General features: G+C 45.0%; 4 protein-coding genes and 2 long non-coding RNA genes across 7 annotated transcripts; 2 read left to right on the top strand and 4 right to left on the bottom strand.

Moving 5' to 3' along the window:
* Positions 1 to 16,309: 16,309 nt before the first annotated feature.
* LOC138787425 (uncharacterized) lies at positions 16,310 to 27,535 on the top strand. The gene is made up of 3 exons (XR_011362374.1): positions 16,310 to 16,397; positions 17,029 to 17,189; positions 27,379 to 27,535. It is a non-coding gene; the product is annotated as an uncharacterized lncRNA (long non-coding RNA).
* A 20,912-nt stretch (positions 27,536 to 48,447) lies between these two features.
* Positions 48,448 to 72,952, bottom strand: LOC138786213 (chondroitin sulfate proteoglycan 4-like). Its single transcript, XM_069963043.1, has 10 exons — positions 72,730 to 72,952; positions 67,075 to 67,238; positions 61,675 to 65,208; positions 60,262 to 60,732; positions 58,807 to 58,983; positions 57,203 to 57,401; positions 53,830 to 53,961; positions 52,606 to 52,778; positions 51,167 to 51,350; positions 48,448 to 51,077 (listed from the first exon to the last, which is right to left on the bottom strand). Exons 1-10 carry the CDS (start codon positions 72,800 to 72,802, stop codon positions 49,036 to 49,038), a joined length of 7,149 nt encoding a protein of 2,382 aa, XP_069819144.1. The 5' UTR covers positions 72,803 to 72,952; the 3' UTR covers positions 48,448 to 49,035.
* A 22,007-nt stretch (positions 72,953 to 94,959) lies between these two features.
* Positions 94,960 to 95,885, bottom strand: LOC138787424 (proteinase-activated receptor 1-like). Its single transcript, XM_069964723.1, has one exon. The coding sequence runs from the start codon at positions 95,860 to 95,862 to the stop codon at positions 94,960 to 94,962; it is 903 nt and encodes a 300-aa protein (XP_069820824.1). The 5' UTR covers positions 95,863 to 95,885.
* Positions 95,886 to 99,597: 3,712 nt separating this feature from the next.
* On the bottom strand, positions 99,598 to 111,948 carry LOC138787423 (uncharacterized). Its single transcript, XR_011362373.1, has 3 exons — positions 111,862 to 111,948; positions 102,126 to 102,155; positions 99,598 to 99,664 (listed from the first exon to the last, which is right to left on the bottom strand). It is a non-coding gene; the product is annotated as an uncharacterized lncRNA (long non-coding RNA).
* Positions 111,949 to 116,240: 4,292 nt separating this feature from the next.
* On the bottom strand, positions 116,241 to 117,089 carry LOC138786562 (proteinase-activated receptor 1-like). Its single transcript, XM_069963546.1, has one exon. It carries the CDS (start codon positions 117,087 to 117,089, stop codon positions 116,241 to 116,243), a length of 849 nt encoding a protein of 282 aa, XP_069819647.1.
* Positions 117,090 to 126,141: 9,052 nt separating this feature from the next.
* LOC138787421 (uncharacterized) lies at positions 126,142 to 132,336 on the top strand. Of its 2 annotated transcripts, XM_069964721.1 has the most exons (12): positions 126,142 to 126,438; positions 126,532 to 126,606; positions 126,717 to 126,800; positions 128,478 to 128,498; positions 129,164 to 129,178; positions 129,316 to 129,399; positions 129,601 to 129,648; positions 130,147 to 130,221; positions 130,342 to 130,442; positions 130,898 to 131,039; positions 131,298 to 131,505; positions 132,108 to 132,336. In XM_069964721.1, the coding sequence occupies exons 1-12, from the start codon at positions 126,213 to 126,215 to the stop codon at positions 132,169 to 132,171; spliced, it is 1,143 nt and encodes a 380-aa protein (XP_069820822.1). In that variant the 5' UTR covers positions 126,142 to 126,212; the 3' UTR covers positions 132,172 to 132,336. The 2 variants fall into 2 exon arrangements, with proteins under 2 accessions (XP_069820822.1, XP_069820823.1); XM_069964722.1 differs by lacking the exon at positions 126,717 to 126,800.
* Positions 132,337 to 144,179: the final 11,843 nt, after the last annotated feature.

Genomic DNA, 144,179 nt, shown 5'->3' with positions numbered 1-144,179 from the left:
ACTACAGGAGCCCTAAAGTCTCAGATGTCTCTCGAGATGCCCCCTTTATCTTGCAAGACATTGATGTTACATCTGACTTGGTGTCTCTGATGGGAATTGCATGGCATGCTTGTCTCTTAAAGGGAACCCATCACCATCATAAAAATGCTGCTTAAGCTATGAGCATCAAGTTATAGAGCAGGAAGAACTGAGCAGATTGATATACATCTCTATAGGAAAATATTCAGTATAAATTGTAATTTATTGATTGAAATCTCTGATGTTTCCATGCTAAAGAGTCCAGTGCATTGAGTGACACCGCCCACTGGACTCCTTATCACAGAATGATCAGCGATTTCCATCAAGTTACAAGTTATAGTGAATCTTTTCCCACAAAGATATATATCAATCTGCTCAGTTCTTCCTGCTCTATAACATAATAGCTATAGATTAGATAGCATTGTCTTGCCATTAAGACCAAAATAGAAGGCTTACAGATCAAGATTTACCCTCTGCAGCCACATCTTTTCCCTTATGACGTCGGCACAGCTGTACACATCCAGCTGTCTGCTTCTCTCACACAGACTGGATTAAAACATGAATTTTATTCTCACATCCTTAAAATACACATCTTCATCAACAATCCATAATATGTTGTATGCAATGAAAGAGATAATACAGACACATTTTGAGCATGGATGCTATGAACAAGAAAGAACAACACTCAAAATGTGCCAGAATTTTTTATGCATAAAACGATTTATTTTAAGGCTGTGAGAATAAAAGTCATATATTAATCCACCTGGGTGCAAGAGTTTTTTTCTTTTTAACACAGCAGGGTTCCCAAGCTAGCCTCTGTTACCACCTAAGGGTATGTTTACACTGAGTTATATAGGCGGAATTCTGCCTGCCTCAGTGTCACAGTGTCTCTATGGGTGGGACTTGCGCGCCTCCGCTTCCGTTGCTCTACGCTCAAAGAATTTTTGGTGTCCCACCACTGGTGTATATGCACCCCAGTAAGTCATGCACTCAGGTAAAAGTGGTGGATGGAGTACTTAGTTTCCCCACTAGGCGTCTTTATTGTGTATTTGTATTTTTATGCACAATGGGTTAACTGTTTATGTTTGTGTTTATGTGCTGACCACTCACAGGTGCTCTTTCTATCTATCCTATCTTCTTCTCCCTCTCTCTCACCCACACTTAGCCCCACCACTCATAGGAGGGTTTAGATATTACCCCTGTCGAAGGGGTTAAACTGGTTGTGGAAGTAAGTCAGTCTTTTCTAGTGAGAGGACGCACCAAGCAGTTCCTCCACAAGTTAAGCCAGGGCCTGGCTCCAGCAAGGACTTCTGACAGGGATCAAGGACAGATGCAACTCAGCTACAGATTTCTTCTATACAAGCAGCCGCTATATCTACTATGCAGTGCAAAGTCGGGGAGAGCAGCCACTTAAGAACACCCTAGCCCACGCCAGAAACCTCTCAAAAACATGCAGGGCGATCTCATGTTACCAGTAGAATTAACCACACCAGAAGATCTCAGCCACTCATTGTGGAATCCATTTGAGGTTCAGGACGACCACAGTACCCGAATGGTCCACTACCGCTCCGGCACAACCTACTCAGCAGTCACCGTTGAGTGGTAAGATATATATTTTTTCACCTAGGATACCTTTTTTTCATATTTGTCTGGTTATTTGTGGTAATCAAATTTTAACTTTATATAAATAAAAGCTACATTTTAGATTGTATTTAGCTGTACTCCACTATTTGATTTATTTATAATTAACCACAGTAGGACAAAGCTACCAGAGTAAAAAGGTCTATGTATCCTACTGCACAGTGCAAGGCTGGGACTAGAAAGTCTCAAGAACGCGCCACACCCAGATAACCAACGACTTGGGTTCGTACTACCCACCTACGATAGGTTCTACATTAATAGGGGGCAGAAGGTGGTTAGACATTGTCTAAACGTGAGTATGAGTATCACTTATCTACCTATATATTTACACTGCAGTTCCGGCAGAGTACAGGATCTACACAGGGCAAGGGCTCCTCTGGCAACTCCTCTTCTCTCTACCTCTACAATGCACTACTACTTCTACTAAAGTTTCTACTATCTTCCAGCACCTATTCCTACAAGTACCAAGTCTATTTCCCTGTCAGCACACAAGTCTGTGTCAAGATCTGCACAACGTGCACTGTCTATTCACAAAGTTATAAGTAAACTGTTATATTTTTGTGCGAAACGCACAGGACTCTGTCTTCCTCTGTCTGCACCTGCACCCATACACACACATTACCGTAAACCTTGGGTTATTTCTCCCCTTTTCTGTGGGTGGCGGTACTGACATCCCAGGTGGGTCAACAACCAATCCAGGTTGCCATGACAAGAACCCGAAGGACCAACAACAAGCCTGGAGGTCACCGACCATTTTGGGGATCTCAAACCGGCCATACAAGGTATCAACATCACACCTGTGCACTGCTACAGTGCTGGCGTCACAAATTACCACCTACAAGGCCAAGAGTAAACGTAAAAGGATCCACCCTATACTAACCAAGAAATTTCCACCACAAATTGACATGTCAATTCTTTGAGTGGAGAGCCATCCCATAGAGACACTAAGGCAATTCTTTGAGTGGAGCTTGGTGGGAGCGGAGGCGCGCGATCCATCCCATAGAGACACTGAGGCAGGCAGGATTCCGCCTATATTACTCAGTGTGAACATACCCTAAAGCCGCAAGGTATTCAGGGGTGATCTTGTTGGCATCATTGGCCGAATAGCACAGATACAGCTGCATGCATAACATATTCACACCGCAAATACAGTACAACAAACAATATATTAAAGTCTGTAATACAGTCTGCAATACAAGGCACATAGACGACTGCAATATCAGGAACTTTACTATTCCATAAGGAAGACATCTGTCAGTCCTAAAGGTTATTGAAGAGTTTGCTGACTTTCTCATTCCCTCTCCTTACACAGATTGTCTGACGCCTCAGACCGTGCATCAAATAGGTCAAGTCATAAATAGCATTTAAATGTCTGCTCTTAGCAGCTTCTTCTACCTGCCAACGGGCTACGCTGCTTACGACCTACATTTTGCATAAGCCCTTATGGCCAGTGATATATAAGAAAAACAACACACTATTTGAAGATATAACATGTAAACTCCTTTTTCTCTGTTGAGGTCCCTTTAAGTTCCTGCACCGAGTGTATGCATTATAGAAGATTATTGCCATTAAAAGCTACTGAAATAACAGAAGGGATTACGTTGCGCATCTTGCATTTGTAGAAGTAATGAGCACAAATTAATGTTCCTTCCATCTCACCGCAGCCATTTCTCTTTCTTGGTCACTGACACCATGAATTATTAAATACGCCTTTGAATGTTTACATCATGGCTTTGCCTCGGATCAGGCGAGATAATGCCCCAATGTCTTCCGTATGCTGAATGTTACTGGAGGCCATGGATAAATTACTAACATGCTGGAACCTGGGTATTATTCTTAAGGGTATAACCCTCCCATCAGTTCTGAAGGTATCTGCAGATGTACAGTTAATAGGGGTCAGAATGTGGCTATGCAAACATTGGTTTTATTTATTTTTTTAAGTCGATCATTAGTCATCGCATGCTTCTCTAGTCAGCCAGCCACCCAAATTGATTCATTACAAGAGATGGGCTCCTATAAGTCTATGAAGCTAAACTGTTGCCATGACCAATGCTGCTGTCATCTTGGCCACTCTATGCACTGGAGGTGGGCCCGATGCCCCCGGTGTAACGATATCCCCTCCCCTTGCTAACATGGCCAGATTTTATTCTAATGGGGGGTGTCACCAAGAAGAGGGGATATCGTTACACTGGGGGCCCCGGGCCCACCTCCAGTGTCTAGAGCCGGGCACAAGAGAACAATGGAGCTGATCACGGGAACCAGGTGGCATTTCCATAAAAAGGACCGGGATCCTCCGAGCTGGTGTCGGTAAGGTACTGGGGAAAAGATTTCACTATTCCTAATGGTACATTTACTTTAAGTTGTCTGTTTTAGCTCACAGCAATGGTGCCAGAACTCCCCCCCCCCCCCCCCCACACACACACACACAATAATAGTTGTAGAATTGCATATTTATATTGCCTTGCATTACATTGTATGGCAAAAAAAAGGTTCCATTAAAAAGTGCAACAAAAACTAACAAACTTATAATATGGCTCTTAGATGGTTGCTGGTCTGGAGTGGTAGCAGGCTAGTATTATTAGGATGGGAAGGGACAAAATAAATTGTGTTTTTCACCCTGATGATACCAGGCTGCTGCTGTTTACTTGGCTGGTTATGGAAAAGAGGGGGGGGGGCTGTATCCTTTTTTTAAAATAACTTAATTAAAGAAAAAAAAAGAATGCACTGCATCACCACTAAACCCCTATCCTTGCAAACTGGGCAGTAGGCGTACATTGTATGTCTCTTGCTCAGCCTAAGTAAACCTGCCCAGGCTGGCGCTGGGTGGAGGAGGGGAATCTTATTTTACTTTTAGTGAAACTGAACTGAACGTCTTAAGTTTAAAACCCAAAATGACTCAGAGAGAGAACGACTTTCTGCTCCACTTCTCAGGCGACGGCCTAAAGGGCCATTTGGGAGTTTTCTTTGACTCATTATGAAAAGCTTTAACCTCGAGGGAGTTCTCTTCTTAAGTGCTTACTTGTAAGATGCCCATGTTCTCCATAGGCTGTGTACAGTCAGCTATTATACACACACTGACATATCCGCTGCTTGAGTCACATTATTAACCTGAATTTGAGGCTCTTACTAAGTATTATGATGGATTAAGAGGATTTTTTTCTGGCAAATATAGAAATGTGTAAGCCCTGCGAGAGAAAGACTCAACATAATATACAGAATAAGAGGGTAACAAATCAGCCTGCGGAGAAATGTATCTGTGCCAATGGCTTAAAGGGGTATTGTTTTATATTATTATTGTAATCTATAAAGTAATTTTATATACAAAAATGACTTAAGGAGGTTGTAAAGGATCAGAAAAACTTGGCAGCTTACTTCCAAAACCAGTGACACGCCTGACCACAGATTATGAGTGATATTGTGGCTCAGTCCCGCTCACCTAAAGGGGTATTCCCAATTCACAAATATATCCCTTAACTACAGTAAGGCTCCGTTCACACTGAGCAAGAAGGTTGGAATTCCGCAGCAGAATCCCGCTGTGCTCGGTGTCTCACTGTGAGTGAAGGAGAGGGCGCGCGCGCATCCGCTTCCTCCCCTATCCGCTGAAAGAAATGACATATCATTTCTTTGAGCGGAGAACGGCAGCAGCGGAGGAGCGCATCCTCTCCTTCACTCACATTGAGACACGGCGGAAAGCTCCGCTGCGGAATTCCGACGTTCTTGCTCAGCGTGAACGGGGCCTCTATTATATGGATAAGGGCCGATATATATCAGCAAGGGCTGTATATATATCATAAGCGATGTCTGTGCAGCCCTTGCCACAGGCACTTCTGAGACGTCTCTTAAGTCACAAGCTGCTCAGCCAATTACTGGGCCAATCACTGAAGTTATGCTGCGTTTACATGTAATGATTATCGTGCGAATTTGCACGATAACGATCGAATTTGAATGATAATTGTACGTGTAAACGCAGCGAACGATCAAACGAGCGATCGGGCCAATTATTGTTTCGTGTAAACGCAGCATAAGGGCTGCACGGACATTGCTAAAGATCACATGATTATTGAGCTGTACAATAGGCTCAGTAAGCCAGCGGTGATCTTGCTGATCGGCTTTGCATACAGCGAGAGTTGGGCAATCTAATGCGGCCTTTAAAACGACTCTGTACCCACAATCTTCCCCCTCCAAACCTCTTGTACCTTCTTATAGCTGCTTTTAATATGTCCCAGGGTCTGTTTGGCAGGTGATGCAGTTATTGTCCTTAAAACAACTTTTAGGGTATAAACCCACACACCGTATATGCAGCAGATATGCAACAAATACGCAACAGATTTGTTGGTACAGATTTGATGCTGTGTTCAGTTATTTAGATCTAATCTGCTGCGATTTTGCTGCGATTTTGCTGCGAGTTTGCTGCGTATCGCAGCAGTAAATACGCTGCATATACGGTGTGTGGGTTTATACCCTTAAACTTGCAGCCCTGTGCCAATTTGGCGTGGCCTAGAATGTCTGTGCCTTAGGCTTGCACTGCCTCTCTGTCCCTCCTCCCCGCCCTCTTCATCATTAGGAATACCCCGTACAGGATTTCTCCTATTCATTGCACTTGTGCCTTAACAATCCAACACATGTGCAGTGTTCAAACAGGTGATGACTAAGAGAAATCCTGCCTGAGGCATTTCGAACGGTGAAGAGGGCGGGGAGGAGGGACAGAGAGGCGGTGCAGGCCTAGGGCACAAATACTCTAGGCTACGCCAATTTGACAGTTTAACAGTTGTTTTTTTAGGACAATAACTGCATTACCTGCTGAACGGACCCCAGGACAGATCTTGGATTAAAAGCAGCTATCTGAAGGTACAAGCGGTTTGGGGGGGGGGGGGGGGGGACAGAATCGCTTTAACTGTGCATTAGGTGTATATGCAATTCTGCAATAATTAACTTTACCGGCAGCTCATTAGACAAACTTAAAATCCCTTTATCTCTTTATAGCCGTGCCTACATCACGTATGTCCTGGCCACAGAAGCCAACCTCTAAAAGTTTATAAGGTCGTCAGCTCTATTAATGGGTATTTTACTATCCTTTATAGCTAACAGTGTGAGCTCTTGTGTTGTGAGGGTTTTAACCACATTACAGCTATGGAGAAATAAGGGCTCTTGTTCGCTCCATCCATCAGTATTACAGCAACAGACAACATTTATGCAGGCGCTGGCAGCTCGGCAGGGCTACTGGACACAAGGATTACAAGCAGCCTTTTCATGGGACAAACAGCGTACAGTAAAAGGGTAGAGAAATGCCAGACATTTCCGGAAAACTCCAGGGACTCTCTACTTGGCAATATCTGGGATGTTATACTGATAATTATACTTACTGTGGGAGTTTTGCCACCTATCACCGATACATATCCATCTACATGATAAAATTGCCTGTTGTGTTGGGCGTAAACAGCTGAGAGTACTTGGGGGAGGCGATGGAGGGGCGGTGAGGGATGGGGCGTGTGTATCACAATGTATGTACAGTGTAAGGGGAAGGTCTGAATGATTCTATACACAAGGCAAGATCCAGGCTGATCAGCTTCTTAGAGAGGAAAAGAGTGGCCGAGAGATGAAAAAGGGTCAACGTGGAACTGAGACGCTGGACTATATTATACTAGGAGAATAACTAAGGATCCAGACACAAAATCATGCTCTATTTAGACTTATTATAAAGTTGATTTTTTAAGTAAAAAAAAAATATATATCTGTCATGAATGTGCCTGTACCTTGCCTGTTATTGACTTAGTCTCTGCCTGCTTGTGGTTCTGTTTCTTTGCTTCTCCTGATTTCTGCCTTGTATCTTTTGACCTCGCTTGCTTGCTGCCTGCCCCCAACCTTATTGCCTGTTTTCTGACTACTCTTTTGGATCCTGATTTTGTACCTTTGCTGCCAGACCGTTGTGACCCTGATTGTTGACTATTCTTTATTGTGTTTTGTCTGTCTGTCTTGTCTTTGTGTCCCACCTAGCCAGTGCAGGGACCGCCGCCCAGTTGCTCGCCGCCATCTTAGGGCGGATTATGGCAAATAAGTAGAGGACAGTGGGTGGGGCTAAGCTTAGGGCTCACTGTCTTGTATTGTCCTGCTGTCCGGTTCCTGACAGAATATCCGGCCAAATATATATACTGCCCCCCTCTGGTGCCATGGCTACTGTGGAAGATCTTGCTACCCGGGTGGAGGGGGTGTCAGGCCTGGTGGTCCAACTGGCAAACCAGATAACACAGTTATTGGATTTAAACCTGGTGGCTAAGATGGAGGCTTTGTCTTGCCTGGTTGAAGACCTTACTAAACAGGTTCAAGTATTGTCTGCGAACCAGAAAAATGTTGTGGTAGCGCCCTCAGTGGTGGAAAGGCCTAGAAAACCGGTCATGTTGCTCCCTGATAGATTTTCTGGTGATATGGAAAAGTTTGAGTCCTTTAGGGGTGCTTGTATGTTGTTTTTCCGGATCAATCACTTCCCTTTTGAGCAGGAGAAGGTTGGTATTGTGGTCTCACTGCTTCAGGGAGTTCCTCAGGCTTGGGCTCTCAAAATTCCTCCTGAGGCGGAGGAATGGAGTAGCTTGGAGAAATTCTTTTTGTCCCTGGGTACTATATATGCTCAACCTGATGACAGGGCATTGGCAGTGAATAATCTACTCTCTCTCCGTCAGGGTAAGCGACCAGCAGAGGAATACTGTTCCGAGTTTAGAAAATTTTGTGTGGTGACTGGTTGGTGTGAACCAGCCTTGAAGGCTTTCTTTAAGCAAGGATTGGCAGAGGCCATTAAGGATGCCTGGGTAGGTCACCCAGATCCTCCAACCCTTAAAGAGACCATGGCCTTGGCTATTAGTATCGACCGCAGACTGCGTGACAGAAAGAGGGTGAAAGCAAACTCTGACCTCGTCAAATCTTCTGCTTTTCCTGCTGAAAAACCTTTCCTCCCCCCTGTTGTCTCAGAGGAGGAACCTATGCAGCTGGGAGTATTGAACGTCAGGACCAGACAAGAATTCCGGAGACATAATGGCCTGTGCTTTTACTGCGGGAACAGTGGTCACTACATCAGCCATTGTCCCATCCGTCGCCAGCGATCAGAACATCATCAGCGTCCAGATGACTACCAGGAAGGTCATCTGGGCGCACAGGTAACCATTGGTGAAATGGGCATACACTGTTCCTCTGATAAACCTGCTATACCTGTGCCTGATGTGAATGAAAATTGTGGTGATGATAACTCTGTCTGTAACTCATCTGTCTGTAACTCAGAGTCCTCCGCTGACGAGTGGGAGACGGATAGCAATATTGCTAGTGACATTCAAACCTGTGTGGTGAGAGGTAACTTTCCGCCTACACCTGATTTATCAAGTGAGGGTCCGGAGGCCCCTCATAAAAGGGGAAGTACTGTCATGAATGTGCCTGTGCCTTGCCAGTTATTGACTTAGTCTCTGCCTGCTTGTGGTTCTGTTTCTTTGCTTCTCCTGATTTCTGCCTTGTATCTTTTGACCTCGCTTACTTGCTGCCTGCCCCCAACCTTATTGCCTGTTTTCTGACTACTCTTTTGGATCCTGATTTTGTACCTTTGCTGCCAGACCGTTGTGACCCCGATTGTTGACTATTCTTTATTGTGTTTTGTCTGTCTGTCTTGTCTTTGTGTCCCACCTAGCCAGTGCAGGGACCGCCGCCCAGTTGCTCGCCGCCATCTTAGGGCGGATTATGGCAAATAGGTAGAGGACAGTGGGCGGGGCTAAGCTTAGGGCTCACTGTCTTGTATTGTCCTGCTGTCCGGTTCCTGACAAAATATATATATATATATATATATATATATATATATATAATTATTATTTTTTTTTTCATAAGTCATAGAAGAACATTACCCACAATCATAAGAGTCCTTTTACACAGAAAGATTATCTGACAGATTATCGGCCAAAGATTTGAAACCAAAGCCCGGAATGGACTATAAACAGGGAAAAGGTTATAAAGGAAAGCCTGAGATTCCTCCTTTTTTTCAAATCCATTCCTGGCTTTGGCTTCAAATCTTTGGCAGATAATCTGTCAGATAATCTTTCTGTGTAAATGGGCCCTAAGTGTAAAAGTGGGTCATTTGGAGAACCTGTAGGTTATAAAACAAGGAGACTTGAAGCCGGCCCGCACTACGAATGTGCATCTGTAGTGCTCCGTGCTTCACGGAGCACTACATTCCCACTTCATTACCATAGTGATCCGGATGTGGGCAGCATAAACTAGAGACAGACATGCTGAACAGATTGGTGTATTACTTACATAATTTTTTTCAGCTGTTCTCCTAATATGCAGGAGAATAGGATTCTTGCCACATCCCTCCCCTAACCCTCCAGCTGCTGATTGACAGTTGACTGACTATACACAGCATGGATAGATAACTGCCAATCAGCAGCTGATGGGTAGAGTTTTTAGCTTCTCATGAATATCCAGGACTACTGGGCTCATGCACATAATGGAGAGAACTATTTATTGTCCATGTTATTCAGGAGGATATCTCCGAATCAGCTGCACAGAGCAATGTAAGTGATACATCATTCTGTTCAGCTTCTCTGTCACTAGATTATGCTACACTGAGATAGGACAGCTAAAGCTACTAACATAGTCTCTTTAAGCTGGCTATAAATATTAGATAAATGAGCATAGAAGAAGAAAGAAAACTGTTAGTCTGATCTATGTATGAACAGCCTTGTAGTGGACTTGGTGGAAACTAGAATTGTAACCTTCCTATGTATAGCACTGTGCAGGCTGATACTTGAGTTCTGAGAGCTGAACTATTCTCAGTTTGTTTGGCCAGGATCCAATCTGTTAGAAAGAAAACTCATGGGAGGGTGTTACTCTAGTCTAGACGGGATACGATAAGGTAAGAGTGCTTTCTTTAAGACACTATGATGATAGCAATAACAATAGGCGTTGAAGGCAGATATATAAAGTATGTGTGAGATAAAGCAATTCAAAGGGAGGTTCATTTTGCAGTAGATGATGGAGTTTAAAGGGGTCTCCACTGTAACAATGTTCAGTGCAGATTAGTTTCCTAATACAGCTTAAGGCTATGTTCACACTACGTATCTTTCCGGTCGTAGTGCGAACCGCGAATATACGCACGTAGTTTTGAGGTTGATGCGTTCGCTTGAAAGTATACGATATACGGCCGCACAATGCACACTACGTATGAGCTTACGGCGGGATCGTATACGGCGCCGTGAAAAATTAACACGACCATTGTTTGAGGATGGAAATGTTCCAACTCACGGCCGTGGATTTCCATGCGTTCCCGTACGAAGTACTTATTTCAGTCAAATTGAACTTTATTTTTCGATCCAAAAGGTTCTGTGAGTTTTATTGGGCTGGGCGAAGATTTCCAAGTAAATGACCTGTTTCAGATCGCTTCCAAACAAGCTAGGGAAGCATAACTGTACTACGGGCGTATGTTCGCTGTTCGTACGCATCCGGCCGCATGTCGATTTTTCCAACGCCTGTAGTTTCAGCTGCACATGTATGGCAGCGTACGAACTGCGGCCGGAATCGTGTGCAGTGTGAACATAGCCTAAAGGCATACTCTTTTTCATACAAATTAACTGGTGTCAGAAAGTTATATAGATTTGTAATTTACTTCTATCTAAAAAATCTCAAGTCTTCCCATACTTATCAGCTGCTGTACGTCCTGCAGGAAATGTTTTCTTTTCAGTCTAACAAAGTGCTTTCTGCTGCTACCGCTGTCCATTTCAGCAGCAAATCCCCATAGAAAACCTCTCCAGCTCTGGACTAGAGACGAGCGAACTTTTCAAAAGTTCGTTCAGACCGGACTTCCGGATTTTTTTTAAAAGTTCGGTTCCACCGAATTTTGGATTTCATAGTTTAAAGCATCTATATGATACGAGGGTAGTGTATTTAGTTGAATTTAGGGCTCTACATGTCAGTAACATCATTATCTTTTCAATATCTCAAAGTCAATTTTTTTTTTTACACTTCAATATTCACCATTACAGGGTCTATGCAGGAAAAAGGGTCCAACTATAGTACTTGTATATCTGTATAGCACTTTTTTTTAGAGTTTTATTCTACACACATGCACAAGGTATATATTTGTGCCTGAGGAAAACACCTATGTCATATACACTGTCGCAAGGGTGACAGTATAGTACTTGTATATCTGTATAGAACGTTTTTGTTCTGTGCACCCTTTGATCTCCTATGCCTAATCTATCTATCTTTCGCCCTCTCTATTTTTCTCTCTCGATCACTATATGTTTCTCCTCTCCGCTTTCCTAATAATCTTTTGGTCTTTGCTTTTGTACAATATCTTCTCAGTAGTCAGTACAGTAGCGTGCAGCAGCAGCAGCGTTTCGTCACTGACGAGCTCTGTGCACTGCTAACAGTCTCCTTCCTCTCTCTGTGCAGACTGCGTCGTGCGGTCATGTGACCGCTCCTCTTAAAGCAATACCACGTCACACAGGGGGTGGGCTAGTGCAACATCCCTGCTGATTGGATGTGTTCCAGGCATCATGGGAAAGCGTTTTTCCCGTCCAGAACACTTCCTGCTTTCTAAAATGGCGGCTGACATTTTAGTAAGCAAGAAAAAAAATAAATTCGGAGCGGACTTCCAAAAATCCGAATCCGACCGGACTCGGACTTTTGGAAAATACGAACCGGATCCCATACCGGCCGAACCGGTTCGCTCATCTCTACTCTGGACAGTTCCTGAAATGGACAGCGGTAGCAGAAGAGAGCACTGTGTCAGACTGGAAAGAAAACAAGATTTCCTACAGGACATGCAGCAGCTTATAAGTAGTGATCGAATAGATATTCGATCGAATAGTAAAGTATTCGATAGTATTGAATATTATTGAATAGTACGTCGAATATTCAATAATTATTCGATAAGCGTTCAAATCCCCTTTCCCTTTACCTGAGGTGTCATTGTGGACTTGGTGACCTCCAAGTGGTCAAATAGATGTTTTTCAATAATCGAATACTTGTTCCCATAGACTATAATGGGATCGAATATTTGATCGAATAGTCGAATATCAGGGAGATATTCGTACAAATATCGAATATTCCACTATTCGCTCATCATTACTTATAAGTATGGAAAGATTTAAGATTTTTAAATAGAAGTAAATTACAAATCTATATAACTTTCTGAAACCAGTTGATTTGAAAGAAAAAGATTTTCGCTGGACAACCTCTTTAAGGTGCCCATAAATCCTCAACAAATGCCAAAAGAGTTCAGCCAACAGTTATTTCTGTCGTCCTCCCTATACACATAAACGTCTGGCAGGCCAAGAGTTTCTCTATTTTCTATGGGGAGGGGCAGCCCGATTTCTCTGATGGCAGCTAATCTGGACAAAGGGGTTGGCAGTGAAATAACATGACACCCGACCCAACATCATCTGTCGGTGGATTTTCGGGAGAGCCACATACAGTGTATACCAATGTCTGAACCCACTGCAAGAAGCAAGAAGTGTATGGCGGATCTTTAAGACTCTTTAATATATATATATATATATATATATATATATATATATATATATATTTTTTTTATTATTTTTTTTTCCACATAAGCCTGGAAAAAAGTTAAAGTGTCTTTCATAATAGGCATAGACAGGAAGGTTGCTATAAAGGTTCCTACAAATGTGATCTAATGGAAGTATAGACGCCAGTCCTCTTTTTGTTCCATACAGTTCCCTCCTGAGGCATAAGTAATGAGAGTGCCGGTGAATCACATCCAGAAGCGTTGCTGTAATGATCACTGTGTGTAGGAGTACACAGCAAAGTGCAATGTATGAGACTGTGTGATGTAATCATATCTTATCAGCCAAAGTGTTTCCCTGCCTCCAGGCGCTGAGTACACAAGCTGGAGTTATGAATAAACCATTATGACTGCAAGAACAATGAAGACATGTCAGCGGAAGAAGAGCATTAGCCTTCATCATCTTCAAAAGGATATGACAGGACATAGTGGTTTTACTCAACTGGGTTTTCCACCATGTCATATACACATCTTTATTATGTATCCAGTACTAATGGTTGTGGGCAGTAATCTCCTGCACTGTGATGGAATAGGACCTTAGACAGCAAAGATGCCCATCACTTTATACCTGGACTGAGCTGCTTAGGACTTGGTTGACACTAGGTAAAAATGACGGCCATCTTTCATAATAATGGCTGTCATTGCGCAAATAATATCAATGTATAATATTCAGAAAACCCTTTTAAGTGTAGTGGACCTCTTAGGCTTTTTACAGTATTTAGCGAATAAGTGTAATGACTGGAGTCATGGATCGACTGAACTGCCGCTATCGATGGCATAATCCGCAGCGGGGAGAGGAGGCTAAGGGGCCGCTGGTCTTCACCAGAGCCCACTGCAAGGTGGTTTGGATTTGCTGCTGTAGGCGACCTCCAGGTCTGGCTAGTTCACTGACGTCGAGACACGTGATGGTGTCTCTGCAGTGTTTTTTTGCATATTTGATTTCCTAGGGGGCAATGCTCTAGAATACACTGACGTCAAGACATGTGATGGTGTCTCTGCGTTGTTCTGGTTGATCTCCCTGAGGTCAACCAGTGTCCTTTTGCATGCACTTACTAGGCTATTGCTCCCACTAGCCAAAATCCTACTCCACACTGATGAGGGGCAAATACCCCGAAACAGCTGTCTGTGGATGGATACCTTGCTTGGGTTGTTTCCTTGATTAGAGACATTCCTTTACTTTGTTGTTCCTTCCCGGAGGAATGTCTGGCTAGTTCACTGACGTCAAGACACGTGATGGTGTCTCTGCAGTGTTCTTTTGCATATTTGCTACCCCCGGCTTGGCTTGCTAGCGGTGGTGGTTAAGGTGCAGCTGGTGACACGTAGGCAGGCAGGAACCTCAGGGGGGACTCACAGACAGGGGACAGGAGTCATGGGCAGGAAAGCTGGGACCACAATGCTAAGGGTAGCAATGCAGAGGCTACAATAAGAAGGGTTCAGGACTGGTGCAAAATTAATAGGGGAGTGTTTTAGGTGCTCCACCAATTTAGGGGCATACTGCCCCTTTAAACCTGGAGCACCTGGCATGCCCTAGAAGCCGGGGAAGCATATGACGGGCAGAGACAAGGAGAGCAGAAGAAGAGGCAGGTAAGTCGTCCGGAAGGGCCCCTGCACGTGAGCTCAGCCGAGTACAACCGCTGAGGAGAGAGCCTTTATATTTGGGGAACCAACGTCTCCTATGCAAAAAACATACATGCATTTTGGGCCGTAGCTTGCTGAAGCCCAAAACGCATTAAAAATTTTATTAAGGGGCAAAAATAAAAAATAGGTAGGGGGAATAGAGGGCTAGATCAGGTTGAAAGAACAGCTATAGGCACGGCTGGCTCCAGGCTTTCCTGGGCACTTGGGCGACGGAGCCTCAGCAGGCCTCATTGTGGAGCAAATCATGTGGCGACAGTAAAACAGCAGTTCCCCTTATTAATGGCCCCCCTCTGTGTAGCCCCCTTATTCATGGCCCCCGTGTAGCCCTCTTATTGATGGCCCCCCTCTGTGTAGCCCCCTTATTGATGGCCCCCTCTGTGTAGCCCCCTTATTGATGGCCCCCTCTGTGTAGCCCCCTTATTGATGGCCCCCTCTGTGTAGCCCCCTTATTGATGGCCCCCTCTGTGTAGCCCCCTTATTGATGGCCCCCTCTGTGTAGCCCCCTTATTGATGGCCCCCTTCTGTGTAGCCCCCTTATTGATGGCCCCCTTCTGTGTAGCCCCCTTATTTATGGCCCCCTCTGCCAGACAAAAATCTTAGGCACTTTTTCAGCATCTTCCCCTCCTCTATACAAGCTCCCATCATAGTGCCCCCAAACAGTAACAGGACCCTCTTTGTGCCCCTAAAGTTATGTCCTGTCTTTATGCCTTATTCTGTAGCTGGGTCCCCTCATTGTATCTCTATTTGGGCCCCCTCATAGTGCCCCCCCCCCCAAAGGTTATTAATCTATATAAATGTAAAATCTTCTAAAGTAAGAATGTATGTGTAAGGTACAGTCAGTAGATGGGTAAAGCTCCTGTCCTGTAGTAACCCCAGTGTTATGTAATAGAATCCTATCCTTTCTGCTTGCTCCTCCATTGTGTTACATGTCCGCCCCCTCTGCTGTTTTCCCTCATCCATGTTGTCTACATTCCTCTCTCTCGACCCCTCGGAATGCAAACAAAACTCTGTCCAAGAACCAAGTGCAACTAATTCATCTTCTCCCCTATTAGTAAGACTGGAACTACTTATAGATGTAAGTGATGTATAGATGGAAACGTCGGGATGTTGTGTGTTGCATAAAACCAACTAACATGAAATAAGAAGAAATAAGTAAAAGGTCACATGATGCAGAATCTCATAAGGAGGGCATAACAAACAGGAAGTTCTGTCAGACTGTCTGGAAATGATGAGTACACAGCAAACCGGGCAGGTGACCCAGGGTAACATGATGGCGCCCACATGATCCTGTAAATAATGAAAAATCTTCATATTATTAACAGAAATAAAGTAAATGACATCTTCATTACAATAACTTCAATCCGTTCATGTGCCAATAGAATTAGAATAAAGTTTTGCTAATCCATAGTGGTAATAATAATTTTTATATCCCCTTTTTTCATTAGTGGGCCCAATATTTTAGATTCAACAAGGGGGGCACTGCTATGGTGCACAGTGATTGGCTGAGCAGACACTTCCAAATGGTGGCGGTGGGTGATTGGGGCAGGTGAGTACACCTTTTTTTAAGCCCCCCCCCACGAGCCTCCATTTCAAGGAACAAATAAACTTAGTACACTCCTCATGATCTTTAAAGGGGTACTCCAGTGAAAATCTTTTTCTTTCAAATCAACTAGTTAAAGAAAAGTTATACAGATTTGTAATTTACTTCTATTTAAAAATCTCAAGTCTTCCAGTACTTATCAGCTGCTGTATGTCCTGCAGGAAATGTTGTTTTCTTTTCAGTCTGACACAGTGCTGTCTGCTGCCACCTCTGTCCATGTCAGGAACTGTCCAGAGCAAGAGAGGTTTCTATGGGGATTTGCTACTGCTCTCGGCAGTTCGTGTCTCGGACAGAGATGGCAACATAGAGCACTGTGTCAGACTGACATTTCCTGCAGGACATACAGCAACTGATAAGTATGGGAAGACGTGAGTTTTCTTTAAATTGAAGTAAGTTACAAATCGATATAAATTTCTGACACCAGTTGATTTAAAAAAAAAAAAAAAAAAGATTTTCACTGGAGTACCCCTTTTATTATAAAAATCAAACCTTTTAGTGGCTGCTGTCTACTGTCATTTATATTATATATATATATATATATATATATATATATATATATATATACTGTATATTGCAGATTGAACACATTGATTGAATGGGTTGCATTATGGGCTGCATTAACCGGAAACCAAGCAAACAGGACCATTTAAGCAACATTTCGTCAGACTCAATAAACATAAAGAAACAAATAAAATCCAGAACGTCTACCGATTAAACATTGTGAAAGACAAATAACGGGTAAGATTCCTAGGTGTCACACCAGCAGCTACTATGCTGACTCACTCGTATTTCAACAGCTCTAAACAGGAAGCCGAAACTCCAACCACAGACATATGATCTCTGTTACTTCATGAGGTCAAGGAAACCTGCACAGAACCAGCATCACACTACTAAATCTGGGCGCCTGTGGGAAAACAGGGCAAGACCTTTAGTACTGGCATACTGCATTCTCTTTATTCTCTGTTGGGCACCCCTAAGCTGTAGAAGTGCTTGGAGGTGAAACAATGAGAAGGGGAATGATTTGGGGTTTGACGTCCTTTTTTACGACTATACGTGTACCAAGAAGCTGTTCTATCACTGTGTAGTGTGGACCACATGCTCATGAATGATCAAAGGCAAATACTAGGGCCTCTTAGTATCTCTGGGAGTCCAAAGAGGGACGCTTAAAAAGTAGCTCCATATGGTACTAGAATACTACTAAAAGAATAAGGAATTGGTTAAAGTGTATCTGTCACTAATAAAAACTCTGACAGTGTGGGATTTTTGACTGAAGTATGCTTTTAAAAAAAAGAAGGATATGCAAAGTAGCAAAGGTGGCGTCAGAGAGCTGCTTTGTATGTGCTTTTTTTTAAACTACTTCTATTTAAAAATCTTAATCCTTCCAGTACTTTTCAGCGACTGTATGTTCTGCAGGAAGTCGTGTATTCTTTCCAGCCTGACACAGTGCTCTCTGCTGCCACCTGTCTGTCTGTAACAGCACTGTCCAAAGCAACAAAGGTTTTCTATGGGAAATTGCTGCTACTCTGGAGAATTCCTGTCACAGACAGAGGTGGCAGAAGACAGCACTGTGTCAGACTGGAAAGAATACACCACTTGCTGCAGGGCATACAGCAGCTGATAAGTACTGGAAGACTGGAGATTGTTAATTTACATATCTATATAACTTTCTGACACAAGTTGAGTTGAATTTTTTATTTTTTTTTTTCTAAAAATTAAACAGTATAGCTCAGCAGAGCAGGCTACATGTGAAATAACACTACTATACAGTAAAAATAAGAGGGCAATAGCGTACATAAATTATAGCATGCAGAGATCAGCCAACTAACAGTGATCAGCTACCCAAGCAGTGGCCGTATATATTGATATGCATAGACATCACTGGTCATGAATAGATGGCGGGGGCCTCTAGATTGTGGAGATCTGGAACGTTCTCCCTTTAGACCCCTAAGATAAGCATTCACAGAATCAGACGTGCCCGGCTTTTATAACCCTATGTAAATAATTGGTGAGAACAGCTTTAAATGGATCCTGTTCTGGAGTATTCACCATGCAGGAAGAGATTAACCTCAGCAGACTAATTCTCTCCGGATGGTTCTGCCTTCCTATTCCATTCTCTCTCTCTCTATAGATGGTTGGAATATGACACTGCTCCGGGCCCTGGGCTAAATGGGGGGAAATGTGTGACATCATCTTCTAAAGAGAAAAAAGCTGAATCATTAGAAGTGCAATGCAGAGCATATGTTACTCTCGCTGCCACATCCACATTTAGGCCGCCGTCTTCACGCCATTCACAGTCTATCACTGGGACAATCGTACAGTTCTTTATATTCTGTTAACCCATTCTACAATATAACAGAGTAGGAATAAGACATCAGGCACACAGCAGAGTGATATTATATTAAACCACACGGAGCCTATATGCAAACCACTGTATAATAGGTATCCCCCCAGATATCAGGAAATGAACATGATGCATGATAAACTATGAACTTGGGTGCTAGTTACACCTGTGTCTGGAGAACTTACTTCTCTGTTCATTTCCATCCGTAAATGTGAATAGATCCATAAGGGGTTATAACACTTAAAGTGACTCTGTACCCACAATATGCTCCCCCCCCCCAAACCGCTTGTACCGTTGGATAGCTGCTTTTAATCCAGGATTAGAAATGAGCGAACCTCGAGCATGCTCGAGTCGATCCGAACCCGAACGTTCGGCATTTGATTAGCGGTGGCTGCTGAACTTGGATAAAGCCCTAAGGCTATGTGGAAAACATAGATATAGTCATTGGCTGTATCCATGTTTTCCAGACAACCTTAGAGCTTTATCCAAGTTCAGAAGCCCCAGCTAATTAAATGCCGAAAGTTCGGGTTCGGATGGACTCGAACCCGAACCCAGTTTGCTCATATCTATCCAGGATCAGTCCTGGGGTCCGTCCTACAAGTGATGCAGTTATTGCCCTGAAGAGCAACTTTTAAACTTGCAGCTCTGTGTCAGATTGGCGCGGCCTAGAGTGTCTGTGCCCTAGGCCTTCTCCGTCTCTCTGTCCCTCCTCCCCGCCCTCTTCATCATTAGGAATGCCCCAGGCAGGATCGTTAAGGCACATGTGCAGTGTTTAGGCAGGTGATGAATTAGAGAAATCCTTCTAGGGACATTCTTAATTATGAAGAGGGTGGGGATGGAGAGGTGTGGCAGGCCTAGAGCACAGACACTCTAGGCCATGGCAATATGAAACAGGGCTTCAAGTTTAAAAGTTGTTTTTTAGGACAATAACTGCATTACATGATGAACAGACCCTAAAGCAAATCTCGGATTAAAAGTAGTTATCTGTCTGTACAAGTGGTTTAGGGGAGGGGGGGGGGCGGATTGTGGGTACAGAGTCACTTTAAAGGTTTTTTTTCCATGAAGGTAAATTAGTCGAAAGTGATGCATTATATTAAACATATTTCTAAGGTATAAGCATTATTGAAAATGTACTTTAAGATATATACATCTATTGATCCTCTTAGTGCCGGCATCATTTGGCCCCATTGTCCTTAGGGCATCAACTAGGACGGTCAAGCATGCTCAGTTTAACTGAATATTGCTCATTAGTCTCTACTGTGTATGCAAGCAAGGGGGGTTGTGGGAAAGTATGTGCTCTGTTGAAGCAGGGTCACAATTCAGAGAGGAAACTAGGAAGTGATTAAATCCATTGGGGGAGAAGGATGGTACAGTGCTGTAGATTTTAACAACTTTGCTACCAGCTTTGCATTGTGGGAAATCCCCTTAAAGGGGTTGTTCAGCGAAAAAACATTTCTTTCAAATCAACTGGTGTCAGAAAGTTAAATAGATTTCTAATTTACTTCTATTTAAAAATCTCAAGTCTTCCCATACTTATCAGCTGCTGTATGTCCTGGAGGAAGTGTTATTTACATTCAATAACAGTGCTCTTTGCTGACATCTCTGGCTGAGTCAGGAACTGTCCAGAGTATCACATATGGCCATAAATTGGATGTGCAATAGTATTGCAGCCTCGCCCATTAACTTCAGTGGAATGGAGGTGCATTACCAGGCGCAACCGAAAATGTTAATGTGGGGAGCGGTAAGGGTGAGACAAACATAATGAGCATATTAGGGGTACCCATGGACAAACTTTGCTTTGGTGGCTATATATAGTGTGAATGAGCATGTAACCACAAAGGGGCATATTCTGTCTCCGTACACCAAATGTACCAAATGGCTGAAAGGGTCATGTACTGTGTACAATAAGTCATCACTAGAGATGAGTCCACAAAAACAAGGATGTGGCCTATGGCTGTATCCATGTTTTCCAGGATTCCCTAGGGCTGCATCCAACTTCGTCAGCCACCGGTAATCAAATGCCTATTGATCACACTCGAGCATGCGCAAGTAGCATCACAAACAGATGATCATCCAGACACCATAGAGGGCTATGATACTAGCGCTATGCTAATTCTATGGCATTCCATTGGGAAATGTATTACTACTTTTTTTACTTTATTCATTTGGGGCCTGAGGGGGATATTTTTAGAGTCCACCGTATTCTGGCAGTGATCGCCAACAAGGCAAATGCTGTAAATCAGGGCAATAAAGTAAATAACAGTGTGACTTTTGGTTGGTGTTCACATGACATGGCCGCTTCCCTGACACTGGTTGTGCTGGGCAGGAATGATGTTTTGAAAGCTCGAAATTCTTTCCCAAAATACCAGCGTGTTTCCCATATAAAGTCACTCTGTTCCATGTGTGAATGTACAAACAGCTTTACATTACCCAGCGCCAGCATTAATCGTCCTGTGTGCTTGACTCCAACGTTTTATTCCTTTTCTCTAAATGACTCTATGAGTGACGCCATAAAAAGAAAGACTTTAGAAGACATAAAAAGAAAGACAGGACTTGCATGCCGTATAGATATATATATATATATATATATATATATATATCTCAACGCCATAAGATAAAATGACGCTTTGGGTCATTTTACACAATTCTATAGTTCTTTACTAATAACAAAAAAGTGGCCCAGATTTATCAGCCTGGATTTTGGCAAACTTTGGCGCATCTTGGTGCAGTGTGCCGTATATTTATCTAAAACACAATTATTAATTGTTTTAGACACTCTTTGTGCCTCACCCACTATCATCAGTCTATAGGCTGTAAGCTCTTATGAGCAGAGACCTCACTCCTCATGTTTGATGATTACATGTATATCTCTGTAATGGCTGATTTTGTCTATATATATATATATATATATATATATATATATATATATATATATATATATATATATATATATATATTATATATACACCAGAACTGTAAAGTGCAGTTTATGCTATCTAGTTTTTAAAGGGGGGTATCAGCAGGTTACCACCTCCAGTCCATCGGTCCCCCTGGCCGGTCCACTCTGCTGAAATTGATTAGGTGGTGCAAATTGGTGCACAGGGGGCAGTAGCCCCGCCCTCAGTGCACCAAAACACCTAATTATCATATAAGAAACTGCTAATATCCCAAATATGGGGCGCCATGCGTTATTGGGAGGTATCAGCAGGTTAGATTTTTCCAATTGCCACATTGTTTTCCTTTAAAGCAAATGTACCATCAGGACTAGTGAATTTTTTTTTCAAAACCTTGTCGGCATCAGCACAGATATCACAGTGGCGCAGTCCTTTTTTTAAAACGCCGCCCAGTTCCTGCCCAGTGCAGTCATCTTTTTGTGCACTAGCCCACTCTATGCACTGGGCATGGCGTCCACAACGTAATGGTATCCCCTCCCCTTGGTGATGTGCCTCCATTAGAATCTAGCATGGGCGCGTCACTAAGAGGAGGGAATATCGTTACACTGGGGGTGATGGTCCCACCTCCAGTGCATAGAGCTGCAAGATGCACAAGAAAAAAACGTGAACCGGGCGGCATTTTGAAAAAAGGACCGTACCACCAGGATAGTGAAAAATTTCACTACTCCTGATGGTACATTCGCTTTAAGCTAGGTTAATAAATCTGGGCCATTCTGTCTATGTATGTTGTAGCCTCTCTTGACTTGTCTGCTTTAGTAAACACTTACATGTCCCATAAAATAGTAACTCTGGAACATCTCTTCTTATAGCTGTGCAAGTGCTGTTCCTTTGTTATTCTTACAATAAATATGACTAAATAGTCAACTGGGTGTTACAAGCTGCCAGGGGCGTGTCCCTACACTGTCTGATACCATCCAATCACAGCTGACCTTGCCAGACTGTGGAGGGACACGCCCCCAGTTGGCTATTTAGTTATATATTTCTAGTAAGAATAACAGAGGAACAGCACATCACAACTAAGAAAAGTCTGAAAGTTACTATCCTCCGGGAGCATGAAGGAGTAAAGAGAACAGTAGACATCCATTAGACTTTAGATTTATGAGGCCCAGTATCCACAATAGAATCTTCCTTCTGCCTATAATGTGATTGATGATAGTGTGGAGCGGCCATCAGATGGGCAGCATGTGCATGCAGGATAAATTGATGCCACATTACCTCAGGGTCGGCTCTGTAACATAAAAAGAAATTCCTTAGAGCTGCTTAAAAGGGAAAGAATACCAGTAAAGTGTGTGTGTATTCCCGGAACATCTGCTCCATATGTTGTGATGACCTGCAGACCTGATCCAAATCAGAGACGCTATCTATCCTGTACTAGAGGGATGAGGTGCACTAGATAGAGCTCAGTTCACACTGAAGGGGTTATGTTTTCTGTCAGGAGTTCTAGGATTTGTGATGGCAGGAACAGGAACAGGAACAGCTAATGTCTCTTGGGCCCTGGTGCAAGAGGTCAACTTGGCCCCCCCCTTACTCGATGCTATTGGTATATATATATTTCAAGACCAATATTACCAATAATACCAGTATATAGGAAATATCACCATACATATTACTGCCATACTGTTACTAACCAAATCCTGTATACTGAGACCAATATTACCAGTATACAAGGGGCAAATATTATATAGTCATATAGAGGCAGCTCCAGCTCTACACAGGCTCTATACACCATATACATTACCGTGCAGTTATATCAAGTGACTCACAGAGGACATCTTCTCTGATCGGAGTTCTCCCTTTTTCATCTTCTCCATCTGCCCTGGGCGGTTATGAGAACTTCTCAGAGCCAAGAATCCACAGAATCTGCCAGACAGACATATTAGACTTCTCACTCTGGCACCATCCTCATCTCTCTACAAACTGCACATCTGTATTGACCCCTTTACACCCTCATTTAGTTGGTAGGCTGACTCTATGTGACCCCCTTATAGTATATGCCCCCTCTGTGTGGTCCACTATAGTACATGCCCTATTGTATACACCCCCTGTGTAATCCCCCTAATAGATGCCCCCCCCTGTACTACTACCCCATTCATCCTCCTGCCCCTCATCATCATACTACAACCACCTCCATCATAATACTACTACCCCTTGATCCCTCTGCCCTTCCATCATCATACTACTACCCATTTCATCCTCCTGCTCCTCCATCTTTATATTACTACCCCCTTCATCCTCATACTAATACCCCTTCATCATCCTCCTGCCCTTTCATCATACCACTACACCCCTCATCATCCTCTTGTTCCTTCATCATACCACTACACACTTCACCATCCTCTTGTTCCTTCATCATCATACCACTATACCCCTCATCATCCTCTTGTTCCTTCATCATCATACCACTATACCCCTCATCATCCTCTTGTTCCTTCATCATCATACCACTATACCCCTCATCATCCTCTTGTTCCTTCATCATCATACCACTACACACCTCACCATCCTCTTGTTCCTTCATCATCATACCACTATACCCCTCGTCATCCTCTTGTTCCTTCATCATCATACCACTACATCCTCATCATCCTCTTGTTCCTTCAGCATCATACCACTATATCCTCATCATCCTCTTGTTCCTTTACTATCATACCACTACACCCCCATCATCCTTTTGTTCCTTCAGCATCATACCACTACACCCCCATCATCCTTTTGTTCCTTCAGCATCATAGCACTACACCCTTCATCATCCTCTTGTTCATTCAGCATCACACCACTACACCCTTCATCATCCTCTTGTTCCTTCATACCATTACATCCTCATCATCCTCTTGTTCCTTTATCATCATACCACTACACCCATCATCTGTATTTAAAACAAAAAACGCTATACTCACCTGTATGGTTTCCCAGCACTCCTGTCCCTGCTTGCATGAACAATGACACCCGCGTTGGCGGGGGGTGGGGCTTCCCGCAGCGGGGGGCGGGGCCTCCCGGGACATGGTTTTGCCGGGGCTGTCTCCTCAGAAGCGGGACAGTCACGGCAAAACTATGCAGCACACACACCAGTGAGACGCTCCCTGCTCCGGAAGTACTTCCCCAGCGCACACAGAGCTCACTGGTGTATGTGCTGCCGGGGATAGAGCCAGGGAGCTGCAAGTCAGCCGGGGGCCCGTCCCAGCCTCCCTCTTGTGATCGCAAGCAAAACATTGCTTGCGGTCACAAGAGGGAGTGGGAGGACGTCAGTGCAGTGGCAAGGGGGGGCCTCGCGGGCTCCCCATTGGTAGCGGCCCGGTCGCAGCCGCGACCACTGTGACCGCAGTAGCTACGCCACTGGGCAGGAATAGAGTAGACTGCAACAACTGTCCTGCCATGAAAAAACAGTGCATAAACTCCAAAACACACACACCTAATGCCTTCTCTATAGTCAAGACACCAACCATTCCATACCATATGTGCCATTATCCCCCAGTCCCATGACAACACTTCCTGCTAATTCACACCATTATACAGACTACATTACCCTTTAATTTTCTGAAATATTTAAAGGAATTTTCCTATCTTTGAAATTTTCATAGGATCAGAAAATGGAGGGTCCCAAGATGTTCTCTCCATAGATTATCCCCCTATTAGACACATGGCTTTTCCATTGAAGTCTGTAGCTATGTTCACACAATGATTTTTTTACAGGCGTTATTTAATACTCAAAATAATATTCATTGTCTAACAGAGTGCCAAATAACGACTGTTGTTTAACATATTTTGGTGGCAGTCACTGCAATGATGGCCGTTAGTACATTATTTAGGTTTAGGCAGAATGATGGCCACTTTCAGCACCCTTTCGACCTATTATTAAAGAGGTTGTCCAGAAAAAATAACTTTCCCCCTATCAACAGGAAAGGGGAAAAGTATGAGGTTGTGGGGGTCCGACCCAGAAGTCAGACCCCCCCCCCCCCCCCCGGACCTCCTTGGGATAAATGATTTTTCTTCCTGGAATACCCCTTTAGGGTATGTGCACACTGAGGAAAAGGCGAGGAATTCAGCTTGAAATTCAGCTTGAAATTCAGCTTGAAATTCCTCCCGTAAAAAATGTACAGAGCAAAGTCCCATTGTGTTCAATGGGTTTTCTGCTCTGTTGTTCACACTGCAGAATTTCCGAGCAGAATTTTCTGCTGAAGATCTGCTAGAGGAATCCTATAGAAGTCAATGGGGGGCTTAAATTCAGCTTGAATTCTGCCTGAAAACTTTCAGCTACAATTCCTCGAGAATTGCTCAGTGTGCAAGGGCCCTTAGGGTAGCTTCACACGGGCGGGCTCGCAGCGAGATTCTCGCTGCGAGCCCGGCAGGTCCTGTCAGTTCCCATAAACTACATACTTGCTGCGGACCGCAGCGAGTATGTAATTGTACCGCGCTTAACCCCTTCTACTCCCGCCCGGCTCCCCCGCTGTAAGCAGCATACATTACCTGTCCTTGCTGCACGGGTCCGGCGTCCTGCTCTCCCGTCCGGCCAATTAGTGTGTTGCCCAGCCGCAGCCACTGATTGGCCGGGCGGGAGAGCAGGACGCCGGACCCGTGCAGCAAGGACAGGTAATGTATGCTGCTTACAGCGGGGGAGCCGGGCGGGAGTAGAAGGGGTTAAGCGCGGTACAATTACATACTCGCTGCGGTCCGCAGCAAGTATGTAGTTTATGGGAACTGACAGGACCTGCCGGGCTCGCAGCGAGAATCTCGCTGCGAGCCCGCCCGTGTGAAGCTACCCTTAGGGTAGTTTCACACGTAACGGATCCGCAGCGGATCACACACAGTGCAGGTAATGTATGCTGCGGGATGCGGGGGGAGTTTAAAGGGGCCGGGTCACATACTGGCAGAGGAATGAAAATTCTGCTGCAGGTATGTGACCCATTCACTTTACACTACCAGGATCTGTAGCTGCAAGTGTGAAATCCGCTGCGGATCCGGTACGTATGAAGCTACCCTTAATGTTCCATTGAATTTTGTTGAGAAGATGGATAAAGAACGTCCACCCCCCCCCAAAAAAAAACTGTTTTAACAACCTAAAATAGTGGCCATTGTCGCTAAATACAGGCAGTTAATAAATGTCATTTACTTGATGGCCGTTGTGAAACAACAGCTATTTTTCCATGCATTTTTTGGCCACTATCCCATGCATTTATTCCAAGCCGTTATTTTACTAAAAAAGACAGTGTGTGTGTGAACATGGCCTATGGGAGTAACAGAAAGAGCCAAGTGAGCAGCTCAAGGACCTATCTGTAAATGCATTTGCCCCTCAGCAAACCTTCCCTTGACTTGTGTGGTGAAAGCAGCCTGAATGAAACAATGGGGGTCACAGCACTACCCCAATAGCCCTAAATCCCAGATTTCGTATATCCTGTGGCTATGTCATAAATGTATGAATACCACTGACCACAGTACAGAATCCAATCTCAAAGGTTTCCCTTAACTTTAACACAAGCGCTAAGTTACTACAGATGCAATGCAATATGAGCCCTCCATGGTGTACAGGATGGGTAGAGGGCAGGAGTAAGTGCAGCATGTGTTACTGGTTAACAATGTGTTGGTAGAGAACTTTTTTTTCCTAATAAATGGAATAAATTAAAACTTTTATTTCCAGGAGGAACTTTGAGGTCAATTCTTGGCAAAATGCAACCAAGGATCTGCAAACCGGGCAGTTTTTCTCCCAGTACCACGACATGACAGAACAGCATTCCTCCTGTAATTATATTTTATTCTGCACACAATGAACCGATTCATAGAAGACAGAAGAGAAGAACGCTCCAGCAGAAAACCTAAGTATTGTTCCAGAGATTCACATTGTGATAAATAACCCCCCCTGAATATAACCTGCCAAGCTGCCAAATTCAAGATCTCTGCTTACTGTCAATGGACAGAAACATTCTTCCAGAAGCTAAGTACCTGTACAGATCCTGGTCCTACTCACAGCTAGATGAATATTATAGTATAGCCAGTCTAGACAGTCTGGAATACAGTCAAACCTTTTTTATGTACATTGATATATTGTAAATTGTGAGTTTTGCTGCTTTTTGTGACATATTGTACTTCACATTTCTGGTAAATTGGAGTCGATACTCATAACAAATCTTTATGAAAAAAATAATGTGAAAAAAAGCATTTTTCCAACTTTGAAACTTTTTTGCGTATACAGAAAGTGGTTATACCACATAAATTATATATTAAATAGCATTAATGTCTACTTTATGTTGGCGGCATTTATTAAACTATCTTTCTTTTTTTTTAGACGATAGGAAGCTTAAAACATTAGCAGCAAATTTCCAAATTTTCAGTAAAATTTCAAAATCAGATATTTTTAGGGACCTGTTCAGGTTTAAAGTGTATTTGAGGGGCCGGTATGTTAGAAAGCCCCACAAAGCACCCCATTTCAGAAACTGCACCCCCCAAACTCTGCAAAAGCATATCCAGAAAGTGTTTTAACCCTTTAGGGGAGTCACAGAAATAAAAGCTAAGTGTGTAAGGAATTTAAAAATTTTAATTTTCTGTGCAGAGATTTTATTGTAATCCAATATTTTTCATAATTATAAACCTATTACCAGAGAAATGCACCCCAATAATTATTGTCACATTTCTGCAGTTTATAGAAATACCCCATATGTGGCCCTATTGCGCTATTTGACGCAACCACAAGCCTCAGATATAAGGGAGCGCCTAGTGAATTTCAACGCCTCCGTTATATTTGGTCATTTTTGACTGTACCACTTCAGGTTGGCAGAGGCTCTGGGGTGCCAAAACCTAAAAAACACCCCTAAAGGGACACCATTTAGAAAACTACACCCCTCAAGGAATGTAACAAGGGGTGCGGTGAGCATCTGGACCCCACAGGTGCTTCACAGATTTTCCGAACAATATGGCGTGAAAAAAGAAAAATTTATTTTTTACACTAAAACGTTGTTCTAGCCTTCAATTTTTCATTTTCTTAAAGGGATAAGAGGCAAAAAAAGACACAAAATGTGTAGCGCAGTTTATCCCGAGTACGGAAATACCCCACATGTGGCGATAAAGTGCCAAGGGGGCGCAGGAAGAGCCTCCAAAGGGAAGGAGCGCCAATTGGCTTTTGGAAGCTGAATTTCACTGAGAAGGATTTCAAGGGCCATGTCGCATTTACAGAGCCCTCGTGCTGCCAAGACACTGGAAACCCCCCACAAGTGACCCCATTCTGGAAACTACACCCCTCAAGGAATCTAACAAGGGGTTCAGTGAGCATATGGACCCCACTGGTGACGGGCACAAAGGTGGAACAATGTGACGTGAAAGGGAAAAATTTCATTTTTTCACTTTCATGGCACAAATGTGCCCATCATCAAGGGGTCCATATCCTCACTGCACCCCTTGTTAGATTCCTTGAGGGGTGCAGTTTCCAGAATGGGGTCACTTGTGGGGGGTTTCCAGTGTTTTGGCAGCACGAGGGCTCTGTAAATGCGACATGGCGTTCATCATCCATTCTAGCCAAATCCAACCTCCAAAATCCAAATGGCGCTCCTTCCCTTCGGAGGCTTGCCCTGCGCCCACATGGCGCTTTATGTCCACATGTGAGGTATTTACGGACTCGGGGGAAATTGCTCTACACATTTTTTTTTTTTTTCCTCTTTTAACCCCTTGTGAAAATGATAAATTCAAGGCTAAACCAACATTATAGTGTAAAAAATGTAATATTTCATTTTCACGCCACATTGTTCCACATTTGTGCCCGTCACCAGTGGGGTCCATATGCTCACTACACCCCTTGTTACATTCCTTGAGGGGTGCAGTTTCCATAATCGGGTCACTTGTGGGGGGGTTCAACTGTCTTGGCAACACAGGGGCCTTTTGAATGCAACATGGCCCCTCGAAATCCATTCCATCCAAATCCAGCCTTCAAAAACCAAATGGCGCTCCGTCCCTTCGGAGGCTTACCCTGCACCCGCATGGCGCTTTATGTACACATGTGGGGTATATCTGTACTCAGGGGAAATTGCGCTACACATTAAATGTTTTTTTTTATCTTTTAACCCCTTGTGAAAATGAAAAAATCATGACAAGATTAATGATTTAGAGTAAAAATTTTACAAAAATTACACTAAATGTTGGTCTAGCCTTGATTTTTTTCCATTTCCACAAGGGGTTAAAAAAGAAAATGAACACAAAACGTGTAGGGTAGTTTCCCCTGAGTACGAAAATACCCCACATGTGGGCATAATGTTCCATATGGGCACAGGGCAAGTCACCAAAGGGACAGAGCGCCATTTAGAGGCTGGAATGGAGGATGGAGGCCATGTCGCAATTACAAAGCTCCTGTGCTGCCAGGACAGTAGAAACCCCCAACAAGTGACCCCATTCTGGAAACTACACCCCATAAGGAATCTAACAAGGGGTGCAGTGAGCATATGGACCCCACTGGTGACGGGCACTTACGTAGAACATGTGCCGAGAAAATAAAAAATAAAATTTTTTTCATTTTCACGTCCCAAATGTGGCCGTCACCAGGGGGCCATATCCCCACTGCCCCCCTTGTTAGATTCCTTATTGGGTGTAGTTTCCAGAATGGGGTCACTTGTGGGGGGTTTCTACTGTCCTGGCCACACAGAGGCTTTGTAATTGTCATGGCCTCCTCTAATGGGAATGGCGGCCATACCTACTTAGCTGGGGAAAAGGGACCATTCTAATTTATTTGGGGGTATTAGGCCAATTATTAGTTTATAAGGTTGAAAATGACAGGTGTCCATCAAATTCAACCTGTGTTGATCCAGAGGAAGGCAAAAACCCCTCGTGAGGCAGACGACAGTAGCCTCATCACTGGGATAAAATTCCTTCCCGACTCCATAATGGCGATCAGAATAATCCCCGGATCAACGTGACCCCTGAAATAGGAATAAGGGACAGAATTTAGAAAATGTAGAACCCCAATGACGTGTGGTGCGCCTTGAAGCAATCCAGTATGCAGAGGCCGGGGGGATCAGGACAGGTGTCACACTGGAAGATGGTGTCCTTCCTGATCCCCCTGTTACCCCACACTCTGCACTTCTTCTGGGGTCTCCCTTTCTCCAGTGTGGGGGACGTCACCTGGAAAATGTTGTCCTGGTGCGATACGGGGTCCTTCATATCCAGAAGCGCTGGGTCCGCTCCATGGCTGCTAAACATTAGGGCGCTATTACTGCTTCTGATATGTTCGGATCGTGCCGCAAGCTACAGTAGCTCGGGCAGCGAGGGACCGGAAGAGGGGGCGCTGGTATAAAAGTTATCCCCGTACAGGTGGTAACCTTTATCCAGCTGTGGGAAGATCAGTTCCCGGACGATCTTCCCACTTGTTCCGAGGATGGGGGGGGAGGGGGCATCTGGGGGCTGGATTCGGGTGTCCCTTCCTACATACACTCTAAGGGTACGTGCACACTGCGGAATCGCGACAGATAACCCTTCGTGCATTCCACAGCTGGCACCCACCGGCGGAGTGATGCAGGCGCACGTCTCCACACGTGTCATAGACTCCATTCTATGCACGGGCGGATTCCGCTCTCCGTCCAACGTGTTCATTCTTTGGATGGACGACGGATTCCGCCCGTGCATAGAATGGAGTCTATGACACGGGTAGAGACATGCGCCCGCATCAGTCCGCCGGCGGGTGCCAGCTGCGGAATGCACGAAGAGTTATCCTTTGCCATTCCGCAGTGTGCACGCACCCTAAATCTGTAAGTGTACCCTGAGGTACTCTCACAGAGTTTGTAGAATTTCACGCCATACAGTCATCTCTTATTGGGACGGTACTGGCGGAAAAGACGTGTCTGGGGGGCAGCGTACGCTACGCTACCCCCAGACACGTCACAGGATGATGAGGATGATGAGGATGAATGGAGGAAAGAAGGATCCCCCCCATTTATCCTCACTGGCTGTTTCGGTGTCGGACGCAATGATAACGTATGCGTCCGACACCGAAAACACCCTGGGGGCCATCTTTATACGGGGACTAGTATATGGGGTATGTAGTGGTGTAGTGTCAAACTTTATTCAATGTAGTGTGGTGTAATGTAGTGTTTTTTACGTGTTTTTTTACAGTAAGTATAAAAAAAAAACCACGCCAACAAAGGAGTTGCTGATAAATGCTGCACTTATGTGCGGCACTTATCAGCAGACCGTGGCAGTAGAATATAGAAAAAAAACACCCTACGCCAAAAAGGAGGAGTTGCTGATTAGCAGCGCACTTTCGTGCGATGCTGATCAACACTCAGCGGCGATAGGGTGCGGAAAATAGAAAAAAAAAAATTTGAAAAAAAAAAAACTTTTTCTACATTCTGAACATCCCTGTAGCTGCTGATAAGTGTATTACACATATCAGCCGCTACATATCAGCCGCTAGAGAGCAGCAGAGCGCAAAATACGGAAAAAGCCGACGCTGGAGCCGAAAATAGCCGAGAGAAGCCGAACGTGACGTCACGGAGGAAGCCGAAGTCCCGAACGAACACGAGGACGCCGCGAACCCGGAAGACGCCGATCAGGAGCCCGGGACAGGTGAGTAATGTACAAATACCTGCTCTGGACCCCTCGGCTACCTAGCTGAGGGGTCCAGGGCAGGTATTTACTATTTTGTGGGACTCTGATCGCCGTGCCACCGGCCCGAACGCCGTGAACGGCCGGCCGGTACCGGACAGCCGTTCACGGCGATCGGGCCGGTGGCACGGTGACCACCATTACTTTTTACAGTAATGGCGGTCGGTGCCGTCCTCGGACAGCACCGACCGCCATTTTTTTCCGGGTCACCGATGACCCGGAAAGGTTCCGATCGCGGCTATTGGCTGATCTGAATTGATCAGCCTATAGCGGAGATCGTAAGCACGGGGGGTGTTAACCACCCCCCGTGCCGTGAAGCTAAGATGGCCTGCTATGATTTATAGCAGGCCATCTTCCCCGATCGCTGTGTGCGAACACGCAGCGATCGGGGAAACATCGGGCGTAAATTTACGCCCTGATGCGCCAAGTACCAGGGCGCGAGGGCGTAAGTTTACGCCAGATGTCGTTAAGGGGTTAAAGGAGAAGTCCGGCAAAAATTTTTATTTGAGTATTCTATTGCCCCCCAAAAGTCATACAAATTACCAATATACACTTATTACAGAAAATGCTTATAAAGTGCTTTTTTCCCTGCACTTACTACTGCATCAGGGCTTCACTTCCTGGATAACATGATGATGTCACAACCCGACTCCCAGAGCTGTCCGGGCTGTGGCTGCTGGAGAGGATGATGGCAGAGGGATGCTCAGTGTCCCTCCAGTGCCCTGTGTCCCCCTGCTATCATCCTCTCCAGCAGCCACAGCCCGCACAGCTCTGGGAGTCGGGTCGTGACATCACCATGTTATCCAGGAAGTGACATCACCATGTTATCCAGGAAGTGACATCACCATTTTATCCAGGAAGTGAAGCCTTGATGCAGTAGTAAGTGCAGGGAAAGAAGCACTTTATAAGCATTTCCCATAATAATTGTATATTGGTGATTTGTATAACTTTTGGGGGAAATACAATACTTTAATAAAAATTTTCGCCGGACTTCTCCTTTAATGCGACTTTTGAAGTCATGAGACCAAAATATTTAATGTAACTTGTCTGCAACTTTATTACAGGTGGGATATAACGGATAACAATAGCCGAATCACAGAGAAGTCACAAGCAGGTCAAGGTTGCACGCAACTTGCATTGAGGGTGGGAAAATAGACTGCAATGTGCGACCTGTGACCAAACATCCATGAAGGAAGGCTATTTTGTGACTGTGCTGTAGCATTCACTGATAGAGATGAGCGAACCTCGAACCCAGGCACGCAGCACTTTATTACCAATGACTAAAGAAGTTGGATCCAGCCCTAGGGAGTCCTGGAAAACATAGGCTATATCGATGTTTCTAGGCAGTCCTTGCCTGCATCCACCTTCTCCAACCATCAGCATTTAAGGTTTGTGAGAACCTGAACATTCGGCAAGCTTGCTCATCTCTACCTAGCAGTCACTCTACAGTTGTCAATCATCAGTCTGGGTGTCAGGCTTCACTATCTGCCTTGTTATTTCCGCTATCCCCATTGCATTCTCCTATTTAGATGTGCTATGGTTTTAAGCCCCATGTCCCATATTCCTATAGTGACAGTGTTCAGCAGCCAGTACCAGGCAATGGTGTGCTATCACTGTCACTCAGTGTAATCAGTCTAGACAAGTACAAGGTCAGGCCGAGATTAACAATAAGAATGCTGCACGCTTGTGGTTCATATCACTATCACTATGGTCTATGGGATAGAGAAGCGTAAAACTGCCATGTCAAAAGGAAACATAAAGGGTAAATGTAAAATGGCTTCCTACAAGAAGGATAGAAGTTTTATGCTAGAGTAGTAGATGCTTGGAACAAACCTCCAGCAGATGTGGTAGGTAAATCTACAATAACTGAATGTAAACCTGCCTGGTATATACATATATCTATCCTAAGATAATAACTATAAGGGCAGGCAATTTTCTATGTTAGGACGGTATTACACTGGACGATTCTTTTTGCCGATTAACGATCTCAAACGACTGCTATTGAAACTATCTTAAATAGTTCACCCTATTACACACTTAGGGTCATTCTTGCGCTCGTCTCTTCTTGGCTAATAGACCAGGGAACGACGGAACGATGTGTTATTACACCGAACGATGTTTGAATGATTTGTGAACGATCAACAAATAGGTCCAGATTTCTCATTGGTCGGTTAATCGTTGTTTGCTATTACAAGAAACGATTATCGTTTAAATCCGAACAACCTAACAATTTTTCAAACAATAATTGTTCTGTGTAATACGGCCCTTAGAGCAGCCAGCCAGGGAGTGAAGCTCTCATCCGCACGCTTCTCTCAACTCTACCTAGAGACTGACGAGAGTCTGGACACCCAGACCCTGACTGATGGGACAACAACAGTAACATTTTAAAGAGATTTATAAATTGTTGTAGCTATATAAGTGCCTTTGCTGGATTCTTTGTCAAACTTAGCATTGGTGTACATAAAAGTTATTAAGAGGTATTCTGGCAAAATACTATTTTGTTACATTACCTCCATAAAGTTATATAACTTTCCAATATAACCCTATTAAAGAAATTCTGTTTTTGTGTGTGTTTTCGTTGACTGGCAGCTGTAAGGGGTGATGTTGTCCCTCTGCTGCCACCAGTGGCTGTGTTGGGAATTGCAGGTCTTCAGAATCCCTGGTCCCAGCACAGATATTGCTAGCGATGCTGCATACAGATACTGAGTCTTCCCTAATGTCTATTGTAATACAAATTAGCATTAGAATATATATTATGGCTGGGGAAGAAGCCCCTGGCAGCAGCTCTGCAGCCAAAAACGTGTCCTATAAATCTGGGCCAATAAATGCAGTAAGGAAAAATAAGGGCTAGTGTAAGTTTTACTGGAAAAATAAGGTTCATTTAATTAGATGTAACGGCTGCTGAATTATCCAATATTCTTCACTATTGGACATTCGCCACCTATTGTCTTGGCAAAGTTGCCAATATAAAATCTGCCGCTATCACTTCTGCCAGTTGTCTGGCTGTGAAGCAGAAACCAGTGCCAGAATGGGATTATCAATGTTCAAATAACATTAATAATCTATGCTGTATCACATGATCTCATAGAAGAACAAAAGAATTTCTAGTACCCTAGTGAACTTCCTTGCAACTCAGACACGGGGCACTTTATGCTGAGCTCATCATTATGGCAGACTATGCGCATGATTCACATATCACAAGTTCTTATTCACTGCTTACATTTAGTACAGTGAACCAAGAATTCAAATATTGAACTTGGGGGCCACCTGCTGGTCATTTTTTGTAATGACACACAAGAAAACACCAGAAATATCTATATCATAAAAATCAAAGTCTGTCTGTCTGTCTGTCTGTCTGTCCTTCTGTCTGTCTGTCTGTCTGTCCTCTATAGACTTCCAAACGCCTGAACCGTTTGACCCCAAATTTGGCACACAGATACATTGGGTGCCCGGGAAGGTTATTGCGAAGGTCCCGTCCCCGCCAGATGTACAGGAGGGGAGGGGGAGGGGAAAGAGAGGCGCCTCATAGAAATGAATGGGAAAATCTCCTCACTGCAAACACAGGTGATATAATTAGCTGCAGCAGACACGGCAGTTGGAGCCTTAGCAACCAATAGGATTACTGCTTTCATTTTCACAGGGAGCAATGGTTGCTAGGGAAGCTGCCTCACAACATCCACAGTAATAACTGGTAGACCCCCTACTCCATCTATACAGTACATGTATATACAGGACCCCCTACTCCATCTATACAGTACATGTATACAGGACCCCCTACTCCATCTATACAGTACATGTATACAGGGCCCCCTACTCCATCTATACAGTACATGTATACAGGACCCCCTACTCCATCTATACAGTACATGTATATACAGGACCCCCTACTCCATCTATACAGTACATGTATATACAGGGCCCCCTACTCCATCTATACATTACATGTATATACAGGACCCCCTACTCCATCTATACAGTACATGTATATACAGGACCCCCTACTCCATCTATACAGTACATGTATATACAGGACCCCCTACTCCATCTATACAGTACATGTATATACAGGACCCCCTACTCCATCTATACAGTATATGTATATACAGGACCCCCTACTCCATCTATACAGTACATGTATATACAGGACCCCCTACTCCATCTATACAGGACATGTATATACAGGGCCCCCTACTCCATCTATACAGAACATGTATATACAGGACCCCCTACTCCATCTATACAGTACATGTATATACAGGACCCCCTACTCCATCCATACAGTACATGTATATACAGGGCACAACAGATATACCAAACTGTGACTGGGTAACACTGCTACACCAGACCTGACCAATACCGCCATACTGTGCTGGATAACACTGTCATACCAGACCTGACCAATACCGCCATACTGTGACTGGATAACACTGCCAGACCTGACCAATACCGCCATACTGTGACTGGATAACACCGCCACACCAGACCTGACCAATACCGCCATACTGTGACTGGATAACACTGCCACACCAGACCTGACCAATACCGCCATACTGTGACTGGATAACACTGCCACACCAGACCTGACCAATACCGCCATACTGTGACTGGATAACACTGCCACACCAGACCTGACCAATACCGCCATACTGTGACTGGATAACACTGTCATACCAGACCTGACCAATACCGCCATACTGTGACTGGATAACACTGCCATACCAGACCTGACCAATACCGGCAAACTGTGACTGGGTAACACCGCCACACCAGTCCTGACCAATACCACCATACTGTGACTGGATAACACCATCATATCAGACCTGACCGATACTGCCATACTGTGACTGGATAACACTGCTATACCAGACCTGACCAATACCACCATACCGTGACTTGATAACACCGCCACACCAGACCTGACCAATACAGCCATACTGTGACTGGATAACACCCCCATACCAGACATGACCAATACCGACACTCTGTGACTGAATAACACTGCCATACGGGTAAATACAACCCTGCAGGACACTACAGGTATACAGGACCCCAAAACTATACACTACAAGTGCACAGGACCTCCACAAAACTATATACTACAGGTATACAGGACTCCAAACTTTACACTACAGGTATACAGGACCCCAAAACTATATACTACAGGTATACAGGACCTCCACCAACTATATACTTCAGGTATACAGGACCTCCACCAACTATATACTACAGGTATACAGGACCCCAAAACTATACACTACAGGTATACAGGAACTCCACCAACTATATACTACAGGTATATAGGACCCCAAACTATACACTACAGGTATACAGGACCTCAAAACCATACACTACAGGTATACAGGACCTACACCAACTCTATAATACAGGTATACGCCACCTTCACCAACTCTATACTACAAGTATACAGGACCCCAAATATACTATAGGTATACAGGAACTCCACCAGCTATATACTACAGGTATATCGGACCCCAAACTATACACTACAGGTATACAGGACCTCCACCAACTCTATACTATAGTTATACAGGACCCTCAAACTATTTACTACAGGTATACAGGACCCCCGAACTATATACTACAGGTATACAAGACCTCCACCAATTATACACTACAGGTATCCAGGACCCTCAAACTATAAACTACAGGTATACAAGACCTCCACCAACTATACATTACAGGTATACAGCACCAACTATATACTACAGGTATACAGGACCCCCAAACTATACAGTACAGGTATACAGGACCTTCACCAACTGTACACTGCAGGTATACAGGACCTCCCTCAACTATACACTATAGGTATACAGCCCCCCCAACTATGCACTACAGGTATGCGAGACCCCTAAAAACTATACATTGTGGGTATACAGAACCCCTCCAACTATGCACTACAGGTATACACTAATTCCACTGATTAACTAAGATGAAACAATACCTTTAGCTTGGCCTCCTGGGCACCTTAGAACAAATCTAATTAACACACTGACACTTTATACCCGGGCAGCGCCGGGTACATTTTCTAGTTATACATAATAACAAGTACTGTATAGTATACAATATACTTGTACTGGTTTTGTCACTACCCCAGCTGGTCTTAGTTCTGCTGACTGAACACATTGATGGCAAATGTGGCCAATCCCATGGAATCAGGGTGGCAAATTTTAGCCTGGGGGCAAGCACATAGCACTGGCCCACAAGTAGCGGCCAGTCATGAGGATAACGTCACATGTACTTAAGCCGCTCTGGATTTGATGTTGGGGATTTTAATTATTTATATTGATGAAATCAGCAGCAATAAATCTGCAAAGAATTAAAGGAAAATTTGGGGCATTATGTAAAAATCCAAGGTGAGCAGAGGATGGTGGTAACATAATAAAGAATCTATACTTACCCATCCCTGTGCCCCACCGCCATACCCTGCTCACCCTGGATTTTTTACATTAATCCCGGAGTTCTCCTTTAAGGTTTGAACAGTCTCGGGGACTGTGTATAAAAGTTGGATACCCCCTTAAAGGACAACTCCGGCCCAAACTATTTTTTAATATGTTATTACTTATGGAAAGTTAGACAAATTTCTAATGTACATTAATTATGGGAAATGCACATATAGGGCTATTTCCGTTAATTTAGTAGATCAGGGAGACTTCAGATTCTCTAAAAAAAATGACGTCACGAACAGGGGGTGTATTTACAATGGAGTGTCCAGCAGGGGGCGCACAATATATAGAAGTCAATGGTACTCATTGACTTCTATATATAGTGCGCCCCTGCTGGACACTCCATTGGAATTACAAAGGATGTGTATGTAAATGTAATATACTGTATGTTTTTGATTGAATACATTTATGGAATACTTTGGGGAGCAAGTGTCCTTGCTCCCCAAAGTAATCCATAAATGTATTTAACCAGTACGTTTGGAGGGCAACGAGCAGGGAGGGAGAGAAGTGCATCTACCTCCCCCCACTGCTCGGTGCTGCTGCCGCCACATATACACAGTACTACTACTCCTATTATCTGCTCATATTAGGAGCAGACAATGGGGGAGTAGTACCTGTGCTATCCCCATAACGAACGGTGCCGCACAGCTGCTTGTCCCAAGAGCTTCAGGATGCCCCCTCCGCTGCTCCCCCTCCTCCTAGCTAACAAGTTCTTACTATCGCGCCGATCATCACCACCGCTGCTCTGTGCGCCCACATACCGCTTCCCGGCTGCGGACGGGAAGCGGTATGTGGGCGCAGAGAGTAGCGACGGTGAGTGGCGGTAAGCAGCGGCGATGTTTGGCGCGATAGTAAGAACTTGTTAGCTGGGAGGAGGAGGGGGAGTGGCGGAGGGGGCATCCTGAAGCTCTTGGGACAAGCAGCTGTGCGGCGCCGTTCGTTATGGGGATAGGACAGGTACTCCCCCACTATCTGCTCATAATATGAGCAGATAATAGGAGTAGTAGTACTGTGTATATGTGGCGGCAGCAGCACCGAGCAGGGAGGGAGGTAGATGCACTTCTCTCCCTCTCTGCTCGGTGCCCTCCAAACGTATTGGTTAAATACATTTATGGATTACTTTGGGGAGCAAGGACACTTGCTTCCCAAAGTATTCCATAAATTAATTCAATCAAAAACATACTGTATATTACATTTACATACACATCCATTGTAATTCCAATGGAGTGTCCAGCAGGGGCGCACTATATATAGAAGTCAATGGTACTCATTAACTTCTATATATAGTGCGCCCCCTGCTGGACACTCCATTGTAAATACACCCCTGGGTCGTGACGTCACATTTTTTTAGAGAATCTGAAGTCTTCCTGATCTACTAAATTAAGGGAAATAGCCCTATATGTGCATTTCCCATAATTAATGTACATTAGTAATAATAACATATTCAAAAATAGTTTTGGCCGGACTTCTCCTTTAGGCTGGGTTCACACTTCGTATATTTCAGTTAGTATTGTGGTCCTCATATTGCAACCAAAACCAGGAGTGGATTAAAAACACAGAAAGGATCTGTTCACACAATGTTGAAATTGAGTGGATGGCCGTCATTTAATGGCAAATATTTGCTGTTATTTTAAAACAACGGCTGTTATATTGAAATAATGGCCGTTATTTACTGTTATATGGCGGCCATCCACTCAATTTCACCATTGTGTGAACAGAGCCTTTCTGTGTTTTTAATCCACTCCTGGTTTTGGTTGCAATATGAGGACCACAATACTGACTGAAATATACGTAGTGTGAACCCAGCCTTAAAGGGGAACTTCACATAAGGAAAATTTGTTTTCTATTAAAAGTACATTAACCCCTTGCCTCTAAAGCCTGTTTTGGCCTTAATGACCAAGCTAATTTTTTAAAATCTGACCTGTCTCACTTTATGCGCTTATAGCTCAGTGATGCTTCAAAGTATGCTAGCGATTCTGAGATTGTTTTTTCGTCACATATGGCACTTTATGTTAGTGGCAAAATTTGGTCACTACTTTGTGTTTTTTTTGTGAAAAACATCAAAATATCATGAAAAATTTGCATTTTATGAACTTTGAAATGCTCTGCTTCTTAAAAAAGGAAGTCATAGCACATAAATTAGTTACTAAATCACATTATCAATATGTCTTCTTTATTCTGGCATAATTTGGTGAACATATTTTACTTTTTTAAGGTGTTACAGGACTTCGAAATTTATTAGCAATATATCAAATTTTCATGAAATTTCCAAAATGGATTTTTTTAGGGACCAGTTCTTTTTTTAAATGGATTTAGGAGGCTTGTATACTGGAAACCCCCATAAGTGACCCCATTTTGGAAACTAGACACCTTAAAGAATTAATCTAGGGGTATAATGAGCATTTTAACCCTACAGGGGCTGGAGGAAAGTGTTCACCATCAGGCCGTAAAAAAATTGAAAATTAAAATTTTCCAATAATATATACGTTTAGATTAAAGTTTCTAATTTTCAAAAGGAACATGAGAAAAAAAGCTCCCCAAAATTTGTAACGCAGGTTCTCCTGAATACAACGGTACCCCAGATGTGGGCGTAAACCACTGTATGGGCACACAGCCGGGCTCAGAAGGAAGGGAGCGCCAATTAGCTTTTTTAATGCAGATTTTGCTTGAAGAAGCGCCAGGTGTGTTTGCAGTGCCCCTGTAGTGTCAGCAGAGAGAAACCCCCCCATAAGTCACCCCATTTTCGAAAGTATACCCCTCAAAGAATACATCTTAGTGTGTGGTGACCATTTTGACCCCACAGGTATTAGAGGAAAGTATTCAGAATTAGACAGTTAAAATGAAAAACCTGAATTTTTCCAATAATATGTTAGGAGAAAAAAAGTACCCCAAAATCTGTAACGCAGGTTCTCCTGAGTAGAACGGTACCCCATACATGGGCATAAATCACTGCATGGGCACACAGCCGGGCTCAGAAGGGAAGGAGCGCCAATTAGCATTTTCAGTGCAGATTTTGCTGAAGAAGTTTCTGAGCGCCAGGTGCGTTTGCAGTGCCCCTGTAGTGCCAGCGGAGTAAAATCTCCCCATAAGTCACCCCATTTTGGAAAGTACACCCCTCAAAGAATTCATTTTGGGGTGTGGTGAGCATTTTAACCTCACAGGTATTAGAGGAAAGTATTAAAAAGTAGAGAGTAAAAATGAAAAACTCAAATTTTTCCAATAATATGTTTGCTTAGTTAGAAATTTCTAAATTTCACGAGGAACAGGAGAGAACATTCACCCCACAATCTGTAATGCAGGTTCTCCTGAGTACAACGGTACCCCATATGTGGGCATAAACCACTGTATGGGCACACAGCCGGGCTCAGAAGGAAGGGAGCGCCAATTAGCATTTTCAGTGCAGATTTTTCTGAAGAAGTTTCTGAGCACCAGGTGCGTTTGCAGAGCCCCTGTAGTGCCAGCGGAGTAAAATCTCACTATAAGTCACCCCATTTTGGAAAGTGCACCCCTCAGAGAATTCATCTTGGGGTGTGGTGACCATTTTGACCCTACAGGTATTAGAGGAAAGTATTCAAAAGTAGACAGTAAAAATGAAAAACTCGAATTTTTCCAATAATATGTTCCTTTAGTTTGAAATTTCTCAATTTCACGAGGAACAGGGGAGAAAATTCACCCCAAAATCTGTAAAGCAGGTTCTCCTGAGTAGAACGGTACCCCATATGTGGGCATAATCCACTCTATGGGCACACAGCGGGGCTCAGAAGGAAGGGAGCGCCAATTAGCATTTTCAGTGCAGATTTTGCTGAAGAAGTTTCTGAGCGCCAGGTGCATTTGCAGAGCCCCTGTAGTGCCAGCAGAGAAAAAAAAAACATAAGTCACCCCATTTTAGAAAGTGCACCCTTCAGAGAATTCATCTTGGGGTGTGGTGAGCATTTTGACCCCACAGGTATTAGAGGAAAGTATTCAAAATTGGCCATTAAAAATGAAAAACTCGAATTTTTCCAATAATATGTTGGTTTAGTTTAAAGTTTCTAAATTTCACGAGGAATAAGAGAAAAAATTCACCCCAAAATCTGTAACGCAGGTTCTCCTGAGTAGAACAGTATCCCATATGTGGGCATAAATCACTGTATGGGCACACAGCAGGGCTCAAAAGGAAGGGAGCGCCAATTTGCTGGAGCAAAACCTCAGCTAGTAATGGTTATTAGAACAGCGCAGTTACTAAAATACAATAAAAAAATGAGATTACAGGTAATGTGGGGTGGTTACGGATAATCTGGGGTGGTGATGGGCAACCTGCTGTGGTTACGGTAATCTTGAGATGATTACAGGCAACCTGCTGTGGTTACGGCCAACGTGAGGTGGTTACGGACAATCTGGGTTGGTTACGGATAAACTAAAGTGCTTATATGTAATTTGGGTTGGTTACGGCAATCTGGCGTGGTTATGGGCAATCTGGAGGGGGTCATTGGCAATTTGGGGTGGTTAGAGGCAACGTGCGGTGGTTAAGGGCAACATGCAGTGGTTACGGGCAACATGCGGTGGTCAGGGGCAACGTGGGGTGGTCAGGGGCAACGTGGGATGGTCAGGGGCAACGTGCGGTGGTCAGAGGCAGCGTGCGGTGGTCAGAGGCAGCGTGCGGTGGTCAGAGGCAACGTGCGGTGATTAGAGGCAATGTGCGGTGGTCAGAGGCAACGTGCGGTGGTCAGAGGCAACGTGCAGTGGTTAGAGGCAACCTGAGGTGGTAAGAGGCAACGTGCTGTCGTCAGAGGCGAGGTGCGGTGGTTAGAGGCGACGTGTGGTGGTCAGAGGCAAGGTGCGGTGGTTAGAGGCGAAGTGCGGTGGTTAAAGGCGACGTGCGGTGGTTAGAGGCGACGTGCGGTGGTTAGAGGCGACGTGCGGTGGTCAGAGGCGACGTGGGGTGGTCAGAGGCAACGTGCGGTGGTCAGAGGCAGTGTGCGGTGGTTAGAGGCGACGTGGGGTGGTTAGAGGCGACGTGCGGTGGTTAGAGGCGACGTGCGGTGGTTAGAGGCGACGTGCGGTGGTTAGAGGCGACGTGGGGTGGTTAGAGGCGACGTGCGGTGGTTAGAGGCAGTGTGCGGTGGTTAGAGGCGACATGCGGTGGTCAGTGGCGACGTGGGGTGGTCAGAGGCGACGTGCGGTGGTTAGAGGCAGTGTGCGGTGGTTAGAGGCGACGTGCGGTGGTTAGAGGCGACGTGGGGTGGTTAGAGGCAGTGTGCGGTGGTTATGGTCAACGTGTGGTGGTTACGGGCAACGTGCGGTGGTTAAGGGCAACATGCAGTGGTTACGGGCAACGTGCGGTGGTCAGGGGCAACGTGGGGTGGTCAGGGGCAACGTGCGGTGGTCAGGGGCAACGTGGGATGGTCAGGGGCAACGTGCGGTGGTCAGAGGCAGCGTGCGGTGGTCAGAGGCAACGTGCGGTGATTAGAGGCAACGTGCGGTGGTCAGAGGCAACGTGTGGTGGTCAGAGGCAATGTGCGGTGGTCAGAGGCAACGTGCGGTGGTCAGAGGCAACGTGCAGTGGTTAGAGGCAACCTGAGGTGGTAAGAGGCAACGTGCTGTCGTCAGAGGCGAGGTGCGGTGGTTAGAGGCAGTGTGCGGTGGTTAGAGGCGACGTGCGGTGGTTAGAGGCAAGGTGCGGTGGTTAGAGGCGAAGTGCGGTGGTTAAAGGCGACGTGCGGTGGTTAGAGGCGACGTGCGGTGGTTAGAGGCGATGTGCGGTGGTTAGAGGCGACGTGCGGTGGTTAGAGGCGACGTGCGGTGGTCAGAGGCGACGTGGGGTGGTCAGAGGCAACGTGCGGTGGTCAGAGGCAGTGTGCGGTGGTTAGAGGCGACGTGGGGTGGTTAGAGGCGACGTGAGGTGGTTAGAGGTGACGTGCGGTGGTTAGAGGCGACGTGGGGTGGTTAGAGGCGACGTGCGGTGGTTAGAGGCAGTGTGCGGTGGTTAGAGGTGACGTGCGGTGGTCAGAGGCGACGTGGGGTGGTCAGAGGCGACGTGGGGTGGTCAGAGGCAACGTGCGGTGGTTAGAGGCAGCGTGCGGTGGTTAGAGGCGACGTGCGGTGGTTAGAGGCGACGTGGGGTGGTTAGAGGCGACGTGCGGTGGTTAGAGGCGACGTGGGGTGGTTAGAGGCAGTGTGCGGTGGTTATGGTCAACGTGTGGTGGTTACGGGCAACGTGCGGTGGTTGCGTGCAATCTGGGGCGGTTATGTGCAATCTGGCGTGATTACGGACAACCTGGGGCGGTTACAGGCAACCTGGGGCGGTTACGGGTAATCTGGGGGGTTAGGAATAATCTGGGAGTAAACTGCAGTTATTACTATAATAAAAAAAAGTGTGTGTTTTATTTTTTTGTGTGTTTGTCACTTTTTGTACTTTATACATTCATTTTCACTGTATTACTATGATTACTGTGATATTTTCTATCACAGTAATCATAGTTCAGTGACAGAGACCAAATTGGTCTCTGTCACTTTAAATTTTCAGAGTTGGCTGGTTGTGGAGCGCATGCGCACTTCATAACCAGCCAGGACGTCGAGGAGGAAGGAGCTCCGTGGATCCGGTGAGTATATGGGGAAGGGGGGGGGGGTGACGGGGGGACGGGGGTGACGGGGGGGGGGGGGGGGGTGGGGGGCGACACTGTAACACTTTTTATCCCCTGTCACCAATGATTTATGGTGACAGGGGATAAAAAGTGCCGGCAGCACTGGGAACAGGCGATCGGTGGTATATAGTATATACCGCCGATCGCCTGCTCCGGGACCACACGGGGGGATCCCCGATCACTGCCCCATGCTCTCCGCTACCTCCGGTGGCGGAGAGCATGGGGCTTTGATCATTATTTTATTTCCATCCCTGCGAACAAACATCGCAGGGATGGGGGCGGCCATCTTGGATCTGATGGCCGCCTGGGTACGGTGATCTGGGGTCTGATCGGGGGGCTGATCTGGGGTCTGAGGGGACATTTTTCATCTCCCCCCACCGTGGATTCACGGTGGGGGGAGATGAAAGCTCTCGGCGGTGCCGGTAATTCCCGGTACCGGAGATCACCGCTATAACGGTAATAGCGGTGATCTCCGGTATCGGGGGACAAGGGGAGGGGGCCGGGGGACATACTAGTTGTGGCGGTGGGGGGAGGCAACGTGCTGCAGCCTCCCCCCGCCGCCCGATCTCCCCATAGACGCTGCGGTCGCATTGACCGCGGCGTTTATGGGGTTAACTGCCCGGGGGGAGCGCGGCTCGCCTCCGAGCAGAGGCAGCAGGGGGATGCTGTGTGACATAGCATCCTCCTGCTGCCCGATCTTCTATAGGGACAGCGGGGGGAGGCAGGGAAGCCATAAGGTTCCTGGAACGTCATGTTGCGGGAACTACCTGCTTTACATGACGTTCCAGGAACGTCATTTTGCGGCAAGGGGTTAAAAGTTATATATGTGTGTCTATATAATGTTTTACCGTATCTGTACGGCTCTGCCACACTGGTAGCTGATAGAAATCCAGGAAGTAAAGAAAAATGGCCTCTGTGCCAATCCACATTGTCTCCTGCTCCCTCTGCTATCCCAACTTAGGAGACAAATCTTCCATGCCTCAGTCTCACATTTTGTGTGTTTGTTGAGCACAGGCTGATGATGCAGACAGGGGGCAGGGCGTGATGTCCCAGGAGGCTTGGCTGGATCCCCCAATCCCCTGAGTGATTCAACATCTCTGACCGGCCAGAAGCAGCTGCTGCACTGATTTTACTGATTGTGTAGAAGTGTGCAGTGAAATTAGGGCTGTGTTCACACATGTTGGAGTTTCATTGCAGTACTGCAGCGTATTCACAAAAATGATGCAGCAACACAAGTAAATGATGCTAAACGGCAGAGAGGATTAGAGCCGGTTCTGCCAATCCCAAATGGAGAAAAAACGAGGCATAAACAGTATATCCCATGTAAGGTAGTATTGGATAAACTCCTTATTGTGGGGCTCAACTTCAAAGATAAAAGATGCTTGATCATAATATGTGTGTGGAAATGAAAAGAAAAAAAAATGAAATTAAAAAAGTTCTTTACTTTATTCTAATATCAGCGTTACAGGAAGAGAATACAGTGTGCTATGTGGTGTTACAGGTAGAGAATACAGCGTGCTGTGTGGTGTTACAGGTAGAGAATACAGCGTGCTGTGTGGTGTTACAGGTAGAGAATACAGTGTGCTGTGTGGTGTTACAGGTAGAGAATACAGTGCTGTGTGGTGTTACAGGTAGAGGATACAGCGTGCTGTGTGGTGGTACAGGTAGAGAACACAGCATGTAGTGTTACATGTAGAGAATATAGCGTGCTCTTACAGGTAGAGAATACAGCGTGCTGTGCGGTCTTACAGGTAGTAACTGTGTGCTGTGTGGTGTTACAGGTAGTTATTGTGTGCTGTGTGGTGTTACAGGTAGAGAATACAGTGCTGTGTGGTGTTACAGGTAGTTATTGTGTGCTGTGTGGTGTTACAGGTAGAGAATACATTGCTGTGTGGTGTTAAAGGTAGAGGATACAGCGTGCTGTGTGGTGTTACAGGTACAGAATACAGCGTGCTGTGTGGTGTTACAGGTAGAGAATACAGGGTGCTGTGTGGTGTTACAGGTAGAGAATACAGCGTGCTGTGTGGTGTTACAGGTAGAGAATACAGTGTACTGTGTGGTGTTACAGGTAGAGACTACAGTGTGCTGTGTGGTGTTACAGGTAAAGAATACAGTGCTGTGTGGGGTTACAGGTAGAGAATACAGTGTGCTATGTGGTGTTACAGGTAGTAACAGTGCGCTGTGTGGTGTTACAGGTAGAGAATACAGCGCTGTGTGGTGTTACAGGTAGAGAATACAGTGTGCTGTGTGGTGTTACAGGTAGAGAATACAGTGCTGTGTGGGGTTACAGGTAGAGAATACAGTGTGCTATGTGGTGTTACATTTCTCCACCACTGGTCCTATAGGTGATGACATCACATCCATTTTGATGGAAACCATGGCACCCTCACTGGGCTGTGATGTGACATTGCTACCTGAATGCCAGGGGGGAACCAGCGTGATATTTTCACAGTAAGAAGGCAACCCTAAGGCCCCAATCACAGTATCCCCACATATTGCAGCTTACCCATTGACTTTAATACTTTTGAGTCCTGGAAAAAAGTTTACATTCAGGAAATTGTACCAAATGTAGCCAGTAGTAGGCTAGAGCCCCCTTGGACCATTAAAGTGAAAAAGTAAATTGGCACAATGTAGTACATCTCTTTACTGATATCCTCACCTGTCCCTCATAGCACCGAAACATGATGTTTGGGCAGGAGAAAGGCACTCAGAATGCTTCAAAGAATGGTTACGAAACAAAAAGACACAAAAACCTAAAAATGACACATGGCAGATATTCACTCTACTGTGATTGACAGTATGTGGTCAGTATAGGAGGGAAATTAGGAAAATTCCCTATATATTATAAGCCATTCCCTATAACTTTTTGAAAAACCAAAGTAGGTAGAGAATCTCAGCTTACGGAGAACAGTATCAGTAGTCTGCACAAAAACCATAGTATGACCTAAAGGCTATGGACACCTTTGCAGTGATTTTTTTTTATTGTTCACTTGTTTACTAAATGAAAAATTATGGAACTTATGAAATAGTCTTTTTTTAAAAAAGATTTCCTACTATTCTGCAGCTGTAGAATCTATGCAACCCCTTTACATAGCTGGCTGGCCTGGTGATTATAACATCTTAGAGCACATCTCCTCTCCTAGCTAAGTTGGGGCTCTCTGCTCCAACTTCTACAGCCACTGGGAGTCAAATGCTGAGCCTTTGGATTTGGACAAACCTGAACATTGTGCAAATTTGCTCATCACTAGAAGGGATGCACAGATCACATACGACGGAAAGGGGAACATAGGGCAGCAGAATTCCAGGCACACAGACCTTACATCTAGCATGAATTACTTGGAGGGAAACGTCCACAATCCACATCGGAAACTAGGGGCATATTTTAAACTACATATCATCTCTTCAGAAAAGTAATGAAGGAACAGCGATTGCTTAAAGATACATAAAGATTTTTTTTGTCCATGCCAACAGTGTCCATAGCCTTTTATAAAACACTAACTATTCCATCTTCTTCATAGTACATGATAAGACAAAATAAATATACTGGTGATTACTTCAGCAAATACCAAAAATATACATATTTATAAAATATGTTTTCTATAAAATGAATGTGGACCTAGGCAAGGCGTTCTATACCCAGTACTGATTGGTTTTAAGGGTTGGATTAGTCTTCCGACAATGCTCAGTCATTTCTGGATCCATCTGCAGCCAAGAGTTCTGTTGACTACTGACTACTAAGGAGGGAGCAGAGTTCGTACAAAAGTGGTCATGTTTTGATGGCAGCAACGGGCTTACAGAACAGTAGTCATTGCTTTTTTGCAGAGGGGTCACTGTCACAGTGGGTACAGTGGCACTTTGCTCTGTATGTGGGGAGGGCACTTGGGGAACCATGCTATAGGAATGGCTTCTAACATGGGACGGAGCCTTTTTTGCCTTCCGTTTCCTAATAAGACACCAGACAATGAAGATGATGGCAAGCAGAAGGATGACAATTATTACCAGTGAAATAATAACAGAAAGAGGATTGGTCTGACTAAGCTCGGCTTTTGGAGTAATTGCTACCACTTTTACAGTAGTGTCTCTAATGGTGGGGATGGTAGGTGCTACCTCTTTAGATGGGACAGGTTCTTCAATTTTTTGGCTGCCCCAACGATTGCGGTTGCCTAATCTCTTTATAGGAACTTCTGTAAGATTTTTATTCAGCCAATAACTTGTTGTCCTTCTCTCATAACCCACAGTGGTATACATGGGAGGACGAGAGCCGAGTGAAGTAGCTCCTGAACTGGTGGTAGATTCCATCATGTATGGTTCATAAGGGACAATAGAATATGGCAAATATCCCAATGCCGATGGCACCCCATGTGCTTTTAACATAAAAGCAAAGGAATCATTCAACATTTCCTGGTCTGTGACATTGGCGTCAACATACATCGATATAAGTCCCGTGTCAATATCACTTTGTTTGAACATCTCAACATCTGCATATGGATCGTTTTTAAGCATTTTCCTCTGAATTTTTCCATACATTGGGGGATGAAGTATATGGTATTCCGGGTCACTGTTGGTTACATTTCCCAATTCGTTTGCATCCAAATCCATGGTCTTTAAAGTGTACATTCGTCCAGTAGGGATTTTTAGACCTGGTCTCATATTTAGTAAGGGCTCCACAGTGATGTTCACTCCCTGTCCGGTGAGGTTAGTTTCCGAAGTGAAGATGAAAACCTCAAAAGTATCTTCGGACAGAGTGAAGTTTTCAATATGATACGTTACTTTCCCCATGTCTATATCTGCTTGGTCAAACGCTGTTACAGGTTTATTGTCAAGCATGAAGATGCCAAACCTGGGATTTTGCGACACCTGGTAACTGATGACTGTACTCTTTCCATCTGTTGTTGCTGCTAGATTACTATTCCAGACAGTTAAAGAGGTTTGCCCTTGCAAGAGGACCAAGTTGGTTTTATTAACCATGGTAATGGAGACCGGTATAACATCCAGGTTGAAGAGTTTATATAGTGGCTTATGTTTACCATCGGACACGCTGAAATAAAATACTCCAGAATTTGGACTTCCATCTTGTACAAACCACAATTCACCATTATTTATATCTGCCTGGGTAAAAGCTTGAACAGAAGCATTAAGATTGTCAGATTTTGCCAAATAACCATTGTTGGGCAAACTGATAACAGTGTATTTTATATCTTCAGGAGGATTGTCCAGATCTTCAACATTTAGATTTTCTGGACCCAAAGCCATTGTTCTTCCTTGCAACGCGGTCAAACCAGGACGCTTTGTCTTAAGCTCCGGCACTTGGTCATTAACCGGAATTACAGTAATATTGAACTTCTCTTCTATCACGTCCATTTCCGGCTTCACTGCCGATTTGCTTTTTAAATTTAACCACGTGGCAAAGGTGAAATCATCTGTGGCCAACTCCGCTCCATCATGTACATATGTAATCCCAAATTTATTGATGATGTACTGCGAGAAGTTTGGCTTTTCCTTTGTGATGTTCCTATCTCCTACTATAATAACACCATTCTGGGGCAAAGAGGTCACCTGGAACCAGACTTCATAGAAGGAACGTTGTGATTCCGGCAGCCTGGCTAGAAGATTTGATCCGTCTAACTTTGACTTGTCGATTTGTACTTTTCCTCCTTCCACCACAGAGGCACCTGGTGGTACAAGTCAATGAAACAAACTTATAAGAAATACACCATATCATTTCTGTAAGTGTAAGCCATTATACTTAAGCCATATTTACCTGTATTGGCAATAAGACGACTATATCTGTTAGGATCATTGATCTCATAGGATATTGTCATGAGGAAAACTTGCATTTCCAGAATAGCTGGAGGAGAGGACACAGTGAAGGTAAAGGAATCCTGCATGCTCCACACCAAGGCTTCTGTATCAGTATGCTCATATATAATCTTTCCCTCATTGATCTGCAAAAGACAAAACCACAAAGTGAAAAAGACAAAACATAGGTGCTATGGATTCTTTTAGCTATGATTAGATCTATGATCAGTCTGCAGCTAACAAGTCATAAAACAATGATAAACTGAACTTTTGTTAAACAAGATGTTGTTCGTTAACAGGTGTGAGTGTATCAATGGTGGGCTTGACGCATGTCTGTGCCACTGCAGCTGCCCCAGGGTAGCCTCTCATCTGGAGCTCACATATACTATTTGTCACATCTGTCTACACTCCAATGTATAGTGAATAAGTGACTATTGGAATGCTGACAGATGGACAGATATGACAATTAGAGGCTACCCAGGGTTTTCTGCAGTGGCACAGCCATAAGTCATGGATAATGTCCACCAGTGCTGCAGTTTCTGTTTCAACATATTGCCTACCTAAAGGCATAGCCAGAACCAACTTTATAGATAGCTCCACTACATCTACCACAAATTGTGCTATGCTATGAGCACGGCACACTTTGCAAAGAGCAGGAACACCTGTTTTTGATAGCTGTCCTTGCTCTCATGCATACTTTTCATGGTGTCCTAAAATATTAGCCTGGGGCGGCATAGTAAGAGGTGCAAGGACACAAGCAGATTCACTGGGTCGAAAGCACAGGGAATCTTTGCACCTGCCCAGATGCATTATACATCACTGACTAAGGGCCCTATTCCACCAGACGATTATCGTTCGCATAATCGTTAACGTTTAACGATCTCAAACGACCGCTATTGCGAAAGACCTGAAAACATTCACTCATTTCCATGGAACGATAATCGTTACTTATGATCGTATTTGCGATCGTTTTTTTTTTTGCCATTTCTTCGCTATTGAGTTCGTATCTACTGCGAACGACCAAACGATGTCTTATTCAATGTGAACGATTTGCAAACGTTTTGCGTACAAGCAACGATAAAAATAGGTCCAGGTCTTATAAAGCGATCAACGATTTCTCGTTCGGTCGTTAATCGTTAACTGCATTTCAACCGAACGATTATCGTTTAGATTTGGACGATTTAACGATAATCTGAACGATAATCGTCCGGTGGAATAGGGCCCTAAGGCATCATGCGCACGTCCGTGTCAGTTTTCCTGACAGTAAAGCTCCTGATCAGGTGAGGAACCGCTTTCCTCTTCAAAGACAGAATGTAGGACACCGCAGTGTTATTTGGAACCAATTCCAGTTCTTTTCTGTTTCACAATAAAATATTCAAACAAATACTGAAAATTACTCGCCATCTGCTGTGTAAAGCTGGAGACCTCCTCAGTGTCATTTTCTTGAACAAACTTTAAGATCTTCCCATGCTTGGGAGAAGAACTGATGTCAAAGGTTACAGACCGGTTATTTGCATTGTTCTCATCGTTGGTTACAGCTTTTAGTACATCTGAAGAAATCGTTCTTCTCATTCCTGAAATACAATAATAATAAAAAAAAAAAGATTTATTAACTAATTATTAGCAATATTTATAACAGTAAATGATACAACCATAGTAATAGAGACAATGACGGGGGCATAAACAGCAGTGATCAACTGGTGACAGCAGCATCTGTTAAAGGATGGAATATGGTAGATGGCAAGTGAACAGTCAGAACCTGATGTGGATGTGGTGGAAGCTGGAAAAATTGGCAATTGTAAAAACCTAATTGACTATGATCAGGGCCAAGTTGTGATACCCAGACAACACATATTTCTAAAATGTGAGGTCTAATATGTAATGGTGAGCACCTACAAAAATTTATCACAACTGGCAAACTGGTGACATGGTAAAGGGTGCCCAAGACTCGTGTATGTGGGAACCAGAGATAGGCTACCTGGTCTGATCCCACAGAAGAGCTAGTAGGAAGAATTGCTGAACAAGTAAAAGGGCATTTCTAGGCTAATAGTATTGCTTAGTCACAGATCAGCAGGTCCTGACATCAGATGTTTAGCACCCACGCTACACAGTGAATGGCTATGTTCACTGTGTAGTGGTGACACCGTACCACTACAAGTGAATAGAAGCTGAGCTGCAGTTACCAGGAGTGGCCACTAGACAGTGAATGGAGCTATATCACAGTCACCCAACCTTGCTATGAATGAACAGACCCTGCTTCCACACTCCTCTAAGCCTATTGGGTTTTACAATCTGTGAGCAAAAAGCTCAAATTGATGAGAAATTGAGAACCGCTTTAATGAATAAAGAAACAAAGATGCACACAACTGCAATAAACACCCCGTAACAGCTGTCTGTGAATGGATACCTGGCTTTGATATTTCCCTTGTCTTATCCTTAGACTTGTACCTGAGTTACATGTTGACTTAAATGACCACCTATCATGGTGGTTTTGGTGGGAGCCCCCCCTTTGCTTGGTTTTCCTTCCCTGGAGGGTTATCTGGTTATTCCTGTGTTTTGAGACTCGCAACTGAGGCTCCGCTGACTCTTTTGCATATTACAACTGCAATGTTGTGTAACTCATACCTGGAAATACACCCAATCCTTTATTTATTTCCATGTTGATGACAAGCGTCCTTGCTGTGATGCTGAAAATTTGCCTTGGTGCAAAGTTCAGACCGTCTGTTACCTGGAAATTGAATCCTCCAGACATGGGGCCTGAAAAAAATTGTCAATCAGTAACATACAGAAACAGAAAGGCAGAGCTCTCACACATAAATGCGGACTCTTCCCCAGACTGTGCGGCATAGATACGAGACCAATGGAATAACCACCGGGTGAGCGGAACATGTAATAGGTAGTATGAGGATATTGATGGCGGTGATCATTTCATCCAGCTCCAGCTATATTAAGAGGTTTTTAAAATTGAGTGTTTCTGTATCTTCAGGAAAAACACAAACTGAGGTCCAGCACATCCAAAAATATGCAAAACTTTAAAGTATATTCACTTTCTAAAACAAAAAATAAATAAATCAGGGGTATTTAACATCCCAGGAGCGAGTACAGGAAGGCAAAATTGGTGCAGGGACTTAAAGCCATAACCCTATGTGCCTCATAATTCCCGACCTAGATTATCCTGCTGTATGGTTTGGCCCCATACCAATCTGCATGGGAAATGCTGCACAGTATAAAATAACAATGAGACGTGGTTTGGGACTACACCTTACATGGATTCTTGTCGTAAACTACATCTATCTATCTATCTATCTATCTATCTTAAACTTCTGATTATGGTGGCTTCAGTCAGTCAAAATAACATTGTAAACAATCCTTGTTCATATTGTTTAGGTATGTGGATATTGTAGACAAAGGTCTTATGACAATGGTGGTATTGTCCAGATTGGAAAAAAATACAAAGGAAAAAGAAAGCTGTAAGATGCACTGTATTAAACTATGCCTGTGGTACGTCTTTAGTGGAAGAAGAATCCAAAGACCTACTAGTTCTTTAATTGGAAAAGTCAACTCTGGCCACTTCAGGGTAAGTGTAGTATTACATGGTGTCTTATAGAGAAGTGGTCCAGGCTGGGAGACCCCTATATGATGTTCACATGCTCTAATGGGACATATGCAGGGGGTAGTAATTTGACAATCACTTTAGTACATTTAAAGGGGTATTCTAATCTCAACTAATATAGTTATACTTGTAGGGCTTGTAAATAGTTTTGCAAATAAATTTCTTTAGCAAACCTGCCACATTTTAATATGCTACTCCTTCCCTCCCATTGTTGACAGTTTGTTGACTAGGTTACCAATCACCGCTCTGCTCTAAAAACAGTGCTCTGATTGATGTATATAACTATTGTATACATATAATACAGTATATATACACTGTGGGAGACATTTATTATGTGGCACTAGTGTTGTCACGATACCAGAATTTTGAGTTCGATACCAATACCAACTTTTTTTTTTCAATGCTCGATACCAATTCGATACTTAATAAATTTTATTTAAAAAAACCCCCACAAGAATAGAGATGCGCCCGTACGGACCATATTATTTTAAAACTAAAGTTTGCCTTATTTAAAATAAATGTTCTTTAAAAAATTGCCCTATTCTCACTCCTAACACTTTTTTATCTTTTAGCCTGCATGGCTGTGGGGTGATCTGTAGTTTTATTTAGTAGCACGTTTTTATGTGGTACTGAATTTGGTGGTTTCTCCGCTTGCACCATTTACCGTGCGTCATCAGGAAGGTGATAATCTTATAATATGCACAATAACACTTCAGCTATCAGGGGGATGATGGGAACTGTAGTCATGTAACACACACTTCAGCTATCAGGGATGATGGGGGTTGTAGTCATGTAATACACTTCAGCTATCAGGGATGATGGGGGCTGTAGGCATGTAACACACTTCAGCTATCAGGGATGATGGGGGCTGTAGTCATGTAACACACTTCAGCTATCAGGGATGATGGGAACTGTAGTCATGTAATACACTTCAGCTATCAGGGATGATGGGGGCTGTAGGCATGTAATACACTTCAGTTATCAGGGATGATGGGAACTGTAGTCATGTAATACACTTCAGCTATCAGGGATGATGGGAACTGTAGTCATGTAATACACTTCAGCTATCAGGGATGATGGGAACTGTAGTCATGTAATACACTTCAGCTATCAGGGATGATGGGGGTTGTAGTTGCACTATTCCAGCTGGATTCGGGCGGCAGAGTAATGTGCAGGCTACCGCCCCCCTCCCCCTTCCCAGTTGCAGCCAGGCCGACCTTTTGCTCACCCCCCACATTGCTGATGCCGGCCCGGGAGTGTCCTGACGGCTCCCACCTCACAGCCACCCACCTCCTGTCAGATCTCCTCCTCGCCTCCCCCACCTCCAGCCTTCTCCCCCGGACGGTGCAGCTCTCAGCCTCTCTCTTCCCTCTCCTGCCGCCGACGCTGCTCTGTAATGCTATACTGACCCGGGACCCCGCGGCACATAAATCTATTCGCAAATGCTTCAAATAATTTATTCGCAAGTGGGCTCTCTACGCCACTCGAGCCAGAGGAGCCACAGGGGGTGCAGCAGCATGCAGAGAGGGTGCAGCCTTTTTTCAACAGAAAAATGTTAACGAAAACCTACTCCAGCTCTGTTAAAGCGACTCTGTACCCACAATCTGCCTCCCCAAACCACTTGTACCTTCAGATAGCTGCTTTTAATCCAAGACCTGTCCTAAAAACAACTTTTAATCTGGCAGCGCTGTGTCTAACGGTCGGGGCTTACATTTGTATATGCATTAGGCTGGCACCACCTCTCTGTCCCTCCTCCCCAACTTTCTCATCATTAGGAATGATCCAGGAACATTTACTGCTGTTTGAGCTTTGCACAGGTGTATTAACGATCCAGCCCATGTTCATTATACACACAGGTGGGGAATAGGAAGCAATCTGCCTGGAGCATTCCTAATGATGAAGAGGGCAGGGAGGAGGGACAGAGAGGTTGTGCCAGCCTAATGCATATACAAATATAAGCACCGGCCGTTAGACACAGCGCTGCCGGATTAAAAGTTGTTTTTAGGACAATAACTGCATCACCTGCCAAATAGACCCCAGGACAGATCTTGGATTAAAAGCTGCTATCCAAAGGTACAAGTGGTTTGGGAGGGTCAGACTGTGGGTACAGAGTCGCTTTAACCATACCTCCTCAGCCAGACCACTGCTTTTAGAGCAGAGTGGTGGTCTGTAAAGTAGACAACAAGCTGTCAACAATTGGAGGGAAAGAGCAGCATATCAGTAGGAGACAAGTTTGCTAAATGAATATACTTGAAAAAATATTTAACTTGATGAGCCCTACAAGAGTAACCATGTTAGTTGAGGTGAGGATAACCCTTTAAGATTTGTAAACATTTTACACTGTGAAAAAAACAACAAGGGCATTTAAACATCATCATGGCTTACCACTATGAACAAACACCAAGTGACCATCATTTATGTGTTGCTGGGTAAAATTCAGAATGCTTTTATCTGGATGAGACTTGAGGGCAAGATGACCGTTGCTTGGTGGCGTAATGGAGAAGACAAGATCCTTAGGGGAGGAGTCCTTATCTTCAGCAGATAGGTCACTGGTTGTCACTACAGTCACAGAGCCAACCCACACCTTAAAGATAGAATAAGTAGGGAGAATTTAATACTCAGCCATTGTTTATTAGTAGAAAAGAAAAACAAGGGACAGCGCCCCATGGCGAGGATCAGCTGGACTAAAATGGGGTGAAGGGATAAAATATGGTAACCCACACCTGATAGAGTTGTGCTGAACAGTAGGCACAACTCTCGGAATAGCATGAAAAGTATAAACCTGCGAACAGCAGCCACTCCCGAACTCCACCAAGGGAATAAGGAGGAAAAACACCACCAAACTCCAACAACGGGGATCCAGGCGCAGGTCCGGCTAATGGTGACCAGATAAATAATGTAAAACTATAAACGTTTATTAAAAAGACTCAACGCGTTTCGGAACCTTACCGATTCCTTTTTCAAGAGTCATATAACATTACAGAAGAGACACACAACACAACTTATACCAAAAAGAAATGGTGATGTCAATAAGATAGGTGGAGCTACTCCACCCATCAGGGTTAACTCCTAAAGAGCTGACACAAAAAATATACAATTTATTAGTACTACAGCTGTAACTACATAAAAAAACATGCAAATAGCATGAAGACATGTACATTTGGTTAGAACTGCTACTTACAAAACAGCATGCAAAAATATATAAAAAAAAATATATAGATATTTTGCTTTTTTTATATATATTTTTTCACGCTGTTTTGTATGTAGCCACAGTACTAACCAATTGTACATGTCTTTATGCTATATGCATGTTTTTTTTTATGTAGTTACTTGTAGAAGAAAATGTATGGCCTAGATTTGTTTTTACCGATTAGAGCTAGATAGTCTGCTTTTATGTTCTGTAATCTAACTTTATTTTTATTTGATATCTAGTATATTATTATGGAGGCTGCCATCTAGCCTGAGCTGTTTTTAACATCATTTTGTGACGTGCTTTACAGCAAGCCTCCTTGACGTAGACACAATGAACATTTTCAGGCCCTATTCTTTGTATGGAATACACTTATAAGTATGCTCAGTAACTAGAGATGCTATTGTCCTTGCTATCTACTGTTGTCACCTTTCACTGTAATGCTGTCCAGATCACTTTCCAGCAGCCTCCTCCTTATCATCACAGACTGAACAGGAAGTATCAACTTAGTTTGAAGCCTAGTGGCTAAATTAAAAACTGAGAGATTTCAGGATTATTTTATAATATAGAAAGTAAAATAAAAAAAAACAAACAAACAACACACACAACAAAATATATAACAAAATTCTACCAAACAATAAATGTTGTTCATCTTGACAATGTCAGAGAGAGAATGTAGACTGCAAAATACCACCTTGAGGGAGGACGTAGACCCCCACAATCACAAAATGAGGATATATTCCAGTTATGTCTGTACTTATTAAACCCCTTTATTTATACCTGTGAAATAAATCCTTACCCGAAAAATCTTATTAACAGATATAACTGGGAATTCATCATTGACAGGTGTGATGGTGACAAATATTGACTGCGGAAGACTTTGCTTGGAAAGTTCAGTGCTGTTTATGATGATGGTGAAGTTATCCTGCGAGGTCTCACTGTCATCGTGGACATAGTAAATCAGCTCTTGTTCCACCTAGAAAATTAAACATGGAATATACAACATAAATAATAATCATAATATTTTTTTAAACAATATTTTTTCATAGAATACAATACAAACTGGACAAGAGTGTAGAAACTATACAGCAGTGGTTGAATGTCCAAAAAGGAGAAAGAGAGTCACTGGGTAGATAATGCAAAGTCTGTTTAGTATCTATACAAACAGTGAGATATCTCACCCATAGGATCCATACAATCGCAAGAAAGACATTAACTTGGGATACCTCTCTCTTTATACATATTAGCAACGACTCTTGACACCTGTTAATACTCTTTCCAGCTAGCTTTAACATAACTATGACTTATCTCATAATCATAGAAAACTAAAACCAACCAACAACTGGAGAGGGGATCAGCAGGGCATCATAATAATTTTATACATTTCTTATACATTTTACTGTGTAAAATCAGAAATAGAAGTAGACAGAGACATTTCTGTTCATATGATACTTGTATGTGGGGCTGGGCAATTAATGAAATTAATTTGATTAATTCACCCAAAATTGTAGAATCGATTAGATTTTTTGTGAAAATCGTAAATTTGATTTTCACAAAAAATCATTGCGGGCGGTGAGGTTTGCAACGGCAGCTGGCGTTCCGGAGAGGAGCGGTGAGGTGTGCAGCGGCGGGCAGAGAGGTGTACGGCGGCCTCCAGTCGCTTAAGCTAGCAGAGCCGCCGCTGACTCGCCACCCCCTAGCGTCCCTGTCGCACGTGGAGGTCCCTGGTCTCTGGAGGAGGCTGCGGGGACTGCAGGGCAAGATGATTGCATCACTGCCAGTCCTGGAGCTGTTTAGAAGGATCGGGGGGTGCATGGCAGACGTATGTCGGTGGAAACGGGTCGGGTGTGAAGGAAAATCACTGCCTAACCCCTTTTTTTTTTTTGGGAGAGATAAGCCGCAGCCAGAGCAGCTTCAGCTGGATTCGGCTTAACCCTCCTCAAAGAGAACACAGGATTGCTTGGCTGTGCTGAAAGTTTCTGTGTATGGAGAGGATGGGGGCGGGAGGGGAGAGATAACTGATGGCTGAACGATCCTTCAACCACCAGTTATTCAAGGTATATGGGGACCCTTAGATACACTATCAATATTAGATCAGTGGGCAGCAACCCTCACAATCAGCTTTTGTGATGCTCTGGCGGTGGGGCATAGTACTGCAGCTTTACCCCATGCTGCGGAATCTTGCAACACTGCTACAAATATGGTGAAGCAGGATTAAAAAAGAAAGCACAACATTGGGTAAACTTTTTTTTACCTGTTTCTTAGTAAATTTTGATAACTTTATTCCAGGAATCCTTGTATTTTCTACATATCCATTTTTGGGTTCATCCAAAAGAACAAACTCAAAATTGAGATCTTGGAAGTGTTTGTTTGGAATACGTAGATAATCCTGGGTCAGGGCTTTGGACGCTCCTTCCCTCATAGTGATATTCTGGGTCTCCAGGGGAATAAGAACTGGAATAATATCGATAGACACTGTAATCCCACTAATCTCTCGTACACCGTTTGTGACATCTAATGTGAACTGATCCTGTACCCGGCCGGTGACAGTCTGCACATACTGAATATTCCCTTGGTTGATATCTTGCTGTGTAAATGCTGTAATGGATTTTTCATCATCACCAAAAAAGCCTTCAGTGGATTTAAATCTACGGATGTATCCATAGGACGGACTTGTCATTACAGTGAATACAATCTCGCTGGGTGTGTTATCTTCATGGACAACCTGAAAAAAGATTAAAACAAATAAAATAAAAAATAAAATAAATTATATGTGTGTTTGTGTGTGTGTGAGTTAACTGACTGAAATATAACTTGTGGAAAATCGGTACACAGCAACATTACAAAATAAACAAACAAACATGCAAAATGTAAAAAAAAAAGTATGTGAACCATTATCCCAATACTTAAAAGGATTGTGCTGATTTAGACTAGTTTTTCCATATCTACAGAATAGGGGATAACATCCTTATTGGTGGGGATCTGACTACTGTGATCATAACAACGGGAGGATATTGTGTCACCAAATGAGTGGAGTGCAAAAAACGTGCATGGTCAGTGCTCCATTCATTCACTATAGAACCTAGAAAAATATGGCCACTTTTTTCTTTCCAGTACCTCTCCAGATGTCCTGTCCAGATGTGGTTTAGCAGCTCAGTTACATTGCTATAAATGAAGCTGAACTGTAATACCTTACACAACCTTTGAACAGGGGTGGAGCTATTTTTGTGTTTTAGCAATTCCTCATTCTCACTGTCTCTCCCAGGAGTCCTTTTAGGGTTTACGCTGCTTTCTACATATATACAAGAGATGAGCAAACCTCAAGCACACTTGGGTTAACTTGAACCCAAGCTTGCAGCATTTGATTACTAGTGGCAGAAGTTGGATGAAGCCCTAAGGCTGCCTAGAAAAAATGGATATAGCCATAAGCCATAGCCTGTATTCATGTTTTCCAGGACTCCCTAGGGCTTTATCCAACTTCTTCAGCCACCGGTGATAAAATGCTGCACTCTTTGGTTCGTACTAACCCAAGTGTGTGTGAGGTTTGCTCATCTCTAGTTAACCCACGTAGAAGTGTTTATTGGAAAGTTTAGATTTTTTTTTTTTTAATTTACAGTGTGATATCCAACAGTAATTCGAAATCAGCGATTTAATGGAGACTACTTACTTGCAGCTTGTTTTTTCCTATCTTAACTGGCTTTCCTTCTTCTACTACAAGACCTTCAAGACTCTGTACTGTCGGAAGTCTCTGATGACTTTCCAGATAGACACGAACTTTAATACTGACATCCAAGGACATTTTGTTGATTTTTATGGTAATGTTCATTGTATCTACTAGATGATTACTGTCATTGTGCTTGTAAACCACATGGCCATTCTTCAGGTCTTGGAGTGTAAAGGATTTCTTTATTATGTTCTCTATGTAAATCGCTCCATGTTTTGGATGGGATGAAATGTCATACAAAACATCACGGTCACTTTCAACATACATATTGGTGGCTATGCTGAAGTTGGCAGTTGTTAATACGTTCCCTTTGCCTTTCTGCACTAACAATCCTGTGTTGTTTATTACGTTGATGTAAGGCTCGGAGGCACTGACTTCTAGAAGTGAAGATGTGTAATGTTTTCCATCTGTTACAAACAAGACAAAGCGGCCATAGTCAGCCCCATGATGTACATAGAGCACACGGTTATTCTGCAAATCATCTTGGGTAAACTGGTAGAGCTTTTTTGAGGTATCATTAAAAGAAACCAGATCTCCATTGGGAATACCTCGCCTGGTGTAAAGCAATTGGCCATCATCAAAATCGGTGTCGGGATCGTGGTAGCACAAGTCTTCCAAAGTCACTAACTTCTTAGCATTCCTAACCACGTGAAATAGCTTGTCAACTACACGGACAGGCTTCTCGTCATTCTTCAGCTCTATGGATATGTTAAAAGTGAATTCTGTCTCCACGGGGGTTGAAACAGGATCAGCATTGTCAGAGGAGGCAAGAACGACAAAGGAATCGGATACTGTTTCAGAATTATCGTGAGCGTACATAAGACGTTCACCCATAATATCTTGGCTAGAGAAGGTGGTTATGTTATCATTGCTCACAAGGGAATCTGAAAAGTTAATTCGCTTTAGCTTTCCATAAAGAGGACTTTTCAAAACCTTGAAGGAAAAAGTTCTGTTGCTTAAGGTTTGTACAAAGAGTTCGTCTTTGGTGACGAGCCTTGTTTCACCCTCGGCTAGTGACAAGCCTTTGTTAGTTAAAATGATGCTGTTTAAGTCTGCTTTAATGTTGATGGTAAAAGTATATGGCTTGGACTGTGCATTTTCTGTGAATAATGTAAAGTTAAAGAAATCCTGTGAATCTTCATGTGGTTGTTTACTCAAGACATACTCAATGTTCCCTTCCATTATATCCGTCTGGTTGAACTTGTCATCAATGCTCAAAATGTTGTTTCTGTTCATAATTATTCCTTTGTTGGGTAAAAACTGTATCTTATAATAAATTAATAGGTCGTCCATGTTGACTCCCTCCACCGCAGCTTGTAGGTTATCAGAACCAATTGTAGTCTTTTTGGTGTTTTCAATGGTTAAAGGAAAATTTTTTATCAATGTATACTTGAGCCATTGGACTTTTATGGGGAAGAGCAATTCTTCACTGGAACGATTTGCTATGATGACCTTAAATTTAAAGCTGTCCATTACATCGGTATCTTTTATTTCTTTAAAAGTATTAAAGTATCGGATCCGGTCTCGCTCAAGAGATCGTTGAGTAAATGATGTCGCTGGTTTCCATTCATTTACAGAACTTTTCCTCTGGATATGACCATACTTTGGGGTCTCCGTAATGTCATATCTTATTTCCATATCCTGATTCACTGCATTTGTTTCAGCAGCTAGGTTGCTGGTCTTAAGGAAGGCGCTTGAGCCTTGTTTGACTTCAATCCCCGTGTTGTTCACAATTTTATAATTTAGAGGAACGGCCAAAATTCTCAACACAATTGTGTTACTTACTTTATCAGCATCGCTAACCCTTAGCACAAGCCTTGCATTCTTCACCCCATGGTGGGCATAAAAAATATTCCCTTCAAGCAGTTCTGAATAAGGAATGCTGGTAAGAGCTTTATCTGGTTCTTTAACATTTTCTAGATATCCAGCATCTACATTGAGGTTGCCAAGTACTACGAGATTTAGATTTTGTGGCTCTGTATCTACATCAGAAATTTTTATCAGATTACCAGTAAGGCGTTTCTTAGAATTTTCAAGCAAAGTGAATAAATTTCCTTCTGGTAGAGACAGTTCTGGTGCATCGTTGGTCGGTGTCACTGTGATGTTAAACATGTGAACTTCTTCTCCTTTCAGATAAGGCGGCACTTCTTTCTTGCTAGCTGCAGTAACAGAAAAGGTAAAATGATCACTTGTTCCTTCGGAGCCGTCATGGAGGTAAGTAATTCGCCCGTGCCAAAGGTCAAGCATGCTAAACGTCCCCTTATCTTGTTGCGAGGGAACATCTATTTTCAATTGGCCGTGTGAAGGATACTCAACAACCTTAAAAGAAATTTGTGACTGCCGAAGGCCCAGCTTCTTATAATCCAAATTTAATTTGATGTGTTTCGATTGTAAGGCGGCTTTGTTTCCTTCTGCTACCACCAAATTATTAAGGACGAGGAAGTTATCTTTTTGAATATTCTTGGGTATCCTGGTAGTAGCCACTGAAGTTGTAGACGATACAGAGATTACTGGGGAGGTTCCAGGCTGTAATGTAGAAACAGTGCTTAGCACCACCTCAGTTTTACAACCAGGTGAAACATCTTTTGTGGCTAGGGCATTCTTTAATCCAAATTTAACAGAGTTCACTTTTATGTTTTTTAAGCATCCTTTAAACGATCCTCCTTTGGTACGCTTCCCAGAAACTGTTGTTACACCTAACCTCTTAACTTGATCCCGAGAAGCCTCATCCATGCCACCTACATACAAAGAACCGTGTGTTTTTATACGGAAGCCAAGCGAAGCCTTATCTGTTCTTTCATCTAAAGTCAGATGAAGATGCCTTGAGCTTATTGTAAGTTTGATGTAATGCCATTTATTTTCACTAAGAGCACTTGAAGCATCCAAATGTACTATATTTTTTCCTTTCCCAATGCTGGCTCTAAGCACCCAATCTACTATTTCTAGAGAGATGAAATCATCTGCTTTTCCCGCGTGATATAGCAGCAAGCCTCGTCCAGATGCAGACTGTACTAAACACTCCCACACAGCATCTTCTGCCATGTTCCAATGTGGGAAAACCAGAAAGGACTTAGAACTGAACAAACTGATGGGGTCATCTTCACTCATGAAGAACTCATCGCTGCATCCCAGAGAAACCTCATGGACACTTTTCTGACCAGGGTATGGTCGAAGAGAAGAAAGTAATTCATAGTCATTGAACACAACATCATCCAGACAACCTCTGAAATATTCATGTGTGTCCTTTAGATATGAAGCTTTAAGGTTTCCAAGTCCACCAACATAGAGGCCATGATCAACATGAAGTTTATTTGGTACTCCGGGACTTACAACACTAGATTTGACATTTGTATCAACCATTAGGGTCACTTCTGTGTTCCGGAGGTCCAATTTCACTAAGTGCCATTCCATGTCATCTAAAGGAGGCCCTTGGTCGACGGAAAGTACTTGTTCATCATTTTCAAGTCTCAATTTTGCCTAAAAGTAAAAAGTTTGAAAACATAATTAATGAAAACATACAAAGTACAAGACAAGTACGGTTATAGGCATGTTATAGCCACGTGTACTGATGTAAGAGAATATGATGGCTCTTAAAAGGCCTTTTACACTAGAAGATTATTGTGCAATAAATCGTTATATTATTTGTATTTAAGTAAATATCGGCTGGTGTAAATGCGGCCACGATAAATTTGTTAACGATAAGTTGCTTGTATGTTGTTGATTACTTCTTGAACACAGACTTCCAAATCTGGATTTATCATTCACAAATCTTTTGGTGTAAACACTTGTCGTTCGCAGTCGTTGTACAGTGTAAAAGCAAAAACGATCAGTTGAACGATACAAAAACGAACTATTTTTTAAACGATTTCTCATCTCGTCTAAATGCGTGATCATTTGCTTAAACGATTGCACTAGAGATTTAACGTTATGTGTAAAAGGACCTTTAAGAGACCCGATACACAGAATAGAGATTAGTCCTACAGAGGCCAAGTTAAGATTACCAAGGGTGAGCCAATCCTCAAACCAGGAGAATTTTCCGGAATTAATGAGAGGAACAAAAACCTGGCCTATGCATGTGGTCTTTCACCACATTTCCAATGTTATGTCAAAGAAGAGTTAGAAGTAACACAAGGGGGGACATTTAGGAAACGTCCGCCCGAAGCGTACGCCAGGTAGAAGGTGCAGATTTTCCCCTTCTGCCTGGCGTACGCCTTGCGTATGCCCCGCTCGCCCAATGGGGGGGCTGGGGGAGCTTGGGGAAGGGGCGTAAATCATGATCCAGTCATAAATCTTAATATACGGCGTATACCTTAATGTCCGTGGTCTATGTCGCCTCTCCCTCCCCAACGCACGTTTCGCGTGGCAGCTTGAAATGCTGTAAACATGGTTACACCAACTAAACCACCTCCACAGTTTTTTCTTACCAGCAACTAAGGATGCCTCTTGCTAGTGGGGCCAGCATAGCAATCAAAGAAGGTCTAAGTTTGGGAAGAGGAAGGGGACTAAATGAATTCCCCCCAAAACAAGTAGCACACCATTTATCTTAAACTTTTGAACAGAATAATAAGGAACTGAATATAATAATAACTACTGTTAGGATTTTTTCTTAAAGGGCTAGTGCGGCGGTAAAGAATTATTCACAGAATAACACACATTACAAAGTTATACATATTATGTCTGTGAATGGCCCCCTTCCCCGTGTCCCACCACCCCCACCCGTGTACCCGGAAGTGTGGTGCGCTATACTCACCTGTCACGTGCCGACACCCGTCTCCGATCTTCATTTAGTGACGTATTCTTCGGCCGGCCGGCGAACAGCTCCATCTGTTCCGAATGCCGGCCGCCCTCTGCAGCGTCATCCGATGCTCAGCCGCGAGGGGAGGGGGCGGAGGGGGGACGGGAGGCAGCGACTCGGCCGTCCGTCCGAAGATGACGTTTGGCACAAAATGGCGGATGGCCTCGACACGGATCAGGTAATGTATAATGCACCAACACTTCCGGGTACACGGGTGGGGGTGGTGGGACACGGAGAAGGGGGCTATTCACAGACATAACATACATTACAAAGTTGTATAACTTTGTAATGTGTGTTATTCTGTGAATAGTTTTTTAGCGCCGCACTACCCCTTTAATATTAGTTCTTTTTAAATAGGGAATTTTTTTTACCAAAATTTACTCTTGCACACAGAGACTGTGAAAAGGTAATATATTTCAAGTGCTGTCAGTGTGAGTACTGGGATATCAGTAATAACCATTCTATGGCCACTAACTATTTAACATTATTACAAGCATCTAGAAAAATAAAGAAATGGCAGTAGTAAGACAATGTGGTTTACATCTCACCTGTACCAGTCCAGAGTGCAGCTCCACCAAGCAATAATCATGTTTCCCTGCTGCCAGGAAGAGTAATCCATTCCCCTTGCTGGTTCGGAAACGCAACTGAAGTGATGACTCGGAGGACAATTCCACTTTTTTCAGTTCCACATAACTTTCACCAAAAAAAGAAGCTGTAAAATGGAAAATTTCAGTAAAATTTAAAAACAGCCAAAAATATATAAGAATTTCTTTTTTGGGAAAATCGTAATTACAATCCTTACTACAATCCTTTACTCCTTCTGATCCCAGCAATCGAACAAACGATGTGTACATACACCGAAAGATTGTCGAACGATTCGCAACGATTTTATGGTCAGCTCAAAAGATGCGACAACACGCAAACAAATTTTTGCATGATAATCGCCCCATGTAATAGGGCCCATAGACAAGAGTGAGAAATTAGCTGAAAACCAACTATAACAATTATTATGGCTGGGTTGAAACAACTGGCATAAATTTGTAGACACCAAAATTCCTCGGCTAAGTAAAGACTAAGGTAATAAAACAAACAGAACGAATCCCACAGTATTCCTGCATTCCAGGTACTGCGTGCTCAGGCAGGCAAATACTTAAATCTGTTTCCGCCATTAAGACACCTTTATGAGTGCAGGAAAAAAGCCTCTCATTACGGAGAGCCGCCAAATCGTAGTGTGAGAGACCGTGCACACCACCCCAGGCTCCAATCACTATGCCCAGGTGTATACACTTTGATTATCCATCGATAGTCCTAAATTACTTGTATTTTTCATGTTGTTAGTGAACAGGTAACATCTAAAATTGATGACCTAACTGCAGGACAGAACATAAATTTTAGATTGGCATGGCTCTGATGCCCCCCACACTCCGCACCTTAAGCTTGGGCCTCTTCGTTGTTTACCTCTGCTCGTACCTACAATCCCCATACTAAGGTACTGAGAAGTTATCCTGTTCACTTCAATAGTACGATGTACCACTGCTAGTAACAGTATGGCTATTGACCACTTAATAACACTTCAGAGACGGCAGTGGGACCTGGGTCCCCCGTCCTCTATAAACAGGTAACTAGTGGAAGCGCTTGGTGTCAGACCCCGCTGATCTTATACTTCCAGTCCATGCATTTTTTACGGCCCAGACAACCTTTTAGTCCAATGATGCATGGCACTATATAAATTCAATGACATGAGAGGTACAGTGGGGGGTCCATGCACCTTCATCACAGCCCTATTACAATATACTATACGGCCATGTGTATGAGCCGTCATAGACATATTTCCCACTCTAAGTTGCATCAGACTGAGGGTGAATGGGTTAAACCTCTCCAGGGCTTGTTGAAGGCTACAGACGGGTCTCCCGTATATTTTCGGAGCGTGAGTTGATCTCAGCTGTTGGTCTTTAAAGTGGCATATGACATCTGCTTTTTAATCCCTGTAACTCCTCCGCAGATTACAAGTCGTAGTAATGTAGATGATAGGGGAGAGACAATGGCCGCAGGGTGATACTCCATACACCGCCTTAAAGCAGACATTACATGTGCACTGTTACTCACACATATATGTACAGCATATACAGCATAAGAGGTTAATACACAAGCTGAATCTATGAAGAGAACTATGGTGGGGAGTAAAGCTCTTCATATTATGTACGGTCAAATCTCTGGACCTCTCCTTTTGAAACATGTGTGTACGAGGGAAGACGCTGTTCTTGGGGTTGGCAGAGTCAGTGGTTGGATGCCCAATGATCTAATATAGCATTGCCTATTACTCTTATATATACAGTACTGTGCAAAGGTTATAAGCAGATGTGGAAAAATGCTAATTCTGTAGCAGGACCCTAAACATCCAGCTAATGCCATTTAAGGGGGTACCCCGGAGGAAAAAATATTTTCAGATCAACTGGTGTTAGTTATACAGATTTGTAAATGACTTCTCTTTAAAAAAAATCTCAGGTCTTCCAGGACTTATCAGCTGCTGTATGTCCTGCAGGAAGTGGTGTATTCTTTTCTATCTAACACAGTACTCTCTGCTGCCACCTTTGTCCATGTCAGGAACTGTCCAGAGCAGTAGCAAATCCCCATAGAAAACCTCTCCTGCTCTGGACAGCTCCTGACATGGACAGAGGTGGCAGCAGAGAGCACTGTGTCAGACTGGAAAGAATACACCACTTCCTGCAGGACATGCAGCAGCTGATAAAGTGGAAGGATATGTAAGACAGACAGCACAAATAGACACTATTTGATACAATCCAGCACAATCAGTCTTCCAATACATTAAAGTGACTCTGTACCCACAATCTGATCATCTCCCCCAAACCGCTTGTACCTTCAGATAGCTGCTTTTAAAGGGAACCTGTCACCCCCCCGTGCCGGGGTGACAGGTTCCCTTTAATCCAAGATCTGTCCTGGGGTCCGTTCGGCAGGTGATGCAGTTATTGTCCTATAAAAGCAACTTTTAAACTTGCAGCCCTGTGTCAAATTGGCATGGCCTAGAGCATGGGTCTCCAAACTGCGGCCCTCCAACTGTTGCAAAACTACATTTCCCATCATGTCTGGACAGCCAAATCAAAAGCTTTAGCTGTCCAGGCATGATGGGAATTGTGGTTTTGCAACAGCTGGAGGGCTGCAGTTTGGAGACCCATGGCCTAGAGTGTCTGTGCCCTAGGATTGCACCGCCTCTCTGTCCCTCCTCCCCGCCCTCCTCATTATTAGGAATGCCCTGGGCAGGATTTTTCCTATTTATCACCTGTGTGAACAGGGCGGGGAGGAGGGATGGAGAGGCGGTGCAAGGCTTGTGCACACATACTCTAGACAACGCCAATTTGACACAGGGCTGCAAGTTTAAAAGTTGTTTTTTAGGACAATAACTGCATCACCTGCCGAACGGACCCCAGGACAGATCTTGGATTAAAAGCAGCTATCTGAAGGTACAGGTGGTTTGGGGGGGGGGTCAGATTGTGGGTACAGAGTCACTTTAAATAGATTTTTCTGCTGCAGTCAGATAAAGTGACATACACAGCCTCAAGCCTCAAGGATGTATACGATGTTCTAGGGGAAGTGAACTTCGACCTGTCAGCGGGAGAAGACCGTCGCTGATGTGATCGGGATTTTTTAATATGTTAAAAGATCACGAGCAGCCAACATTGTGCATGTCGGCTGATTGTGATCTTCTAACATGTCCTATTACACATAACAATTATCGCACTAAACGGCCGGTAATTGGCCAAGTAAGGCCAATAATCGTTTGGGCCTTTAAAGCGACTCTGTACCCACAATCTGTCCCCCCCAAACCACTTGTACCTTCAGATAGCTGCTTTTAATCCAAGATCTGTCCTGGGTTCCGTTCGGCAGGGGATGCAGGTTTTGTCATAAAAACAACTTTTAATCCTGCAGCGCTGTGTCTAACGGCCGGGGCTTACATTTGTATATGCATTAGGCTGGCACACCCTCTCTGTCCTTCCTACCCACCCTTCTCATCATTAGGAATGATCCAGGAACATTTACTGCTGTTTGAGCTTTGCACAGGTGTATTAACGATCCAGCCCATGTTCATTATACACACAGGTGGGGAATAGGAAGCAATCTGCCTGGAGCATTCCTAATGATGAGGAGGGCAGGGAGGAAGGACAGAGAGGGTGTGCCAGCCTAATGCATATACAAATGTAATGCTGCGTTTACATGTAACGATTATCGTGCGAATTTGCGCGATAACGGTCGAATTGGAACGATAATCGTACGTGTAAACGCAGCGAACGATCGAACGACGCACGATAAATCGTACATCGTGATCTTTCATCAGGTCAGCAAATCGTCGTTCATCGTACGCAAAAAATTCGCAAATCGTTCCGTGTGAACAGTCGTTCGCCGATTTAACTAATGTGTGAGATAGGCTTAAACGATCGCAAAACGATCGCAGTGCGAATTTTCGTACGATATATCGTACCGTCTAAACGCTGATCGTTATAAAAAAAAAATCGTATATCCGACATCGCTAATCGTACGATCGGGCCAATAATCGTTACGTGTAAACGCAGCATAAGACCTGGCCGTTAGACACAGCGCTGCAGGATTAAAAGTTGTTTTTATGACAATAACTGCATTACCTGCTGAACGGACCCCAGGACAGATCTTGGATTAAAAGCAGCTATCCGAAGGTACAAGCAGTTTAGAGGGTCAGATTGTGGGTACAGAGTCGCTTTAAGGTATGTTGACAATTAGATTTGTCTAAGGTATCTAGCATGAGTACAAGTTTATGGATTCTTGTTGTATCTCTGCGAATACATGTGGGAGAAATAGATCTTTACTGTCCCGGTCCATTAACATCTATTCACATCTTGCATTTAAAACACAGCTATGAAGCATTGTTTCCTTTGTTGTTCCAGTATTCTTGAGGGCAATGAAAATTGCTGAAGATTCTGCCATTCTTCACGTCAAAAACATCGCACTATACTGAAAAAATTATGTATAATGTCAAGGAGGTGGCTCTGTGACGGCTGAGTGGACAGGACTGAGTTTGATTGACAGGTCTCTCACTGTGCATAAAAAAAGACTCTTCAGTCAAAGAGATTCTGAAAGAGGAATGGCCTTCTTGGCTTTATTCACATTTTGTGTCTCCTTTTTGAAGAGGTATTCTCATCTGGGACATTTAAAACATGACCACAGGACATACCATAAATGTCTGATGCGCTCTCACCTCACCACTAACAAACCAGAGCTCCTTATAATAAGAAAGCCTTTATCTGCTTCATATGACCTGTGGTATGACAGCATGAAACATGTCAGGTAAAAGAGTCATTACCTATCTCACCTGATCGCCCTATACACATGCACGCTCCACTGAGTGTACACGTGTCTTCAACGGCAGGGAGGGCAGCTTATCTCCCAGAGAACAAAAGGATCGGGCAGTTGAAACCCACCAGGAAAGAGTCAGAAAGTCACCATTAATATCAGATGGTCACCCTACACACCAATCACCCTACACATCAGAGGGTCACCGTACACATCAGACAGTCACCCTACACATCAGAAGCCTGGTTACCATACACATCCCAAGGTCGGATGCTTGAACAGAAATGGATAAATTATAGCGGCACACACATTATTTGTATGGTCGGCTTCATTTTATGGTTCTTCTACGATTGTATCCTGTCCAGACAATCCTCCATGAGCTACACACACTGGACTCCTGGCATTATAACTCACTGACACATTGGGGCAGATTTACTCAGGTGCCATTGCTGTTGGTTTCCCTGATGTGTCCTTGGTAAGTGCAGTGTCCTGTATGTCACTATATCACTATATCCTTTCTGTCACTATATCACTATTCTTTCCTGGGGGTTGAGTTTGGACACAACCACATGCATTGTAGCAGAGCAGTGAGGGGCACTACAGGAACCCTGCTGTACATGGCGCCCCATATACCGTGGCCCTGCTCCATTCTTATGGCCGGGGTCACTGTGACCGCACACAACCTGTGACTGATACTAAGTATCAGAACTTTCTCCGCTTTGTTGACATAAAACCGGAACTGCCCTTTACCTCACAGTTAACCCCCCGGTGCCCGGAGGTGACCAGCAGCAGTGGCGGCCCCCACATTACCTCACAGAGGAGAAGGCTCAGTGCCAGGATGGCGGGGCACAGCCGCCTCTTACCTGGGCCGGTGTAGGCGCCGGGGGTGCAGCACAGCACGGCTGCCAGGACGAGCACAGCCCGGAGGACGCTCATTCTTCCTGCGGGAGTTCATGGACTCAGCTCCCCCAGTACCCGGGGCTGGGGCACGCGCGGTGGTGACGTCAGAGGACCGCGAGGGAGCGGGGGGCGGCCGGGAACTTGTCCCGTGTAGTGTGCAGAAGCAGGGATTACATTACTGGAGCTGAGGAGGGGGACAGGCCGGGGAGGGAGAATTCCCAGGGGAGGAGGGGACAGAGGACTGACACAGCTGTACACAGGGTGGAATGCAGCTAACTGGGGGACTACAACTCCCAGCAGTATACATACAGGTGAAATAAGCTATCACTATCTGATGGTGTATATAACACGGAGCCTGTAAGGTAGTGTACTTGTGTTCTCCAGCAAAATTATGCTGGGAGTTTAAGTTCTGCAAGAGCCGCAGGTGAAGGGTTTGTTCACATGGCGTTTTACATGCAGATTGTGCTAGTTTTTCAGAATCAGACCACAACAGGTCATTGTCTAGGTTACCAACCACTATATATATATATATATATATATATATATTTATTTATTACAGGTGGGAAACTGTCATCAGTGAGAGGGAAAGAGCGACATATTAGGGGGAGACAAATTTCCTAAATGACGATATTTGCAAAAAGATCTAAGGGTGGGTTCACATGTAACGGAATTGCAGCTGATTTCAAGCTCCAAGTTCGCAGCGAAATCCGTTGCGTTTCCCCTCCCGCCACTTTCAATAGGATTACATACTCGCAGTGGAATCCGCTGCGAGTATGTAAGTGGCAGCCCCATTAACCCCCCGTGGCCCAGTGCATACATTACCTGCTCCACACTCCGCTTTGCTTCGCGGGGTCCTGACGTTAGGACATCCTGCTCAACCAATTGGTGCACTGCCCCGCAAGCATGTATTCTGAATGGGAAGGGGAAAGTGAAATGCTGCCAAAAACTCCTGACAGTGGCTTATCTCCCTGAGAACAAAAGGACTAGGCTAATTCAATGGTTAAAGGGGTACTCCAGTTAAAAGCTTTTTCTTTCAAATTAACTAGTGGCAGAGATTTGTAATTTACTTCCATTTAAAAACTCCAGTCTACTGCTCTGGACAGTTCCTGTCATGGACAGAGGTGGCAACAGAGAGCACTGTGTCAGACTGGAGAGAATACATCACTTTCTGCAGGACATACAGCAGCTGATAAGAACTGGAAGACTGGAGAGTTTTAAACAGAAACAAATTACAAATCTCTGGCACTTTCTGACACTAGTTGATTTAAAAGAACATTTTTAGCTGGAGTACCCATTTAATCCTCTCCTCCCTGTCATCTGTTAGGAAGGAGTCAGGAGGTCCCCATATACATTATTTGTCTGCGGCACCTTCAGCTGATGTGTATGGCCAGCTGAGCGTGCATGTTTCTAGAGATCTACCTAATATGTATGTGGGTAATATGTATGGTCACATTAATAATTCCATGCCAGTGCCCTACAGAGAGTCCCTGCTAATACCAGGCTCAGTTTTATGTACATTATATCACTGTATAACAAAATGTATCTCAGTTCTCCTCTGTCCTGTGGGATCCAGGCTCGTAGTAGAAGGCCAAGTTCACACATTCTTGCATTAGTGAGGCAAGAGGCAACATCAAGGAAACATCTGATATCTGCGGCAGAGACTGTAGTCAGATGCATCCATGTTGTTCAAAGGCCACAGCTTTATGTTAATGATTACGCAGAGAAGTGTTCAGATGTCCAAACCGATTATCTCCAACAATTAGTTATAAACATGGACTAAACAAGGCCAAGTGGACATGGATGGGGTTATCCAAGATTGCAATATACATAGGTGCTTTCTTCCAGATACAGCACCAACCATGTCCTCAGTTTGTGATACTGCAACTTATGGTGCGTTTACACAGGCAGATTTATCTGACAGATTTTTGAAGCCAAAGCCAGGAACAGACCATAAACAAGGAACGGGTCATAAAGGAAAGACTTAGATTTCTCCTCTTTTCAAATCCATTCCTGGTTTTGGCTTCCAAAATCTGTCAGATAAATCTGCCTGTGTAAACGCACCACAAGTTAAAATGAAGTGAATGGAGCTGTAACACCATATACAACCTGAGGGCAACTGTGACACTGGTTTAGGAAAAAAAACAGCTATGTTTATCCTAATCCTGGAGAACCCCTTTTTAAAGGGGTTATCCAGCGCTACAAAAACTTTCTTCCAGAGACAGCCCCACTCCTGTCTCTAGCTTGGGTGGGGTTTTGCTCTTCAGTTCCATTGAAGTGAATGGATTTATTGCAAACCGCACCTGAACTGGAGACAAGAGTCGTGTTGTCTCTGAAAGAAAGTGGCCATGTTTTTGTAGCACTGGATAACCCCTTTAACCCCTTAGCGACCCATGACGTATCTGATACGTCATGGTGCCGCTCGGGGTGTTCAGAGCGGGGTCCCACCGCGCTCTGAACGGCGCTGATCTCGGCTGACACGTGCAGCCGGGCAGTGCCTCTATTAGCCGGCGCGGGTCCCGTTGCCGCGCCGGCTAATTAAGCCTCTAAGTGCAGCTGTCAAACCTGACAGCTGCACTTAGAGGCACTGCGCCGCACGTCCCTGGTGTCTAGTGGGACGGATCTCCCCCCACGCTGATCCCGGCTCGGCAATAGATTGCTATGGCCTGCAGCAGGCCATAGTAATCTATGACCGATCTAATCGATCTTTGCTGTGTATATACACAGCATTGATCTCTATGAGAGATCAGTGCTGTCTATATACAAGTCCCCCAGGGGGGCTTCTAGTTACAGTAAAAAAAAAAGGAAAAAAGTGTTTTTATTAATAAAAAATCCCCTCCCCTAATAAAAGTCCAAATCACCCCCCTTTTCCCATTTTATAAATATAAATTAATAAATAAATAAATAAACATATTTAGTATCGCCGCGCGCGTAATCGCCCGAACTATTAATTAATCACATTCCTGATCTCGTACGGTAAACGGCGTCAGCGCAAAAAAATTCCAAAGTGCAAAATTGCGCATTTTTGGTCGCATCAAATCCAGAAAAAATGTAATAAAAAACGATCAAAAAGTCGTATATGCGCAATCAAGGTACCGATAGAAAGAACACATCATGGCGCAAAAACTGACACCTGACACAGCCCCATAGACCAAAGGATAAAAGCGCTATAAGCCTGGGAATGGAGCGATTTTAAGGAACGTATATTTGTTAACAATGGTTTGAATTTTTTACAGGCCATCCGATACAATATAAGTTATACATGTTATATATCATAGTAATCGTAACGACTTGAGGAACATGCATAACAAGTCAGTTTTACCATAGGACGGACGGCGTAAATGCAAAACTCCCCGAAATCAAAACAAATTCGTTTTTTTTTCAATTTGACAGCGCAAATGATTTTTTTCCGGTTTCGCAGCATATTTTATGGGAAAATAATGCCTGTCATTGCAAAGTACAATTGGTTTCGCAAAAAATAAGCGCTCATATACGTCTCTAGGTGAAAAAATGCAAGCGCTATGGACTTTTAAACTTAAAATGGAATAAGCAAAAGCGCAAAAACGAAAATAGGCTTTGACCTTAAGGGGTTAAAGTCTTTGTAAGCAGTTCATTCCCTGATCAGATCCCAGTAATGCTGCCCCCTTTAGCCAGGCACGCCCTATGCAGCCAGTAATTATGGCCCAGTAGCCAGTTTTGCCCCCTGTAGCTAGGTATGGCCCGTGTAGTTAGGTATGCTCCCCTAGCCAGAGGGAACGTCTGATGACATGTTCCCTTTAAACTCGCTATGCCTGCAGCTACCACTAGAGGGAGTTAAGGGGCCTTTGATCAATTGCCATTATAATCTTACAACAACAATATTAATAATAATAATTATAATAATATTTATTTATTTGTATAATATTTAGTTTTATCTTCTTCTAGTAGTGACTGCAGGCATCCAGAATTTTGTCATCTAATTCAATGTCCTAAAGGGAAACATTAATATAGCAACCGTCCCAGAATTGTAGTTATTTAAAGGATAAAAAATGAAATGATCACTATACTTTATGGTTTCCATTTACATAAGGAAATGTTTTGCAGAGTGTCACTATATATGTTATATACAAGGGTACCGGAATTAGGCTTCCCCAACTGAGGGATTATTAGGGCGTTCTGCTGCTTTAATTTACATTAAAATCAGACAACAGGCATATCAGATAATGTACTTTTCATTTATTAAAGGGGCACTCTGGTGATTTTTTTTTTCTTCAAATCAACTGGTGTCAAGAATTTATACAGCTTTGTAATTTACTTCTATTTAAAAAATCTTCCATTACTTATTAGCTGCAGTCTGACACAGTGCTCTCTGCTGCCACCTCTGTCTGTGACAGGAACTGTCCAGAGCAGTAGCAAATCCCTATAAAAAAACAATTCCTGCTCTGGACACTTCCTGACACGGACAGAGGTGGCAGCAGAGAGCATCATGTCACACTGGAAAGAATACACCACTTCCTGCAGAACATTCAGCAGATGATAAGTACTGCAAAAACCTAAATAGAAGTAAATTACAAGTCTATATAACTTTTTGACAAGTTGATTTGAAAGAAAAAAAAATGTTGGCATACCCCTTAGTATAAAATATCTCCAGTAGGTGGTGCTGTAGCAGTAACAGTATTTTATTTGCATACATTGTATATAGCCTCGTCTGATGACACAGGCCAACAAAAAAACAACTTTTTTTATGTTTCTTTGATGAAAATATGCAAATATTACTAATTTTGGGCCGAGAAACTCAAATATACCCACAGAATTGTTTAATTAGCTCTCGTTTTTTAGATACACGCCATGGAAGTATGTGCTGTAGGTAGCGAGAAGCATTCATTACAAGAGTATATATTGTGGTAAATACTTGAAATCAAAGTATTTTAGGAGTGATACCTTTATTGGCCAACATAAAATTGTTAGAGCTGTGAGCTTTCGGGATTCACAAGATTACAAGAGTATATATTGTGCATTAATATTGTGCATTAATTATATTGTGCATTAATTACAAGAGTATATATTGTGGTAAATACTTGAAATCAAAGTATTTTAGGAGTGATACCTTTATTGGCCAACATAAAATTGTTAGAGCTGTGAGCTTTCGGGATTCACAAGATCCCTTCATCAGACAAGTTCACAAATGAATGACTTAACTCTGGAAGTGACCTTTGAGGACCATAACCTTTAAATCTGTTATTCCATGGTCCAGTCCTGAGAAACGTTGGCCTACAGGGGTGTTGAGACTTCTTTTTATTGTATGTCTATGTAAGTTCATTCTAGTTTGTAGTTTCTGTTTTGTTTCCCCAATGTAAATCCCTGTGGGGCATCGTGTACACTTTATCATGTAGACCACATTGGAGGATGTACATAGATCCTAAAAAAGATTGCTGCTGAACTACAACCAATATTCCAGAGGGACAACAGACTGAAAGAGATTTTCCCAGAATTACCTCTTCTTTCATTCAAACAACCCCCGAATTTGAGAAACCTCCTTGTAAAAAGCGCTCTGACATCAACAACAGAGACTGGCACCTTCCCCTGCAACAACAGAAAATGCAGCACATGTCCCCACATATTACAAACAAACACAATCCGCATCCCCAACACACAGCGGGACTACACAATCACCAATGCTTTCCCATGTACATCCTCCAATGTCATCTACATGATAAAGTGTACACGATGCCCCACAGGGATTTACATTGGGGAAACAAAACAGAAACTACAAACTAGAATGAACTTACATACAATAAGAAGTCTCAACACCCCTGTAGGCCAACATTTCTCAGGACTGGACCATAGAACAACAGATTTAAAGGTTATGGTCCTCAAAGGTCACTTCCAGAGTGACAGAGAGAGGAAAGTGTGGGAATTCAAATTGATAAAAACATTCCAGTCATTAACACATGGATTAAACCTGGCACCTGGATATATGACCCACTACATGGACACACTCCACAGATAAGACTGAACTGACCAACAATCTTGGACTTCTAAATAAGCTTTAATTTACAAAGTCCTTTTTATTTCCCTGGCTTATCTATGTGATGTATATACCCCCCCCCCCCATTCACAGATGTCTCTCCCTTCTTGCTTGTAACATCCCTAAAATGTTGTGCTGTTTCTGTAAGTCATTCATTTGTGAACTTGTCTGACGAAGGGATCTTGTGAATCCCGAAAGCTCACAGCTCTAACAATTTTTTGTTGGCCAATAAAGGTATCACTCCTAAAATACTTTGATTTCAAGTATTTACCACGATATGGATTTTTCTGGCTAACACGGAACATACTGTACATTTTTTTATTACAAGAGTATAAATTGCACACAAATGTCATGTCCAAACTTGAAATATTTCACGGTGAATGTTTAAAATAGCACAAAATAGCAAGAACACAATACATTAATTGAACACAACAGTTCAGAAAAGACCAATTCACGAGAACGCTTTCTTTTTGCTTGTTTATTGTTTATATTGTTTATAGTACAAACAATGCAGACACAATGAATAAAATGGCTGACATTGGTTCAACAGGTCTGTAATCAGGTTTACCAATACACATTTGGTGAAAATTAAAAATTTCCCTGATAATACCTGCATAATCATAAATGACCTGTATCTCAAAAAACAAGAGCTAAAAATGACTTTTAAGTAACATATTCATTTTTAGGATGCTAAAATTATTACAAACCAGCTATTTTCATTTCAGAAACATTTTCACTGTTGGCCAATGTGATTTATGTTTTCTTTTACATTATGTGGATGGCCAGGTGCATTTCTGTGGTGGAAATGGGAGGAGGAAATGGTATCTGGATGCACTATGGGAATCAATATGGATATCAGAATCTACTATGGGGCTTATACCACCTACCTAAACATTGTTGTAGATCAAGGACACCCTTAAAGGCATCAGTACCCTCAAATGGCTACATTGGTGATTGAGCGTCCATGAGAATGACAATACAGTGAAGCATTGTTTTCTGTTTTATTCATACCAGATCAGGCAGACTGAACAGATCAGTACAATTTGTCTATGGAGCTACATGTACATGGAATGTGTGAGTATATACCAATAATTTTGCATCACTTTTGAGAACTTCATCTTTAATATGACCTCCCACTGCATTCTTCTATAATAACTTATACAGATAGCATTTCATACAAGATGTTCATTTCTGCCACTGTATACAGCAATCTGTTTCACTTGTTACCTCAGTAATACGTCCATAAATCTGCAGGACGACAAGGTGTCTGAGGTAAGGAAGAAAATACAGGCTTGTCTATGGGGCAGTTACAGTATATAATGTACACAACTTGTCATGAACTACGGGCTAAAGCCGTCTCATGCAAAGAACATAATGATACAGAGAATAAGCAGATCTCTCTGGTATGTGCCCAGTCATTTAATCCAAAGGCTGTTATCTTCAAAATGTTATTATTTCCATAGATAATGCCACCCCTTAAAGGGAAACTGACAGCAGGTTACAAGACTCTAACCCGCTGTTATGTTCCAGTATCCCATGGAACGCTGAAAATGAAGGTAATTTTCCTGTTTTCATCCTTAAAGGGGTTATCCAGTGTGGGGGCACTTTTTTGGGGGGACCGGGGAGGAGGTGGCTGAAATAAAAGACGTCCACTCACCTCCCTGGTTCCAGCGACGGGTCACTCATCGCGGCGCTCCGGCACTCGGTTCCCGGACGCTTCCTGGTGTCTGACGCAGCCCGAGACGCTACGTCTCAGGGCCGCTCAGCCACTCAGTGAAGGAGGCGGGATCCGTTTGAAGTCCGCTCGGATCCCGCCTCCTTCACTGAGTGGCTGAGCGGTAGCATCTCGGGCGGCGTCAGACACCAGGAAGCGGCCGGGAACTGGGTACCGGAGCCCACACTGGATAACCCCTTTAATGCTGTTTTCACTAAAACTAAAACAGTGAAACCTTGAATCACAAGTAAATTGGCCTGAGAAGACAAAAATTGTAAAAAAAAAAATTGTAACTCATTAAATGATCAAGATTTCGTAATACGAACGGATAATCCTGTGTCCCTATCCTTATACTGTACTGGGTAGAAAGCCCATTGATTTTAACCCACTGCTACCTGATCCACTCTGCCAGTGATTGGACACCCTCTGGCTTTTCTCCAGTGCCCCTCAGGGACCCTGTAGAACTGTGGAGATCCTCCTGTGGAAGCGAGCAGCTCAGCTTTATCTCCTCTCCCTTCTGCTGGAGGATTGAGTGTGAGTGAGGCTGCGGCGCCCTCCGGTGTTCAGGCAGCCTAGATCCTGTGTGCACAGATGTAGCCCAAGCGGTGAGTGCTTTAACTCCCCAGGGCCTCGTCTGGACATCTTTAATAACGTTTCCAAGGGGGTAGTTATAAGTCAGATAACCAGAATACAGTCATGGCCAAAAGTTTTGAGAATGACACAAATATTATATTTTCACATGATCCTCTGGTTTTATGTGTGTTTGTCAGATGTTTTTATCACATACAGAAATATAATTGCAATCATATTATGAGTAACAAAAGCTTATATTGTCAGTTAGAATGAGTTAATGCAGCAAGTCAATATTTGCAGTGTTGACCCTTCTTCTTCAGGACCTCTGCAATTCTCCCTGGCATGCTCTCAATCAACTTCTGGACCAAATCCTGACTGATACCAGTCCATTCTTGCACAATCAATGCTTGCATTTTGTCAGAATTTGTTGATTTTTGTTTGTCCACCCGTCTCTTGATGATTGACCACAAGTTCTCAATGGGATTAGGATCTGGGGAGTTTCCAAGCCATGGACCAAAAATCTCGGTTTTGTTCCCTGAGCCATTTAGTTATCACCTTTGCTTTATGGCAAGGTGCTCCATCATGCTGGAAAAGTCATTGTTGATCGCCAAACTGCTCTTGGACGGTTGGGAGAAGTTGCTCTTGGAGGACATTCTGGTGCCATTCTTTATTCATGGCTGTGTTTTTAGGCAAGACTGTGAGAGAGCGATTCCCTTGGCTGAGAAGCAACCCCACCAGGGGCGTAACTAGAAATGGCTGGGCCCCATAGCAAACTTTTGATTGGGGCCCCCCCCCGCCCCACCCCCTCCCGATCGACCACTATGCCATCAACACACTCAGCTCTACACAGGTTCTGTATACCATATAAATTACAGTACAGTTACATCAGGTGACTTACAGGAGACATCTTCTCTGATCGGAGTTCTTCCCTTTTCATTTTCTTTTCCATCTGCCCTGGGCCGTTATGAGAACTTCTCTGGGCCACGAATCCACAGAATCTGCCAGACAGACATATTAGGCTCCACACTCTGTCACCATCCTCATCTCTACCAACTGCACATCTGTATTGGCCCCTTTACACCCACATTTAGCGGGTAGGCTGACTCTATGTGATCTCATTTTAGTATATGGCCCTCCTCTCTGTCACCCCTCCTTATAGATAGCTTCCTTATGTTGCCCCCCCCCCGCTATCCCCCTTATAGATGCCCCCCCATGTTGTCCCCTTATAGATGGTCCCCTATGTTGCCCCCCCTATAGATGGCCCCCTCTTCCCTTATATTGTCCCCTTATAGATGGCCCCCTTTCCCCCAATGTTGTACGTTTATATCCCCCTCTCCCCCTATGGTGTCCCCCCTTATAGATGGCCCTCTCTCCCCCCCCCCCTTATAGATGCCCCCCCTTCCTTATAGATGGTCCCTCTCTCCCCCCCCCCCTTATAGATGCCCCCCTCTCCCCCCCTTCCTTATAGATGTCCCCCTCCCCCCTTCCTTATAGATGCCCCCTTCTCTTCTCCCCCCATTCCTTATAGATGCCCCCTTCTCTTCTCCCCCCCTTCCTTATAGATGCCCCCTTCTCCCCCCCTTCCTTATAGATGCCCCCTTCTCTTCTCCCCCCCTTCCTTATAGATGCCCCCTTCTCTTCTCCCCCCCCTTCCTTATAGATGCCCCCTTCTCTTCCCCCCCTTCCTTATAGATGCCCCTTCTCTTCCCCCCCCCTTCCTTATAGATGCCCCCTTCTCTTCCCCCCCCTTCCTTATAGATGCCCCCTTCTCTTCCCCCCCTTCCTTATAGATGCCCCATTCTCTCCCCCCCCCTTCCTTATAGATGCCCCCTTCCTTATAGATGCCCCCTTCTCCCCCCTTCCTTATAGATGCCCGCTTCCCCCCCTTCCTTATAGATGCCCCCTTCTCCCCCCCTTCCTTATAGATGCCCCCTTCTCTTCGCCCCCTTCTCTTCCCCCCCTTTCCTTATAGATGCCCCCTTCTCCCCCCTTCCTTATAGATGCCCCCTTCTCCCCCCCCCTTCCTTATAGATGCCCCCTTCTCTTCCCCCCCCTTCCTTATAGATGCCCCCTTCTCTTCTCCCCCCCTTCCTTATAGATGCCCCCTTCTCTTCTCCCCCCCCTCCTTATAGATGCCCCCTTCCCCCCCCTTCCTTATAGATGCCCCCTTCTCCCCCCCCTTCCTTATAGATGCCTCCTTCTCCCCCCCCTTCCTTATAGATGCCCCCTTCTCCCCCCCTATAGATGCCCCCTTCTCCCCCCTATAGATGCCCCCTTCTCCCCCCTTCCTTATAGATGCCCCCCTATAGATGCCCCCTTCTCCCCCCCTATAGATGCCCCCTTCTCCCCCCTATAGATGCCCCCTTCTCCCCCCCTTCCTTATAGATGCCCCCATATAGATGCCCCCTCCCCCCCCCCTTCCTTATAGATGCCCCCTTCCCCCCCCCTTCCTTATAGATGCCCCCCTATAGATGCCCCCTTCTCCCCCCCCCCTTCCTTATAGATGCCCCCCCTATAGATACCCCCTTCTCCCCACCCGACCCCCCAACGAGGAAAGCAAGTTTAAAAAAAATAAAGAAAACTCACCTAACAACACGCTCCCCCGTCGAGCCTTTTTCCTGTCACCCCATCTGATGCGCGGCTGCCGTCTGATGCCGCATCCTAGCCCCGGCAGCGCGCGTATCATAGAGTTCTGTGTGGGCCTGTGGCCGCGACTTCCGGCACACGTCTCTGTGCCGGAAGTCGCAGCCGCAGCACAGGCCCACACAGAACTCTATGATACGCGCGCTGCCGGGGCTAGGACGCGGCATCAGACGGCAGCCGCGCATCAGACGGTGGGTGACAGGAGCGCTGTGGACCGGTCCCGTGCTCCTCCTGGCCCAGTGACTCCTTTTCCCTATGGTTGGGGAAAGGAGTCTCCGGATCGGGAGGAGCACGGGACCGGCCCCCGGCTACAGCACCCGGGAGGCATGCTCAGCCGCCGGGTGCTGCAGGATATGTCAGCTCCAGGGGCCCGCGTCACGGGCCCCCTGATACGGCGGGGCCCCGTAGCAGCCGCTACGGCTGCTACGGCGGTAGTTCCGCCAGTGAACCCCACACATGAATGGTTTCAGGATGCTTTACAGTTGGCATGAGACAAAACTGGTGGTAGCGCTCACCTCGTCTTCTCCCAATAAGTTTTCCAGATGTGCCAATCGGAAAGGGGATTCATCAGAGAAAATGATTTTCCCCCAGTCCTCAGCACTCCACTCCCTGTACCTTTTCCAGAATATCAGTCTGTCCCTGATGTTTTTTCTGGACAGAAGTGGCTTCTTTGCTGCCCTCCTTGAGACCAGGCCTTGCTCCAAGAGTCTCCACCTCACAGTGTGTGTAGATGCACTCACACCTGCCTGCTGCCATTCCTGAGCAAGCTCTGCACTGCTGGTAGCCCGATCCCGCAGCTGAAACACTTTTAAGAGACGGTCCTGACGCTTGCTGCTCTTTCTTGGGCGCCCTCGAGCCTTTTTGGCAATAATGGAACCTCTCTTCTTGAATTTTTTGATGATGCAATAGATTGTTGACTGAGGTGCAATCTTTCTAGCTGCGATACTTTTCCCTGTTAGGCCATTTTTGTGCAGTGCAATGATGATTGCACGTGTTACTTTAGAGATAACCATAGTTAACAGAAGAGAAACAATGATGCCAAGCACCAGCCTCCTTTTAAAGTGTTATTCTTATTAATCATGACAGATTGATCTCCAGCCCTGTCCTCATCAACACCCACACAGCAATCACTGAAACAATGTTATCTGGTCCTATTAAGGCAGGGCAGCAATGATGTTGAAATGTGTTTTGGGGGATAAAGTTCATTTTCTAGGCAAATATTGACCTTGCAAGTAATTGCTGTTAAGCTGATCACTCTTTATAACATTCTGGAGTATATGCAAATTGCCATTTTAAAAACTGAAGCAGTAGACTTTGTAAAAATTAATAATATTTGTATCATTCTTAAAACTTTTGGCCATGACTGTACAATGCAGGATAAACTATAGGTCAAGATACACTAGTAAACTTGGCACTATCGCAGGCAAGGACTGAGGCAGAGGGCAAAATACTTATGCCACCTGGAGTCCTGGGTGCTGGGGCTGAGGCTCCAGGTCCAGCCCAGGTGCTGACAGCTGACTAGTGTGTTAGCTGTAAGTCACAATCAAACACATTACTTAAACCTTATGCCGATCGGCCGCGGCTACATCAAAGAAGAAGCGCCGCAGCGCTGTCAAAAGCAGGAAGCTGCTAGGGACATCCAAGGTTTCACTCTATATAAATAAAGCAGCTTGGTGCACTGGGGCCAGGACTATTGCATCAATGCAATGATCAAATTACCTATCTCTCTACAGTGATGAGCACCAGAGGTGTGTTAGTGCAGAGCCCTGCCTCTAGATATTCATGAGGAAGGATGGGTTTGCAGGGCACAGTGGTGCACTGAGGGTTGGATACCACCCACAGTGCACCATAGCACCTATTTACAAAGAAGAAGAAACAGCATTTTTGGATGAAGGTAAGAAAACAGGTTGGGATTGGTTGTAGACCCTCTACTACCATAATTGGATTTGCACAGGCTAACCTGGGGTACAGATCTGCTAGATGAATGCTAACTTACTGAGCCTACACATGGCTCAATAATCTTCTATGAAAGCTGCACAGATATTGCTAACAATTTCTGTGCAGCCTTTGCTTCTTACATAGAAAATAATAAAATTTAGACTTACCTGTCCATGCTCCCCCGATGCCCCACTGCCTTTTCCCTGTGTTGCCTGCTCATCACAACCATCACTGACTATTCTGGCCTTGTCTCATCAGTGACTCACTGACTGAGACAGGACAGCATGCCCAATGATTGGCTCAGTGCTCTGTCACTAAAGAGATGGGCTTAGAAGCTTTAACAACAGCTGCGGTGAGCAGGGAACGCGGAAAAGGCACCAGGACACTGGGGAGCCTGGACAGGTAAGTATAAATGTTATTATTTTTATTACACTGTCATCAGCCGTTGGCCATACATCACTATTACACACAGCGAAGCGGGGTTGGTGGCCAATGATTTTTATAGTTGCTGAAAGACAACTATCAGCTAACAATCGGCTCTATGATTGATCTTTGTCTTCATTACATGGAACGGTATCTATCTGAATTGGCAGATAACTGCTACAGGTAGTAGGGCAGGGCCGTATTTGCCACTAGGCACCCGTGGTCCGGTGCCTAGGGCGGGGCCCTGCGGGGGGCGGCACCCGCAGGGAACACTTTTTTTTCAGTTCCCCCCCCCTCTGCCGCCATAGGGAGGGTGGGGGGGTATTGATCGCCGGGGGCTGAGGTGCAGCTGCTTCCGACACAGACAGCCTGACAGAGGCCGGAAGCTCACAGCTGCAGCCCCACGATGCCCGAACTTCTCTCCTGCTCGGCGATGACGCCACATGTGAGCGCCGCCGAGCAGGGAAGAAGTCCGGGACCGCAGGGCTTCAGCTGTGAGCTTCCAGCCTCTGTCAGGCTCCGTCTTCCCCCCAGCCTCTCCCCCTGCCCCCCAGCTTCTCTCTTGCCCCCCTACTGCTCCCCCTGCCCCTCCCCCTGCCCTCCAGCTTCTCTCCTGCCCCCTACTGCTCCCCCTGCCCCCAGCCTCTCCCCCTGCCCCCCAGCTTCTCTCCTGCCCCCTGCTGCTCCCCCTGCCCCACAGCTTCTCCCCCTGCCCCCCAGCTTCTCTCCTGACCCTACTTCTCCCCCTGCCCCCAGCTCCTCCCCTGCTCTACAGCCTCTCCCCTGCCCCCCTACTGCTCCCCCTGCCCCCCAGCTTTTCCCTCTGCCCCCCAGTTTCTCTCCTGCCCCCCTACTGCTCCCCCTGCCCCCAGCCTCTCCCCTGCTCCCCCTGCCCCCCAGCTTCTCTCCTGCCTCCCTACTGCTCCCCATGCCCCCAGCCTCTCCCCCTGCTCCCCTACTGCTGCCCCTGCCTCCCAGCCTCTCCCCTTGCCCCCCAGCTTCTCTCTTGCCCCCCTACTGCTCCCCCAGCCTCTCCCCCTGCCCCCCAGCTTCTCTCCTGCCCCTACTTCTCCCCCTGCCCCCAGCTCCTCCCCTGCCCTACAGCCTCTCCCCTGCCCCCCTACTGCTCCCCCTGCCCCCCAGCTTTTCCCTCTGCCCCCCAGTTTCTCTCCTGCCCCTCTACTGCTCCCCCTGCCCCCAGCCTCTCCCCTGCCCCCCTACTGCTCCCTCTGCCCCCCAGCTTCTCTCCTGCCTCCCTACTGCTCCCCATGCCCCCAGCCTCTCCCCCTGCTCCCCTACTGCTGCCCCTGCCTCCCAGCCTCTCCCCTTGCCCCCCAGCTTCTCTCTTGCCCCCCTACTGCTCCCCCAGCCTCTCCCCCTGCCCCCAGCCTCTCCCCTGGCCCCCTACTGCTCCCCCTGCCCCACAGCTTCTCCCCCTGCCCCCCAGCTTCTCTCCTGACCCCTACTGCTTCCCCTGCCCCTCCCCCTGCCCTCCAGCTTCTCTCCTGCCCCCTACTGCTCCCCCTGCCCCCAGCTTCTCTCCTGCCCCCCTACTGCTCCCCCAGCCTCTCCCCCTGCCCCCCAGCCTCTCCCCTGCCCCCCTACTGCTCCCCCTGCCCCACAGCTTCTTCCCCTGCCCCCAGCTTCTCTCCTGCCCCCTACTTCTCCCCCTGCCCCCCAGCCTCTCCCCTGCCCCCCTACTGCTCCCCCTGCCCCCCAGCTTCTCCCCCTGCCCCCCAGTTTCTCTCCTGCCCCCTACTGCTCCCCCTGCCCCCCAGCCTCTCCCCTTCCCCCCTACTGCTCCCCCTGCCCCCTAGCTTCTCTCCTGCCTCCCTACTGCTCTCCCTGCCCCCAGCCTCTCCCCCTGCCCCCCTACTGCTGCCCCTGCCTCCCAGCCTCTCCCCCTGCCCCCAGCTTCTCTCCTGCCCCCCTTCTGCTCCCCCAGCCTCTCCCACTGCCCCCAGCCTCTCTCCTGCCCCCCAGCTGCTCCCCTGCCCCCAGCCTCTACCCCTGGAACCTCAACTGCTCCCCCTGCCCCCAAGCTCTCCCCCTACCCCCCAGCTTCTCACCTGCCCCCCAGCCTCTCCCCCTGACCCCCAGCCTCTCCCCCTGACCCCCAGCTTCTCTCCTGCTCCCCCTGCCCCCAGCCTCTCCCCCTGCCCCCTACTGCTCCCCCTGCCCCCCAGCTTCTCCCCCTGCCCCCCAGCTTCTCTCCTGCCTCCAGCCTCTCCCCTGCCCCCAGCTTCTCTCCTAACCCCCTACTTCTCCCCCTGAACCCCAGCTTTTCCCCTGACCCCTACTGCTCCCCCTGCCCCCCCAGCCTCTTCCCCTGACCCCCAGCCTCTCCTCTGCCCCCCAGCTTCTCTCCTGCCCCCCAACTTCTCCCCTGCCCCCAGCCTTTCCCCCTGCAACCTCAACTGCTCCCCCTGCCCCCAACCTCTCCCCCTGCCCCCCAGCTTCTCGCCTGCCCCCCAGCCTCTCCCCCTGCCCCCCAACTTCTCACCTGCCCCCCACTGCTCCCCCTGAACCCCAGCCTCTCCCCCCAAACCCCAGCTTCTCCCCTGCCCCCCTACTGCTCCCCCTGACCCCCAGTCTCTCCCCCTGAACCCAGCTTCTCCCCTGCCCCCCTACTGCTCTCCCTGACCCCTAGCCTCTCCCCCTGATCCCCAGCTTATCTCCTGCCCCCCAGCTTCTCTCCTGCCCCCAGCTGCAAGCACTACAACTCCCAGCATGTACTGACAGTCTGCAGCCCTCAGTATATGCTGGGAGTTGTAGTACAGTAATACAACCCTCTGATAACTGCCGTTGTAGAAATGTATTGCTGGACCTTTTGGGCTGATGGTTGTCACCCACAGATTGCAGCCACCAGGAAACTCTGCACATAGTGATTTATTAAAGGGTTGTCCTCTCAGAGACTACAACTCCCAGCATACACTGAGAGCTGTATAAATAGAAGGTGTTCTGAGAGTTTTAGTTCGACTGAAAATGTTGTTCCCAAGGGATTTGACACAGATACAGATGAATCCAGGAAAGGAGCGGGGTCAGCGTGTTGTGTCTCACTGGTTCTATATTGGTGGGCCCCAGGTACCCCAGTCCGACACTGGACAGAAGCAGTCCCCAAACTAAGACGTCTCCGGCCTCCTTCCTTCCTCCATCACGTCTGTTTGATGAGAAGAGCGGGCATCAAGCAGAGCGGCACATAAGTGCCAGGGTGCATATCATGCATGTAACCTGCCAGTGCCGGGGGGGGGGGGGGGGGGGGGGGGGGGGGCGCCTCAGCATGCGAAGTGCCTAGGGCAGCATGAACTCTAAATACAGGCCTGTAGTAGGGCCCTAAGAATCGGCTACTACACCTGTTATGAATGAGGTCATAATTCTAGTAGCAGCAATTAAGCTTTTCTTTACTTATTTCTCTAGTATTTCTGGTAATTCTGTTACTTGTCTTATTGTAATAACAAGAAGCGTTTGCGGTTACATTAGACTGAGCACTTCTACAAGTGATGATGTCCTGCTGCATGGATCATCACATCCATTTGTGGTTTTACCTCTGTTCACCCATTTTCTAGAATATTCTCTGTCATGATTGTGATTCTCTCTAGTGAAGATATTTGCTCCATGTGTAGTCATTATACATAATTATACAAACAGCAAAGATACTAACAGGAGACAGAGAGGAAAGATACAAGGCGTCAGGCTTTTAGAAGATGCGTTCATGATTAATGCAATAATCAAATATTTAAAGGTGAATTCTCATTTTCAACAATTCTGATATATAATAGATAGCTCTGATATACATGCCTTATGGCTGTAGGACTATCAGGTAACAGTGGGCTCGAGACACATTCAGGCCTCTTCATAAGATGTTCTAGTTTTAAACTGTTCACTTTGGAAATGATGCATGTCTCAAGCCACTCTGTACACACAGATCAGCGCTCATTTACAGAGCATTGTAAGGGGATCGTCGATAAGCATAGGGCAGTAGAAGATTGTTTGACTGATAAACACCCTGTGTGATAGGAACTATAAGTTGCCTATACACTTTTGAAAACTGTTGACCAAAAGTTCCTGTGTTTCCTATGTGGAGGGGTAAGCAGTTGCCACATTGCTGTGGTGCCAACTTATCTCCCTAAGGACAAAGTTGTCAACCAGTGTTAAATCCATTGCACCTAAAAATTATCTCCACCAAGATCTTTTGTTGGTGGAGGCCCCCATATACCTCATACTGAGAGCCAACCTCATCGGCAGTTTTGGACAACTTTATTGTAGTGTTTAGTGTATGGGGACCTTTACTGTGGAGTCAAAGAAAAATGCAGTTATTTAGATGACCCATAATAAGTTGAAGGTTAAGGCTGCATTTAATAGTTCCGTGTTCAGCACGGACGTGGAATGCCTGTAATGGACTTCTCCCCCGCCTGGACAGCATCTGTGATAAGATGCTGGGAGTGAGGGAACTGTACAGATATGCGCCGCGCTGTAATGAATCAGCGGCTCTGTCATTACAGCGCTGCGCATATCTGTACAGTTCCCCCGCTCCCAGCATCTTATCACAGATGGTGCCTGGCATTCCCCATCTGTGTTCTGTGCGGAACACGAAACGTGTGAATGTAGCCTAACTGTCAGCAGAGAAATAGCCACAAGGAAGTAAAGTGCATACACAGCTACGTTCTCAGTCATACAGTGTGCATGAGTGAGAAAACACCATTTTAATGCTTTGGTTGCAGCTGCTGAACAGTGAGCGAGAGGCACTTTTCCTGAGCTACCTATAATGGGATCATCCATGGCTACTGCAAACTGCCCTATCCTTTTATTCTTGGAAGGGAGAGCCAACACCAGAGGAATTGGCAACGGCTTACCCCACTTCTCTTTGCTCAGAACACATAAATGGTCGGCCATGTGTGGTGACCATGGGATGCTAGGTGGTGTATAGCTGGGCTAGATGGTGGTGTTCCTGAGACATTTGTCACGGTGGCCAGGAGGTGGTATGCGCCAACCCCTGGATACACCAACAAAACACTTTTTAATATGGGTGTAGGGGTGAAGAAAATCAGAGTTTGGAATGAATTTGAACAGGAAAACAATTTTATTGTAATTCCTTGAACGTAGTAGAGAGTAGTAAGTCTTTTCTTCAAATAGTAGTGCAATATATAAAATCCAATCCCTGAGCTGGGTATCTTTAGACTTGAACACAGCTTTTGGCTGAAGGAATAATACTTTAATGCTTTATTTAATTGGGAAGTCTTTGAATACTGTAGCTTGGCTTTAGGAGAAGAGAGGGGAGTGCACTGAGGGTTACTACAGGCTTATTGGGGGCCTCTACTTAGACCCTAAGGTCCTCAGCTGTGGGCTCTGGGAGAGAGAGGGGGGGCCTAAGGAAACCTAGAAAAGCGCAGTGGAGTCTTTGCTTTATCCGCTTACCTAGCCACTGACTGGTAATCCTGCATTGGTTGTCAGGAGAGAGAAATAAGCTCCTTGTTTTGAGGTCTTGAGCAGGGGAGCCATAACAGCAGCTCCCTCACAGAAATCCTTTAAGAACTCGATCTTTCTCAGGGAAAGAACTCTTCCCTGATTGAACAGAACACATCAGGAAGGCCTTGATACTGAACAGGGATTGGCCAGATCACTTGAGGTACCCAGCTCATTGATTGGTCAGGGAAACAACTCCCCACACATTATAGACAGTTGGCGAGTTAACGGTTTCCTTCAGCTGTGCATACAATACATGCAATACAGTGACATCTAGTGGCATAAAATAAGTAGTGCAAGCAGAAATAGAAAACATTGATATTAATAGAAAATACAGGCAGATGCCATTTACTCAGAGTGTCCTATACAAAAATATCTGACTATAGGTGAGCAAGAAACACAGCAGAGGCCACACCTACTATGGGACACTGCCAGTGGCGGATTAAATGTACCCTGGGCCCCGGGCTGTCCACCCAACCTGCCCCCCCCCCCGGTCAATCCGCCCACATTATAATCCACTACTGCACCCCCCCCCATGCTGTCCCCAATAAACATAATGTTTGGTCCCTTGCTGTACAGAGGATGTCAGGAGAGGAGGGGGCTGATCTTATAGGGGAGGTCACAGCAGCACAGAGGAGGTCAGGAGAGGAGGGTGCTGATACTATAGGGGAGATCCCAGCAGCACAGAGGATGTCAGGAGAGGAGGGTGCTAATCCTATAGGAGAAGTCCCAGCAGCACAGAGGATGTCAGGAGAGGAGGGTGCTAATCCTATAGGAGAAGTCCCAGCAGCACAGAGGATGTCAGGAGAGGAGGGTGCTGATCTATAGGGGAGGTCACAGCAGCACAGAGGATGTCAGGAGAAGAGGGTGCTGATCCTATAGGAGAGGACACAGTGTCACAGCAGCACAGAGGATGTCAGGAGAGGAGGGTGCTGATCTATAGGAGAGGTCCGAGCAGCACAGAAGATGTCAGGAGAGGAGGGGGCTGATCTTATAGGAGATGGTCCCCGTCTTCCCCCCTTATAGATGGTCCCCCTCTTCCCCCCCTTATAGATGGTCCCCCTCTCCCACCCCCTCCTTTAAAGATGGTCCTTCTCTCCCCCCTCCCTTATAGATGGTCCCCCTCTTATAGATGGTCCCCCTCTTATAGATGGTCCCCCTCTTCCCCCCCTTTGAAGATGGCCCCCCTCTTCCCTTCTCCCTTATAGATGGTCCCCCTCTTCCCCCCTCCCTTATAGATGGTCCCCCTCTTCCCCCCTCCCTTATAAATGGTGCCCCTCTTCCCCCCTCCCTTATAGATGGTCCCCCTCTTACCCCCCTTATAGATGGTCCCCCTCTTTCCCCCCCCCTTATAGATGGTCCCCCTCTCCCCCTCCCTTATAGATGGTCCCCCTCTCCCCCCCCCTTATAGATGGCCCCCCTCTTCCCATCCTTTAAAGATGGTCCCCCTCTCCCCCCTCCCCTATAGATGGTCCCCCTCTCCCCCTCCCTTATAGATGGTCCCCCTCTCCCCCCCTCCCTTATAGATGGTCCCCCTCTCCCCCCTCTCTTATAGATGGTCCCCCTCTCCCCCCTCCCTTTATAGATGGTCCCCCTCTTCCCCCCTTATAGATGGTCCCCCTCTCCCCCCTCCCTTATAGATGGTCCCACTCTTCCCCTCCTTTAAAGATGGTCCCCCTCTCCCCCCTCCCATATAGATGGCCCCCCTCTTCCCCTCCTTTAAAGATGGTCCCCCTCTCCCCCTCCCTTATAGATGGTCCCCCCCTCCCCCCTCCCTTATAGATGGTCCCCCTCTTCCCCTCCTTTAAAGATGGTCCCCCTCTCCCCCCTCCCTTATAGATGGTCCCCCTCTTCCCCTCCTTTAAAGATGGTCCCCCTCTCCCCCCTTCCTCATAGATGGTCCCCCTCTTCCCCTCCTTTAAAGATGGTCCCCCTCTCCCCCCTCCCTCATAGATGGTCCCCCTCTCCCCCCTCCCTTATAGATGGTCCCCCTCTCCCCCCTCCCTTATAGATGGTCCCCCTCTCCCCCTCCCTTATAGATGGTCCCCCTCTCCCCCCCTCCCTTATAGATGGTTCCCCTCTCCCCCCTCCCTTATAGATGGTCCCCCTCTCCCCCTCCCTTATAGATGGTCCCCCTCTCCCCCCCCCCTTATAGATGGTCCCCTCTCCCCCCTCCCTTATAGATGGTCCCCCTCTCCCCCCCTTATAGATGGTCCCCCTCTCCCCCCTGATGGTCCCCCTCTCCCCCCCCCTTATAGATGGTCCCCCTCCCCCCCCCCTTATAGATGGTCCCCCTCTCCCCCCTCCCTTATAGATGGTCCCCCTCTCCCCCTCCCTTATAGATGGTCCCCCTCTCCCCCCTCCCTTATAGATGGTCCCTCTCTCCCCCCTCCCTTATAGATGGTCCCCCTCTCCCCCTCCCTTATAGATGGTCCCCCTCTCCCCCTCCCTTATAGATGGTCCCCCTCTCCCCCTCCCTTATAGATGGTCCCCCTCTCACAGCCACAGGCGCACGGGGCATGTGAGCGGCGGGGCATGGGCCCCCCCGGAGCCTCGGGCCCCGGGCGGCCGCCTAAACCGCCCATATTATAATCCGCCACTGGACACTGCACATGTGTATAGAGGAATTGGCATAGAGAGCTGCTAGGTGTCAGGTTGGCGTAACCTAGAGTGTCTGTGCCCTAGGCCTGCAATGCCCCTCTGCCCCTCCTCCCCACCCTCCTCATCATTAGGAATGTCCCAGGCAGGATTTCTCCTGATCACCACTTGTCTGAACACTGCACATGTGCCTTAACTATCCAGTTCATGTGTAGTGTTCAGAAAAGTGATGAATAGGAGAAATCCTTCTAGGGGCATTCCTAATGATGAGGAGGAACAGAGAGGCATCGCAGGCCTAGGGCACACATAGTCATGGCCACACCAATTTTACACAGAGCTGCAAGTTTAAAAGTTGTTTTTTAGGACAATAACTGCATGACCTGCCGAACGGACTTCAGGACAGATCTTGGATTAAAAGCAGCTATCCAATAGTACAAGCGGGCAGGATTGTGAGTACAGAGTCACTTTAAAGAGAATGTACCATCAGGTACACGCTCTTTAAAATCACACATGAATCAAACGGCATCGGCACGGGGAAGCCAGTGCCACGGTCCTTTTTTTGAACCGCGGCCTGGTTTCTGCATATGGCGCCGTTTTATTCATGGTTACCGGGCCGGGGTGAGGCACTGGAGGTGGTCCGGCCCGCCCTCCATGATGCGGCTCCATTAGAATCCCGCGGCTTCCTCGTGCCGGCGCCGTTCGATTCATGTGTGATTTTAAAGAGCGTGTACCTGATGGTTAATTCTCTTTAAGGAGTACTCTAAAGTATATATTTTTTATTTTGATTTAATTTAGATGTAAAGGTGGACATTCACCATGGTATCCTGGTATTGTTTATTATGTACTTTTAGTACTGGAGACTGAACCGCTATCTATTTTGCAGCACAGTATATTGCGTAGGTACCTGTGGCACATTGAGGATCCAAAGTAATAGATAAGTGGGTCAAGACAGCAACTTATACTACTGATACAGGTGCACATGACATAAGCAAAATACAAAAAATCATTGCTTTTTGTGTAATAACCCAGGCAGTGAATTAAAAAGATGATATTAGTCGGTCCAAAACAAAGTACAAAGACGACTAATACAGTCACAGTTAGAAGCACAGCTCGGGATCTAGTAAATGTGCTGTTGATTCCTGAGGAGCTCAGTTTTCTGATAACACCAATGTAGCAGAAGGTCGTGATCAATAAAGGTAAAAAGAATAAGAGGAAGATATAAGTGGTAAAATAATTAAAAATAAAGCTCTGTTGAATTTCAAATGAGAGCAAATCATAACAGGTTGTGATGTTGAGATCATTGATAACATAGGTTTGCTTAGTTATGAGAAGGGGCACAGTGCTGGATATGGATAGAGCCCAAATAAACATACAGGCCACCCAAGCCCGGGTTGTTGTCCGCCAGTAGAGAGAGTGTATTGGATAGACCACAGCCAGGTATCTGTCCACACTGATGCCGGTCATCAGCAGGATGGAGCAGTACATATTACTGTAAAATGCAGCAGTGACAATACGACACATCTCTTCTCCAACAAGCCAGTCATTCCCAGAGAATCGATATATAATGGTGAAAGGGAGGAAAATTACAAAGAGCACGTCAGCAATGGCCAGGTTCAACATATAAACCACCGCTGGCTTCGTAACTCCTATCTTGAAGAGAAATATGATGATTGCCATTACATTTAAAGGGAATGCCACGGAGAATACCAGGGTGTACACTGAGGGTATAAGCCCGGTCATCCATTGACTAGTGAGATAATGTTTGGTTAGGGGGGATATGACTTGATAACTGGCATTTCCACCTAGGAACAATAAAACAAGGTATATTAAAGAAATGTTAGACAAATGAGTTAAAAGGCTCATCAACTATCAAGCTTTGTATATAATTATAAGAATAGCTCAGTATAAAATAACAGCACCAGAGCCAAGCACAGTACATATACCACACAGGTGGGATGAGATGTCCGCTGTCACTACTGTGTCGTAGGTAACCTTTTATATATCTTTTGCACAGCTGAAGTATGCCAGGGGTTAACTACTGTATGTCATGTGTTGCCTTTTGTCCACTCACAGGTCCAGGTGCTCTCTCCTTTCCTCAACTCATCTCTTTCTTTCTTTCTTTCTCTCTCTCTCATCAGTTATTGCACTAAGAACGATGTTAAAAATTGCCTTTGAACTTTCAAACCAATTATTTATACTAATATATATATATATATATATTTTATTTTTTTTGTGTGTGTGTGTGTGTTCATATTTTTCAAGTGTTTTCTCATTGTTGTGTTGCTCACTAGCCCCATGTTGTGCTGACCCTCTCTTGTGACTTCCTCGAAGTGCTACGCAGATGTCGGATTATTTCAAGTGGGGGAGTATGTAGTGACCCGGTACGGGCCCCTAAGCTTAGTTTCACCTGAGTAAGGTAACTCTCAGGTTCACACAAGTGGGATGAGGTGTCCGCTGTACTTAGCGCATTTTCTCACTAGTTGTTACTACTGTGTCTTATGTAACCTGTCTTTTGCACAGCTGAAGTATTCCAGGGGTTAACTACTATATGTCATGTGTTGCCTTTTGTACACTCACAGGTGCAGGTGCTCTCTTTTCTTTCTTCAACCTATCTCTTATCAGCCCATCAATCACAGCCAGGGTTGGTTAGTTCCCTGTAGGGAGGACTTAGTTCCTGGTGGGTGGAGATCAGTCTAGTTCTGTGTAGTCTGGTTAGTGTGTTGGAGAAGGAGCAAAAAACAGACAAGTGTCTGGAAAAGCTAAGCCAGGGCCTGGCTTTGGCCAGGCCTTCTAACAGAGACACAGCTAGTAAGTTACAAGTTTATTTCTGATAAATACTAAAATAGCTATGCAGTGCTAAGCTACTGCAAGGGTAGAGAAGCCTTACGGGGAATCACCTTGTCCTAGCCTTGAACCTCTCTAACCCATGCAGGGCAGTTACCACAACCCTTAAGGTGTAGGATCCCTCAAAGACTTTCTGTGGTGAGTAAACCTACTGTTCAGCCACCCCTAACCAGTGCTCACCAGCAGAAAAAAGCAGTGGGCCCAGAAATACATAAAGACTGTTAACTAATAAGTGTTGTGCAACCCTGGATGGTCCAGATGGATGGCGTAGTGGATAGCTGGTGGATGGCCACCATGTCCCAACAAGGCTGCAACGTCAGCAAGGTGGTGGTGGAGTCATGTTTTAACTGGTAGAGCTGGTAGGCCCATTTAGGGTTTCTGAAGGTGTAAAAATGACCACGGCAAAGCATATAGAGTTTCTGACTGACCACTTTCTTCCATGGCACAAAAAGAAGAACTGTGCTTTCCGGAGCAAAATCATCTTCATGCATGATAATGCACCATTTCATGCTGCAAAGAATATCTCAGAGTCATTGGTTGCTATGGGCATAAAAGGAGAGAAACTCATGGGGTGGCCACCATCTTCCCCTGACATCAACCCCATATAGAACCTTTGGAGTATAATACAGCAAAAGATCTATGAGGGTGGGAGGCAGTTCACATCAAAAAAACTCTGGGAGGCTATTCTGACATCATGTCAAGAAATTCAAGCAGAAACTCTCCAAAACTTACAAGTTCTATGGAAGCAAGAATTGTGAAGGTGATATCAAAGAAGGGTTCCTATGTTAACATGTAACTTGGCCTGTTAGGATGTTTTGGATTGAAATAGCTTTGGAGTTCAGTAAATATGACCTCTTAATGCTGCAAATTCAACAAATGACCACTTTCAGTTCTTTAAAAACCTATAAAATGTTTTGAAACTCTACTGTGCATAATAATTTGGAACAATAGCATTAAATTTTGAAGAATATACTGTTATCATCAAGAGGTTTGTTCAATAAAATTTGATTTATACTCTAACTAGTGATGACGTTTATTATACTGACTGTCATTTGCATTGACCATTGAGGAAAATTAGAGACAAATTTAATTTGCAAAGTAACTTGGAACTTGGTGTATAATTATTTGATAGAAGTTTTCATGTCAGCAGGCCACAATTATTATATTTGGTACTCACCCTCTTCCTCTTCGAAATAAAAGAATGAACCCAATAGAAAGTCTGTTGGAATTTCACCTGAAAATATATTTAAAGTCATTAAAAAGCTTTTCTATACTTATCTATACTGATTTATGATGGTTTAAATTGTTGTTTATGATCCATTTCCATTTTCCCTAATATTATTTCAACAACCAGCAGGTAGGCACTCACTGGATATCATAAAGGGTCTCTTCTGAGGGGGTATTGGCTCAGTGGTCCCTTGTTTTCACCAGGGATCTTGGCTACAGGAGACTGATACGGACTGATGCATCCAGAGTTTCAGTTCCCAAAGTTATTGCTCTATGGACGATGTTAAATATTGCCTTTGCACTTTCAAACCAGTTATTTATACTAGTATACATATTTATGTGTTCATATTTTTCAAGTGTTCTCTCATTGATGTGTTACTCAACTGCCTCATGCTGTGCTCACCCTCTCTCATCACTTTCTCTAGGTGCTACGTCGATGTTGGCTTATTTCAAGTGGGGGAGTATGTAGTGACCCGGTACGGGTCCCAAAGCTTAGTTGCACCTAAGTAAGGTATCTCTCCCGGTTCACACAGGTGGGATGAGGTGTCCGCTGTACTTAGCCCAATTTAACACTAGGTGTCACTACTGTGTCTTATGTAACATGTCTTTTGCACAGCTATTCCAGGGGTTAACTACTGTATGTCACTTGTTGCCTTTTGTACAGGTGCGAGTGCTCTTTTTCCTTTCCTCAACCCTTTCTCTTTCTCTCTCTTATCTGCACACTCTTCCAGTAAACTGTTCTATTTTTCTGGAACGACCAGACTTTGGTTTGTCTATTCTGCACCCACACACACATCACTACACTTGGTTTAATTCTTTTTTGAATGCTGGTGAGGTGCCAAGACTGTCCAGGGCGGGTCCTTTACCACTCCAGGCTACCAGTGCCCAAGTCACCTTAAACCCACTCAGCTGCCACACCACCACAAAAGCTGACCCGGCGGGAGTTTACCCCAAACTAACACTCCCTGCGCATTACCGCACAAGCACAGCACATAAATACGGCACCAGAACAAACACAGCACATATACCAGGACCACGCACAGCACCTAAATACAGCACCAGAGCCAAGTACAGTACATATAATAGCAGGACCAAGCACAACACATAAGGCCCATCCCAATTAAGAAAATGGGGAATTTTGTTGCTGACACCAGGGTGTGGGGGGTGTAGGCCCATGCCAAAAGGGTTCCTCCCTATAATCTGTCCCTGACACTACACATTGGGACCTTGTGTTATGTGGGAGATCACTGTATAGATATGGTAAACATTTTACCTCTGTTAATGTACTGCTATCGCTAACCATAAAGAATCATTACTTATAGCTACCTGTAGAACTGTCATGTCTATAATTATTTAATGGTGTTTTTCATGTCAGCAGGCCACAATTATTATATTTGGTACTCACCCTCTTCCTTTATTATGTTTTCGAAATAAAAGAATGAAAACCCTGGAAACTCCTTTGGAATTTCACCTGAAAATATATTTAAAGGCAGTTAAAAGCTTCTCTATACTTATTATAGCGATGTACAGTTGATAATAAAGATTTTAATGGCCATTCAAGATGGAATCAGTCAAAGAATTGTCCAGAACAAGTGTTCCTATAAATTCTTATTCTTCCAATAATCGGCAAGTGTAAAAGGGGCCTTTAGAGACCATGGTGTGAAGCAGGTATGAGCCAAGGTAAGAGGCTTGCAGGGTTTGTGCATAGGCAGTGGGCAGGCAATAATTTAGGCAGGTAGTTCAGGTTAAGTGGTTAGAAAAGAACGTACAGCCAAGTACTAAACAGCAAGCAGAGATCATGTCAGTTAACAAGCATTATTATTTTTTTTTTAAAATACAGCATATAAAGAACACCTGAGTCTAGGTATGTATTTCTTACATCATGCTGTTTAGCCGTGCTCCTGATATGCAGGAAAATGGGCTTCATGCCACTCGCTCCGATCTCCGGCTGCTAGTTGAAAGCTGTCTGCCTATACACAGTATAGATAAACACTATAGATCAGGGGTGGGGAACCTTTTCCATGTCGAGGGCCGGTCGGGCATTAATAAAATCATTCGAGGGCCGCATACCGTGCGCGGCAATTAGTAGTGTGGGTTTGCAGCACCCAGGGCAAGGCAAAGTATTGTTCGCCTAGTGCCCCTGCTATTGTAGTTCACCCCCAGTGATGCCCCTGCTATTGTAGTTAATTCCCAGTGATGCCCCTGCTATTGTAGTTAACCCCCAGTGGTGCCTCTGCTATTGTAGTTAACCCCCAGTGATGCCCCTGCTATTGTAGTTAACCCCCAGTGATGCCCCTGCTATTGTAGTTAACCCCCAGTGGTGCCTCTGCTATTGTAGTTAACTCCCAGTGATGCCCCTGCTATTGTAGTTAAAGGGGTTGTCCGGCGATAAAAAATTATTCACAGAATAACACACATTACAAAGTTATACAACTTTGTAATGTATGTTATGTCTGTGAATGGCCCCCTTCCCCGTGTCCCACCACCCCCCACCCGTGTACCCGGAAGTGTGGTGCGCTATACATACCAGTCACGTGCCGACCACGGTCTCCGATCCTCAGCAGTGACGTCTTCTTCGGGCGGCCAGCGGATCTTCCCGAGTGCTGGCCGCCCTCTGCAGCGTCATCCGAAGCTCAGCCGCGATTGGCTGAGCATAACTGTGCTCAGCCAATCGCAGCTGAGCGGCTGATGACGTGGCCGCGTCATCAGCCGCTCAGCCGCGATTGGCTGAGCACAGTTATGCTCAGCCAATCGCGGCTGAGCTTCGGATGACGCTGCAGAGGGCGGCCAGCACTCGGGAAGATCCGCTGGCCGTCCGAAGAAGACGTCACTGCTGAGGATCGGAGACCGTGGTCGGCACGTGACTGGTATGTATAGCGCACCACACTTCCGGGTACACGGGTGGGGGGTGGTGGGACACGGGGAAGGGGGCCATTCACAGACATAACATACATTACAAAGTTGTATAACTTTGTAATGTGTGTTATTCTGTGAATAATTTTTTATCGCCGGACAACCCCTTTAACCCCCAGTGATGCCCCTGCTATTGTAGTTAACCCCCAGTGATGCCCCTGCTATTGTAGTTAACTCCCATTGATGCCCCTGCAATTGTAGTTAACCCCCAGTGATGCCCCTGCTATTGTAGTTAACTCCCATTGATGCCCCTGCTATTGTAGTTAACCCCCAGTGATGCCCCTTGTAGTCTAGTTAACCCCCAAGTCATGTCCCTGGTAGCCTAGTTAACCCCCATCAGTCATGTCCCTGGTGGACTAGTTAACCCCCATCAGTCATGTCCCTGGTAGCCTGTTTAACCCCCAAATAAAAAAAATAAACATCCCACTCACCTTACCTCCGCTCCCACGCTGTCCAGGTCCTCTTCTCTCCCAGGTCCTCTGTGCTGGTCTTCTCCTGCAGGCGGCGCTCGATGAAATGACGTCATCGCGCGCAGCCCGCAGGAGACTGAAGACACGCGCTGCTCTGCTGGGGAAGGAGCCGGCACAGACACAGGAGGATGCTGCTGTGTGCGCCGGCTCCTTCCTCCTCCAGAGCGGCGCGCATCACAGGGGAGCTGCGGCCGGACCCCACCCCTGCTATAGATAGACATCTGCCAATCAGCAGCTAGTGGGCAGAGGGGGCTGGTGCTCATGAATATTGAGAATTACTGAGTATACACACATAATAGAAAGGTGTGCTAGTGTGCTCTGCTCAGAGTCCTCTTTATTCAGGAGGATACCTCTGAGTCATCTGCAATGTAAATGATAAAAGATCATTCTGTTCAGACTCTCTTACACTAGTTTATACTCTCCAAAGGCAACCTGCCAGCTGTGCCCCCAGGGATAAGCAGTACACTCATGGGAGAAGATAATCAGCATTATAATTATCCAGTACACATTGTTTCCTTAAGCTTAAAAGGTAGAAGAAATGAGTCTTACTTTGGTTTCTTCTTGATATTTCTGTCTCATCTGTAATCAGGGAAAACAGTATAAGTTTTCTTTTCTGAGATAAATGCCGACATAAACATAAAAGAGTCACAATACAAGCTAAAATAATATAATATAATAATAATAATGCAGTGGGACACACTGCCAACATGGGGGACATGGTGCATATACCAGATATTCACCAGATCAGAATTTCTATTGGAGCTTATGGGGCAAAATAAAAGAACTGCACAAACATTGCACATTACAATATGAGAAATGATGGAAACGCATAAAAACATTGAGGCAGAACAGAACCCACCAATACCATGTTCTATCCCAAAAATCTGTTTGCTATGTTTTTATGTCCCAGCGTCCAGGGCCGGTTTTAGACTAGATGTGGCCCTGGGCAAAGTTAAAGGTGGGGCCCCAAATGCTGAAATATTTTAGCAACAATTTAAGGTCCCCATACATTTTACTCTTTTGTTGGTGGTACCTGTTGCTCCTGGTGGGTTCGGCCATCAGTGTAAGGTGTATGGGGCTCTCTGGACAGTCCTCTGATAGATGATACCAGTGGACATAGGGGATCAAGCTTGATGGAAAATCAATGCCCAACCTCTTTGTTCTAAGAGAGATAAGCCGCCATCAGATCTGTATGGCTATGGCTTTACCCTCTCATAGAAAACACAGGAAAACTCAGATGTGCCAAATTTCTATGTATGGGGAGGACGGGACCAGATGGGAGAGATAATTGTCAGCTGAAGGATTGTTCAGCCAGCAGTTATTGGAAGTGTACGGCCACTTTTAAGGCCGTATTACACGGCCTGATATTCTGCAGAAGTGAGCGCCAATCTGGTAGAGCCTACTACAGCAAAAGCTATGGAGGAGATTTATCAAACTGGTGTAAAGAAGAATTGGCTCAGTTGCCCCTAGCAACCAATCAGATTCCACCATCTTAGAATCTGAGTGATGAAAGGTGGAATCTGATTGGTTGCTAGGGGCAACTGAGCCAGGTTCACTTTACACTATGTTTGATAAATCTCCCCCTATGTGTATATATATATATACAGTATATCATTAGTGATGTGTGTGCAATCCTTGCTGTATATAGTAAACAATAAAGATATATATACTACCTGATCACGTTCCCCGGTGTCCTCAGGCCTTGTCTGTGATATATACTACCTGATCACGTTCCCCATTGCCCTCAGGCCTTGTCTGTGATATATACTACCTGATCACGTTCCCCGGTGTCCTCAGGCCTTGTCTGTGATATATACTACCTGATCACATTCCCCGGTGTCCTCAGGCCATGTCTGTGATATATACTACCTGATCACGTTCCCCGGTGTCCTCAGGCCATGTCTGTGATATATACTACCTGATCATGTTCCCCGGTGCCCTCAGGCCTTGTCTGTGATATATACTACCTGATCACGTTCCCCGGTGTCCTCAGGCCATGTCTGTGATATATACTACCTGATCATGTTCCCCGATGCCCTCAGGCCTTGTCTGTGATATATACTACCTGATTATGTTCCCCAGTGTCCTCACAGAGCGATAGCGTCCTGATTCGGGCAATTTTCGCTCCATGTATTAGGGCCCTTACTCAGTTTAGAAGTTTACATGCCGCTACATGTCAGGACTACCGCTACATGCCGGGACCGCCGCTACATGTCGGGACCGCCCCTACATGTCGGGACCGCCCCTACATGTCGGGACCGCCCCTACATGTCGGGACTGCCCCTACATGTCAGGACCGCCGCTACATTCTGGGACTGCCTCTACATGTCGGGACTGCCCCTACATGTCAGGACCGCCGCTACATTCTGGGACTGCCCCTACATGTCAGGACCGCCGCTACATTCTGGGACTGCCACTACATGCCAGGACTGCCGCTAAATGCCAGGACTGCCCCTACATGCCAGGACTGCCGCTAAATGCCAGGACTGCCCCTAGTGGTGTAAATACAAGAACTATTTATATGAATTGCTTTAAAAAAATAAATTTTAAAAAATCACTATAATCAGGACCAAATATTACCTCCATACCGTTATTGAAGAAAACACACTATATATAGGCCAATATTACCACCATAAAAGTGACCGCCCCATAATGACTCTATATACACTATATACAGACCAATATTACCGCCATAGAGTGACCACCGCATAATGACTCTATATACACTATATACAGACCAATATTACCGCTATAGACTGACCACTGTATAATAAATGACTGTATATACACTGTATACAGACCAATATTATGTGGCTGTCACCCTATGGCTGTACTATTGGTGTATATAGTGTATATATAGAGTCATTATGTGGCAGTCAATCTATGGCAGTAATGACTCTACGCTATATACGCTATATACAGACCAATATTATTGCCATAGGCTGACCCCTGTATAATGACTTTATATACACTCTATATACAGACCAATATTACCGCCATAGAGTGACCACTGCATAATGACCCTATATACACTATATACAGACCAATATTACCGCCATAGAGTGACCACTGCATAATGACCCTATATACACTATATACAGACCAATATTACTGCCATAGACTGACCCCTGTATAATGACTCTATATACACTGTATGCAGACCAATATTATGTGGCGATCACTCTATGGCTGTACTATATATACTGTACTGTGGCTGTACTGTATATAGTGTCATTATGTGGTAGTCAATCTATGGCAATAATGACTCTATATATACGCTATATACAGACCAATATTAATGCCAAAGAGTGACCACTGCATAATGACACTATATACAGACCAATATTACAGCCATAGAGTGACCACTGCATAATGACTCTATATACAGACCAAAATTACTGCCATAGACTGACCCCTGTATAATGACTCTATATACACACTATATACAGACCAATATTATGTGGGCGATCACTCAGTCATTATGTGGTGGTCACTGTATGGCGGAAATATTGGTCTGTATATAGTGTCATTATGTGGTAGTCAATCTATGGCAGTAATGAGTGTATATATATACGCTATATACAGACCAATATTAATGCCAAAGAGTGACCACTGCATAATGACACTATATACACTATATACAGACCAATATTACCGCCATAGACTGACCACTGCATAATGACACTATATACACTATATACAGACCAATATTACCAGCATACAGTGACCACTGCATAATGACACTATATACACTATATACAGACCAATATTACCAGCATACAGTGACCACTGCATAATGACACTATATACACTATATACAGACCAATATTACCAGCATACAGTGACCACTGCATAATGACACTATATACACTATATACAGACCAATATTACCAGCATACAGTGACCACTGCATAATGACACTATATACACTATATACAGACCAATATTACCACCATACAGTGACCACCACCTAAGGACTGAATACCACCTTATTTTTTTCTCAATAAAATACACCGTATTGCCTTAGTGATGTCATCATACACTATACATAGGAGCTGCAGCAATTACATAGGACTGATGAGGCCGGAGAATGGCTGCAGCTCCTATATACAGTCTATTCACCTCAACACTTGGAGTCAGCAGTGCTTATACACACACACCATTATATATTTATATATATATATATATATATATATATATATATATATATATATATATATATATACACACACACACACACACACTCACACACCCATGAAAACACATTATACAGATACAAACCATCCAGTCCACACACTATACACAGGACATGTAACACACACTGCATTCATGCATTATACACCTACATTCATACACATTACACACTACATGTACAGAATACTTACCCCCTCTAGCATGCTGGTTGTAGTGGTGAATCCCCCTCATGTTCCCAGCAGCAGCAGCAGGCTGTCACCCTCACCTGGCAGCCCTCTCCTCCATCGTCCCGACAGCTCCACACCAGAGCAGGAAGTCACGTGCAGTGAGAGGAGCTGGAGGGAGGGGGAGGGGGAGGGGGAGCAGACACCGAGCAGCGTCCGGCAGCCTCTGAGTGACCCCTGATAGCAGCAGCCGGGGATCACTGCCAGACGCTGGAGGACGCTGTCTGTGCTCTCCTCTCCACTGGAACTGCGGTAGGGGGCCCCTGGGGGATGGGGGCCCTGGGCATTTGCCCTGCTTGCCCCCCCTTAACGCCGGCCCTGCCAGTGTCAGATGCATCGCTAGCACCGAGCTTCCAGGGCCCCAAATTTCTGAGCAACTGGGACCCTTTACTGCATCTGTGTTCTCTCAGAGAAGTAAAATTGTGAAACGCAGAGCTCCACTATTCACTCTCATATAAGCCTCTATGCCACTGGCCAAAACATGATTGTCATGAATGTGCCTGTGCTGAGTTCCGTGCGCCCCTCGGCTCGTGCTGTGCGACTGAGATGGCGCTGATACTCAGTGTTTTGTATGTGTTGTGCTGTAACCTGAACCCTGTCTGAACACTGGCCTGTTTCTATCAGGATGTTCAGTCCCACCGTTTGCTGTGTGCTCTGGCCATGTAGGAGTTACACTGCTGCCAGTTCTGTGCACAGGTGATTTAGTTGATACCAGGAGCCTTGTCCAATAGGGGCTGGGAGTTTCCCCTTATTCCCTATAAGTGTTTGGCTGAGGCTCATTCTGGTGCCGGTTATTGAGCTTGTCTCAGCCTGCTTCTGCCTCTGTTTAGCTCTGTGTTTATTCGGACTATTTTGCCTTGTATTCTGACTATCCCTGCTTGCTGCCTGCCTCTGACCATATTGCCTGTTTATTGACCTTGCTTTTTGGATTGTGTTTTTATACTGCGCTGCCCGATTGTTGTTACCCGGACTGTCGACCATTCTTTATTGTGTTTTGTCTGTCTTGTCTTTGTGTCCCACCTAGCCAGTGCAGGGACTGCCGCCCAGTTGCTCGCCGCCATCTTAGGGCGGATTGTGGCAAGCAGGTAGAGGACAGTGGGCGGGGCTGAGCTTAGGGCTCACTGTCTCTGTGTGTCTGGTGTCACAGGTTCCTGACAATGATTCAAAGTTATTGCACCTGCCAAGGAATCCCATCACTGCGGCTCACAGGCTGCAGGCTAGGTGAGTGAGCCACACAGGGCATGAGACAAGCTAAGTGTTTTATTAAGGCATTATTAATACATAGGTACACAGAGGAATTACTACTATAGGGGGGAATAATACTACATGGGGGGCACAGGTGGGTATTATTACTATACGGGGGCACAGGAGAATATTACTTTACAGAGGCATGGGAACTTTATTTTTACATGAAGACACAAGAGGTCATTATTACAATATGGGGGAACAGGAGTGTATAATTACAATATGAAGGCAAAGAATGATATTATTACTATATGGGGGCACAGGAGGGTATTGTTATTATTATTATATGGGGCACATGTGGGTATTATTACTATATGGGGCACATGATGGTACTATTACTATATGGAGCACAGCAGGGTATTATTATTATATGGGGCACAGGTGGGTATTACTATATGGGGGCACAGGATGGTAATATTACTATATGGGGGCACAGGATGGTAATATTACAATTTGGGGCACAGGGAGCTTAATTATTACAATAGAAAGGCAAAGGAGGGCATTATTACTAAATGTGGGCAGCTTGGATTTTAACGTGTGCATACGTATTATTTTCCCTATGCTAAGCAGCAAGAGAGATGCCTTTACAGTCACCTCAGTCCAGCCAAGCCACACAACATTTTTATAGGATGAAGACAATACAATAGCTGTTCCCCAGACAACAATTTCAGGCGTTACTTAAAGGGAATCTGTCAGCTGTAATCTCGTTCCAAACCTCTGACACTCTTAGGTCCCTATTACACCAAAAGATGTCTGACAGACAGATAAATGAAAGGTACCAGGAGTCTCCCTGAACTAACAGTGTCAGTAGTTTGAAACGAGAATTGCAGCTGACAGATTCCCTTTAATTTGGATAAACCATATGATATGCTGATATCTCTCATCAGTTTTATTACCAGCTCAATCAAAATTAATATGATGCAATTCGGAAAACAAAGCATCATAGGGATTGCAGGCAACTACTGAAACTGAAAGGGTCTCTTAATGGCTAATAGGGGTGTTGTTTGTTAGCCCTCTGGTATTAGTTTCGCAGTTTCTTGTAGAATGTTCAGATATTGTATTTTGAGGCCACGTTCACGTGCTGTATGACAGTGGCGGCTCTCTGACACGGGTGTGCTTGCATTCTAATTAACCATTGCAAACAAAGTAAAGTGCCGCCGAAGCCGCACTTTACATTGTCTGGACTGTCAATTTTGTATGGCCGCTATTCAATAGTGGTCGCACAAAATTGACATGTCAGTTTTGAGTGCGGCCACATGAAATCCCGGCCGGAGTGTATACTGTGTGTATACACTCTGGACGGGATTCCATAGAAAACAATGTTATTTGATTTTTCCTGCAACAACGGCCATTATTTATTGAAAGCATACATTGTGCTTTAGTGAAAACATACATTCACCTGAGGAGGTTGGTTCAATGGATGCTCAATCATCAACTTACTTCTGATGGGTACAGCCACCTTATGAGTATACAAGGAGACCCAGTCCTACTCACCCTGTTCATCAGTACAGAAGATTGTTCGATTCATCAGGAAGAGAATTAGCAGCGGTATAAGATCCATCAGTTCTTCTTTCCCTTTTTAAGTACCAAATCCGTAAATCACTATGAGGCTGAACACCACACTGAAGAACAGGAAAGCTCTGCCCCCTCTTACAGCCTTCCCACATTAAGTCACTTTACTATTTCATTTACTGCAATCAACATCCATTATCTTTATCTAATTATTTCCTTTCTTTCAGGAACAGAGCCCCGTTCTTTTAAGTTCATCACTAAAACTAATTATTAACTGTCTGCACATTGTTTTATGACTGTTGGTACAAGTCTAGATTGTATTACATGGTAGAGAATTTGTTTACACCAATTCAAATTTCACAGACATGGAAAGACCTATATGAAAATGAAGAAGTATGAAAATATATCCACCAGCAAGAGATTTTACCGCCACTACAACTCTACACTACAACAGATATCAAGTCCAGTACAAACATTTCATCAATGTACAGTATGCATTGGGATGACACTATTAATGTGGTCAGTACTGGAAGGAATGCAGAAGAGGAAAACCTATGGGCTAACTGGGGTCTGTAGTTCCGCACCGACCATGGTTGCTATCATGCTGACTCCAATGGGCTATCCCACAATCTGTACACTGTCTTAGGCTACTATTACACAAAGCGATTTTTCCATGATCAACGGTTAATGATAAACAATCTCAAACGACCGCTATGGTGAACGAACAAATCGTTCACCCAATTACATGGAATGATGACCATTACTTATGATCGTTCTTGCGGTCGTTTTGCCGTCACTACTGCGAGCGACTGAACAACGTCTTATTACATGCGAACGATTTGCAAACGATCAATGATAAAAATAGGTCAAATAGATCAAACGACCAACAATTTTGTTTAATTGTTGCCTGCTATTACACTAAACGATTAAAATCCGAACGATCTAACGATTTTTCGAAAGATAATCATCTCGTGTAATAGGGCCCTTAGTGAAAGGGGGGCTGTACAGCAGGTGTAAATAGTAATGGCTTTCCCAGGGGACACCCTGCAATCAGAAGGGGTTGTATGTGGGGTGCTCTTGATGTTGTGATGCAGGTCACTAGCCAGACACTAGGGTCATGTATGAGCAAACAGTCTTTACTTACCTAGCACAATATGGAAGGCTCAACAAGAATGGCTGTAGTAGGGGGTCACCCTTCTTGAAGAAAATGCTGGGGTGTAAGGAACTAAATACTTTTCCTCTACCCCATACTGCAATTCATGAAAACTGCTTATTCACCCTGTTTCCGCAGTGCCCACTGTGGTGAGGAAGTCTTCTTATGGAGGGAAGCCACTTAGTCTCTAGGCCTGGCCAGAAGCCCTTAAAGGTCCTGTATTAGCTATGAAGAACAACTCATTCCTATGATGACCAACTGAGAAGTATAAGACTTAACTTTAATTTAAAGTATTTTTATATAACAAAATATGGAAATTTGAAAAAACCAAATGTGAATTTAAACAAGGGACCAATTAAATGTTCACTCAAGTCTGGATAATTAAATCATGGGTGAATATCTTTCTTGGAGAGAGATCAGATGTTATAATATACAGCTCTGGTATACTGCCAGTTATTATAGCCACCGAGAACAGTGTGTTTATTTGGTTCAGTAGCTTCAATCAATATTCATATAATGGTAATATTGGTTTAGGGTGCGTTCACACCTACCGCATCCGCAGCTTATTTTTCCGCGGAAATCCGCAGGTCTGGTAGTGCAGATTTCAACCTGCGAGAAATCCGCGTATGTGTGCGTTTTGCGTTTTTTCCGCAGCAAGTTTATCGCAACTGAAATGTCAGTTTAGAATGAGAGACATTTTAAACTGACATTTTAGTTGCGATAAACTTGCTGCGGAAAAAACGCAAAACGCACACATACGCGGATTTCTCGCAGGTTGAAATCTGCACTACCAGACCTGCGGATTTCCGCGGAAAAATAAGCTGCGGATGCGGTAGGTGTGAACGCACCCTAACACCACTAGGGGTCAGTATAACACAGTATATTTCACAGTGTATGGAGACTCAAATAACCTGTTATTTTGTAACTGCACTTGGTGTCAGTGTGCTTATACTTGTAGCCATCTGAATGGCGACTATATATCAATCTGTTAGGTCAGACATCTCATAGATCATTTCGTAACAATACTTGTTTCCAGCAATAGAACACTTTTTCAATGCCGGATAGTGACTCTGGCTTGCTCTAGCTTACAACTTTGTTCTAATTGTAAGCTTCTAATACACAGCTAGGGACGATTCTAGGTTTTCTTCTGCCTGAGGCGAAACCTGAAATGGCGCCTGTTAGGAACTCACCTGCCAGGGCTCCTGCGGCGTCCTCCTCGGTCCCGGCTTCTTCTGGACCCAGCGCCGAAGCGGCCGCCTGAGCCGGGTGACGTCCAGCGGCCGCCCAGCCTGTGCAGCTGAACGGCATCAGGCTCAGGCTGAGGGGTGGATCGCTCCGCCACTCAGTCTGTAGCAGACCAGCTGCTAGGTATCTGGGATCAGGGGGTCGGACCAATGGTGTGCTGGTCCGGCCTCCTGACCCAGTATAAAGTGTAATCACTGCCAGCTCTTTTTGCTGGCTATTAGTTGTTCTGATCCCAGCTCCCCAGTTCCCTGTATTCTGCCCTATTCTTTCTATATTGTTTGCCTGGATTCTGACCTTTTGCCTGCCCCCTGACTACCCGCTTCTTCCTGTTTTGGTACTGCGTTGCTCGTTCGGTTTCTGACTTGGCTAGTTGACCTTTCCGCATTGTGTTTGTCTTTCTGTCTGCGTTTTATGTTTGGCACGTATTCAGCATAGGGATTGTCTTCATGGTTGTCTGCGACCGCTTAGGGTCGACCGAGGCAAGTAGGCAGGTGACAGTGGGTGGGATCAGATTCAGGGCCCACTGTCTCGTGTCCTGTCTTCACCTGCCTTTCGTGACAGGCGCCTGTCTTCCTTGCACTCTACAGCGGTGTCCAGCTATTATTTGCAGGTCATGAAGTCAGTGGTGTGGAGCAGACAGTATAATTTATGGCCAGTCTATAAAATATACCGGCCCTACAAATCTGCCTCCTTAGCCTTATACTCATCTCACCTCATGGCATAAACAGCCCTGTACACAGCTGCAAAACTCCTTCCAAACTGGAGACAAGAGCTTTTTCTAGAAGAATGTGGCCATATTTTTTAAAGCTTGTATATTTCTTCCTGTGTGGTGTGGCAGAGGAGCTTCCTGTGTGATATAGACGAGGAGTTTCCTGTGTGGTGTGGCGGAGGAGCTTCCTGTGTGGTATAGATGAGGAGTTTCCTGTGTGGTGTGGAGGAGGAGCTTCCTGTGTGGTGTAGAGGAGGAACTTCCTGTGTGGTGTGGAGGAGGAGCTTCCTGTGTGGTATAGACGAGGAGTTTCCTGTGTGGTGTGGAGGAGGAGCTTCCTGTGTGGTGTAGAGGAGGAGCTTCCTGTGTGGGGTAGAGTAGGAGATTCCTGTGTGGTGTGGAGGAGGAGCTTCCTGTGTGGTGTAGAGGAGGAGCTTCCTGGGTGCTGTGGAGGAGGAGCTTCCTGTGTGGTGTGGCGGAGGAGCTTCCTGTGTGGTGTAGAAGAGGAGCTTCCTGTGTGGTGTGGAGGAGGAGCTTCCGTGGTGTTTTAGACGAGGAGCTTCCGGTGTGGTGTAGAGGAGGAGCTTCCTGTGTGGTGTGGAGGAGGAGTTTCCTGTGTGGTGTGGAGGAGGAGCTTCCTGTGTGGTGTAGAAGAGGAGTTTCCTGTGTGGTGTGGAGGAGGAGCTTCCTGTGTGGGGTAGAGGAGGAGCTTCCTGTGTGGTTTGGTGGAGGAGCTTCCTGTGTGGTGTGGAGGAGGAGTTTCCTGTGTGGTGTGGAGGAGGAGCTTCCTGTGTGGTGTAGAGGAGGAGCTTCCTGTGTGGTGTGGAGGAGGAGCTTCCAGTGTGGTGTGGAGGAGGAGTTTCCTGTGTGGTGTGGAGGTGGAGTTTTCTGTGTGGTGTGGAGGAGGAGCTTCCTGTGTGGTGTGGAGGAGTAGCTTCTTGTGTGGTGTAGAGGAGGAGCTTCATGTGTGGTGTGGAGGAGGAGTTTCCTGTGTGGTATAGAGGAGGAGCTTCCTGTGTGGTGTGGAGGAGGAGCTTCCTGTGTGGTGTGGAGGAGGAGCTTCCAGTGTGGTGTGGAGGAGGAGTTTCCTGTGTGGTGTGGAGGAGGAGTTTCCTGTGTGGTGTGGAGGTGGAGTTTTCTGTGTGGTGTGGAGGAGGAGCTTCCTGTGTGGTGTGGAGGAGTAGCTTCTTGTGTGGTGTAGAGGAGGAGCTTCATGTGTGGTGTGGAGGAGGAGTTTCCTGTGTGGTATAGAGGAGGAGCTTCCTGTGTGGTGTGGAGGAGGAGCTTCCTGTGTGGTGTGGAGGAGGAGTTTCCTGTGTGGTGAAGAGGAGGAGCTTCTTGTGTGGTGTGGACGAGGAGTTTTTTGTGTGGTGAAGAGGAGGAGCTTCTTGTGTGGTGTGGAGGAGGAGTTTCCTGTGTGGTGAAGAGGAGGAGCTTCTTGTGTGGTGTGGAGGAGAAGCTTCCTGTGTGGTGTGGTGTGGAGGAGGAGTTTCCTGTGTGGTGTGGAGGAGGAGCTTCCAGTGTGGTGTGGAGGAGGAGCTTCCAGTGTGGTGTGGAGGAGGAGCTTCCTGTGTGGTGTGGAGGAGGAGCTTCCTGTGTGGTGTGGAGGAGGAGCTTCCTGTCAGTTGCTCTCTGGGGAAGAGCTGGTGTTGTCTGAAGGCTAATACTGGGGACACAGAGACCGGCTGAAGTAAAGTGTAACCTTGAGGTTCTGAGAGAGAAGCCTGAGTTAAAGAAAGGTTACAAGGACTTGTGAGTAGAGCTTTGCTGCATCCAAGTACAGTGCTAGTGATATAAGGCACTCTTATGCTGACACTTTATCTGTGAAGAGACTGAACTGCATAACACGAGCTTCCCTCCGGGCAACAGGGCCTATAACTATATGAAGAAGACAGTATATGCCAGTGGATTACAAGTTTACTGTTGGATTACGAATAGTATTGCGCAATAATTAGGGTGCACCCCAACAAGGAGGAAACTCACCCTGTAAGGACTTGCTTCTATTATCTGTTTAAGGGACATGGGGCTGGAAAAGAAAAGGTAAATTGTTTGTTTTATCTAATGTGCATTGTTACATTACCGAGCAGTTGTTTTCTGTTATTGAAGGGGTACTGCAGCAGAGAGAAAAAAATCAAATCAACTGTCTTCAGAAAGTGCCAGAGATTTGTAATTTACTTCTATTAAAAAAATCTACAGTCTTCCAGTACTTATTAGCTGCTGTATGTCCTGCAGGAAGTGGTGTATTCTTTCCAGTTTGACATGGTGCTCTCTGCTGACATTGCTGTCCATGACAGGAACTGACCAAAGCAGTAGTAAATCCCTATAGAAAACCTCTCCTGCTCTCCAGACTAGAAAGAATACAGCACCTCCTGCAGGACTTACAGAAGCTAATAAGCATTAGAAGAATGGAGATTTTTTTTAATAGAAGTAATTTACCTGTGATTTATCTGCATAACTTTTTGACACCTGTTTATTCAAATATATTTTAATCCACAGAGTGTAAAGGCTTAAGTAGTGATGCGGTAGCAGCACTACTAACCCTCTGGGGCTGTACAGTAAAGAGGGGTGCATAGCGCATAACTCCTTACAGTACAGGAGCAGGGAGTCCCCTCATTAAGCTGGGAATCCCTGCCCTATGGGGTTTCTCATCCAGAAGCAGAAAGCTTCTGAGCGGGAAATTTGAAATCCCCACACAGAAGTTACAGTTCTGGCACTGCACTTGCACCAGCAAGGAAGGGGGTAAGTGCCCCCTTCCTTGCTGGGGCAGATGCAGTGAGTGCTCCATGGGAGAGGGGGGGGGGGGGGTGATGGTAGGGGCTGATGGTTACCTGCTGCTTCCTTGCTAGCAGTCCTGGTAAGCCCCGTCCCCTGTACCCGGCTGGTTATAGAAAGGGACGAGGGGGGGGGAATACTACGCATTTTTTTTTTTACATTATTTATTTTTTTAAAAAACGCATAAGATCCCCCCCCACCTTTCCATAACCAGCCAGGTTAAAAATCAAACAGCCACAGCCTAGAAGTACCAGCCTAATAATACTAGCCTGCTAAATAATTAGGATGAGTCTCCTGGAGCAACTTAACCCCAAAGCATCCTAGGTTTTGTCCTAGCTCTGCAATGAGAGATTCCTTTCCTCTTTTTGTCAATTTACACTAAATGAACTCTAGAATCTCTAGCTCCTTCCCATCTAAAATGTCCCCAATGAAAGGTGTACGGACCCAAGTCTAGTTTGAGGATTAACCCCTTATTTACTATTTACAGCCAGCAAAGGTATATACATATCATAACAGCAGACAAGTGCTTTAAAGGGGTTGTCCGGCGATAAAAAATTATTCACAGAATAACACACATTACAAAGTTATACAACTTTGTAATGTATGTTATGTCTGTGAATGGCCCCCTTCCCCGTGTCCCACCACCCCCCACCCGTGTACGCGGAAGTGTGGTGCGCTATACATACCTGTCACGTGCCGACCACGGTCTCCGATCCTCAGCAGTGACGTCTTCTTCGGGCGGCCAGCGGATCTTCCCGAGTGCTGGCCACCCTCTGCAGCGTCATCCGAAGCTCAGCCGCGATTGGCTGAGCATAACTGTGCTCAGCCAATCGCGACTGAGCGGCTGAGCACTCGGGAAGATCCGCCGGCCGCCCGAAGAAGACGTCACTGCTGAGGATCGGAGACCGTGGTCGGCACGTGACAGGTATGTATAGCGCACCACACTTCCGGGTACACGGGTGGGGGGTGGGGGGACACGGGGAAGGGGGCCATTCACAGACATAACATACATTACAAAGTTGTATAACTTTATAATGTGTGTTATTCTGTGAATAATTTTTTATCGCCGGACAACCCCTTTAAAACATTATGGGAACAGTGCAAAAATATCAGGTAGCATATATAGGATTGAGGATAGGGTTAAAGGGTCTAGCTCTCAATCCGCTTATATGTATAGTTCCATAGCTGCACACTCCAAACAAACATATTGCTGTACATTATCATCCAGTGCAGTTAGTAGTGAGATCCTTATGCTAACTGGATGGTTTGGAGCACTAGGGGTGTGGCTACTGGGGGTTTGGAGCACTGGGGGTGGGGCTACCACCCCAAGAGCACCAATCCATCCCGCCCCTGTCAGGCCTGCTCTGTTGATTTCCATTACGAGAGGCCGGGCGACCAGGGACAGATCGGTGCTCCTGGAGAGGTAGCCCCACCCACAGGAACGGCATAGGAGATTTACCTTTACCTCCATTCGCAAAAGGGACAAATCAGCAGGCTAGATTAGTCTAACCTGCTGATAGCTTCCCTTTAAGCAATAATTTAAATGCATAGTAGCAATAACAATTGAGTGAGAAGTTAGACATTCAGCATTCTATGCCGTCTGCCATTATTCATGATGTACTTTTAGTACCATAGACTGGATTTCCTTCTGAATCACTATCTATTTTGCAGCACAGTATCTTGCGTAGGTACCTGTGGCACTTTGAGGATCCAAAGTAATAGATAAGTGGATCAAGACAGCAACTAATACTGCTGATACAGGAGCAAGTGACATAAGCAAAGTACAAAAAATTTGTTTCTTTGTAACCCAGGCAGTGAATTAAAAAGATGATATTAGTCGGTCCAAAGCAAAGTACAAAGACGACTAATACAGTCACAGTTAGAAGCACAGCTCGGGATCTAGTAAATGTGCTGTTGATTTCTGAGGAGCTCAGTTTTCTGATAACACAGATGTAGCAGAAGGTCGTGATCAATAACGGTAAAAAGAATAAGAGGGAGATATAAGTGGTAAAATAGTTAAAGAAAAAGCTCTGTTGAGTTTCAAATGAGAGCAAATCATAACAGGTTGTGATATTGAGATCATTGATAACATAGGCTTGCTTAGTTATAAGAAGGGGCACAGTGCTGGATATGGATAGAGTCCAAATAAACATACAGGCCACCCAAGCCCGGGTTGTTGTCCGCCAGTAGAGAGAGTGTATTGGATAGACCACAGCCAGGTATCTGTCCACACTGATGCCGGTCATCAGCAGGATGGAGCAGTACATATTACTGTAAAATGCAGCAGTGACAATACGACACATCTCTTCTCCAACAAGCCAGTCATTCCCAGAGAATCGATATATAATGGTGAAAGGAAGGAAAATTACAAAGAGCACGTCAGCAATGGCCAGGTTCAACATATAAACCACCGCTGGCCTCCTAACTCTTATCTTGAAAAGAAATATGATGATTGCCATTACATTTAAAGGGAATGCCACAGAGAATACCAGGGTGTACACTGAGGGTATAAGCCTGGTCATCCATTGACTAGTGAGATAATGTTTGGTTAGAGGGGATATGACTTCATAACTGGCATTTTCACCTGGGAACAAACAAAGAATATTAAAGAAATTATTTAAAAAATAAAAATAGTGAAAACACTTCATTTTTCAATCTGTAAATTTTAAAAAACATTTAGTGGACTATATAATTTAATGGAGGGATTTATGAAGATCGGCATACTTCTACATTTTCCACAGCCGAATTCACTAAGAGGTGCACGCCTCTTAGTGAATCTGGCTGGCCATGGCATCTAAGGGGTTAAACCACAAGGATTGAAACCTCCCATTTATCTAGATCATCTACGAGATGTAAGTAATTTGTTACTTACCATTTTCCATCATTTCGTTCTCATAATAAGCAAATGCATCTTGTGGCAAATCCCACGGAATTTTACCTAAAAACATTAAAAGGCAATGAAAATCCACACACCTTGCAGATGCCTAAAGGTCCCCATACACTTTATGGTGGAATTATTAAAGTCTGGTGTAGAGATGAGCGAACCTGGAGCATGCTCGAGTCCATCTGAACCCGTTCGATCGGCATTTGATTAGCGGGGGCTGCTAAAGTTGGATAAAGTCCTAAGGCTATGTGGAAAACATGGATACAGCCAATGACTATATCCATGTTTTCCAGACAACCTTAGGGCTATGTTCACACTGCATATATGTCCGGTCGCATATTTTTGCGGCCGGACATATACGCTGTAAACTCCGGCCGGGGATTTACGCTACTTGCGGCCGGCTACGTACGGAGCGCGAACTTACGCCCGAAGTCTACTTACGCTTCCCGAGCGCCCTACGTAGCGATCTGACAGCGGTCTTTTACTTGGAAATCTTCGCCTAGCCCCGGACACCCCACAGAACCTTTTGGATCGGCACAAAAAGCTGGCAAATTGAAGAAATCACCACCAAGTACGGGACCGCATGTTACGCTACGGGCGTAAGTTACGGCATTTTCGTCCTGAAACAATGGTCTGGTTCATTTTATACGGCGCCGCATACGATCCTGGCGTAAGTTCTTACGTAGTGTGAACTGTGCCGCCATATATCATATACTTTCCATTGTACGCAAACTACGTAAGTCTCCAGACGCTTATTCACGGAACGCGCTACGACCGGAGACGTACGTAGTGTGAACATAGCCTAGAGCTGTATCCAACTTCAGCAGCCCCCGCTAATCAAATGCCCAACGTTCGGGTTCGGATGGACTCAAGCATGCTCGAGGTTCCCTCATCTCTAGTCTGTTGTGTTGGTAAATGTATATTTGTTTATGTTTAATTAGTTAAAAACCATGAAAAATGCGATTCCAAAACCATGCTCCCCAAAATGGGGGTGTTTTCAGGTTAAGTGCCGAGGGCAGCAGCAGCTGGTAATACGGACCTGCTGAGGAGAACATAAGGGAAGGAGATCCCAGAATAACTGATGTCACTAATCTCGGACATATGACTGGGGGTTAAGCAATGGGGATGAAAGATCCTGGTTAGCCTCATTGAATTGGGGTTAATATGCATTCTGCAGAAATCTGTGGCTACCCTTTAGGGCCCTATTCCACCGGACGATTATCGTTCAGATTATCGTTAAATCGTTTGAATCTAAACGATAATCGTTCGGTTGAAATGCAGTTAATGATTAACGACCGAACGAGAAATGGTTGATCGCTTTATAAGACCTGGACCTATTTTTATCGTTGCTCGTTCGCAAAACGTTTGCACATCGTTCGCATTGAATAAGACATTGTTCGGTCGTTCGCAATATATACGAACGCAATAGCGAATAAATAGCGAAGAAAAAACTATCGCAATTATGATCATAAGTAACGATTATCCTTCCATGGAAATGAGTGAACGTTTTCAGGTCTTTCGCAATAGCGGTAGTTTGAGATAGTTAATCGTTAACGATTATGCAAACGATAATCGTCCTGTGGAATAGGGCCCTTACATAATGTATTTCGAAGCCCATTTTCCCCCATGGTGCCCTGTATTAATGGTCAGAGACCTGCGAGTGTCCAATCTTAGCCTGTGATACATAGTGACTAGGGACCGCAAGGACCTCCTGAGATCCACGATCAAGAATATATAGGGTGCCTGGTGTGACATCCAGGTTTTTTTTCTCTACTGCGATCCTTTCATTTCTCAGGGTGGCATTAGCCGAGAATGACTTGTATTTCCCAAAAACTTATTTTTGACCCATTTATACTTTTCCTAATACTTGGTATGTTTTTCTTAAGGTTAAAAAAAAAATTGAAAATTATTTCTTACTTGAGTTTTCTCCTGACATATTTCTCTCTGTAATAATGGAAATCAATATTAGTTTTCTTGTGCTGTGATAAATACTAAGGCTGGGTCCACACTACGATTTTGCAATCCATTTTGTTCATCCGTTTTTGCAAAATTGATGGAAAAAACTGATGCATTTGTGTGCATCCGTTTTGATCCGTTTTCCCATTGACCCATTTAACGTACACAAAAACATAGCTGACTTTACTTTTGTGTGCGTCAAATAAAACGGATCCGTTTTTATCTGTTTTTTTTTTTATAATGGAATTCAGTACAAAAACGGATCAAAATGGATGCACATACGCATCCGTTTTTTGCAAAAAATGGATGAAAAAAAAAAACGGATTGCTAAAATGTAGTGTGAACCCAGCCTAACAAAAAATTTAGTATATGACACAGAGTTAAAAATAGAATACAAATCATCATCACCCCGACAGCCTTTCTCATCAGAAATTTCTTTACCAGGTATTTTCCATCTTCACAGAATTACATATTATATCAAGCTGCTCCTCACTGTCTCCTCTCTCTCTCTCTCTTACAGATTTAAATTTAATGTGATTAATGTAATTTAATAAAAAATTTTTTTTAGCCTTTTCAGTTGTTATGGACATTTTAAATATGGTAATGACCTCACCGAGGGAGGGATATTATGCCAAGCCGAACAATTTCTCCGAAAAGAAAGACTTTCCATCTGCAGAGAGCTGTAAACACTTGTTCATTTGTCAATATGAGTCTATCAGGGCCTGCACAGCTTCCATACTAATCTGACCCAGGGCTGTTATCAGGCCTCCACTGTCTTAACAATTCACAATCATGTCTAGCATTGCCTATGAGGAACAGGGGAAGCCGTCTCTCTCACTTTACCAGCTACATGCGCATGTCCTTGGCATCTAAGCGGTTAAACCACCAGGATTGTAGACTCCAATTCCTCTAGGTCTTCTTTGAGATGTAAGCAATTTGTTACTTACCATTTTCCAACATTTCATTCTCATAATAAGCAAATGAATCTTGTGGCAAATCCCATGGAACTTTACCTAAAACATTAAAGGGCAATGAAAATCCACACACCTTGCAGATGCCTAAAGGTCCCCATACACTCTCAATAACTGACCCCCTACTTGCCAAAATCTGCAATCTCTGTAATCTCGAGCATTGACCGGGGATATTATGCCAAGCCAAACAATTTCTCTAAAAAGAAAGACCTCCCATCTGCAGACAGCTGTTGAAGGAACACTAATTTGTCTAAGTGGTGTGAGAGCTATTTTGCTAACCTTTCTTTCCAGAGTTCCCAGTGAAGCTGGAATGGCCTTTAACCCCTTAATGACCCATGACGTATCTCATAAGTCATGGCACTGTTAGGGAAGTTCAGAGAGGGACAGCGGCTATTAGCGAGCGCGGGTGATCGCTACACCCGCTAATAAGGACATTTAAATGCAGCTGTCAAACATGACGGCTGCTTTTAAATGCCCTCCATAGCCCCTCCGTGGTGGTCTAGTGGGATGATCCCCCCTCTGCGATGCGATCAAGGTACTGGTAGAAAGTACACATTATGGCGCATAAAAATTACACCTCACACAGCCCCATAGACCAAAGGGTAACAGCATTATAAGGATGGTAATAGAGCAAAATATGGAACATTTAGTTTTTTTTTTTTTTTTTTAAGATTAAAATTTTTTAAAAGCTGCCAAATAAAATAAAAGTTATGCAGGTTACATATCGTTGTAATCGTATTGACATGAGGAACATATATATAACATGTCAGTTTTACCCTAGGGCAAATGGTGTAAATTAAATAAAATTGTGTTTTATTTTCATGTTCACCACACATATTTTTCCGGTTTTGCAGCATAATTTATGCAACAATTAAGTCTGTCATTGCAAAGTACAATTAGTGACGCAAAACAAACAGTGTGCCCACACCAGCAAGTAAGAGGTTAACCTTACAGGATGCTTGGAAAGCTGGTTGACCTCCAGCATGGGCATGGGAGTTACATTATGGCTCCAAGAGACTTAACCCCCTGGGGACCAGACTGTTCTGTCACTGCACCTGCACCAGCAAGGAAGGGGGTTAAGGGCCCCCCTTTTCTGCTGGGGCAGATGCAGTGAGCTCTCCGGTGGGTTGGGGTGATGGTAGGGGAAGTTACCTGCTGCTGCTTCCTCCACAGTTGCCAGCAGTCCTGTTAAGCCCCGCCCCTGCGATGATAAGCAACACCCCCTGTTGCCGCACCCTGCACCTCACACCAGTTCTACCTAAGGTCCGGTGTCCGGGGGTGAGTATTACCATTCCTGGCCACCATGAAGAGTCACCCCAAAACACCAGAGCCCTGGGACACGGCAATGTGGCAGGGTGAAAGGTTAAATGGTTCAGCCTATTGCCCTGCAGTCTTAATCCAGAAAAAGGGAGGGGAGTGGAGGGTCAGAAGCCAATTTTACTTATAATAGGGAGATCTGACTGCATATTTAGTAATCACAATAAATCTCTGGATCGTTGACATAGATTACGTTAAAGGTTCCCTAAACACTACATTACAGTTGTCCTTCAAGGTGTATGGTGGTGTTGACGGTGAGATGAAAGATCAGGGATGGACAACCTTTGGCCTTCCAGCTGTTGCAAAACTACATTTCCCATCATGCCTGGACAGCCAAAACGTCATTGATCATGTATGGTCTGTATGGACTGAAATGTGTATGACTGTGATGGCTATAAGATCACTTACCAGATAAGGTCAGTTCAGTGGTTTCTCAACCCATCTACTTCTAATGGGTACAGCCACCCTATTAGTTTAAGAAGAAATATAGTCCTACTCACCGTGTTCATCAGTACAGACAATAGTTCTATTCAGCAGGAAGAGAAGCAGCAGCAGTATAAGATCCATCAGTTCTTCTTTCCCTCTCCTAATACAGATCAGTAAAACACAATGAGGCTGAACACCGCACTGAAGAACAGGCACACCCTGCCTCCCTTGATAGCCTTCCTACATTCAGCCACTTTACAATTTCATTTACTGTAATTGACATCAGTTATGTTTTTTTGTTTTTTTTTGGTTTGTTTGTTTTAAAGCAAGCCTCAATGTTCCTCTAGGATCCTCACCGCAGCCTTTTCTCACACTGACTTACTTACATAGCTAGAGATGAGCGAGTAGTACTCGATCAAGAAGGTTTTCGATCAAATACTACACCATTCAAAATACGGCTATAACAGAATGATGAATTTGTTCTTGTAAAAGTGTTAAAAATTGGAAAATCACAATATATAAAAATATTAATCAGACAGTCAATCATCCATAAACTTTCTAATAAACCATTTAGATGTTCCAATGTGTGGCACCCTTTGTATCTCCATTTAGTTTAAGTGGAACCAATATAAGTGCCAATTTCATTTCGATTTCAATTGACTTTTTGATATTTTATTTTAATGTAGACGTAGAGTGACATAGCACCAATGAAAATGAATTTTTCTAACACAATAGCAGTGGAGTTTGAGCTCTGATTATGTAAGGTGCACACTCCCAGTAAATTTGTATAACTCAATAGAAGTTTACAGGACTTTACAGTGCCCAGTGAGCAAATAATATGGCCTGTGTCTTCAATGTTCCCAGGTTATAGCCGGCTACTGAAGGCTGTGGAGGGTGACCACATGACTTGAAGGGTGCTCTGATTGATGTATATTATTAAATGGGTGGCACCATAAGTTATTTTAAGGGATACTCTTCGGGGGGAAGGGAATTGAATAAGCTGGTGTAAGAAAGTTATACAGACTTGTAAATTGCTATTTAGACTCGTCAAAAAAATAAAGGGAACACTCAACATATCCTAGCTCTGAATTAATGAAATATTCCCATTGAATACTTTGTTCTAGTTGAATGTGCTAACCAAAAAAAAAATCACACAAAAATCATCAATGGAAATCAAATTTATTAACCAATGGAGGCCTGGATTTGGATTAAAGTGGAAAAACACACTACAGGCTGATCACTTCTCAGTACCTATGCTTTCTGGTTCATGTTTTGGTCACTTTTGATTGTTGGTGGTGCTTTCACACTCATGAGACGGACTCTACAACCCACACAAGTGGCTTAGGTAGTGCAGCTCATCCAATGTGGATTATCAATGCGAGCTGTGGCAAGAAGGTTTGCTGTGTCTGTCAGCGTAGTGTCCAGAGGATGGAGGCGCTACCGGGAGACAGGCCTGTACATTAGGAGATGTGGAGGAAGGCATAGGAGGGCAACAACCCAGCAGCAGGACAGCTACTGTACCTCTGCCTTTGTGTAAGGAGGAACAGGAGGAGCACTGCCAGAGCCATGCAAAATTACCTCCAGCAGGCCACAAATGTGCATGTGTCTGGCCAAATGGTTAGAAACCAACTCCACGAGGATGATATGCGGGCCCAACGACCACAGATGGGGGTAGTGCTTACAGCCCAACACTGTGCAGGACGCTTGACATTTGCTCCAGAACACCAGGATTGGCAAATTCGCCACTGGCGCCCTATGCTCCTTACATCTGGGACATGTCTCGCTCCGTCCATCGATGTCACGTTGCACCACAGACTGTTCAGGAGTTGACGGATACTTTAGTCCAGGTCTGGGAGGAGATCCCTCAGGAGACCATCCACCACCTCATCAGGAGCATGCCCAGGCATTGTAGGGAGGTCATACAGGCACGTGGAGGCCAAACACAATACTCAGCCTCATTTTGACTTGTTTTAAGGACATTACATCAAAGTTGAATCACCCTTTAGTGTGTTTTTCCACTTTAATTTTGTGAGTGACTCCAAATCTAGGCCTCCATTGGGTAATAAATACAGAATAAGTACAGAACAAAGTATTCATTCATTCATTCATTCATTCAGATTTAGGATGTGTTATCTGAGTGTTCCCAAGTGTAAAAAAAATCTCAAGTCTTCCAGTATTTATCAGCTGCTGTATGTCCTGCAGGAAGTGGTGTATTCTTTCCATTCTGACACAGTGCTCTCTGGTGCTACCTTTGTCCACAATAGAAACTGTCTAAAGTAGAGGATTTTTATGGGGATTTGCTTCTCCTCTGGACATTTCCTGTTATGGACAGAGGGCGCAGCAGAGAGCAGTGTTACAGACTGGAAAGACTACACCACTTCATGCAGGTCATACAGCAGCTGATAAGTACTGGAAAAAGAAGTCATTTGTATAACTTTATACTACCAATCTTTTTCTCTGGAGTACCCCTTTAAAAGGCCTGGGGATTGCAGGCTAAACCAAAACCTTTCACAGGGAAGGGGCAGTTACGCATTTTCACAGCTGTTTCAGGACTGTTTGCCTTTTGTCACTACAGAGGAAGGTGACCGCTGGCTAGTGGAGGGCTTTCAATGTGGGGCTTAGGGTCTTTTTGAGCAGACAAACTGGCCATGTAACGCTGTATGGTAAAAACTATGCGAAGCAGCTCCTCTGCAGAAGGAAAATCACGCAGTTTATTGCCAAGAGGCTGGAACCCCAAAACAACTTTCTACAGATGGGTGACTACTCTCTGGAAGAGATTCTGGCTTGGCATGACAGTACCGGTTAGATGAATAACTATGCATAAATATATCAAAGATATATAATATGTGTGACGTAACTCCTGCAGGTAGAATGGGAGAAAAGAGGAGGTACTTACCATATGTACACAGGTGCTTCCTGCTAATTGGGATCACATGGGTCTTACAAAGGAGGAGTGCTAGCCACAATGCAAAAAGGGTCAGAAGTAATGGTGAGAGGTAACAGCTTGTTAACCCTTGTGTTGCTTGGTGGCCGCTTTCTCCGCCGGCAGTGCCTGCAGGGTTCGGGGGGGCCTTTGGGGTTTGGTCCTGTGACATTGGGGTTGCAGGGCCATTCCATGGCCCCCCTTTCCTAGTTGTGCACGGTTTGTGGGGTTGGCGCTTGCTAACCGACACCGTGTTGTTTGGTTAGGGACTCGTGTATCAGAGACCTGCACGTGGTACATGAGGCAATATGGTTCATCAAATTATATACTAACTTCTGATGTTGGTTTTTAATGCAGCTGATAGGCTTTCGTTTCAACCATGGCTGTAATGTGCAGCCATTTCTGTCCTTTAGGCATATGTATAGAAAAAAATAATAAAGGCAATCAAAAATTTTCTCTTACACCAATATGATACTAATAAAAACCAGAGATCATGGCACAAAAAAAATGACACCCCAACCAGCCTTGTAGGTGGAAAAAAAAAGCGTTATATACGTCACACTTGTATATAACAGAACAGTTCTGGAACATGTTTTCTTAGGTTCTTATTTCTATTAGGAATGTATGAATCAGTCTAATACAGTCTGTTACTAAGAACACTGACCGGGCAAAATCAGAGTGGTAACCTGTTATTCATGTTTCCAGTAGCAATAGAAAACAATGGCATAAAGCAGGTCTTTAAAAAACAAAAACAAAAAACACCCCTAAATTATCAAACTATAAAATATTCCCAGCTGTTATTTTCAATCCTCTCAGACAACCCCTTTAATTCTATGTGTGAACTTTACAATAATGTATATGAGTGGCCGCCACAATGTCCTGCTGTCATGATGTTATAGTAAAGTTTTCTTGTGTTGCAATGCCTCATTTACATATTATGACATCACGTTATGATGATGTCATGATGACATATACCATAAGACAGTGTGTAAGGCTGTAGAATGTGTCAGTTCTAGTCTCCTCTTTGTAGGGTATAGATCTGACTCTGGCGACCAGTGGCTACTGGAAGCTGTTTCTTATATCAATTTGATTGATATATTATTCAATGATGATGTGGCACTGGGCATTAATAACATTGATGCTAGTAGCCCATTGTCTAGGCTGTATCCCATGTGACAAACATGGGAAGGAGGCCATGGAGAAATACATCATGCTTATCCAAGACCAACAGCTGGAGAAAACCCTGCAGGGTAATACCACCATGGTGCAGATAGCCAACGCTGCCCAAACCCAGCTGCTGGAATACCTGGGAAAGGAAGTCCAGATAATGGGTACAGGATTTACTTACTTTTATTATAATATCCGTATGAAAATTCAAAAAGAGATTCATGAAAAGAACTAACTCTTGTTTTTTTATTTTCCAGATAAATTTGCCATAGCGGACATTGTGTCTGAGTATAAGAAGACGTTGAACATCATCGGGGAAATGGAATTTAAAGGTAAATACAGAATTTTCAATGTAGATGAACAGAATGTGATGGAAATAAGCAGAAATGAAATGGAGAAGAGACTTATATCGGCCCTTATTATCTGTCTTCATGTATTCCAGGCGCCCAGCTCCTTCACACCATACTGTTCCAGTTCCAAAAACTTCTGGAGCGATTTAAGGATATTGTTGAGGAGGCGGAGAGAAGTAAGTGAGATATTTCTTCATGTCTATACAGAATTAGGATTGTTATTGGATACACAGCGGCAACTGGATGTTATATCTAATACCGATACTTATTCTGGCTTCTATTGATGGAAACCTGATGTAGCAGAGCTATATGTATCATTAGCTGCCACTCATTCCTTATTATGGCTCTTATCTATTATAACCGTCCATTCCCCAACCAACCAATCCTGCTGCTTCTAACAGCCGCTCCCAGCTCCGAGGTTAGAATGTTGGCAGCCGGACAATATATGGTTGCTATGGCAACAAGGCCCGGGCAGCTGGGCAGTTAAGATCATTACTAATGATAACATAATACATTACAATACATGTACCTGCAATGCTATGGAGAACCATGGAGAACATGGAGATTCAGCTCCTTGCTATATGGTTTTCTTTCTGATACCAGATGTTTTGCACAGCAGCAGTCACTTTACTTTTACATATAATTAAAAAAAAGCCAAAAGCTGCCTCCATTGTCTTTATGTTACAAATAGAACCCGAAACTGGTATAATCCAAATTTCTGCATGAACCCATACTGTATTTTAAGGTGATCTAAGCTTCAAAAAATGTAAATATTTCAAGCTAATAAAAAATCAGATGGGGGACATTTATTAAAAGGCTAAAATGCCTTTTTTAGACACAGATGGGCCCAATGGGTGTAAAAGTACTCGCCAATGGTCTACTCGCGAATATTTTACTTACATCGGCCCCATCTGCGTTTTTTGTGCTTGAGGGGCGGAAAGGGGGTTTTACGGGGGGGGGGGGGGGGGCAGCAGCAGGCGGAGGGGGCGTGGCCTCTGTGTGTACAAGATTTAAGTAGACGCAGTGCACCTAGTCATAAATCCTCAGAGCTCCGGCACTGCAGGCGTTGAAAACACCGGACTTAATAAATGTCCCTCCTATATAAGAATAAGAGAATCCACTGGGGAAAGTATGGCTAGTTTCTGCGCCTTATGGGGGTCTGTCACTGGTCATTCTACAACTTAACCAGCCAAAGGCCATATTCACACTACGTAAGTTACGTAATAATCACGGCCGTTGTTGACGATTTGCAACAATGGCCTTGATTACTACCAAACTTACGTCGTGCTGCCTTCTATGGAATCCCAGGCGGAGCGTATACACATAGTATACACTCCAGCCGGGATTCCTAGTGGCGCCGCAAAAAAAGAACATGTCAGTGCCCACAATAGATCGTGCAGCTCTGGCTGCACGCTCCATTGTGAGCAGCAGGGAATTCGTATGCGGGAATACACTGATGCACCCAAATCCTAACTTAGCGGCAGTGAAGATCATCCTGCCGGTACTGCGGTACTTCTCTGACAGTAGCCGTTCCGTGGCTGGGTCACGGAGCGACTGGTGTCTCACGCTGTGGGAACATGGCCAAATACTGTATGGGAATATAGCTCTAGGGTAATATACATGTATACTATATCATATTTAGGTTCTGTGCCCACTTCAAGAATATATCGGACAAAGGCAATGTTGTTATAGACAGTAGATTAATTATAATAGAGATCATTATTAGCGGCCGTCTATATTACAAACTGGCTGCCCTTGCCCGATATGTTGCCAAAATGGAAACAGCCTCAGTGTGTCGCTCATATATTGTTTTTTATCACTAACAATTTGCATTTCTATATTTCACCTATTAGGAAGGTGCCCAAACAAGCAAGGTGAGTTCCTAGATTTTTCTATTAAAACATTCTACATTACACGTCCACATTACATAGTAACAATACATAGTGACCTTGTGTAGGAGCACAAGAAATAGACGATTACAGTGCAACAATTCTGATTAGAGATGCTTTGTTTAAAGCAACATTGATCTACATTCATCTCTTTCAGGCTGCCGGCTATGGCTATATCCATGTTTTCCAGGTGGTCCCCAGGCAGTATCCACTCTCTGCACGAAGTTGGCAGCCTGGGGGAGATGAGCGCAGATCAGTTCTTCTTTATACAAAGCAAAACTAATCTGATTCGCTCATCTCTTCAATTCTCATTCGCTCATCTTCTATCAATTCTGATATCTAGAAGTAGAAATACCGTCCAATTTTAAGACTGGGGAATTACTAGGCTCCTCACATTTATCAAAACCCAGACACAATGGTCAATTCTAGACTGTTACCCCTGGCAGTATATTTCCCATCCATTAGCCTGTATACCAATGTCATGTGCTAAATACAATGTACTGCAGACTTACATTTCTTCTCCAGACACATTGACGGCTAGAAATGTTGATTCTTATACACAACATGGAAAGAAAACTTTAATAAAATGTTTCTGGTTTATGAATCTGACAATGGAATCCTAATATTTCTATTTTTCTGTTATTTCTCAGATTTTGACAACTGTGGTAAGTAGATTATTTTTTTTCATATAAATGTTATAATATCTTATATTCAGTAATTATTACATGGGCAGTAACTGCAGCTAAGTGTTTGCCCACATGTCTTACCATTGTAAATGTATAAAACAATTGCTTCTCCCCAGGCTTACTTGTGCAGACCTACACCCGCTGTGACACCTGTGAGGAGGAGAAGGTGATATGTGCCGGGGGCCCTCCAAGTAACCAAGGTATGGATAATAGGAAGATTTCATCATACAGTAGCTGATAGTAACATTCATCATGGTGGCCAGAATGACGGGTATCCCCATCTGGCTGGGATGTTATGGGGGCTTGTAGTCTGGACATCTGTACATGGCACTTTATAGAGGACGCTGTATAGAGAATAGACCGCACCATATATGATGTAAGATGTTTCTCTCTCCTCGCAGAATACTTGGACCAGTGCAGCTGCGTCTGCACCCAGCACTCATGTTTCGGTAAGTATCTGCTTATATTCTTATATATAAATTCATATATATTAAGCGGCACAAAACACAGGACCTGAAATCCCCTTGTACACTTTATTAGTAGTATTCGAAATCCTTCTAATAATCCATAGATCATGGAAGGAAATATTCCTGAACAAGGAGGATATTTCCATTAGGGTAGCTTCACACGTACTCTGCGAGTTTGCAGCGAAATCCGCTGCGGATCCTGGTACAGTGAAGTAAATGGGTCACATACCAGCAGCGGAATGGGTCACCATACCAGGATCTGCAACGGATTTCACGGAAAACTCGCAGCGTGAAATCCACTGCAGATCCGGTACTTGTGAAGCTACCCTTAAAAAAACTCTCCACTAAGAACCCTTCAGCTGCCATAAGCAGAATAGAGGGATCATTTTGGGGCAGCCGGGCTTTGACCATGTCAATTTGAGATTTATTCTAAAGAAATATAAAACTTTACTTATAATTGACTTTTTCTCCTTGTATCAGACCTAAAGACCGGAGACCAATGCACACCGTGCAGGGATCACGCATCTCATCTGGCAAATGTTATAAACTGTGGAGGTAAGTAGATAGTAACTGTGTTATTGTGTCCTATCAGTTATACTGTACAGACATCTCCCTACACTGACAAACACCCACTAGTTAAATCTAATATTCCATATCACCTATTTTTTTGTCTAGACACAAGCTTAGCCATTGCTGAAGGAGAAGACCTAATCCTGAAATGTCATAATGAATGGTTCTCCAGCCTCGAGGATGGATACAAAAATCTATTCTATAAGGTAAATGCAGCGACAATGCACGAAGTAAATTCTTTTACTATGTGCACCGTGCGGTATGAATATTAGTATAGTTTGGGTCATTACGGATGTGTGGATACCAAACGTATAGTTTTCTATGTTTTTATAAATGTTTTATGTAGCAATAATGTTATGTTATAAATGAACCTGGAAATGATTTCATTATTAGGCTATGTTCACACATAATATTTCTGTCTGTCTTTGTGTCAGTCTTTTTTCAACAAAAAGCAGAAGTGGGACTGACAGGTTTTCAAATCACTCCTGGTTTTGGTTGAAAAAAGACTGACCAAAAGACTGATGGAAATACTACGTGTGAACATAGCCGTAAAGTGAACTTGTTTGTTTCCTCCCATAGTCATCACCATGATATAATTAATCTTGATTAAAATCCACTGAGACATATAGGATTCTAACAATCTCTTTTCTTATCCCTCCAGAACGCTGAACCTGAGCCTAAAATTACTGACGAACCCAATGTAGAGATCAGGGGAGTTCAAAGGTCAGATTCAGGAAAATACACATGCATGACCATACTGAACTCCGGCATACCAGTGGCTAAATTTACCTACAATGTGGAAGGTAAGGAGGGCACATTATCACTGACACTTCTGATCTACTGTATTAATGTCCGACTATTGTATTGTAGAAGATTCTAGTTCCTAAATATAAAGTGTGACCACTTGTTGACATGTTTCTCTACCTATGTGACCTGTATATTTGTACTCACCCTGCAGGTCAATGCTTTTTTTTTTTTTATTCCTTTATGACTTGTAATATATGTTTATATTGTTTTCTTGAAGGTTTCTACTATTCATACTGTCTCTATTTTTTTTTTAGTTAAAGAAGGAGAATCAGGAACGTTTAGCGAAGTGACAGAAATTGACTCACTCCCTGCCCTTCCTGATGATGATGATGAGCTCCCTGTATCTGTGACTAAGCAGCCAGTACCAGTAGTCTCCCATCATCACCTACATAACAATAAGGCCTTTCTGGCAATGTGTGGAGCCGCTGCCATCACCATGATTGTCATCTCTGCTATAATATGGTAAGTAACACTTATAAGATACTGTCAGAATAAAATAACATGTAAGGCTCCCTTCACACATCATGGAACTCTATCCGGATTCTTACCAGAAAATCCAGATAGATTTCATAACCCGATTCCTGTATTATGCCATTTTTTGAAGTTGATTCTAATTAGTGTCTCTTCACATGGGAGTTTCCATCTCTGTTTCTGAAGCAAAAAGTGTGAATGTAGACCTATTGGCTCTCTCCAATTATCTTCAGTTCTGTTAGGATTGCATTGCCTATAAAGGATAGAGTATCATAGTCTGCTACATTATTTTACCTAGCAATGTAGACACCTGCCCAATGCTATTACAGGCCACAAGATCTGTTAGAATATATGATGGGTTTTCTCTTGATCTGGCAGATACAGATCTGTTATGGCTCAATCACAATCACAAGTCTTGATGTCAGTTTGATGGAGGATTAATATTTATTACAATAACATAGGAAATACTATCAATAGGATCAGTCATCATATACAGCACATAACCTAAACCACATGGCGCGGAGGACATCTGCTCACAGGTTAACCCAGATGATAGAATTTTCATAACTGGTCTTCATTTTTATCTCTTTCAGTTTCATCATGTGGTGGTGGAAAACAAAGAAATCCGCACAGCCTCAGGTAGAAGACGTTGTGTAACAGTGCGAACAGTAAAAACAACAACAAAAAAATGAAAGAAAAAGAAAACTTTGAAAAAACCTTCCTTCCCTTTACCCTACACCCTTAAAAAATACTTCTTTCCCTTTACCCAACCCCACAAAAAAATTTCCCATACCTGCTTTCCCCAAAAATAAAAAAATAAAATAACCCAAACTTATCCCAATGTTATCCTCCATTTTTCGTTTGTCATAATCTTATCTGTACACTGCAAAATTGGTGTCCTTAGTATCTCTTAATTATCTGTTATAGTGTCCAGGTTGGGAGTAGATAGTTTGTGGGAAAAGATTCTGTATAACTTTTTTCAATTTAACCCCTTCATGTCAGCCATACGGCTGTATATGTTACTTCTGCAGATGCCGTGTGCAGCAGGAAAATTTCCCTGGCACAAAAGGGGTTTTAATGTATGCAGGGCTGCTTCAGTGTTTCTAGCAATGCTCCTGGCTTATAATCAGGCCATGTAAAAGGTCCTCTTACTTCTGTGTGGTCCGATCAGCAGTTTGCTCATAGAGACTGCCCCAGGCAGACTCTATGAGCAGAGCGCCGATAATACTGACCAATGTATGTAACGGCATAGCAGTGATCAGTATATGCACTGTTATGATTATACAAATATGATTGTACAAAAAAATTAACATTAATAAACATATTTGATATCATAGCGTGCAGAATTGTCCGGTCTATTAAAATGTAACAATAATGTTCCTGCAATGCGAACAGTGTAAAGAAATAGGAGAAAAAAACCCAGGTTCACAAACTTTTCTAATTATATATCAGAAAAAAATTATAAAAAGAGATTTTTAAAAATTCCATTTACATCAAATATAATATCAATAAAAACTAAAAATCATGGTGCAAAATATGAGCCCCCAAACAGCCCTGTAGATGGAAAAGTAAAAGTAAAGGAAAAGTAAAAGTAACAGTTATGCTCAGCCAATCGCGGCTGAGCACAGTTGTGATGCGGCTGAAGGGGGACGGCGGCAGGGATTCGTCCGTCCGAAGATGACATTTGGCACAAGATGGCGGACGGCCTCGACACGGATCAGGTAATGTATAATGCACCACACACTTCCGGGTACACGGGTGGGGGTGGTGGGACACGGGGAAGGGGGCGATTCACAGACATAACATACATTACAAAGTTGTATAACTTTGTAATGTGAGTTATTCTGTGAATAATTTTTTAGCGCCGCACTACCCCTTTAAGGTACAGAGCAGTGTGCATGTGCCCCCTCTAGTGGCTAGAACTATACTACATGCAGAGGAACATACAGCTTGACCCGAAGGCCTGAAGGACTAACGGCGAATGAGCACACAGCGACTGGAATGCCCAGCCGCCATAACAGTACCCCTCTTCTTACGCCCCTCTTTTTCAAGGCGTGACGGGAGAGGGCTCCCAGGATCTCTCTTCAGGACCAAAATGCTTCCAGTCCACAAGGAAGTACCTCTTGCCTCTGACAACCTTGTAGTCTAAGATGTCCTTTACCTAAAACTCCTCATCAGGATCAACGGAAACTGGGACATCTGGAAGTGGTTTGGAAAATTTGTTGAGGATCAACGGTTTTAAGAGAGATACATGAAAGGCGTTAGGGATCCGCAAGGTGGGTGGTAACTTCAACTTGTAGGTGACCGGATTGATCCTCTGTAGCACCACAAAGGGACCTAGGAAACGTGGAGCAAACTTGTATGATGGCACACGTAACCGAATATTCCGAGATGAGAGCCAAACCTTGTCTCCTGGCTGAAATTGTGGTGAAGGCCTCCTCTTGACGTCTGCGTTCCTGTTCATGCGAGCTGTGGATTTAGCTAAAATGTCTTTAGTCCTATGCCAGATCTGCAGAAAATCCTGGGCCATGGCGTTGGCAGCTGGCACATCAGATGGGGCTGGCACAGGTAGCGGAACCCGAGGATGATGACCAAAGACAATTTGAAATGGAGAGGCTCCTGATGACTCACTTACACGATTGTTATAACAGAACTCTGCCCACGGAAGTAACTCTGTCCAATTGTCCTGTTGGGCAGTAGTGAAGTGGCGAAAGTAGCCCGCTAATTCCTGGTTTACTCGTTCTACCTGGCCGTTGGTTTGATGATGATACCCCGATGAAAAGATTAGCTTTATCTCCAAGAGTTTACAAAGTGCTCTCCAGAATCTTGCTGTGAACTGGACACCACGGTCAGATACAATGTGGGATGGAAGACCGTGCAACCGGAAGACATACTCAATAAAAAGATGGGCAAGCTTGACGGCAGACGGGAGGCCAAGCAAAGGGATGAAATGCGCCATCTTAGAAAAACGATCTACCACTACCCAGACCACAGTGTTACCGGCAGAAGGAAGCAGGTCGGTAATAAAGTCCATCCCAAGATGTTGCCAGGTAGTCTCAGGAACAGGTAGTGGAAGAAGGAGACCAGAAGGTTTGGCTCGAGGAGTCTTATTACGTGCACAAACTAAACATGCAGAGATGTAGTCCTGCACATCTTGCGTGAGATTAGGCCACCAGTATTGCTTGGAGATGAGTTCCAGAGTCTTGTGACGACCTGGATGTCCATCGAACTTGTAATCATTTCCCTTGGCAAGAACCTGCTTTCTCTTAGGATGTGGTACAAATGCCCTTCCAGGTGAAATATCTTTTACCTGGACCGATGCTGCTGTGACAATCCAAGATGGCTCTATGATGTGCTGGAGCTCCTCCTCTCGGTAGAAAAAAATCAAAAGTACGGGAAAGGGCGTCTGCTTGAGTGTTCTTCTCTGCAGGTTGATAGTGAAGCTTGAAGTCGAAACGAGAGAAGAACAGGGCCCAGCGAGCTTGATGGGGGTTCAGGCGATGGGCAGTCTGGAGGTAAGTGAAGTTCTTATGGTCAGTAAAAATTATTACTGGATACCTCGTCCCCTCCAGCAGGTACCTCTATTCCTCCAGGGCCAGCTTGATAGCAAGTAATTCCCGATCTCCGATGGTGTAATTTCTCTTTGCGGGTGAGAATAGCTTGGAAAAGAACCCACAGGTTACCATCTTGCCTTGGGAATTCTTCTGCCTGAGAACAGCCCCAGCCCCAATGGATGAGGCATATTCCTCTACAGAAAACTGCCGGGAGACATCTGGGTGATGTAAAACGGAGCAGCAGCAGAGGCCTCCTTCAGACGAGAAAAAGCTGTTTCAGCCTGGGGTGTCCAATTCTTGGGATTCACCCCTTTCTTGGTCAGGGCAGAGATGGGAGACACTACGGTAGAAAAATTAGGAATGAACTTCCTGTAAAAGTTCGCAAAACCCAAAAATCTTTGAATAGCAGGGAGCCCCTGTGGGCGTGGCCAATTCAAGACCGCAGACAATTTTTCAGGATCCATCTTCAGGCCCAGATCAGAAATTATGAACCCTAGGAAAGGTAAAGATGTCTTCTTAAAAACGCACTTCTCCAGCATTGCGTATAGACGGTTCTGCCGAAGGCGCTGCAAGACCAGGCGAACATGTCTGTGGTGGGAGCTGATATCTGGAGAAAAGATCAAGATGTCATCCAAGTAGACTACGCAGGTGTAAAGCAGGTCCCGGAAGATGTCATTCACAAACTCTTGGAAGACGGCTGGTGCGTTACAGAGGCCAAAAGGCATTACTAGGTACTCATAATGCCCATCGCGGGTGTTGAACGCTGTCTTCCATTCGTCCCCCTGCCGAATTTGGATAAGATTGTAGGCCCCACATAGGTCTAACTTGGTAAAGATCTTCGCTCCTCTTATACGATCAAAAAGTTCTGGGATCAGAGGCAGTGGGTACTTATTTTTGACCGTAATTTTATTTAATCCCCGATAATCTATACAGGGGCGCAGAGAGCCATCCTTCTTTTTGACAAAGAAGAACCCCGCCCCGGTCGGTGATGAAGATTTCCGGATGAACCCTCTCTCCAGATTTTCCTTAACCTCTTAAGGACTGAGCCAATTTTCGTTTTTTCCTCCTTGTGTTTAAAAGGCCATAGCACTTGCATTTTTCCACCTAGAGTCCGACATGAGCCCTTATTTTTTGCGTCACTAATTGTACTTTGCAATGACAGGCTGAATTTGTTGCATAAAGTACACTGCAAAACCAGCAAAAAAAAAATTTTATTTAGGGTTTTTTTGTTTTTACGCCATTCGCCCTGGGGTAAAACTGACTTGTTATGCATGTTCCTTAAGTCGTTACGATTACAACGATATATAACATGTATAACTTTTATTTTATCTGATGGCCTGTAAAAAATTCAAACCATTGTTAACAAATCCATGCCTATAACGCTTTTATCCTTTAGTCTATGGGGCTGTGTGAGGTGTCATTTTTTGCGCCATGATGTTTACTTTCTATTGGTACCTTGTTGGCTTATATACAACTTTTTGATCGCTTTTTATAATTTTTTTTCTGGATTTGATGCGACCAAAAATGTGCAATTTTTCACTTTGGGATTTTTTTGCGCTTACGCCGTTTACCGTGCGAGATCAGTAATGTGATTAATTAATAGTTCGGGCGATTACGCACGCGGCGATAGCAAACATGTTTATTTATTTATTTACTTTTATTATATCTGATCGTAATCAGGCACCCGGGACAGCGGCGGTTCAGAGCAGGGTCACCGCGCGGCCCTGCTCTGAACACCTCTTGCGGACGCATTACGTACGGGTTCGTCATGCGTCCTTAAGAGGATGTACCACCAGGTACGTCCTCTTTAAACTGACCCACAGATTGAACGCCACCGTCACGGGGAAGCCGGTGCCGCGGTCCATTTTTCGATCCACGGCCCGGTTCCCATGTACGGCGCAGTTCGGCCCAGGACCCGTGCATAGGTGTGAAGCACTGGAGGCGGACCGGCCCGCCCCTAGTGGGAGGGAATTCCCTCCCCTCTATGACGCGGCTCCATTTATTCCAATGGAGCCGGGTCATTCAAGGGAGGGAATACCCTCCCACTGGGGGCGGGCTGGCCCCCAGTTTAAAAGAGGATGTACCTGGTGGTAGATCATCTTTAATGTACTCAGACTCAGACATAGACAGAGAGAGAGAGAGAGAGAGAGAGAGAGAGAACCCGACCACGAGGTGGTGTTTTTCCAGGGAGTAGGTCGATAGGGCCTGTGCGGAGGCAGAACCTCAGCCTCCTTCTTGCTAAAGACATCAGCGAAATTGGCATACTGTGACAGAAGCCCAGAAAGACCCTCTGGAATTGGTGGAACCTTAGCCGGATGGACGGTGGCTAGACAAGAAGACTGGCACAATGGTCCCCACTGCAGGATGTTTCCGGACTGCCAGTCTATTAACGGTGCAGACGGAACCAGGGCAGTCCCAGAATAACAGGATCCACTGCAACCAGCAAGACATAAAAAATGATCTCCCCACAATGCTGGACTCCAATCTGCAGCTTGAGAGGTTTGGTGGCATATATCACGGGATCTGTCAATGGTGAGCCATTCACTGAAATGACATTGAGTGGCCTCTCCAGCCTGGTCACCGGTAGGTGGTGTTGTAGGACTAAGCAAGAAGTTACAGGCGGCACCAGTGTCCAGGAAGGCCAAAACGGAAAATGCCACTTCCTCCACGGAGATAGTGACGGCCACAGTCAGTTTGGGAGAGGAATTTCGCTTGTCTCGGACCGCCTCTCCTACCTGTCCTAGACATTGGCGTTTCCTGACTTCACAGGACAAGACCAGATCATGTGCTCCTCACCTCCACAGTACAGACAGAGATGTTTCGCCAGACATCGCTGACGTTTCTGTGGAGAAATCTTGGAACGCCCCAGCTGCATGGGTTCCTCAGCAGAGGGAGCCACTGATGTAAGGATCGGTCTTTGGAATGTGGGTGCCAGACGGGACGATTTTCTGAGGCGGGCAACCTCTTTAGAGTGTTCCCGAAATTGCATATCAATCTGGATTTCCAGAGAAACCAAGTGATTCAGGGTGGTAGGTCTGTCACGACCTGCTAGCTTGTCCTTTATCCTGTCAGCTAGTCCCTCCCAGAAGACTGCCAGCTGCGCCTCCTCGTTCCACGAGAGCTCGGTCACCAGGGTACGGAACTGGATGGCATAGTCCCCTACGGTCTGGGATCCCTGGCCCAACCGAAGCAAAGCTAAAGCTGCAGAAGTTGTTCGACCAAGCTTCTCAAATACGGACTGGAACTGGGCCAGGAAAAGCTGGATACTAGACATCTCCGGACCTCCATGTTCCCAAATGGGATTCTCCCACGCCAGGGCCTTACTGGAAAGCAGATAATGAAGGCCAACCTGGAGCCCTCGGTGGGAAAGCGGTGTCTGTGGAGTTCGAAGTATATGGAACACTGGTTCAGAAAACCATGGCACAGGACTGGATCGCCGTCATAGCGGTATGGCAAAGATCTGGAAGTTCGTGTACTGAAGGAGGATTCTGTACTGTCTGAACAGGTGCTGATAAGGTGTCCCAACGAGATGAGATGGTATTCAGACACTGCTTGAGAACGTCCTGTCTGTCGCTCTGGCGCTTCAACTCCGTCCTCACTTCCTCCATAGCAGGATCAGACTGACCAGCGGAGCTTTTAGAATAAGGTGATGTGAGCCGACTGTTTCAAGTGCCCGTCTATCCCTAAGGGCGTTGTCTAAGCATATCCTCTGTTCTTCACAAGATACTCCTGAGGGTGGAGCTAGACTTTCCCAGAGGATACGCCAGGTCGCTACCTCTTAAGATAGAGAAAGCACGTAACAGCTGTTCCAGGCAGACCAGATGGCAAGGGTGGGACAACCCGTGTTGCCAACTGACAGTACAGACAATAATGCACACAGGACACACTGGATGAAGGTAATGGATGCAGGTGATGGATGCTGAGGACAAAGACACAGGTGCAGTTCACATGGTGCAGTTCACACAAGGCGGATAACCAGATGCAGGAATGATAGCAGGAGCAAACACGGCTTGGGTCAGGTTCACACACAGGATGCAGGTATGCTAGAAGCAACTGGGAGTGCAGGATCAAACAACAGGAACTCCAGGGAACAAGGACACTTCAGAGATAACACAGGAACAGGACAGGAACCAGGGCAGGAGGACAGGAACCAGGACAGAGGATACAGGAACACAGGAAAGCTTCTGCAGAGCAAATGCACGAACACCTTTGCAGGACCGAAGTACTTTGACGCTCAGGCAGAGCACATGTGCAGGAAGCTTCCTTAAATGGCTAAGCCACAGGTGCAGCATAATTAAGGCACAGAGCAGTGTGCATGTGCCCCCTCTAGTGGCTAGAACTATACTACATGGAGAGGAACATGCAGCTTGAACCGGCGGTGAATGAACACATGGCAACTGGAACACCCAGCCGTCATTACAACATCATGTTAGTGGCACATGCGGTATGTAGAGGGTTGGTTAGTAGCACGTGGCATGTTAGCGGCACATGCAGTATATAGTGGGTATTTTCGTGGTACATGTAGTATGCTACGGTTTGTAATGCGTATGTTACTGGCACATGCAGTACATATTGAGTAAGTTAGCGATGCATGCAGTATGTTACAGATATGTTAGTGTGTGTAGTAAATATGTAGCGGGTATGTCTGTGGCGCATTTAGTATGTAGTGGATATGTTAGTGGCACATGCGGTATGAAGTGGGTATGTTAGTGGTACATGTGGTATATAAGTGGCACATGCAGTATGTAATGGGTGTGTGCATGACACATGCGGTATGTAGTCAGTATGTTAGTAGTGTTAATAGTGTTATAAGGTAACTACTGTATGTATTGGGGCTCTTGATACAGTGTGGGGGAACTTTCAGTACATTATACCATGTGTGAAGCTCCAATTCTTACAACGCGGGAAGGGGGGGGGGGGGGCGCCGAATGGGGGGAGGGCACTCTAGAGGTTTTGGTTATGCTGTTTTGTGATGACAACTATTGTACTGTATATAATATATATACATTTTTTTGTTGAACAATAAGTCTGAAATCTGCATAGAAAAAAAAACAACCCCTTAAAATAAGATATATTGCCTCTTTGGGAGAAAAAAATTATGTAAGACACTGTCTTATTTTCAGGGAAACTTGGTATGTGTAGTGTGTGTTCCCTCTTGACTAATACTGTATATCTGGTGTGTGTGTGCTCTGATGACTAACAAGTGTAGTGTATGTGCCCTACTGACTGATATGTGTAGTGTGTGCCCTGCTGATTGACACATGTGGGGTGTGTGTGTGCGTGTGTCCTGCCAGGGGCGTAGCTAATGTCTCCTGGGCCCTGGTGCGAGAGGCCAACTTGCCCCCCCCTCCTTTCACGACCAAGTGATGCTATTGGTGTGTATATATATATATATATATATATATATATATATATATATATACACACACACACCAAGACAGATATTACCAATAACACCAGCATATTGGAAGAGAAAGTATTATCACCGTACATATTACCGCCCTACTGTTACCGACCAAATCCTGTATACTGAGACCAATATTACCAGTAATACCAGTATATAGGAAGGAAACATTACTGCCACACCACAACCACTACCATCACCACCATATTGTTACTGACCAAGTCACTGACTAAATCACCTCATCCAGTCATATAGAGGTGGTCCCAGCTCTACACAGGCTCTATACACCATATACATTACAGTGCAGATATATCAGGTGACTCACAGGAGACGTCTTCTCTGATCAGAGTTCTTCCCTTTTCATCTTCTCCATCCGTCCTGGGCCATTATGAGAACTTCTCCGAGCCACGAATCCACAGAATCTGCCAGACAGACATATTAGTCTCCTCACTCTGGCACCATCCTCATCTATATACAGACTGCACATCTGTATTGGCCCCTTTACACCCTCATTTAGTGGGTAGCCCTGACTCTATGTGACCCCCTAATAGTATATGCCCCCCTCTGTGTATTTCCTCTCCCCCTATGTTGCCCCCCCAAATAGATGGCCCCTCTCCCCCCATGTTGCCCTCCTTATAGATGGCCCCCTCTCCCCCCACCCTCCCTTATAGATGGCCTCCTCTCCCCCCTCCATATAGATGGCCTCCTCTCCCTCTCCTTATAGATGGCCCCCTCTCCCCCCACCCTCCCTTATAGATGGCCTCCTCTCCCCCCTCCATATAGATGGCCCCCTCTACCCCCTCCCTTATAGATGGCCTCCTCTCCCCCTCCTTATAGATGGCCCCCTCTACCCCCTTCCTTATAGATGGCCTCCTCTCCCCCCTCCTTATAGATGGCCCCCTCTACCCCCTCCTTATAGATGGCCCCCTCTACCCCCTCCCTTATAGATGGCCTCCTCTCCCCCCTCCTTATAGATGGCCCCCTCTACCCCCTCCCTTATAGATGGCCTCCTCTCCCCCCTCCTTATAGATGGCCCCCTCTACCCCCTCCCTTTTAGATGGCCCCCTCTCTCCTCACCCTCCCTTACAGATGGCCCCCTCTACCCCCTCCCTTATAGATGGCCCCCTCTCTCCTCACCCTCCCTTATAGATGGCCCCCTCTCCCCCCCACCCTCCCTTATAGATGGGCCCCCTCTCCCCCCACCCTCCCTTATAGATGGCCTCCTCTCCCCCCTCCTTTTAGATGGCCCCCTCTCCCCCCACCCTCCCTTATAGATGGCCTCCTCTCCCCCTCCTTATAGATGGCCCCCTCTACCCCCTCCCTTATAGATGGCCTCCTCTCCCCCCTCCTTATAGATGGCCCCCTCTCCCCCCCACCCTCCCTTATAGATGGTCCCCTTCCCCCCTTCCTTATAGATGGTCCCCTTCCCCCCTCCCTTATAGATGGTCCCCTTCCCCCCCCCCACCCTCATAGATGGCCCCATCTTTCTACCCCCACCCTCATAGATGGCCCCATCTTCCCCCCCCACCCTCATAGATGGCCCCATCTTTCCCCCCACCCTCATAGATGGCCCCCTCCTTCCCCCCACCCTCATAGATGGCCCCCTCCTTCCCCCCACCCTCATAGATGCCCCCCTCTTTTCCCCCACCCTCATAGATGCCCCCCTCTTTCCCCCCACCCTCATAGATGCCCCCTCTTTCCCCCCACCCTCACCGATGCCCCCTCTTTCCCCCCATCCTCATAGATGCCCCCCTCTTTCCCCCCACCCTCATAGATGCCCCCTCTTTCCCCTCACCCTCATCGATGCCCCCTCTTTCCCCCCATCCTCATAGATGCCCCCCTCTTTCCCCCCCACCCTCATAGATGCCCCCCTCTTTCCCCCCCACCCTCATAGATGCCCCCCTCTTCCCCCACCTCATAGATGGCCCCCTCTCAACCCCCCCGTGTGCAGGCTGATAAAAAACAAAACAAAACTTAACTCACCTGACAACGCGCTCCCACATTGATCCTCACTCCTCCTGGTCTGTCCCCGGCTGCTGCGCGGCTGCCGGGGGTGTCGCGTTTTACCCCAGGCAGCGCGCACATCCCAGAGCTCCCTGCGCGCCGGAACCGGAAGTCAGGGCCCAAGGCGCGCAGGGAGCTCTGGGATGCGCGCGCTGCCGGGGATAAGACGCGACACGCAGCAGCCAGGGGAAGACGGAGCCGGACTCTTGTGACCGCAAGCAAAACAATGCTTGCGGTCACAAGAGTGATTGATCGGGAGGGCCTCGCAGGGCCCTGGGGGCCCCGTGGTAGCTATGCCACTGTGTCCTGCTAAATATGTGTAGTATGTGTGCCCTGCTGCTATGTGTAGTGTGTGTGCTCTGATGACTGATATGTGTAGTGTGTGTGCCCTGATGACTGATATGTGTAGTGTGTGTGTGCCCCGAAGACTGATATGTGTAGTATGTGTACCCGGATGACTGATATGTGTAGTGTGTGCCCTGCTGATTGACACATGTGTGGGGTGTGTGCGTGTGTCCTGATAATGATATGTGTAGTCTGTGTGCCCGGATGACTAATTTGTGTAGTGTGTGTGCCCTGATGACTGTTATGTGTAGTGTGTGTGCCCTGCTGCTGATATGTGTAGGGTGAGTGTGCCCTGATGACTGATATGTGTAGTGAGTGTGCCCTGATGACTGATATGTGTAGTGTGTGTGCCCTGATGACTGATATGTGTAGTGTGTGTGCCCTGCTGCTGATATGTGTAGTGTGTGTGCCCTGATGACTGATATGTGTAGTGTGTGTGACCTGCTGCTGATATGTGTAGGGTGAGTGTGCCCTGATGACTGATATGTGTAGTGAGTGTGCCCTGATGACTGATATGTGTAGTGTGTGTGCCCTGATGACTGATATGTGTAGTGTGTGTGTCCTGCTGCTGATATGTGTAGTGTGTGTGCCCTGCTGCTGATATGTGTAGTGTGTGTGCCCTGATGACTGATATGTGTAGTGTGTGTGTCCTGATGACTGATATGTGTAGTGTGTGTGCCCTGATGACTGATATGTGTAGGGTGAGTGTGCCCTGATGACTGATATGTGTAGTGAGTGTGCCCTGATGACTGATATGTGTAGTGTGTGTGCCCTGATGACTGATATGTGTAGTGTGTGTGTCCTGCTGCTGATATGTGTAGTGTGTGTGCCCTGCTGCTGATATGTGTAGTGTGTGTGCCCTGATGACTGATATGTGTAGTGTGTGTGCCCTGATGACTGATATGTGTAGTGTGTGTGCCCTGCTGCTGATATGTGTAGTGTGTGTGCCCTGATGATCAATATATGTAGAGTGTGTGTCCTCATGACATGCAGTATGGAGCAGTATGCTAGTGGCACATTTGTTATGTAATTGTATTGTATTGGGTATGTTAATAGTGCATGCGGCATGTAGTGGATATGTGAGTGCCACATGCTGTATGTACCGGCTATGTCCATGGCACATGTTGTATGCAGTGGGTGTGTTAGTGGCGCATGCAGTATGTATTGGTTATGTAAGTGGTGCATGCAGTACTGCACATACAGTATGTAGCGGGTATGTTAGTTTCACATGCAGGGCCGGCCTTAGGGTAAATGGCGCCCTGTGCAAAACCTTTTTTCGGCGCCCCCCCCCCCCCCTTAATGTAACATAAAGCTCCTTCAGCCTCCTCCCCCCCCCCCCCCGCCATTCACACATCTAC

This window comes from Dendropsophus ebraccatus, chromosome 3 (assembly GCF_027789765.1).
Source record: "Dendropsophus ebraccatus isolate aDenEbr1 chromosome 3, aDenEbr1.pat, whole genome shotgun sequence".
NCBI lineage: Eukaryota > Metazoa > Chordata > Amphibia > Anura > Hylidae > Dendropsophus > Dendropsophus ebraccatus.
The sequence above is the reverse complement of the archived record's forward strand: the minus strand, read 5'-3'. Positions and strand labels throughout refer to the sequence as shown.

Excerpts from the sequence above, each read along its gene's own strand:
- LOC138786213 (XM_069963043.1), bottom strand. The coding sequence starts at position 72,802 with ATGAGCGTCCTCCGGGCTGTGCTCGTCCTGGCAGCCGTGCTGTGCTGC. Across the intron at positions 65,209-67,074 it reads TGCACTCTGGACTGGTACAG|GCAAAATTGAGACTTGAAAA; the intron begins GTGAGATGTAAA and ends TTTTACTTTTAG. Across the intron at positions 58,984-60,261 it reads CAAAATTTACTAAGAAACAG|GTGGAACAAGAGCTGATTTA; the intron begins GTAAAAAAAAGT and ends TTAATTTTCTAG.
- LOC138787424 (XM_069964723.1), bottom strand. The coding sequence starts at position 95,862 with ATGACCGGGCTTATACCCTCAGTGTACACCCTGGTATTCTCCGTGGCA.
- LOC138786562 (XM_069963546.1), bottom strand. The coding sequence starts at position 117,089 with ATGGCAATCATCATATTTCTTTTCAAGATAAGAGTTAGGAGGCCAGCG.
- LOC138787421 (XM_069964721.1), top strand. The coding sequence starts at position 126,213 with ATGATGATGTGGCACTGGGCATTAATAACATTGATGCTAGTAGCCCAT. Across the intron at positions 129,649-130,146 it reads CACCCAGCACTCATGTTTCG|ACCTAAAGACCGGAGACCAA; the intron begins GTAAGTATCTGC and ends TCCTTGTATCAG. Across the intron at positions 131,040-131,297 it reads ATTTACCTACAATGTGGAAG|TTAAAGAAGGAGAATCAGGA; the intron begins GTAAGGAGGGCA and ends TTTTTTTTTTAG.